General features: G+C 50.7%; 7 protein-coding genes and 2 non-coding genes across 10 annotated transcripts; 5 read left to right on the forward strand and 4 right to left on the reverse strand.

The window, feature by feature from the left end:
* The first annotated feature begins 1178 nt into the window (after nt 1-1178).
* LOC121849688 (zinc-binding protein A33-like) lies at nt 1179-5150 on the forward strand. Its single transcript, XM_042338137.1, has 6 exons — nt 1179-1609; nt 1720-1815; nt 1904-2134; nt 3132-3154; nt 3253-3368; nt 4399-5150. Exons 1-6 carry the CDS (start codon nt 1199-1201, stop codon nt 4971-4973), a joined length of 1452 nt encoding a protein of 483 aa, XP_042194071.1. The 5' UTR covers nt 1179-1198; the 3' UTR covers nt 4974-5150.
* A 2217-nt stretch (nt 5151-7367) lies between these two features.
* On the forward strand, nt 7368-10737 carry LOC103190050 (zinc-binding protein A33-like). Its single transcript, XM_007910675.2, has 6 exons — nt 7368-7783; nt 7869-7964; nt 8061-8291; nt 8995-9017; nt 9116-9231; nt 9533-10737. Exons 1-6 carry the CDS (start codon nt 7373-7375, stop codon nt 10078-10080), a joined length of 1425 nt encoding a protein of 474 aa, XP_007908866.2. The 5' UTR covers nt 7368-7372; the 3' UTR covers nt 10081-10737.
* Nucleotides 10738-14582: 3845 nt separating this feature from the next.
* On the forward strand, nt 14583-20095 carry LOC103190043 (stomatin-like). Its single transcript, XM_007910660.2, has 8 exons — nt 14583-14675; nt 16031-16102; nt 16529-16626; nt 17349-17421; nt 18074-18156; nt 18847-19050; nt 19395-19529; nt 19866-20095. Exons 2-8 carry the CDS (start codon nt 16039-16041, stop codon nt 20025-20027), a joined length of 819 nt encoding a protein of 272 aa, XP_007908851.2. The 5' UTR covers nt 14583-14675; nt 16031-16038; the 3' UTR covers nt 20028-20095.
* A 2103-nt stretch (nt 20096-22198) lies between these two features.
* Nucleotides 22199-31553, reverse strand: LOC103190051 (EH domain-containing protein 4). The gene is made up of 6 exons (XM_007910676.2): nt 31268-31553; nt 30556-30729; nt 28743-28840; nt 25002-25414; nt 24050-24214; nt 22199-22735 (listed from the first exon to the last, which is right to left on the reverse strand). Exons 1-6 carry the CDS (start codon nt 31501-31503, stop codon nt 22199-22201), a joined length of 1623 nt encoding a protein of 540 aa, XP_007908867.1. The 5' UTR covers nt 31504-31553.
* A 9716-nt stretch (nt 31554-41269) lies between these two features.
* LOC103190052 (delta-like protein 1) lies at nt 41270-53094 on the forward strand. The gene is made up of 10 exons (XM_042338139.1): nt 41270-41308; nt 41870-41930; nt 43025-43288; nt 45155-45215; nt 45847-45977; nt 49323-49492; nt 50503-50722; nt 51072-51765; nt 52516-52618; nt 52955-53094. Exons 1-10 carry the CDS (start codon nt 41270-41272, stop codon nt 52958-52960), a joined length of 1749 nt encoding a protein of 582 aa, XP_042194073.1. The 3' UTR covers nt 52961-53094.
* A 3280-nt stretch (nt 53095-56374) lies between these two features.
* Nucleotides 56375-94891, reverse strand: ino80 (INO80 complex ATPase subunit). The gene is made up of 36 exons (XM_042337924.1): nt 94753-94891; nt 81138-81324; nt 80148-80305; nt 78772-78839; nt 77328-77477; nt 76872-76992; nt 76193-76395; nt 75491-75544; nt 74416-74619; nt 73958-74153; nt 73732-73799; nt 72458-72667; nt 72286-72366; nt 71905-72000; nt 71647-71706; nt 71240-71382; nt 70620-70704; nt 70176-70293; nt 69826-69911; nt 69194-69361; nt 68856-68989; nt 68125-68192; nt 67952-68045; nt 66480-66645; nt 65539-65673; nt 64388-64613; nt 63017-63144; nt 62556-62650; nt 62236-62308; nt 60936-61094; nt 60307-60409; nt 60087-60175; nt 59560-59736; nt 58975-59128; nt 57886-58098; nt 56375-57623 (listed from the first exon to the last, which is right to left on the reverse strand). The coding sequence occupies exons 2-36, from the start codon at nt 81278-81280 to the stop codon at nt 57433-57435; spliced, it is 4617 nt and encodes a 1538-aa protein (XP_042193858.1). The 5' UTR covers nt 81281-81324; nt 94753-94891; the 3' UTR covers nt 56375-57432.
* On the reverse strand, nt 66140-66211 carry trnav-uac. Its single transcript has one exon. It is a non-coding gene; the product is annotated as a tRNA-Val (tRNA).
* On the reverse strand, nt 82270-82341 carry trnav-cac. The gene has a single exon. It is a non-coding gene; the product is annotated as a tRNA-Val (tRNA).
* A 493-nt stretch (nt 94892-95384) lies between the features above and the next one.
* Nucleotides 95385-111733, forward strand: exd1 (exonuclease 3'-5' domain containing 1). Of its 2 annotated transcripts, none has more exons than XM_007910661.2 (11): nt 95385-95544; nt 96873-96941; nt 99345-99402; nt 100080-100144; nt 100751-100812; nt 101772-101858; nt 102723-102827; nt 103942-104022; nt 107443-107586; nt 108998-109189; nt 110926-111733. In XM_007910661.2, the coding sequence occupies exons 1-11, from the start codon at nt 95421-95423 to the stop codon at nt 111229-111231; spliced, it is 1293 nt and encodes a 430-aa protein (XP_007908852.1). In that variant the 5' UTR covers nt 95385-95420; the 3' UTR covers nt 111232-111733. The 2 variants fall into 2 exon arrangements, with proteins under 2 accessions (XP_007908852.1, XP_007908853.1); XM_007910662.2 differs by having other exon boundaries at nt 100754-100812.
* The last annotated feature ends 3553 nt before the right edge of the window (nt 111734-115286 follow it).

Consider the following 115286-nt stretch of genomic DNA (forward strand, 5'->3'; position numbering starts at 1 on the left):
TCGAATTGGCTTCCTCCACTCTTTCAGGCAATGCATTCCAGATCTGAACAACTCGCTGTGTGAAAAAATTTCCCCTCACCTCCCCTCTTCCCGATGTGAAGAGCGCTCTATAAATGTGATTTTGTTGTTCTTATTGTTTTCCTGGTTTTATGCTTACTGGGTTTCTTATCTTCTCCCTCTGTCTCCTCACTTATATTAGAGCTGTTTTTTAGAGTGAATTTTGCTCCATTTCCACATCAATCTCTTCAATAGGATTGTTGGAGATGGAGCGGACATTTTGAAGTCCAATGCGGAGTGGACAGTTGGCAGGGGGAGCAGGGGGATGTGTGAGATGGGAGGAGGTAGTGGAATAGTTGGCAGGGAGGGTGGGGATGCAGATGAGGGAAGGGAGGAGAGGTTAGCCCCTGGGGTCAAGGTCCGGGGTGGCTTGCGGCGGTGGTGGGGAATGGGGCAGTCGGTGTGGCTGCTGCTGGACAGCCGGCGCCGAGTGCCACGATGAGCCAGGTGGAGGATTCCCGGGCTGGAGCAGAGAGAGGCAGTGGGGGGTGGTGGTCAAGCAGAGATAGGAAGCGGGGAGAGAGCAGGACAGAGTGGGAGAGTTGCAGGGAGGAGGGGCATTTTGAGGGAGGGCCAGCTCGTGCCGGGGACAGCAGCCAAGACGAACGAACGAAGCAGGCAGGCGGACACTGGTACAAGCTGTCCTGTACTGTAACTGCTACCAGGGATTCAAACCTGGCGGGCGGAAGTGACATCCCGCAGAATGGCGGGAAAAATCTGGAAGTCCAAAATGGCGGCTGCCCCTGACCAGGTGATGGCCTCCGCTCACTCGATCCCCGCGACACCCGCCCACATTTCAAGGTCCTCGAGACCCACACCCCCCACCACCCCCGGCCCAGCCTGCAGCTACCGGCCCCTGCCTCTGGCTAACGCTGACCCCCCGATCCCCGCAGACCATCCCTGTGACTCCCAGCCGCTGCCTGACTTAGCTTCCGTGAGTCCCGCTCGGTTTTACCTGGGTTTTCGAGGCCCAGCCGCCGGCTCACGACTCAACACCGTCCATCCCGGGCACTGTTCAAAATCAGCGGATGTGAAGGTGTGAGGATCAGAAGTGAAGTGAACTCTGTCACAGGGCGGAACTCACCCAGAATGCAAACCTCGAGATGGAAGCACTTTGGACCAGAGATAATTGAGGGTGGAAATGGCTTCTAGACACCAGGGTCAGCGTCTGACGGAGGAGTTAAACTGTCCCATTTGTCTGGATTTCTTTAACGATCCTGTTATTCTGGAGTGTGGCCACAACTTCTGCTGCTCCTGTATCACACGGAGCTGGGAAAAGCAGGAGATAAACTCTTGTCCGGAATGTCAACAGGTATTTGCCGAAAGGAACCTCAGGAGGAATCGAGCCTTGGCAAATATAACAGGAGAAATTCAAAAAATAATCCAGTCTAAGAAAGAGGCAAGAAATAAACGTTACTGTGAGGAACACGAGGAGGAACTAAAGCTGTTTTGTGAAACTGACAAGAAATTGATGTGTCTGATTTGCAGAGATGCGCAACAACACAGAGATCACAGCTTCTTACCCATAAACGAGGCCTTTCAGACCTATAAGGTAAACACATCACGGGTTTCACAAGTTTGAACATAAGATATTCAATTATGCTCACTTACCTCATTCCACATTTGTTTAAACAAGTTTTTTTCTCACATTTTCAATTCCAGGATAAAATAAAATCCTCCATAGATTCCCTCACACAGAGGAAGGCCACTGCTCTGGAAGCTGAAGTGAAACAGAAACAAATGATTTCACAAGTTAAGGTAAGTTGTGTCGGGGCTGATTTCTGGGCTCTCAGGTGGGTTTCCCTCTTTCCCGTGTTTACACGGTGTGATGTCTGATATTTTGCAGGAACAGGCAAGGAGTCTGCAGGACAATGTCGAGGCTGAATTTACTAAAATGCACCAGTGCCTGACCGACAGAGAGCAGCGTGTAGTCCGAGAGCTCAGACAGCGAGAGAAGGAGACTTTACAGCAAATGGAGAAAAATCTGCGAGAGATTCAGGGCAATTTAGATTCTGTTCAACAAGAACTCTCAGAGTTACAGAAACAGATGGGAAAAGACTCGCTCATCTTTCTGCAGGTAAAGACATTAAATTATAATTGAGTTCAGGAAAAGTTACACACAGTCCGAAAATCAAAGTCTGGCTGTTAAACAGATCAGTGATTTATTGATTATTTGGTACTTTCTGATCGTGCGTCTGTTGCTGTCACTAAGGACAGAACTGAACCCACATCAGTCACTTCCAGGACCTGCTGTGTCCCTGCAATGCTAACATCCGGCTACACTTCAATGTGGTTGTGTAGTCGTTTAGTCCTGGGATTTATCATTGATTTATCTATATAATAATAATAATCCTTGCATTTGATATAGCGCTTTTCACGTCGGGAGGACGTCCCAAAGCGCTTCACAGAACACACTGTAAAGCGAATAGACTGTATATTTGTGGGTGAACTCGGCAGCCAATTGCGCACAGCAATGTCCCACAAACAGTCGTAGATTGAAAATGAACTATTTATTATTGTTTTTTGGTTTTGGAGGGATTATTATTAGGGCTGTGTGTGGAGTAAGGAAACTTGCCCAAGGTTTGGCCCTGACCTGCCTGGAATTGAACTCAGGTCTCTCACTTGCAAAGCGAGTGCTCTAACCACTGAGCTGCAGGACTCCACCTATGTGAGAATGTTATCATTTACTTTCTAATCACAGTGTAAACCCGTTACTGTTCTATTTACTGTATCTACAGGTGAGTATCTGTAAGTGACTGAGTGTGAGTGTGTATGTCTGTAGGCAGGTCTCACTGTGTGTTCTTGGCTATGTACTGTATCTACAGATGAGAATGTAAGTGACTGAGTGAGAAGGGTGTGTGTCGGTAAGCAAGTCTCACTGTGGCTATAACCACACATAAACAGCACTTTATAATTGCTCTATAAGTGACATTTCTGGCCTTTTTGGCGACAACATTGAGTACCATTGCTATAATAATGACAGCAAACTCTGCTGTAGAATTCTATTCTGTGTCTGAGTTTACAATGTGGTGTCTCAGTGTCGGCTCAGAACTCTCTGTGTTTGATTTCCTTAGGAGGCCAGTGCTTGGAAAATAAGGTATGAAATGTTCCTTACAAAATATGCCCAGAATTTAATACACAAACCAAACACAATGTGCAGTTTCACTTTATAATGTGAAACACCTCTGATTTCAGGGTCGGTGATGAGGATTGTGCGCTGTCAGTATGTGAGGGTGATCTGCCTGTGGGGATATACAAAGGGCCTTTTCAGTACACAATCTGGAGAGAGATGATACACGGCATCAGCCCAGGTAAATGTCTCCCATTCTCATACTGGGTAAACAGTCTTACATTCACCTGGATCCTAACAAATTATACACAGACCAGGGATCTTTTTTCACTGTAGTCTTGTGGAGTCCTGTAGTTCAGTGGTTAGAGCACAGGGTGAAACGTTGGGCAAGTTTCCTTACTCCACGCACCAAATAATAATCCCTCCAATACGAAACAATAATAAATTGGTCATTTCCAATCCACGACTGTTTGTGGGACGCTGTTGTGCACAATTGGCTGCCGTGTTTCACCCACAAATATACAGTCAATTGACTTTACAGTCTGTTCTGTGAAACGCTTTGAGACGTCGAGAAGACGTGTAAAGCGCTATATCAAATGCAAGGATAATTATTATTATTATATAGTCCTGCGTTACCGTCAGTAGGTGGTGGTGTTTCACCGACAACCACTCGAATCAAACGGTCACCAGCGCCCTCTGCCGGCAGCGGTACAGGGTTTGAGTTTTTTATCCTAGATTCAGCAAACTACCCCTCGATACTTATAAAATAATAATCCTTGCATTTGATATAGCGCCTTACCACGTCTTCAAGACGTCTTAATGCACTTCACAGAATATAGTGTAAAAGTGAATTGACTGTATATTTTGTGAGCGAAACGCGGCAGCCAACTGTGCACGGCAATGTCCCACAAACAGTCGTCGTGGATTGAGTGAACGATTTATTATTATCTCGTTTTTTGGAGGAATCATTACTCCCGGAAGAGCAATCCGCCAATCGACTAGCAACCGGATTCCTACTTATTGCCAGGTAAACAGAGACGTGTGGAGTAAGGAAACTTGCCCAGTGTTTCGCCCTGCCCGGGAATCGAACCCAAGCCTCTTGCTTGTGAGGCGAGTGTTCTAACCACTAAGCTACGAGACTCCACAAATCTTTCACCGGATCTTTCACCAGCTCACACAGCGGCTTCCTTGTGCCCGTCCTCACTCCTGCAGCCAAACCCCCCTGCATCACCCCCTCACTCCACTTTGTGTTATTTTTCTCTCTCTCTCAGCTCCGGCTTCTCTGACTCTGGATCCTGACACAGCCAATCCCTGGCCCATCGTGTCTGAGGACCTGATCAGCGTGAGAGACGGAAACAAACATCAGAAGCAGCTCCTTGACTCCCCAAAGAGCTTCAGCGAAGATCCCTGTGTCCTGGGGTCCGAGGGCTTCACATCAGGGAGACATTACTGGGAGGTGCAGGTGGCCAACAAGACTGGATGGATTGTGGGATTGGCCAGAGAGTCCATCAGCAGGAAAGAACCAATTACATGGTCACCAGTTGGTGGACTCTGGTGTATGGAGCTGGTCGACGGTGTCTATCATGCTCTGACCTCACCTCCCAACCCCCTGCCCCTGGAAGTGAGCCCAGATAACATTGGAGTTTACCTGGACTATGAGGGGGGACAGGTATCATTTTACAACGCTGATAACATGTCTCATCTCCACACTTTCACCCACACTTTCACTGAGAAACTCTATCCTCTCTTCAATCCCTCTTTCGTTGAGGGCAGTCAAAACTCTGAGCCGCTGAGAATCTGCTCAGTGACAGATCCACAAAGAAATGCCGAGTGTTTGATTCTGTGATTTTTTTCCCCCCAGTTTTGAGCTGAGTTTGCGATGGTTGTTCACAGTACTAAATCACTTCCGGGGGCTGAATTATTACAAGTTAAAGGCAATTCACTTGTTTGTGTTATAAATAAAAAAAATCCTTGCATTTGATATAGTGCTTTTTCACATCTTCTCGACTGTATACTTGTGTTGTGCTGGAATTACGAATTTATTCATTTTCAATACTTTTCTTCGGCTTCTTTAAATAAACAGCTAATCCCTGTGTACAACTACACTTACTTTGCCTTTCAATTCCGTCTATGAAAAAATAAAATAAGTTTAAACTCCTGCAGTAACAAGTTAGCGCCAGCAGACGGGAGAGGGCATGTTGGAGGAACTCCGGGAATGGAGCCGGGTCAGGAGATCGCAAAGGTAGGGTGAGGAGTGGGGAACGAAGGCCATAGAAGAGCTTCTCACTGGGGAATGAGGGAGCTTTATGCAAGAAAACTGAATGGCGCATCACTTTCACCCACACTGGCAATGGAATTGAGCCAGTCTTATAGTGCTCTCCATAGTCCAGTTCCTGAGCCAAGGAGACCTGCAGTATCACGCACTATTAACCCTGCAAGCCAAAGCCCTAACGGATAGGGTGGTCATAACTGGACAAGCAGTGGGAAAGCTTGTCAAACAGCAATATCAATGGCAAACTATGTTGATTTAGCCGGTTCGACTCCAGCAATATCCCCATCTCGCATCTCCAGCAATATCCCCAAGCCTCGGTTTTTGCCAACCTTCACACTCTCCAGAATTAGGTAAGCAGGATGCACCCCTCCGAGGAAGAGAGTGCACCTTGATGCCTAGATTGCACACCGGTTCGGTGAGTCTGAGGGACAGGCTGACGAGGTTGAGGAGGTCAGAGTCACAGGAGAAAAGATGTTGATGGGATCCTAGGAGAGCTGGGAGCCGGGCTTCCGTCTTGTCAACATTTAGTTGTGAGAAATTTGCACTCATCCAGGCTCTGCGAGAACCAGGAGCTCCCTTTGAACCTCCTGGTGAGCAGCACAGCTCAGCAGGAAATGAATGAGTGCGTTGCCACCGATTTGTTGCCTACTGCTCCCTACCTCCTGAGCGACTGGACCTGCAGTTGGAGGTGTGGAGCTGAAAATAAATATATTGCTGAATTATAACACATCATCGTGGAATATGCAAGGAGCGTGTCTCCCCCGCCCGCGACCCCCCCCCCAACCCCCCCACCAGCCAGATAGCACGCACACGCGCACACACACTCACACAAGGCCCAAGCTCTCAAACCCGTAACAACAGCGACAACACAACAATCGTGGAGGGACTCGGCACCCGGTCACCCACAGGCCCCTCAGTGCTGCCACCCACAGGCAGAACTTCAGCGTGTGCTGCCACGTCCCTACCCCCTTACAGTTCGATAGCTTTAACTTAAAAGAGAGATGGATTGACCCTAAAACATCTATAACTTACATGATACAAGCACGCGTGTAAACGGGCAGTACGTTAGAGGGTTAGGAGGTCGCAGTGGTAGGGAGGGGGAAGCAAGGAGTTTGTATAATCAAGCCTGCATTTGATGAACGTGTGTATGAGGGTCTTGGCGGCCTGCGGTGTGGGGCAATGTTGCGGAGGTGGGGGAAGGCAGAGCGGTCATGGCACGGATGTGGGGTAGAAAGGACAGTTGAGGGTCAAACAAGACCCCAAGGGTCCGGACTGGCTCAGTGAGGTGGAGTGTGCAACCATGGATGGTGATGCTGTCAGCGCTTGAGGTGCGGAGGCGCTGACGGGAGCCAATCAGGAGGGTTTCGCTGTGGTTGACGTTCAACTGAAGAAAGTTGGCTCTCATCCAGAACTTGATGTCTGACAGACATTCTATCAGGACAGCAGTGGTCCTGGAGTCGAGGGTAGAGGCAGAGGTAGAGTTGGGTGTCATCCGCATAGATGTGGAAGTTGACCCCATATCTGCAGATAATGTCACCAAGAGGGAGCATATAGATATTGAAGAGGAGGGGACCAAGGACAGAGCCCTGAGGAACGCCACACCAAGCGGGGGGGCCAGAGGAGAAACTGTTTGTGGAGGCGGTGTGAGAGCTACGATCTGAACCATTCAAGGACAGAACCATGAAGGTTGAGGTGAGAGGGGAGGCGGTGCAGGAGGATAGAGTGGTCAACGGATTCGAAGGTATCAGAGAGGCCAAGGAGGACGAGGAGGCAGAGGGAGCCCTGGTCGAAGATGGACAAAATGTCTTTTGTCACTTTGACCAAAGCTGTTTTTGTGCTGTGGGTGGTGCGGAAACCCGATTGGCAGGTTAGAAGACTAAAGGAGAGGGTTTGACAGATAATTGAGCTGGAGCCACACCAACAATAACATTTAAAGTGAAAGTAGTTTAAATCAGGAAGTGCTGAGGCTTAAAATGGCTTCTAGACTCCACGCTGACCAGTGGACTGAGGAGTTAAATTGTCCCATTTGTCTGGATTTCTTTATTGATCCTGTTACCCTGGAATGTGGCCATAACTTCTGCTGCTTGTGTATCACACAGAGCTGGAAAAAGCAGGTGACAAACTCCTGTCCGGCATGTCGGCAGGTTATCGCCAAAAGGAAACTCAAGGTCAATCCGGCCCTGGCGAGTCTGTCAGAGAAAGCACAGGAATTGAGCCTGTCCTCGACCGAGACAGGAGTTAAACGCCACTGTGAGAAACACCAGGAGGAACTGAAGCTGTTCTGTGCAACTGAGAAGAAATTGATCTGTTACATTTGCAGAGATGCGCGGGAGCACAGGGAACACCGTTTCCTGCCCGTTGACGAAGCTGTAGAAATCTACCGGGTAAATATAACCCTCACCTGGGATTCAATTTATTCCACTTGATGTTTTTACGTTCAAATGCTTTTATTCTGTCGGTTTATTCCAGCAAAGAGTGAAATCCTCTTTAGATTCCCTCACACAGAGGAAGGCCACTGCTCTGGAAGCTGAAGAGAAGCAGAAGCAAAAGATTTCACAAGTTAAGGCAAGTTGTGTCGGGGCAGATTTCTGGGCTCTCGGGTGTGTTTGTCTCCCTTTACCGTGTTGACACGGTGTGTTGTCTGACGCTTCATTTTGTCAGGAACAGGCAAGCAGTCTGCAGCACCATGTCGCGGCTGAGTTTACTAAAATGCGCCAGAGCCTGACTGACAGAGAGAAGCGGGTACTCCAAAAGCTCAGTCAGCGAGAGGAGAGGATTTTAAACCGAATGGAGAAAAATCTGCGAGAAATTCAAGGCAATTTGGATTCTGTTAAACAAAAACTCTCAGAGGTAGAGAAACAGATGGGAAAAGACCCGCTCACCTTTCTGCAGGTAAAGAAATTAAATTCTAACTGAGTTCAGGAAAAGTTACACACAGTCTGAAGCAGATCAGTGATTTATTGATTATTTGGTACTTTCTGATCGTGCCTCTGTTGCTGTCACTAAGGACCACATCAGTCACTCCCAGGACCGGCTGTGTCCCTGCAATGCTAACATCAATGTGGTTGTCCTGGGATTTAACATTGATTTATCTGCATGAGAATGTTATCATTTACTTTCTAATCACAATGTAAACCCGTTACTGTTCTATTTACTGTATCTACAGGTGAGTATCTGTAAGTGACTGAGTGTGAGAGTGTATGTCTGTAACCAGGTCTCACTGTGTGTTCTTGGCTATAACCAGACATAAGCAAACTTAATAGTTGCTCTGCGTCTGATCTTTCTGGTCTTTGGAGATATAGAAACATAGGAACGGGAGTAGGCTATTCAGCCCATCGAGCCTGTTCCGCCATTCTATGAAACCATGGCTGATCTGTACCTCAAGTCCAATTAACGGCCATTGCTCCGCATCCCTTAATATCCTGACCTAACCTATCCTTGTACCTTATCTATCCACCTCGGTCTTGAGACGTCGAGTGAGTACCATGACTGTAATAATGACAGTAAACACCGTTGTCGAATTCTATTCTGTGTCTGAGTTTACAATGTGGTGTCTCAGTGTCGGCTCAGAACTCTCTGTGTTTGATTTCCTTAGGAGGCCAGTGCTTGGAAAATAAGGTATGAAATGTTCCTTACAAAATATGCCCAGAATTTAATACACAAACCAAACACAATGTGCAGTTTCACTTTATAATGTGAAACACCTCTGATTTCAGGGTCGGTGATGAGGATTGTGTGCTGTCAGTATGTGAGGGTGATCTGCCTGTGGGGATATACAAAGGGCCTTTTCAGTACACAATCTGGAGAGAGATGATACACGGCATCAGCCCAGGTAAATGTCTCCCATTCTCACACTGGGTTATTGGTAATGTTGGTAATGAAATGCCACTGCAGGGGCACAGCCCAGGGCTCTTTAGTCTTGTAGTACCGCTTTACTGTTTCTCCGACAGCCACTCGAGTCCCTCTGCTGGCGGCTTGGCTATGGAAACAATAATACTACTCATAATCCTTGCATTTGATACAGCGCTTAACAGAATACACTGCAAAGTAAGTTGACTGTATACACTGAGGGCTCTGTGCCCTCCTCAATCACCCCCTCACTCCACTTTGTGTTATTTTTCTCTCTCTCTCAGCTCCGGCTTCTCTGACTCTGGATCCTGACACAGCCCATCCCTGGCTCATCGTGTCTGAGGACCTGACCAGCGTGAGAGCCGGAGACAAACAGCAGGAGCAGCTCCCCGACTCCCCAAAGAGGTTCAGCGAAGATCCCTTTGTACTGGCGTCTCAGGGCTTCACATCAGGGAGACATTACTGGGAGGTGCAGGTGGGCAGCAAGACTGGTTGGGAAGTGGGGGTGGCCAGAGAGTCCGTCAACAGGAAAGGAAATGTGACACCAACACCAGAGAACGGATTCGGGATCGTGTGTCTGAGAAACAGAAATCAATATTGGGCTCTGACCTCGCCTGCCACCCTTCTGCCCCTGACAGTGAGACCCAGGAAGCTGGGAGTTTACCTGGACTGTGAGGGGGGACAGGTGTCATTTTATAACGCTGATAACATGACTCATCTCCACACTTTCACCCACACTTTCACCGAGAAACTTCATCCTCTGTTCAGCCCCAGTATCAATGACGGTGGGAAAAACTCTGAGCCGCTGAGAATCTGCTCAGTGACAGCTTAATGAGGAGGAAAAGCCTCAGCCATTAACTCTGTTTGACTGTTATTCCCATCAGTCTGGGATGGTGCCGAGGGTTAGATTCTGTGCTGTTTCCCCCCCCCAACCCACCCCCCACCCAAAGTGTGAGCTGAGTTTGTGACGGGCAGTGAAGGGCGGGGGCTGGGAGGCGACAGCTCCACATTGCGTCCCAATGCCGGCTGTGACCCCGACACTGAGCAGCCACAACACATCCAGCGTCAATCCTGAGCTGCTGCAGCCGCCTGGTCAGCAACAGCCACAGCGAATGATCCTCATTAACATCATTCACAGCATCAGAGGAGCCTGACACACCCAAATGTGATCAGTCGGTGTTTACCTGTGGGTAAGGTTCATCGCCAGCTCGTCCCTGAGCTTGGGTTGAGAGAATCTGACTTTTCGACCAGTGAGCCAGGGAAATGGGCTGATATCTCTCTCTCTCCAGCAATGCCCAGTCTCACAGTCCAGGGCTGACGCTCAGAATCTCACTTGAAATCTCCCCAAATCACTTTTTTTATCTATAAACAATGGGAATTCCTCTACTCTTGTGTGCAGCCCCATCTCACTTGTGTACAAACAATATGTATTTTCAGCGTCATCTTTGATAATCTTTGTAATAATACAATAAAGCTTGCATTTCATATTGCACCTTTCACATTGAGTGGACGTGTCAAAGTCCTTCACGGGATTTACTGTAAAGTGACTGGTGGATTTGTATGCAAATGTGGAATCCAGTTAGCACAGTGCAATGTCTACGTTAAGTAGCAGCTCATACAATAAATGTTTACGATTGAATATTTACCTCCTGAACGTCTCTGTGGGTGAGGATCGGGAGGAGCTGGATGTGGATGAGGATGGTAAGGGGCTGAGTGTGGGTGAGGATAGGGAGGGGCTGAGTGAGGATGAGGAGGGGTTGGGTGTGGGTGAGGATGGGAAGGGAAGGTAGGTGAGGATAGGGAGGAGGTCACCTCGGTGGCTGTTGTCTATGTTGTTCCCAGTGCAATGCTACCACCTGTCACAATAATGCTTACACAACAAACCGGTTTGACAGGTAATTCAGCCCGAGCCAAATCCACACAGACACTGAGACAGCATACCGGTTAGACATGGAAGTTTTGGGGCTGAAAATCGCTTCTAGACGTCAAGCTCAGTGACTGACGGAGGAATTAAACCGTCCCCATTTGTCTGGATTTCTTTACTGATCCTGTTACTCTGGAGTGTGGCCACACTCCGGGATCCCCAAGCCTTGGCGCTTGCCCACCTGCGCCTAATAGTTTCTGGAATTAGGTAAGCAGGAATGCATCCCTCCAAGGAGAGAGAGAGAGAGAGAGAGCGCATTCCATTCCAACAATCTATCTCTGAAATTTCCACGTGTAGGTGGGATGCATGGAAATCTCAGCTTGGTTTGGAGACTCTTAAGCATTGTGATGGGTTTTTGCATGTATCAGACACCCCAAAAAAATAGATTTGGAGTTTAAACATTATCACCTTAAACATTATCCCTCTCTCTCACACAGTCTATCTCTCTCGTGGTCTCTCTCTCTCTCAGTCTCTGTCTTTCTATCTCTCTCTCTCTCTTTCAAGGGTTTTGGCCCGCAAGGTTAACAGTAGCTGACTGGGATGATTCCCTGCCTCCAGTGACTGGTCTGCCCTTCCAGGTCCTGCCGATAAGCCAGGCTGACTGTGCTATCATCTGCAGTGCCCGTGGAGTACTGCGGACCCGCCTGGCTCAGGAACAGGACCACCGAGACTTCCGCAAACGGCTGGCCCGATTCCGACACTCCATTGTCACCCTGGAGCCAGCTCAGCTTCAAGGAGACCCCGTGCAGGGGAGGGGTGTGTTCCTCAGAACGTTTCTCCAGCCGGAGACCACCAGTTTGTTCCCCTCCATTTAAAGCTGGACAACGCTGTCTCCACCCCGCTGGCTCTGGCCTCCTGCTTGTCCCTTGTGTCCTCCGTTCCACCACTGGTGGCTGTGCTTTCAGCAACTACGGCGCTGCCCCCTCCACCTTGTAGCTCAGTGGTTACAGCATTCACCTCGAAAGCAGGAGATACAGGTTTGATTCCCGGCAGGACAAAACGTTGGGCAAGTTTCCTTACTCTACACGCCTCTGTTTACCGAGGAGTAAGTAGGAACCCGGTTGTTAGTTGATTGGCGGATCGCCAAATAAAATAATAAATAAATAAGTCACTTAATCCACGACTGTCTGTGGGACACTGCTGTGCGCCATTGGCTGTCACGTTTCGCCCACAAAATATACAGTCAATTCACTTTACAGTATATTCTGTGAAGCGCTTTGAGACGTCTCAAAGACATGAAAAGCGCTATATCAAATGCAAGGATTATTATTACTGAAGAAACCGTCTTCACTTTCTCTCAAATGGTTTCTCCTCCAACCCCCGCGTGGTCACCTGTGGAGTACCCCAAAGCTCCATCATTGGGCCCTTCCTCTTCCACATCTACATTCCCCTCCTCGCGATGTCATCCGCAGACATGGGGTAAACTTCCTCACGTATGTAGATGACACGCAAATCTACTCCTCCTCCTCCAGCTACGACTCCAAATCCACTGATGTTCTCTCGGCTTGTCTAGCAGACATCAGGGCATGGACGAGCGTAAACGTCCTGGAGCTAAATGTTGACAAGATGGAAGCCATTCTCCTTGGCTTCCATCAACTTCTCTCCTGTGGCTCTGACCTCCTCAACCTCTCCGGCCTATCCTTCAGACTCACCAAATTGGTGCGAAATCTAGTCAGCATGTTCGACCCATAGGTGTCCTTCCTTCACCACATCCAGTCCCTGACCAGGTCGACCTTTCTCCACCTCCGTCACATTTCCCACCTCTGGCCATACCTTACCCCAGGCAACTCTACCTGTTAGGGCTTTGGCTTGTAGGGTTAACAGGAGCTGAGTGGGATGTGTCACACAGACTCATTGTCGGATGTCAGATGACAAACTAGTTTCACCGATGAAGTGTACAGTCAATCCACTTTATTCTGTGAAGTGCTTTGAGGCATCTCACTGATGTGATAAGGAGTTATATCAAGGATTATTATTATTATAGTGACAATCCCACTTGTGGGGGAGGTAAGCTGGGTCTCCTTGCAGCTGAACTAACTCTAAGATGAAATGCTGAGCAGAAGAGTCTCAGAATTGAGCCTGCGCTCTCTGGCAGTCTCGGTAGTTCGGTTCCTTGGATGGATTGTTGTTCTCAGTGGCTTTTCCTGGTTCCATGCTTACTGGGTTTCTTATCTTCTCCCTCTGTCTCCTCACCTACATTATTATCCTCAGATCATGCCTGAAGACCCTGCGGATCTAAACTCCTTAACCTCCCTGGGCTCTCCCTCAGGCTCACTGAACCAGTGCGCAACCTAGGGTCTGGTTCGACTTCCAGCTGTCCTTCCTCCCCGCACCCGGTCCCTGACCAGACCCGCCTTCTTCCACCTCCGCCACATTGCCCGCCTTCGACCGTACCTTACCCCAATTGCAGCCAAAACCCTCGTGAATGCGTTTGTCACCTCCCGCTTGGATTACTCAAACCCACTCCTCGCCGGTCTCCCCAGCTCCGCCATTCAAATAATCCAGTTTATTCAGAACTCTGACGCCCGCACACTGACCCGGACCAAACTCTGTACCCACATCACACCAGTTCTGGCCCAGGCTCCACTGGTTCCACATCACCGAACGGGTCGACTTCAAGATCCTCACACTCGTGTTCAAATCCCTTCACTCCCTGTCACCTCCCTCCCCCTCCGACCTCCTCATTCCCCAATCCACCACCCAGCGCCTTCGCTCGACCAGCACCGGCCTCCTGCTCATCCCTCGTACCCTCCGCCCCACCATCGAAGGTCACGCTTTCAGCCACTACGCCCCCAAATTCTGCAACGTTCTCCTTCAATCCCTCCGCCTTGGCCCCCCCCTTTCACGTCCTGCCTGAAGACATTCCTCTTTGTACGTGCTTACGGCCACCAAATCCCTTCCCGCTCCCCCAGGCTTGGAGTCACTGTTAAGCGCTCTGAGACGCTACCCTGCATGGAGGACACTTTATAAGTGCAAGCTGTTGTTGTTGTTGAAGGCCCTTCCTCTTTGACCGTGCCTGCAGTCACCTACCCCCTCGCCCTGGGTAAGTGTCAGGCTCCACCACTGTCGAGCGCTCTGGGACGCTACCCTGTGTGAGAGGTGCTAAATAAATGCAAGTTGTTGCATTGTGCTATTTGGGCGCTTTCAGCACTGACTTAACTGATGTGAATTGGATAAGGAGTGTGAATTATTCATTAGAAATTGTTCTCGTTTTGTGAAGGGCGCTATATAAATGTAGGTTAACAACAATAATCTTTGCATTTGATAGAGCGCCTTATCACATCGTGGAGACGTCTCAACGAACCTTACGGAACGCACTCTAAACTGTAGTGACTGTGTATGTTGTGGGCTAAACGTGGTTGTTGCTGTCGTTGTAACACAGGTGGGCAATCGCCTGGGAGACAGCTTTTTGCTACATCCGTGTCTCTGCCTCACCTCCTGCAGAAAAGGAGAGAGAGGAGACAGCGTGACTGATCAGGAGCTGCACATCCGACCGTCAAAAGGTAGTTTTTTTTATCAGTGCTTCTCTCTAATAACCTTGTGGCCCTCCAGTGTTGCCCACCTTCGCACGCCCACCCCTGCTTCAAACAATCTGCCACGGGTGGAGTCTGTAAAACGTAAAACCTTTTTCGTTTGCGTCAGATATGGCGCCTTATCACAGCGTCAGAATGTCTCAAAGAGCTTCCCTGGTCAGCAGAAGAACCAGAGGGGTGACCAGGAGGAAGCACTGCCTGAACGGCTGGTCCGAGCAGATTCGATAACTGCTTTCAAAAGGGAATTGGATAGGTAGTTAAAAAGGAAAAAATTGAGGGCTTATGGAGTAAGAGCGGGGGAGAGGGACTAGATGGTAGCTCTTGCAAGCACGATGGACAGAATGGCCTCCTTCCGTGCTGTAAGATACTCTGATTCTACGATTAACTGACGTGATTATGGTGAGGTTCACACAGACAGCGCTAGAGATCGACTCACCAGCTAAATGACAGGAGCAAATCTCACCCGGCGGACCAGAGAATCACCAGGCCTTCGTAAGAAATAAATGCCTTGCAATTGTGTCATTGGATTTTTTTTCCATTTCTCAGTAAATGTGAAAGGAGGTGTGGAGCTGAGGCTGAGGGACGTCACCGTGCTGGGCTGGGCGTGGGTTGGCACGAGCCAAGACTTGGGGACCCCAGAGCGCGCGCCGGGGTGACTGCTGGAGTCTAACCAGCTAAAACCACATCGCTTGCCGTTGATATCGCCGTCTGGCAAGCTTTCCCGCTGCTCGTCCAGCGAGGACCGCCCTACCTGTTTGGGCCTTGACGCGCAAGGTTAACAGGAGCTGAGTGGAAGGACTCCCTGCCCCCAGTGTCTGGTCTGCCCTTCCAGGTCCAGCCCATGAGCCCGGCTGTCATCAGCGGTGCCCCCCCCGCCGGGATACCGTGGACCTGCCTTGGCTCAGGACCTCAACTGGAGACCGTCTCCGAGGGCTGGATGGATTCCGATCTCTTTTGAGCCGGCTCAGCTCTGAGGAGTCCCTGCTCGCCTACCCCCCCCCCCACCCCCAGGGGAGCAGATGTCATACCATTATTATTTATCCCATTTGAAATGATCATATTTCAGAACCAAAACGTATTGATTTTTAAAAAAACGAAAGAAAAAATGTGTCGTCGGGGGGTGTCGTTGTGTTCCACTGACTGTCGCATTGTACTAACTGATTCTGATACAACCCCCCCCACCACCACCAGGCACTGCCCTCCGCAGTCACTACACTTGCCAGTCCTCGCCCCAAGCCAGTCACTGCCCTCCATAGTCACTACTTTTGCCAGTCACTTTGCCGCCCTCGCCCTCGCCAGTCACTGACCGGTGGTTTGTGTCCCAGGAGCAAGAATGGGGCTGAGTTTGAGAGATATGAAAGTGGCTGGAGAAGAGACCTTCCGGAAATTCCCGAAAGGTAAAGCCACGGTCAGGGACGGAGAGAGAGAGAGAGAGAGAGAGTGTGAGTGGAAATATGTGGGAATAAAAGAGAAAGAGAAGTGTGTGTGGGTGGGGACCGGTGCGTGGGCAGGACTGGGGCTGGCAGTGTAGGGGTGCGTGGCAGCTGCGTAGGGTGGGGTGGGGGACGTGGGGGTGGTTGAGTCCGGGCAAGACGGTGGTGGGACGGGTGGGTAGGCAGGCGGTTGAGCTGAGGCGTGGGAGGGGTAGCGCGCGCGGGAGGGGCTGACGTACGGGGCAGGGCTGATCTGTGGGCTGGGAGGGGTGTGGGGGGGGTGGGGCTGGGGCGTGTGGGGGTTTATGGGGTAGGCTGTGGGTGGGGGGTGGGGGGGCTGCGGTTGGCTGATGACGCTAGCGCCTGTGTCTAATCTCTGTCTGATTGTAGAGAGCCGATCCAGTGTCTTCTTCGGCCAGATTTTACTGCTCATGTCTTACCTGGTCATCATCGTCACTCTGCCTGTGTCTGTCTGGCTGTGCGTGAAGGTGAGAACTTCACAATAATCCAGTAAACTCCCAATACCTCACCCGGGGCCTGGCTCGTCACTCCCCTTAACACGGAACTCATCACGTTTGGAGAAATTATTGTACGGTATTTCAATGTAAAATTGATTGGATAACTCGCCCTGATTCAGAACTCCCCCACCCGTATTTTTATTGGCACTAAACTTCGTACCCACCCCATCACTTCAACCCTCACCAGGCTCCACTGACACCAGCCCTCGCCCACCGCTCGCCCGTTCCCACGAGCTCTTACGCACGCACACACACACACACACACATGCACGCTCTCGTACACACGCGTGCCCTCTCACACACGCACGCCCTCTCTCACACGCGCGCACGTGCTCTCTCATACACACGCAGGCGCGCTCTCACACACGCGCGCACCTGCTCTCACACGCGCGCACGTGCTCTCTCACACGCGCGCGCTCTGTCATACACCCGCGTGCGCTCTCACACACGAACGCGCTCTCTCGCATGCGTGCGCTCATGCACGCAGGCTCTCTCGCAGGCGCTCTCTCCCGCACGCGCTCTCACACAGGTGCTTTCACACAGGTTCCCTCACACACACACGCACACTCTCGCACGCGCAGGCTCACTCACACACGCTTTCTCACACACAATCACAGTCTTTTAACGTCAGATGATTGCTCGGGAGACCAGATGCTAACCTGCTTGATGTGACCTCCCCATTCCCACTGCAGGTGATTAAGGAGTACGAGCGGGCGGTGATGTTCCGGCTGGGACGCATAATTCGGGGTGGACTCCGGGGGCCAGGTACGTCCTCATCGTTCCTCTCCGAAAGAGAGATTCGTAATTATTCTGGGAACTCTCCAGCTCTCCCTCTACGCCGTGCGTCCACACTCCCAGGTCGGGGTTAGAGACGCCGTAAAGCTCCCTCTACGCTCTCCGTCCGCTCCCCCATCCCCAGGAATGTGTTTGGGTTAGCTCCAATGTGTGTCAGGCTTGGTAATGGACTTTCTGATTCACGCCCACCCTCTGCGACAGTCTCTCTAGTCCGGTTCCTGAGCCAGACGGGTCCGCAGTATTCCAGGGCACGGCTGATGACAGCGTTGCCCAGCCTGGCTCATCGGCAGGACCTGGAAGGGCAGACCGGTCACTGGGGGTCAGGGAATCTTCCCACTCCGCTCCTGTCAACCCTGCAAGCCAAAGCACTAACGGGTAGGCTGGACAAGCAGCGGGAAAGCTTGCTTCACAAGATATGTGGTCTTAATTGATTAATTTCCAGCAGTTAATCCAAAGCACATTCCTCGGTGAGCCCCATCCAGAGCACTTTTGCTGCCCCTTCATTTGCCCACGAGTTAGAGGCTAAAGCATAACAGATTTGTATCAGATACATAAACCCTGCCTTCCCAATACACTACAGTTATTCCACCATGTGGCGTCCTGACTGTGTGTCTGACCACAGGTATATTCTGGTTTGTTCCCTGCATCGATACTTTCAAGAGAGTTGATTTGAGGACAGTGGCGTTCTCCGTCGCAACTCAGGAGGTAAGTTCTTCACTCTCCACTTACCATCCGGTCTTAGTCTCACCTCCTAACGGAGTCACAGTGCCTCAGAAAGAGCCTGTTCAGCCCAGGGCTTCTGTGACACTGCTCTCCCCCCACACCCTGCACTGAGTTGAGCTGTTAACGCTAGTTATCGGATGGTCTGTGACGTGGTCTGAGTGTAGATGTCAGAGAGTTGAGCAGTTCACCTGGAGGGTTTGGTTTAGACACTGGGAGAAACTCCCTCTGGTTTTAGATTAATGTTGTGGGATCTTTAACATCCACTTGGCTGCTCCCACAGCACAGCTGCCCTGACCAACCTCGAAAACTGCATTTAGTCATAATAATAATAATAATCCTTGCATTTGATATAGCAATCTTCTAGACGTCCCAAAGCGCTTCACAGAACACACTGTAAAGTGAATTGACTGTATATTTGTGGGCGAACGCGGCAGCCAATTGCGCACAGCAATGTCCCACAAGCAGTCGTAGATTGAAAATGACCAATTTATTATTGTTTTGTTTTTTTGGAGGGTTTATTACCCACAGCTTCACACCGGTCACTCCCTGTCACTCACACCCCGACCCTGTCTCTCTTACCTTGTGTTGCCTCTCAATGGTTCACGCACACTTGCTCTGAGCTGGCTGACGTTGGCTGCGTGAGCTCCTGTCACTGGTGTCTGTTGCCCACAGGTCCTGACCAAAGACTCCGTGACCATTATGGTGGATGCGGTTGTGTTTTACCGAGTTGTGGACCCTGTGGTCTCGGTGCTCAGTGTGGTGGACGCCAATATGGCCACTCACCTGCTGGCTCAGACCTCACTGCGCACCATGCTGGGAACCAAGAACCTCACGGACATCCTCGCCGACCGGGAGGAGATGGCGGAAGAAATGGAGGTGGGTCAGCGGGATTGGGTGGGGGGGGGAGATCATGACAAGCACAAGCCTCACATCCTGTATCCTGGAGACCTGTAGCATAGTGGTTAGTGCGCTCACTTCGCAAGCGAGAGGACCTGGGGTTGATTCCCAGGCAGGGCGAAACTTTAGGCAAGTTTCTTTACTCCGCCTGTTTACCTTGCAGTGAGTATCACTTTTCGGGAGTAATCCTTAAAAAAAATAATTTGGTCAATCAATCGCCGAATGTTTGTGGATTAATGGACAGCCTCACCTTCTCCATGAGTCACCCCTCACGTCCCTGCTATCAGGATGCCTGAAATCACCTGTCACTCTCGCTCACACAGAAAATCCTGTACTCTGCCTCCAAGGATTGGGGGATTAAGGTGCAGCGAGTGGAGTTTAAAGATGTGAAACTGCCCAAGATGCTGCAAAGAGCGATGGCCATGGAGGCCAAGGCCACCAGAGACACCAAGGCACTGGTATGAGGGGGGGGTGCAGCGCTGGGGCGGGGCGGTGGGGGGAGGAGTCAGTGGAAGGGAGATGGGGTGAAGGTGTGAGGGGGGAGGGGGTACGGCACCAGCTCGGGTGTAAACCTTCGACTGCCTAACGTGTTCGGTTGCCGCCTGACGTGAAAGGAGTGATATAAATGTAATTTAGTGTTTGTCTGACTGTGAGGCTTGTCTAATGGTAGCTGATATTGACTTGTCTCCCTGACGCCTCTCATTGTCTCCCAGTCTCTCTGTTGCCTTACTGTCTCTCCTTCTCCCTGTCGCCTCGCAGACATGTCTCGCTGACGCCTTGCTTTCTCCTGGCAGGTGATCTCCTCGCAGGGGGAGCTGGATGCCTCTCTGGCCCTCAAGACTGCAGCCGTCATCATGTCGCAGTCACCATCGGCGCTGCAGCTCCGGTACCTGCTGACGCTGAGCGAGATCACCACCAAGCGAAAGTCCACCATCATCTTCCCCATCTCCTTCTAGCCCGCCAACCCGTGATCCCCAGCTCCCTACCCATCCCCGGTCCCCAGCCCAATTCCTCAGCCCAGCTCCTTCCCCATCCCCAGCCACTAGGCCCCCCCAGCCCAAACCCCAGCCCCAACCCTTATCCCCCAGTCCAACTCCCACCCCTAAACCCTCAGCCCAGCCCCCAGCCCCTAACCCTCAGCCCAGCCCCCCCCCCACTGAGGTTGCTTTGGGAAAACGTACTATTGTGTAAACCTGAGCACGGATTTCGGCCGCTTTCGGGCGAATCAATTTTAGGAAATAAAAACATCACCGGCTCCATCTGCTGTCCTCGTCATTACACAGCGTCACAGCCGCATGTGGCTGGGGGATGTGTGTGGCTGGGTGGGGTGGGTTGTGCGTGTAACTGGTGGGGGTGGTGTAAGTGTGGCGGGGGTGGGGGATAAACACTACTCTACAGGACTCCGTGAATTATAACGAGGACGTTTCAGTTGAATAAATTGCTGGGAGGCTCTCGGAAGAATTGATTTGCGACATTGAAAACAAGGGAGAAGGGGAGTGGGGAAAGAGCAGGGGTTGGGATTAGAGATCGATGACTTTATTGGAGGAGCAAAACCGTGATCGAATTCTGGCGGTGTCTTGTATCTGAAGCTGCTCTGTTCAAATGAATCAAAATCCTTTGAAGAGATTTACAATATTACTAATATTTTCTCTGATCATGGTTAGACAAGGTTAGACAATGAATGAAATCACCTTCCGGTTAAACATACAGTTGCAATTTCCTAAATTTTGATTATACACAACATTAACATTTGCCACCAAATTGGTCCCTATGTCCCAGTGATTCTGATCCTGTGTCATTTAGAAACTGGTTTCAACACGACAGGCAGCATCTATGGAGAGAGGAAAACGAGTTAACGTTTCTGATGAAAGGTCATCGCCTGAAACGTTAACTCACTTGCCTCTCTCCATAGATGCTGCCTGACCTGCTGAATGTTCCCAGCGATTTACTGGAAATCAGAGGCTTTCCAGGTTTTCCCAGGGAAAAAAGGAAAGCAGGAGAACTTGAAGTCTAAGAAATTTCAACTCCAGACCCAGCTGGAGTGGACTGGGGCGATGGACATGTGGAGTTTGGACTGAAACACCCACTTCCCACTGGCTCAACGTGAGGCTCACCACTGTAAATTCTCCTGCGTTTCCACATATTAAACAGTTCATAGTAAACGTGGCCTTACACACCTCCTCACCCTCCAGCATTGCCTCTGTGGGATTCAGTCAAATGTGGCTGCAGAATTTCACCGTGGTTTAGATTTACCTTGTAAATGTCCTGACTGAAAGCCAGTCATCCTGGGTCCTGGTGCTCACCGGGTGTCACTGCGGACAATGTGTGAGCTTCTGTATAACCGACAATTTACAGTAACAAGTTATTGTCTGTTGGTTTACACTAACCAGCTGTTGTAGTAGATGAATGCTTGGTCCAGTGGTAAGTATCACCATCAGTTCCTGAAGAAAGTGAAATGACTTGGACTCCGGTTCTGTGTGAATCCCAATCAGACGCTTCTCACAGGGTGTTCAGGGGTAAAGTCCTGAGGTCAGATGAAATGCTGAGATTGAAGAGACTGTGCTTCCCACTGAACTCTGGTGTAATCATTGGTGACATGAGTTATTTCATTCTCTGTCTGAGAACGGCATCTGATGCCACATTGGGGAGGAATTATAACAATATTCCTTACATGTGATACAGAGCCTTATCACGTTGTTGAGACGTCTCAAAGCACTTCACAGAATATACTGTAAAGTGGAGTGACTGTATATTTTGTGGGCGAAACATGGCAACCAATTATGCACAGCAGTGTCTCACAAACAGTCATGGATTGAGTGACCAAATTATTATTATTATTTATTGTGGGTGGGGGATTATTACTGCTGAAAAACGATCCACCAATCGATTAACAACCGGATTCTTGCTTAACCCTAGGTAAACAGAGGCGTGTGGAGTAAGGAAACTTGCCTAAGGTTACTCCACACAAGTTACAGTGAGTGAGATAGAGCAGTTACGCTGGCGACAATGAGGCAAGACGTATATAAGATTGGTTTGGGGCAGGACTAACCTGTTGGGAGTTCAGGTTGCCTTGTGTGTTGGTGGGGTGGGAGGGTGGGAGGGGGGATACCTAGGGTGAGTGTGGTACCTAGTATCTGGGGTGGGGGGGTTTCCTGTGGGATGGGGGCACCAGGTGTGGTGGCAGCTCGCTGGGCAAATCATAGCCCTCCAGTTTGATCTTTATCAGGTGACAAGCCAGCGCAAACTCCTCCTCGTCCAGCCAGCCGTCCTGGTCACAGTCGCACAGTACCCACACCTTGCCCAGCACCGTGTTTGGTAACTTGGATTTCACCAACTCCCTCTTAGCGTTGTTGCCGCTGATTTTGCCGTTGACGGGCGAGAGAGTGTAGAAAATCTCATCGTACTTGGGCTTGTCCCTGGCCACCACCCACTCGCTCTCGTCGGCTCCGGCGCCTGTGCCCTCGCCGTAGCCCTCGGTGAAGGGTCCGTCCTGGTGGCCGTTGAAGGCCCCACCGCTGACTACCGGCTCCGGTCCCTGGCCTGCTTCCTCCCGGAGCTGGCTCAGCAGTGGGGCCATATCCCTGGCCAACATTTGGTCAACCCCCTCCAGCAGCTTGGGTCTCACAGCCCGCAACCGGCTAAAGTCGTAGGTCTGCAACGCACCCTGGTCAGAGAGAGAAGGCAATTGGTGAGAGAGAGGGGGAGCAATGGGAGAGAGAGGGAGAGAGAGAGGAGGAGGGAGAGAGAAGCCCACACAATAAGAACCACATCAAAATTTAGATTTACAAATTTACATTTGGCCGATTGAGTCGACACCAGCTCACCGAGCAAGGTAACTCTCAATCCCACCGCCATCTACCATACCCTGCCTTCCCTGCCCATAACCAAGGCGCTCTCATTGTGATAGGGTACAGCTCTAGACTGGAGACATTAACGCTCTTTCTGTTGGGAGCAGAGAATGTTGAAGGTGATACGTTACAAATGTTCAAGACAACCAAAGTCCTTAGGAAACTGTTACTTAGCGTTTGGTGTCTGAAGCACATGGAAACCTGTCGCGTTTGTGTCAGAGTATCTAAAACAAAGTATAGTACTGGGAGTTTCAGTTAGGCATGGAAATTTCCTGTGTCTAGATTGGAATCTGCCCTCTCTTCCCCGAGGGATACTCCCTGGTTAACTAATCCTTGAAAACATTAGGCCAAGGATTGGGGAACCTAGAATGTGTGTTGGAGTAGCTGCCGGAGTTTAACCAGCTACAACTGCACGTTTGCAACTATTGACTGCCAAGTTCCTATCGTTTGCCCAACAAGCATTAAGATTAGGGTTTGCAGGATCAACAGTGGCTGAATGGGAAGAATCCCAGCCCTCCATGTTCTCCCAAATCCTGCTGACAAGCCAGTCTGGTTTGCCTATCGACCTTTGAGAACTGTGAACCCACCTGTCTCAGGAACTAGACTCACCAGAGACCACTAAAGAGGATCAACTGGATTCCAACCTTTCTTCGGCAAAGACATCACCTTGGGACCAACTTAACTCCCAAAAGCCCATACTTACCTCCCTCACAGGAGAATAATCATAGACATCACAATGTGTAGATTGGCACCAATTCAAACACTGTGGGTTCTTCCCGCCCAGCTGCCCCCCAAATACAAGTATCATATTAAAATTGTAGCCTCTCTTTAAAGCAAGTCCCAGTGTCGCACCTTTGGATTATTGTGATTAAGTGCTCCATCCTCTCTCTGAGAAGTCTCTCAATATTTGAATATTGACGAGCTGTATAGGAACACTGCAGTGTGAGGGGGAGCCAGGCAGAGTGTGAGAGAGTGAGAGAGTGTGAGGGGGAGCCAAGCAGAGTGTGAGAGAGTGAGAGTGAGAGAGTGTGAGGGGGAGCCAGGCAGAGTGTGAGAGAGTGAGAGTGAGAGAGTGTGAGGGGGAGCCAGGCAGTGAAACTCCTCAGTTAAATATTTTTAGGAAATCTTACCTGCATTTTGCTGACATTGGGGAAATCTCCCACGGAGATATTGTGCTCCCGCTGCAGGGCAATGTAAACCTCGGAAAGATTTTTGATCATTTCCTTTTTCTTAGCTTCTTTCCCGAAGACCGCTGGCATCTCCTTCTTCAAGTAGTCAATGATGTAGGCGTGAACCTGGACAATGTTGAACATGGACAATGTTAGGCCGAACACAATGAAATCAGCCGCCTGCTTAAATCACATTGAACTTCTCATTGATATCCCAATCATGGCTATTCTCTTACACAAACCGGCCTGATACACATTGCAGAGCAGGTGGGGGCAGGATCTCGGGGCAATATCCCATAGGACGCAGTAATGAGGTGTCTTCTACCGAGATATTGTTCAACTGCATGGCTGTCCTCTGGTCCTCAGTGAGCTCGCTGATGTGTGTATACGAGCTCTAATAATGAGTGTCCCCGCTTCGCACAGCCCTGCCTCCCCCACCTCTGCCCCACCTCCCCATCACACAGCCCCGCCTCCCCATCACAGCTCCGCCTCCCCATCACACAGCCCCGCCTCCCCATCACACAGCCCCGCCTCCCCATCACACAGCTCCGCCTCCCCATCACACAGCCCTGCCTCCCCCACCTCTGCCCCACCTCCCCATCACGCAGCCCCACCTCCCCTTCGCGCAGTCCCACCTCCCCTTCGCGGAGCCCCACCTCCCCATCACACAGCCCCGCCTCCCCATCACACAGCTCCGCCTCCCCATCACACAGCCCCGCCTCCCCATTACACAGCCCCGCCTCCCCCCTCCCCCCCCACCTCTGACCTGCCAACTCGGGTCAGGGTGAGAGTCAGATTCTAAGATCTGGGTCAGGGTTAGTCAAGTTCAGAGATCAGGGTCAGGGTTAGGTTAATGGGTCAGGATTAGGTTAGCAGGTCAGGGTTAGTTTAGCGGCTCAGGTTGACCACTGACCTTTGCTAGCCTGGCTCGCTTGATGAGATCGTTGAGTTTGCGCAGGGCAGCGTTGCGGGGGAGACTCTGGATGTCCGCGAAGAGGTCCTGGGCCTCCATCTCGAAGAGCTTGCGGTTGTGCGTGATGTGCAGTGGGCAGGACCAGAAGGAGCCGATGTAGACACGAGCCACCTCGGGCGTGTCCACCACTTTGCCGAGCGACCACATCATGGCGCCATACACCCTCATCAGCTGCTGCGTGTCCACCTGATCAGCCTTATTCAGCACAACGCGAACCTTGTCATCGTTGCCTCGCAGAGCCCGGATCGCCTCGGAGAACTCATCCGATATGTCCAGCTTGTGAGCATCAAACAGCAAAATGATACGGTCAACCCGTTCAGCAAACCACCCCAGGACCTCAGCAAAGTCGTAGCCTGAGAGAAACACACACCGTCACAGCCTCACCTGCAACACGTGACAGCAGATTCCTCCTGTGTGTCCTCAGGGGCAGCGGCAGCAATAATAATAATAATAACAATAATAATCCTTGCATTTGATATAGCACCTTATCACATCATTGGGACGTCTCAAAGCACCTCACAGAATAGACTGGAGCGTGACTGTGTATTTAGTAGGTGGGGAGTGGGGGTTGCTGAGTGAAGGGTTGGGGGGGGTAGTGGGTGTGGAGGGTGAGGGGTTGGGTTGGGAGTTTGAGGTGGGGGGGATGAGGGTTGGGCGCGGTTTTGGGGGTGGGAGATGGCAGCTCTAGCTCAAGCCACCCGTGCTCTAATTGTAAGCTGTGTTTCAGTCTTGTCCAGCGGTAACCATAACGTGCAGAAACCATAAGGCGACTTGAACATTCTGTTCTCATGCGGTGAGGAGAATCCATAACCCAAAGCTCAGCACCAGTCTTCCTCCTTCCTCTAATTATAACCCGCAGCGAAACCCAGCCAAGAACTGAGCAACTGGCGAGCTGCCCATGTGTCCACTATCTGGCAGGAAATTGTAAACTGTTAATGAAGCAGAGCACATCCAAGTCAACGGCAATATCACACTTCCTCAGGCCTGAACAATAACAAGAGAATGTCTTCCTGAAAGAGGACATTATCTGCCGTTAGTCCAGCTGTTAGGACTCTGACATCGAACACAGATTTCAGATAGGTTGGAAACAGTTAACGTAGAAAGAAAGGTTTGCACTTTTCTTTGGTTCCTCTTTTCTGGGGTTAGTTTTGGTTAACTTCTGCAAAAGCAGAGTCCATGATGGTCACATGAGGCTACGTGAGCCCACAGCTTAGACCACAATTATAGCCACTCAATAGTGCTGAGCTGAGGGCTGGGTTGGCAGCTCGTATCCTCTCCCACACCAGACTCCGTGAGCCCATCACCCCCATCCTTGCCGGTTCCACTGGCTCCCCATCCCCTGGAGGGTCAGATTACACATCCTCATCCTTACCTTCAAGCCCCTCTGTGGGGTCACACCACCCCAGTGGAGGGTTGTCCTCTCTCTGGAAGGTCACCTTGCCCCCCCACCACCCCCCCCATCTCCCCACCTTCAAAACTTAAATCAAGTTTTGCCCATCTTTCGACCACGTTCTCTCACTCAGCCCCACCCCCCACCACTTAGAATCAGCTGTGAGATGTCCTCCTGACATAACAGACGCCGTTTTAATTAATGTTGTGCAGCAGCCAGGGCAGGATTGCCAATAAAATATTCAGGATATTTTTTAGGGTAAGGAGAGGGGCAGAGGTTAGAGACTCCACATCACATTGGAGCCAGGGATTGGGTGAGGCTGATGAATAGCAGGAGATCCTGGGACTTCATAGCCAATATAAGTGGATGAAATGAGAATTGATGGAGATGTTCGTCAGTGCAGTTAGAATGGGCCAAAAGTGAACAATGATGAGAATGTTTTAAGGTAAGGGATCAACATCAAGATCCACAGCCTCACATACAAAGCCTGCCGTATCCTAACAGCTCCCAACATCTCTGACCTGCTCATACCCCACTCCCCTGCCCATCCTCTTCACTCAGGTTACACTCGTCTGCTGCAACTCCCTCAACTGCTCCCTCCACTTCACCACCAGTCATCATGTGGCTACCATGTACCTAACCTCTGGAATTTGTCTCGATCCCTTTGTCTTGCCCTCTTTACCTAACCTTTCATCCCACGCCTATGGTCACCTCCCCTTTCCCTCTTGCTCAGCGTCCAGCAAGATTTTATCCCATGTGAAGGGCAGTGAATTGTAATAGTACTGGTGAGAAAGGAGACGTTGGTTTACGCGCTCAGGGCAATTTCCTCAGTTAATATTTCTCAGTTTCAAAATACAGACAATCCACTCTACAGTATATTCTATGAAGCTCTTTGAGATGTCATGAGGCGCTATATCAAATGCAAGGATTATTATTATGATTATTATATCTTGCTACTCCAAAGAAGAGAACCTCAGGACGTGGCCTTGAAGTGGAGGCGACGGGGGCACGTATTAGACTGGCTTATGGTTAAAAACTGTAACATTGAGTGAATCAAGCCACAGACTCACAGAACAACTGAACAGAACCTGCGGAGTATACACACACAGCTCCACAACCCAACAGCTTAGCACATTCCTGAAAGACCTGAGACAGGACGGTAGTGATAAGGATTTGTCATACACACAAATTCCTAAGGCTGATTGAAGAGTCGTCAGTTGATATCACATGTTAGAGGCTTGTACATAAGTGGTCAGCCAATTCAGCTCAACTAATTCATGAACTGAAATGTTTATTCAATTAGAAATTAGATTAGATTGATCTCAGATGTTGGATAAGAATTTTTAATATCTCGGTCCCTATGTTATACCCATAGTGTGAAAAATGGCCAACTTTGAGGTCATTGGATTCCAGCAAAATACCCAGTCACTACACTTTACAGCATATTCTGTGAAGCACTTTGAGATGTCTCAATGACGTGATAAGGCGCTATATAAAATGCAAAGATTATTATTAGTATTGGTATCACTTCCTGCGCCTGTACATAGCGTGAGTCCACAGCACACAGATTTACACAGACTGTATTGTAGTCCGTGCCAGTTTTTATACTCCACATAAATCTCCCCAATCCTCCTTCCCTCCCACACCCTCTATTTCCCCACTCAGTGAAGTCCCCATTTCCTCTTCAATATATCTACATTATTGTTATCTGATTCAACCACCGCTTCCGGCAATAAGTGTCTTGTGCATGTGTCAGCCTCATATGCCCCCCCACTCCCCCAGCAAGGCAGCCTCCTACCCCAGGGCTGAGAGGGTTTCTGTTGCCCATCATGACCCAGGCCCACCCCCCGCGCCACTCCGGAAGATCTGTGCTCAGCTGGGGAAACTTTTCTTTTCCCCCCCCATCAAAAGCCCTAGTGACCCTCAACGTAAATCCCTCCAGTGATATTGGTCACTGGGAATGGTGTGGGCAGGAGGAGAAGAAATAAACTCTCAAAGTTACAGCTAATGAGATAAGATCTCCTGACAGGTCAGAGCACATTTTACCAGCCTCTGGTTAAGGTGAGGGTTGGGCTTGGGTCAACGGTTGGCGCGGGGGCGAGGGTTGGCGCAGGGGCGACAGTTGGCGTGGGGGCGAGGGTTGGTGCGGGGGCGAGGGTTGGCGCAGGTTGGAGTTGGGGCGAGGATTGGAGTTGGGGCGAGGGTTGGAGTTGGGGCGAGGGTTGGAGTTGGGGCGAGGATTAAGGATTAGGTTTAGGGTGAAGTTTAGGGCTAAGGGACCTGCTGCTCACCTCTGCTGATGCGCTGTTTCTCCCCGGACAGGATGCCGGGAGTGTCGATGATGGTGATGCTCTTCAGAACCTGGTTTGGGAGCTGAGCACACATAAACCTGCAACAGGGACACACACCAGCTCAGCTCACAGTGAAGCCTGTGGAACTCGCCGCGGGCCAGCACACAGACAGTCATCTAAAAAATACACAGTCACTACACTTTACAATGAAACCTGTGAAGCGTTTGAGATGTTTGGGTGATGGGATAAGAAGCTATATCAAATGCAAGGATTAATGTTGTAAAAAAAGCCAGTTTCACACCCAGATCCGACTGCAGCCCCAAGGACTGTGTGTAAATGCGAGCTTCTGTGGATGGCTTCACATCCAACCCCTCTCCCCTTCACCCTCAAACCCCTTCCCCCCTCCCAACCCCCTCTCCCCCCCCACACACCACCCACCCCATACCAGGCTTACTGAGGACCAGCTGCTTAATCCAGGTCCTCATGTGAATGGCCGTGGCAAATAGATGTGCCCGCCGTGAAACCAACTGGAACGTCCCAGACTACACTCAAGACGGACAGCTCCACTCCATGTAAACACCAGCACTGTCTGTGCTCATCTCTGAAACAGGCCACACCGGTCTGTGTTTTTCGCCTCATCTGTCCCATTCTCTCAGATATCGCGGCTTTAACAATGAACACTTCCTTCGGATAAACACAAATAGAGATATCTCTGCACGCACACTTCCTGCTGTTCTAATCCTGTATTGTCTCCCTGGCTGGCTTTCCTGACTTCTCTCTGTAGTGTAGTTTCGTATTCCCCAGCCGCTCACTGTCGTCACAGTGTTATACGTTTACCAGCAACTAACTGGGTAGTAACGAGTCACAAACAAGACTTTGCAAACTTACAACAACAACAGCTTGCATCTACATAACACCCTTCACGCGGGATAGCGTCCTGGAGCGCTTAAATTTGAGACGCTGCAGGTTCCAGAAAGAACAGCTGTATTATGATAACAATAATATAATAATAGTATTATTAGTGCTAAAAATGTAGTGATAATCCTTGCATTTAGCACAGCACATCTCAAAGCGCTTCACAGTATTTCCTGTAAAGTGACTGGGTGCATTTTGTGGTTTCTCCACAATAACAGTGAATAGTTCAGAGATCAGCTTCAAAACAGGGCTCAGCCGACCCCGCCACCGGGGCCGACGCCCCCCCCCCCCCCCCCACCCCCCGTGGCAGCCTTAATCACCCCTCCGTGGCCTCAAGTATCACCCATGATGTTTATTGTCTTGACACTGACATGCTGACCAGGTTGGAGGATGCCGTTTGATCTTGAGTTGTCTTGCTGACTGCATCAGAGAGTGGTTTATGGTTTTTGGTTGTCACACCGAGGGGATGGACTCTTGACTTTACCTTTTGACTCCACTATCAGAACATAAAACAAGAATCCAACAGTTTCGTGGTGACACTGGTGATTATGCATGTATCCTGTGTGGTCAAACCACCTTCAAACTCCACCTGTGCACCCAGTCTTCACTTGCGCAGATGTTTGAGGTATAATAGAGGGAGTATTAGTCAGTGTCAGTGAGATGCAGATCTGACTGACTCCTCCTGCTTCCCTCCCAAGGACAGGTAACTGATCACTACTTTATTCTCTGAAACCTGGTTACATTATTGTGTCTACGGACAGAGTCCTGTGTCTTTGCACATCTCCACCTTACCCTGGACTCTCCCATTGGTTGACGTCTCCTATTAGTTTATCTTCCTTTTCTCAAGACGCTTCTAACGTGGCAATAACATGGCAGGCTTGTGCGTGGCACCACCTACCTGTTTAGGAAAGCATTTCCAAAACTGTTCAGCTTCCGGAAGGGTTTCTTGGGATCGGCCACAAGAGCATTCCCTGGGATGATGCCCTCGTCCCCGTACATCACCGCAATGAAGGAGTCTGTGGTCGGCTCCGGTCCAATTCGCATCCCCGGGAAGTCCTGGTCCAGGAGGTATCTGACCAAATCACACACCAGCACATCAATTCAACCGTGGTTAACCCTACCCCTGCCAGTCCTCAGGAACATGTGTCCTGGGCTGAAAAGTTGGGGGTGTTGGGGTGCACTGATTACCTGATGAAGCTGGTTTTCCCAGCAGTACTGCCCTAACAGCAGCACCATGGGCTTCTTGGATGGGGGTTGGTTGAGGTTGGGGCTATTGGGTTGGGGCATATTTTGGGGGTATTGGGTACCTGATGAAGCCAGTAGAGTACTGCCCAATGAGGAGAACCATGGGGTTGAGTAGGCTTGAGGTGGGTTCATTGGGGGGTATATTGGGGAGGAGGTGGGGTTTACCTGATGAAGCAGGTCTTGTCGGTAGAGTACTGCTCTATCAACAGCACATTGGCTTGTTGGGTTGGGGGTTAGTTGGGTTGGGGGTTAGTTGGGTTGGGGGTTAGTTGGGTTGGGGGTTAGTTGGGTTGGGGGTTAGTTGGGTTGGGGGTTAGGGTTGTGGGTGGAGGGTGGGGGGGGGAGGGTGATGGTATATTGATTACCTGATGAAGCTGGTTTTGCCAGTAGAGTACTGCCCAACGACGAGAACCATGGGCTTGTTGGTGAAGTCGGCAGAGTCAAGCGATGGCGAGTGGAAAGCCTGGAAATTGTGATGCTCCTCCAGGGGCAGCAGCCAGCGGCGGTACAGGCTCTCCAGCCCCCCTGCCACCGTCCCCAACATCTCCGCCTCCCCCTCCCCTTCCCCCGGCCCCTGCCCTGCCCGCAACCAGCGCCGCATCACGCCAGCAGCTCACTCACTGACACACTCGCTAACTAACACACACTGACTCTGACACTAACACAGTCACTAACACACACTGACTCTGACACTATCACAGTCACTAACACACACTGACTCTGACACTATCACAGTCACTAACACACACTGACTCTGACACTAACACAGTCACTAACACACACTGACTCTGACACTATCACAGTCACTAACACACACTGACTCTGACACTATCACAGTCACTAACACACACTGACTCTGACACTATCACAGTCACTAACACACACTGACTCTGACACTAACACAGTCACTAACACACACTGACTGACACTCACAATCACTAACACACTGACTGACTCTCACAGACACTAACACACACTGACTGACACTCACAGTCACTAACACACACTGACTCTCACAGTCACTAACACACACTGACTCTCACAGTCACTAACACACACTGACTCTCACAGTCACTAACACACACTGACACTCACAGTCACTAACACACACTGACTGACACTCACAGTCACTAACACACACTGACACTCACAGTCACTAACACACACTGACACTCACAGTCACTAACACACACTGACACTCACAGTCACTAACACACACTGACACTCACAGTCACTAACACACACTGACACTCACAGTCACTAACACACACTGACACTCACAGTCACTAACACACACTGACACTCACAGTCACTAACACACACTGACACTCACAGTCACTAACACACACTGACTCTCACAGTCACTAACACACACTGACACTCACAGTCACTAACACACACTGACTCTCACAGTCACTAACACACACTGACACTCACAGTCACTAACACACACTGACTCTCACAGTCACTAACACACACTGACACTCACAGTCACTAACACACACTGACTCTCACAGTCACTAACACACACTGACTCTCACAGTCACTAACACACACTGACTCTCACAGTCACTAACACACACTGACACTCACAGTCACTAACACACACTGACACTCTGAACACTAATTCTGATCTTAACGCGGACTCCACAGCACTGACTCTGACTCTCAGTGAAACCGTATACTGATACTGACCACACACTGACCCCGCCCCCTCCCCACTGACCCCGCCCCCTCCCCACTGACCCCGCCCCCTCCCCACTGACCCCGCCCCCTCCCCACTGACCCCGCCCCCTCCCCACTGACCCCGCCCCTCCCCACTGACCCCGCCCCCTCCCCACTGACCCCGCCCCTCCCCACTGACCCCGCCCCCTCCCCACTGACCCCCCCCCCTCCCCACTGACCCCGCCCCCTCCCCACTGACCCCGCCCCCTCCCCACTGACCCCGCCCCCTCCCCACTGACCCCGCCCCCTCCCCACTGACCCCGCCCCCTTCCCCACTGACCCCGCCCCCTCCCCACTGACCCCGCCCCCTCCCCACTGACCCCCGCCCCCTCCCCACTGACCCGCCCCTCCCCACTGACCCCGCCCCCTCCCCACTGACCCCGCCCCCTCCCCACTGACCCCGCCCCCTCCCCACTGACCCCGCCCCCTCCCCACTGACCCCGCCCCCTCCCCACTGACCCCGCCCCCTCCCCACTGACCCCGCCCCCTCCCCACTGACCCCCCCCTCCCCACTGACCCCGCCCCCTCCCCACTGACCCCGCCCCCTCCCCACTGACCCCGCCCCTCCCCACTGACCCCGCCCCCTCCCCACTGACCCCGCCCCCTCCCCACCGACCCCGCCCCCTCCTCACCAACCCCGCCCCCGTCACACCAACCCCGCCCCCTCCTCACTGACCCCGCCCCACCACACTGACCCCATCCCGCCACACTGACCCCATCCCCCACACTGACCCCACCCCGCCACACTGACCCCATCCCGCCACACTGACCCCATCCCCCACACTGACCCCATCCCGCCACACTGACCCCATCCCCCACACTGACCCCACCCCGCCACACTGACCCCATCCCGCCACACTGACCCCATCCCCCACACTGACCCCATCCCCCACACTGACCCCATCCCCCACACTGACCCCATCCCGCCACACTGACCCCATCCCGCCACACTGACCCCATCCCGCCACACTGACCCCATCCCGCCACACTGACCCAGCTCCTGCGGGGTTCAGTGTGTGGAATTGAATGGGGTGGTTGTGTTTGCTCTTCCAAGTTCTGCCGCTGTGCCAGGCAGGGCTGTGCTCTCATCAGCAGTGTCCTGGGTTACTGCGGACCCGCCTTGCTCACCCAAACATCTCAAACGCTTCACGGGGGCCGTTAACCCTGCAAGCCAAAGCCTTAACGGATAGGGTGTTCCTTGCTGGCCAAGCAGCGGGAAAGCCTGCCACACAGAGGGACTACCAAGACCGTCACACAAGGTTGATTTGATTCCGATATTCCATTGCCAAACATATCACCTTGGAGACAGCTCAGCTCTATGAAGAACCTGCTTACCTCCGCCCCAAAGAGAATAATCATGAGTTGGTCATTTGACATCCGACAAGCGGGGGTTTGGACCCTCACTAGGTGGATGGCAGGTAATAATAATATAATAATAATAATAATCCTTGCATTTGATATAGCGCTTTTCACGTCGGGAGGACGTCCCAAAGCGCTTCACAGAATACACTGTAAAGTGAATTGACTGTATATTTGTGGGCGAACGCAGCAGCCAATTGCGCACAGCAATGTCCCACAAACAGTATTAGATTGAAAATGACCAATTTATTATTGTTTTTTGTTTTGGAGGGATTATTATTAGGCTCTGTGTGGAGTAAGGAAACTTTCCCAAGGTTTCGCCCTGACCTGCCAGGGATTGAACTCAGGTCTCTCGCTTGCAAAGTGAGTGCTCTAACCACTGAGTGAGTGCTCTAACCACTGAGCTACCAGGAACTCCTTGCAAGCTTCCCAGTGGGCAACCCAGCTCCGAACGAAATGTGTGAGAGCTTTGCCACCATCTTCCTGCCCACAGCTCAGGTACACATTCCTTCCCACTGAGTTGAAATTACTGAAGCTCTGCACCTGACTGTGTACAGTATTTGCACTCAATCGTGTACAATTGGATTGAATTAAATTGTGCAGCTACAGAATCGGTCCGACAGAATACGTGAAGCTGGTCAAATCAGCAAAGATTCTGCCTTTTGGGTCTGTCTAATTCTGGGCGCAGTATTTATTCGTTTTGCAAGTGCTGTAATTTGCAGGATCGCATTCCATCACCAGGGGTCCTTACAACACCACAAGTCTGCAGCTGGCGCTGTGTGCCTCACAGCTGCAAATACTATTAATCAAAGGAAATATGTGTTTTGTTACAAGCAGCGGAATGTCAGTTTTGTACTTGGCTCCGGGCTCACTTCCTGCTCAATTAGACCCTGTTCGTATGACGTCAGGGTAGGAGGGTGTCCAACAAAGGTTCAATAGATGAGTAACATTGGAATAATAATAACCATGATCCTTGCATTTAGTATTGCACCACATCAAAGCGCCTCAGATGATTTACTGCGATGTGGGTGACTGATGGAGTGATCGTATTTGTAGGCAAAAGCAGCAGCCAGTCGGCCAACGTTTCACCCTGCCTGGGAATTAAAAACCCAGGTCTTCCCGCTTGCGAGACGAGTGCTCCAACCATTAAGCTACAGGCCTCCATGTAATGTGGATTATTGTAAATATCAGCAATGTGGATATCAGCTGCGTGGACATCCAGCATGCTGGTGTTTAGTAGGAATTTATTTTCTGAAATCAAGAATAAAAGCCTTATTACATTTATTATGTTGCATTTTAACTATTAGCCGATTTAGCAGATCTTAGTAGGATTTTGTATGATTTAGTAGGATTTTGTGATTGGCTCTGCGTCACTCACTGTGTGTGGCCACACTCTCCTACCTGACCTATTGCCTCCACTTTGTCGCCAAAAGGTTTCTCCTTCTGCCCTCGCACAGTCACCTGTGGAATACCTGTCTCTATTCTCACCCCCTCCTTTTCCTCATCTATAGGTCAATTTCACTGACTTCATCTGTAAACATGGGGTAATTTTCATGTATATGTGGATGACACCTGCAACAACTTTCTGCAACTCAACATGGAAAAAAGACATCCTCCACAGCTCCCACCAATGTCCTCTCAAACTCACTCAATCAGTGCACAACCTCAGAGTCTGGTTCAATCTCCACCATATTGCCCAACTCTGCCCCACTTCACACCAAACGGCTCCGAGACCCTCAACTATGCTTTTGTCACCTCCCGCCTTGACTTGTCAAATGCATTCCTCCCTAGTTTCACCATCCACAAAGTCCAGATGGAGTTGCCCGCTCTAAACCCAAACCCTGCTCGGTCCCCATCGTGTCTGTGCTGGTGCTCACTCCTCCACTGGAGCTCTCTAATCCCATTCCCTGCTCTCTCCCCATTGTGTCTGTGTTGGTACTTGCTCCGGTCATGGTCTGCAGACAGAGGGCTCCACATTTTCCTGTTGCTGAAATATAAACTGAGCGATGGGGGCGGGTCAGAGGACCTTGGCTCATGTACAGAAGATCAGGGTCTGGGACAGGTGTTTCCTGACCTTGGTCCTGTCTAAGGGGACAGTGAGACCCCTGACAGCCTGCACGCACTCACTGCCTGCTGGTGTGCTGTTGGCTCCCAGTACAGAGCTGAGCAGGTCGCGGTGGGAAACTCTTTGTTTCTCTGGGAATCAGGAAACAGCACAGAATCAGGCTGTCGGGAACAACAATACAGCCAGAGCCAGAGCCAGAGCCAGAGCGTGTCCAGCTAGGCGTCACCTAGGGATCACCCCCACCTCCCCACACACACACACACACACACACACACATACACACGTACACAATGCCCCCACATGCACCCAATCCCCACATATGCAAACCCAACCCCCCACCCCACACACACCCAACCTCCCCCCATAAACACCCAATTGCCCCCCCCACACACAACTCCACCCCACACTCACACACACAACCGCCCCTACCCACAAGCACAACTCCGCCGCCCCCCACCCACCCCACCACCCCCACTCAGATGCTCATATAACCCCCGACACTCACACCCACCCACACAACACCTCAGCCAGACTGATTTGGGATTCACGGGACAGAGGTCTGAAGTATAGCAAATGTGTATTGAAACCTCACACACAGAAGCTTGGTAAATAAACAGGAGTAAATTGTTCTCTGTGTTTCCATAACATCTTAGCTGTTGTGTCAAGATCATATTTCCAGAAAGTAGTGAGATCCTGGCGGAGCGTGTGTGAGTTCTGACCTTTGAGTGTTCTCCCTGTGTCCTGGCCAACAATCTCCCACATGAAATTAATCACTCATACGGCTGCTTGCGGGACATTGCTGTGTGCAAATTGGCTGCCAAGTTCACCTATAAAACACAGTCACTACACTTCATAGTAGATGCTGTTCAGCACTTTTTGAGACGTTTTGACGATGTCAAAAGGCGCTTTATCTAATGCAAAATTTACTATTACAATATTCCCTTGTCACAAGGTGTGACTGATATGTTAGACCAGGAGGACTGAAGTACGGTATATGTGTAATTTCACCAGGGTTTGGTTAATGTGCCACATAGAACTGAAGGCAATATTGTGGGAGAGGAAATTGGTTGGGAGAGAGCCTGAGATGGTACAAAAGGAAGGTTCACTGATTGCTCGGCAGTACATTAACATGACGCTCCTCACACAGGGTAGTGTCCCAGAGCGCTTAATAGTTGCGGAGCACGATGCTGAGCTTGGGGGGAGGTGATTGTAGGCACAGTTGAAGAGGAAGGTCTTCAGGCACAACCTAAACATGAGGAAGGAGCAGAGGGATGGAGAGACAGTGTTCCAGAGTTTCAGGGCATAGTGGCTGAAAGGTGGAACAGAAGGCCCGAGGGCAAGTAGGACGTTGGAGCTGGTCGAGCAGGAACAGAGACACTGGGTAGTGGGTTGGGGAGTAAGCAGGTCGGAGAGGTAGGGAGGTGCCAGGACATCAAGAGATTTGAAGAGGACTGTGAGGATCTTGAAATCAATCCATTCAGTAATAGGGATACAGCAGAGCCTGGCTGGAACTGGTTTGATGGGAATTATAGAGTTTGGTGCAAGTGTGTATGCGGTTAGCGGAGTTTGGGATCAGCTGCATTTTGTGGATGATGGAGCTGGGGAGCCCAGCGTGGAGGGCACTTGAATATTCAAGGGGGGAGGTGACGGACCCATGGACGCGTGTTTCGGTTGTGTCTGGGGTAAGGTACAGTCGGAGGTGGGCAATGTGGCAGAGGTGGAGGAAGGCGGTCAGGGACCAGATGTGGGGAAGGAATGACAGCTGTGGGTTGAACGTGACGCCTAGGTTGCACGACGCTTTGGTGAGTCTGAGGGAAAGGCTGGGGAAGTTGAGGAGTCCAGAGTCGCAGGACCCAAGATGTTGACTGGAGCCCAGCAATCAGAGACCTCGGCAAAGGAGTACGAGCTTCTGTCTTCTCGACATTTAATTGCAAGATGTTTGCACTCATGCAGGCCCTGATGTCTTCCAGACAAGCTGATAAAACGTCAGCGCACCTGGAGGCCCGGCGCGGGGAGGAGGAGAAGTAGATTTGTGTGATATCCGCATACATGTGGAAGTTGCAATCAGTTTTTCTTCCTCTTTATAACCTGATGAGTTAACAGTAAATGTTTTTTTTTGCGATAAATGCGGCTCCTGCATATAGGATCCAAATAGGAATCACAAGGAACAATAATAATCCTTACAATTGATGGGGCAACTTTCACGTCGGGAAGACTTTCCAAGTGCTTCACAGGATTTACTGTGGAGCGATTGTGGAGCGATTGTGTGTCTCACTGCAACTTCCCGCAAACAACCACTGAGGAAGCAATCAATTTAATTGGGGGCTTATTGGCTTATCTCTCACTGAGGGAGAGAAACTCCCTTCTCTTTTAGAATAGTGACACAGGATCTTTAACGTCCACTTGAATAGACGACGGGACCTCGGTTTAACATCTCATCTGAGTATATGAGTCCCAAGTCCTGACTCACAACCTTCTGAATTAGAGGCAAGAACGTTCCCAACTGCGCCACCTGACACACACTGAGCCGGGCCGACACACGCTGAGCCGGGCCGACACACGCTGAGCCGGGCCGACACACGCTGAGCCGGGCCGACACACACACTGAGCCGGGCCGACACACACACTGAGCCGGGCTGAAACACACACACGCACACACACAGAGTAAATGTGAGTTGCTTGCAGTCAGAGCTTCAGTGTGACAGCGCTGAAGCTGTGATCCTGTGACCTGCTGTCAGAGAGTAAATATTTGCTCTTGTCCAGGAGTGCGGTGCACCTGACAGTGATGAACGATGGCTGACAACCAGCCGTACTGTACACACTTCTCCTCTCAAAGCTGGTGTTAGACCAGCGGAGACCAGCAGAGTCAAGCCTCTCACCGTGTCTGTGCAAACAGCTGATCAGAATGTACGATATATCACCCCCCACCCACACACACACACACACACACAGACCTCCCTCCGCACACATACACAGAGAGCCCCACACAACCACCCCCCCACCACCCCCACCCCACCACCACACAGTCTCTGGGCACACACACACAACCCGGTTGTTATTCATTTGGTGGATCGCTTTGCAGGTTTAGTAATCCTTCCAAAAAAACATTGCTCACCCAATCCACGACCGTTTGTGGGGCATTGCTGTGTGCAATTGGATGCCACATTTTGCCCACCAAGTATACAGTCAATCCACTTTACAAGGGCTTTGAGACGTCTCAACGATGTAATAAGGCGCTATATCAAACAAAAGGATTATTATTATTATTAAAGTCTGATCTTTACTGATGAGATAAATACTCTTATACAGAGGGATTAAAAAGATCATTGTGAAAGTAATATCATTGGAAAGTAAAACGTGTCCACACAGATTATTGCTAATACTGCACAGCCAATGTGCTGCACTCTCTCAGACTGTTTGTGAAGTTTACGCAATGTTATTTCCTACCTATGACACAGTGAGTAGGAACGAGCCGGGCTGGGGCTGGGGCTGGGGCTGGGGCTGTGGGAGGGACACTGACTGTATAAATACAGACTGCACTGCTCGCTGGGGCTATAAAAGGCAGGAGGGAGCGATAGGGAATAGTGAGCGTGCACACAGCACATCTGCACACAGCACATCTGCACACAGCACATCTGCGCACAGCTCATCCGCACACAGCACATCTGCGCACAGCACATCTGCGCACTGCACATCCGCGCACAGCACATCCGCACACAGCACATCTGCACACTGCACGTCTGTACACAGCACATCCGCGTACAGCACATCTGCACACTGCACATCCGCGCACAGCACATCTGCACACAGCACATCTGCACACAGCACATCTGCACACTGCACGTCTGCACACAGCACATCTGCACACAGCACGTCTGCACACAGCACGTCTGCACACAGCACGTCTGCACACAGCCCGTCTGCGCACAGTACATCTGCGCACAGCACATCTGTACAGCCCACATCTGCGCTGAGCGGATTGTATCTGGACACACGGATTTGGAGCTGGAATCCGGCTCTGGGTTCACATAGGCACCGGGAGAGAGAGATAGGGAGAGAGCATTATCCCGGAGCAACACCGACTGAGCCTGAGGGGCAGCAGGGAGCAGAGGGTGGCAGTGCAGGGCACTGGGAGGGGCAGTGCAGGAAATTGGGAGGGGCAGTGCAGGTCAGGGCACAAGGGAGGGACACTGGGGATGAGACTTTGGCATCTGGTTAACACAACGCTTGTGTTAGTGACCTGGCACCAGGTAAGCTGGGGGGTCGGGGAGGGGGAGGGCAGACTGAATGGGGCTGGGGGTGGGGGGGTGACTGCAGGGGCAATATAACCGGGGGGTGGCAGTATGACTGGGAGTGGGGGGGGTGTGGGGGGTGATTGCAGGGGCAATGTAACGGTGGAGGGGGGGGGGAGTGTGACTGGGGGGCAGTGTGATGGGGTGGGGGGCAGTGTGACGGGGTGGGGGACAGTGTGACTGGGGGGGGCAGTGTGCCTGGGGGGTTGGGGGAGGGAGTTGGGTCGCCAAGAGCGTTGGGAGTTACGCGGTGGTGGATACAACTAGTGCGGAGACATGTCAGTGTATTCAATAGGAAAATGAACGGGATTCGGGCAGCCGGTCGACTCGGGTGATCATACAAGCCGTGCGGATCAGACTGACGGAGGGTTATGTAATAATCCTGGCTTTTTCGTTCATTATTTCCTTTATAACCACAAAGGCAGCGGCGGCCGGCAGCTTCCAGCTTCACCTCAACAGCGTCATGTGGAGCCGTGAGGACACGGTGGCCGGGGTCCACGAGGGGCCCGGGGGACGTGAAGAGCCCGGGGGTAATGAGGGGCCCAGGGCCGGGGGATTCACCTTCCTTCACGTGTGTCTGAAGCACTCACAGGTGGCCCCCGAACCCCGGCCCTGTACGTACGGCAGTGCAGTGACTCCGCTCCTCACTAACGGCTCGGGGCTGGAGCACAGCCAACAGTCCCCCATCCTCATCCCGTTCACCTTCAAATGGCCGGTGAGTGAACCACCTCATCAAGGAGTTAGACAGACAGACGGATCACAGAGGCTGAGTTTGCGCAATCTGTGCTCGAGCGCACAGGTTTGGGATGTCAGGGAGAGGAGGTGACTCTTATACCGGGGGAGCGGGTGGGTTTGGAGACTGTCCTGGATTTCACGGGGACAAGGAATGTGGAGGAGAGACCATGGTTTTGTAGCTTGATGGCTGCATGCGGCGGGGAAGCTTTCTCCAGGAGATGGAGAGATCTGTAATCGATTTGGGGGGGGAAGACAAACCCTTCGGCCCATCTGATCTCCATCCGCCCTTCCAGATCACCCACCCGACCCACCTGTCCCCCCACCCCATCACAGCATCGAGTCCCTGTCCTGACCTCACACACCCTCCCATATCAGCAAGGAAAAGAGAGAGATTGTAATAATATTAATCCTTGCATTTGATATAGCGCCTTATCACGTACGTCACTGAGACGTCTCAAAACGCTTCACAGAATGTACTCTAAAGTGAATTGACTTTGCATTTTGCGGGCAAATCGCGGCAGCCAATTTCGCTCTCAAGAAAGCGATCCGCCAATCGATTGACTCACAACCGGGTTCCTACTGACTACTAGGCAAACAGAGGCGTCTGGAGCAAGGAAACTTGCCTAAGGTTTAAGATTAAGTTAAGTCAATGGCGAGAAAGAGAGAGTACAAGCTGCCCACTTCTCCTCCACAGCCTCTCAGTTCAGCTCAGTCTGGGGAACGGGTGTCAGCTGCTGGTTTGTATTGTAACAAGAGCGTGACGTGTGTATGTGTGTGTGTGTTTGTCTCAGGGTACCATCTCTCTCATCCTCGAAGCCTGGAGCTCCTCCAGCTCAGAATCCCCGTCCCACAGTGAGTACCCACAGCTCCAGCGCCTTGGGACAGCCTTCCGACGTGAAAGGCGCTATACAAATGTAATTTTGTATTGTACTGTAAGGTGGGGGCTGTGGGCTGACAATGGAAAATGATATAAATTCCCAGGGAAGGTTGGATTCCCTGTGAATGGTGGGAGGATTGAGAATGTCTTTGCCGTGTCCGCCAGGCTGTAGTCAGCCCATACAATGCCTGTTTCCTGTGGGGGCTATTTTGGGCGTGGGAAGGTGAGGGCCGCCGTGGGGAGAACGCAGTCACAGCTTTTTCCTGTATTTTACACGACAGGTTGACTCCCCTCCCCCCTCGGGGAAGCTTTCCCACTGTTAGGAATGAGCGGGAAGTGTTCAGTGAAACCATTAGATTCACGTCGCTCTTTGTTTCGGTCTTTATCACAAACCTTTTGACATTAAACATTAAACATCAAACTCACTTCCTGACCGAGAGCTGGGAATTCTCTCCTGAAACCTGTTCAATTCCTTCGTGGCACCGACTGCCTACAGCAGCCCGGCAGCTTTAACCCTGTGTGTGTGTGTGAGAGAATGTGTGTGGCTTTAACCCTGTGTCTGTATCGCTTTAACCCTGTGTGTGTGTGTGTGTGAGTAAACGCCTCTGTTTGACACCGTCCCAGTCTGCTCTCCAGTCTCAAAGGACTCGCTCTTCTCCACTAGCTCACTTTTCTCTCATTCTCTCTTTTCTCCCCGTCCCTCCGTTTTAAATACCTATCCAATTCCCTTTTGAAGCTACTATTGAATCTGCTTCCACCACATTTTCAGACACCCACTTTCTCTCGACAAAATCACACTCCTCCCTTCCCATACATTGTGACACCTAAAAATTACTCTCTCCATCACTCTTCTCTTCCTCCTACTCAGAATACACAAGACAAGGAGACAGACGGAGAGATGCACACAGAGACAGACAGAGACACAGACATACAGAGTCACCGACATACAGACAGACACACAGACAGACACAAACAGAGACACACAGACAGAGACACACATACACAGACAGACAGACAGACAGACAGAGAGGTGTGTGAAGTTGACGCTCAGTGTGTGTCTGTCCCGCAGACACCACGGGCTGGGAGCTGCTCTTGAGTCGATTTACGGTACAGCAGAAGGTTCCGGTCAGTCCTCACTGGTCCCAGGACACCCAGAGGGACGGACACACCCGGATCACGTTCTCCTACAGGGTGGTGTGTGACGCTCATTACTACGGCGAGGGCTGCTCGGTTTACTGCCGGCCACGCAATGATACCTTCGGCCATTACTGGTGCGGGCGTGACGGGCAGCGAGTGTGTGAGACAGGCTGGAGCCAGGAGTACTGCACTCAACGTAAGCCCCTCAGGCAGCAACACCCCGGCCCCAGCCCCTGCCCACCACAGCACGTACAGCCACGTACAGCCAGCCCTGCCCTCACTGAGTGTGGCCGGATAGTGCAGAGGGAGCGTCACTCTGTCTCCAACCCACACTCCCAGGTCAAGGTTACAGACACAGTGAAGCTCCCTCTATGTCCGTCCACACTCCGAGGTTAGGGTTAGAGACGCAGTAAAGCTCCCTCCACACACTGCCAGTTTGACTGTGTTGGCGTATCAGTGTCACTGTGTGTGTGTGTGTGTCAGTGTGACTGTGTGTCAGTGTGAATGTGTGTGAGTGTGACTGTGTGTGTAGTGCGACTATCAGTGTGGCTGTGGTCAGTGTGCGTGTGTCAATGTGAGTGTGTTAGTATGACGTGCTGAAGGGCTGGCGTGTATGTGTGTGACAGCTCTGTGTCTGTGTGTGTGACAGCTCTGTGTCTGTGTCTCTGTGTGTGACAGCTCTGTGCCTGTGTCTGTGACAGCTCTGTGTCTCTGTGTGTGACAGCTCTGTGTCTGTGTCTGTGACAGCTCTGTGTCTCTGTGTGTGACAGCTCTGTGCCTGTGTCTGTGACAGCTCTGTGTCTCTGTGTGTGACAGCTCTGTGTCTGTGTGTGTGACAGCTCTGTGTCTGTGTGTGTGACAGCTCTGTGTCTGTGTCTCTGTGTGTGACAGCTCTGTGCCTGTGTCTGTGACAGCTCTGTGTCTCTGTGTGTGACAGCTCTGTGTCTGTGTGTGTGACAGCTCTGTGTCTGTGTGTGTGACAGCTCTGTGTCTGTGTCTGTGTGTTTGACAGCTCTGTGCCTGTGTCTCTGTGTGTGACAGCTCTGTGTTTGTGTCTCTGTGTGTGACAGCTCTGTCTCTGTGTGTGTGACAGCTCTGTGTCTGTGTGTGTGACAGCTCTGTGTCTCTGTGTGTGACAGCTCTGTGTCTGTGTGCGTGACAGCTCTGTGTGTGTGTGTGTGACAGCTCTGTGTCTGTGTGTGTGACAGCTCTGTGTCTGTGTGTGTGACAGCTCTGTGTCTGTGTGTGTGACAGCTCTGTGTCTGTGTGTGTGACAGCTCTGTGTCTGTGTGTGTGACAGCTCTGTGTCTGTGTGTGTGACAGCTCTGTGTCTCTGTGTGTGACAGCTCTGTGCCTGTGTCTGTGTGTGTGACAGCTCTGTGCCTGTGTCTGTGTGTGACAGCTCTGTGTCTGTGTGTGTGACAGCTCTGTGCCTGTGTCTGTGTGTGTGACAGCTCTGTGTCTGTGTCTGTGTGTTTGACAGCTCTGTGTCTGTGTGTGTGTGACAGCTCTGTGTCTGTGTGTGTGACAGCTCTGTGTCTGTGTGTGTGACAGCTCTGTGCCTGTGTCTCTGTGTGTGACAGCTCTGTGCCTGTGTCTCTGTGTGTGACAGCTCTGTGTCTGTGTGCGTGACAGCTCTGTGTGTGTGTGTGTGACAGCTCTGTGTCTCTGTGTGTGACAGCTCTGTGTCTGTGTGTGTGACAGCTCTGTGTCTGTGTGTGTGACAGCTCTGTGCCTGTGTGTGTGACAGCTCTGTGTCTGTGTGTGTGACAGCTCTGTGTCTCTGTGTGTGACAGCTCTGTGCCTGTGTCTGTGTGTGTGACAGCTCTGTGCCTGTGTCTGTGTGTGACAGCTCTGTGTCTGTGTGTGTGACAGCTCTGTGCCTGTGTCTGTGTGTGTGACAGCTCTGTGTCTGTGTCTGTGTGTTTGACAGCTCTGTGTCTGTGTGTGTGTGACAGCTCTGTGTCTGTGTGTGTGACAGCTCTGTGTCTGTGTGTGTGACAGCTCTGTGCCTGTGTCTCTGTGTGTGACAGCTCTGTGCCTGTGTCTCTGTGTGTGACAGCTATCTGCCGGTCTGGGTGCAGCGTGAAGCACGGACACTGTGAGAGACCAGGAGAATGCAGGTCAGTGACTCCAGTCCGCAGGCGGGACTTTGGCTCTGGGGTTTATCCCGGACGCTCGCCCTGAGCAGCGCAGAATCTCCTCTGTCAACACTCCTCGCAGTCGCGGGAACGCACCACACACCAGCGCTACACGCAGGCCAGCGACACGCGTGATACATCAGCCAGCTACACACGGGACGCGGCAGCCACACGCCGCACAGCACTCTGCCATCACGTGATCCGATCGAGGAGGATCTTTAATTCCAATGCCTCCCGACATCTCCCAACCTCCCCGTCTCCAGCTCGCTCGTAAAAACATCCCCATTGGTGGGGGGTGGGGGGGGTGGGGGTGCACGCGGGAGAAGCAGGTCTCCTCGGACCTGAACTGGCTCCAAGGTGCCATGCCTGGCCACGGACTTGAACCAGCCCTCTGTGACGGTCTCTGGTCGAGTTCCTGAGCCAGGCGGGTCTGCAGTGTTCCAGGTCACTGGAACAGCACAGCACAGCACAGCACAGCCTGCGCCCAGACACCAAGACCGTCACAGAGGGCGTCCTGGTATGTTTAGGTGACTGCATGCTGTGTGCAGGTGCATTTGTGGCCGACAGGAAGTGCTGTGTGCAGGTGACTGTAGTGACTGTGTGTTGTGTGTAGGTGCCTGTACGGCTGGCGGGGGCCGAGCTGTGATCGCTGTGAGCGTCACCCTGGGTGTCTACACGGCTCCTGTCAACAACCATTTCAGTGCAACTGTGAGGAGGGCTGGGGCGGACTGTTCTGTAACCAGGGTAAGTGTGTAACTGGGCAAGCGTGTAACTGGGCAAGCGTGTAACTGGGCAAGCGTGTAACTGGGCAAGCGTGTAACTGGGCAAGCGTGTAACTGGGCAAGCGTGTAACTGGGCAAGCGTGTAACTGGGCAAGCATGTAACTGGGCAAGCGTGTAATTGGGCAAGCATGTAACCGCGTACGTGAGATCCTAGGTAAGTATGTGACCGTGGTAATAATAATAATAATAATAATCCTTGTATTTGACACAGCGCTTTTCATGTCGGAGGATGTCTCAAAGCAGTTAACAGGATTCCCTGTAAAGTGTAGTGACTTGATTTGTAGGCCAACACAGTAGCCAATTTGTACACAACAATGTCCCACATACATCCATGGAATGAATGAGTGATTTTATTGAGGGGGTGTTGGCCAGGATACCGGGAGAGAGAAACTGCCTTCTCCAAGTGAGTGTGTAACTGAGATAAACAAGAAAGAATACGTGTGTAAATGGGTGTGCGTGTGACAGGACAAGTGAGACGAAGCTTGTAGGGTTTAAACTAAAGGGATTCTGAGCTCACAGTCTAGGCTGACGCGGTGCAGGGTGGGTAAGCCCTGTGTGGCAAACAAAATATATTTTTTNGATTGAATATTTCTCAATTTTGGACTTAGCAAGACTTGTGCGAATGTTCAGGGGCCGCTTCTGGCCCACGGGCCACAGGTTAGCCACCGCTGCATTAAACCAGCGTCTGCCTGTTTAGGTGGACGTTAAAGATCCCATTGAGCTATTCAAAAAGAGAAGGGAGGTTCACTCTCCCGGTGTCCTGGCCAACAATCCCCCAAATAAAATTGTTGACTCCACGGCTGTTTGTGAGACGTTGCTGTGTGGCAAATTGGCTGCCGTGTTCACCCACAAATACATAGTCGCTACACTTTACAGTAGTTCCCATGAAGCTTTGAGATGTTCTCACGACGTGTAAGTGCAGTGCAGTATGAGTGTTAATCCTGGAGGCGAAAGGCAACCCCAGGCTCCTGTTCTCCACCACCAACCGGCTCCTCCGCCCTCCCCAACATGCCTCGCAGATTCTTTCCTCTGACTCTCACTGCGAGAAAATACTGGACTTCCTCAAGTCCAAAATTGAGGGAATCCGCTCAGCTGTCACTGCCCTCCCAACTTCCAACCCCTCCCTACCCTCACCCCACAAAATTACCCATCCCTCCTTCCACACCTGTCACCCCTTCCTCTGTCTTCACCTCGGTAACCTCCATGAAGCCCACCAGCTGCTCCTTGGACCCCATCCCCCTCTCCTTAAATAATAATAATAATAATAATAATCCTTGCATTTGATATTGCGCTTTTCACATTTTCTCGACGTCTCAAAGCGCTTCACGGGATATACTGTAAAGTGAATTGACTGTATATTTGTGGGCGAACGCGGCAGCCAATTGCGCACAGCAATGTCCCACAAACAGTCGTGGATTGAAAATGACCAATTTATTATTGTTTTTGGTTTTGGAGGGATTATTATTAGGCTCTGTGTGGAGTAAGGAAACTTGCCCAAGGTTTCGCCCTGACCTGCCGGGAATTGAACCCAGGTGCCTCGCTCCACCTCCTTGCCCCACTACTCGCTGACATCATAAACCTCTTCCTGTCATCTGGCACTGTTCCTTCCCCCCTCAAAACAGCCACTATCACCCTACCTTGAAGAAACCTTCCCTTGACCCATCACAGCTCTCTAGCTACCGGCCCATCTCTAATCTCCCCTTCCTATCCAAGGTCCTTGAGAGAACCGTTGCCTCCCAGCTTCGCTCTTTCCTTTCCTCTCACTCCCTCCATGAACCCCTCCAATCGGGTTTCTGTGCTGCCCGCAGCATGGAAACTGCTCTGTTCAAGGTCACAAACGACGCCTTGACCATGTGTGACCAGGGCTCCCTCTGCCTCCTCGTCCTCCTCGACCTTTCCGCCGCCTTTGACACTCAATCCTCCTCCACCACCTCTCCACCCACCTCAACCTTCAAGGTTTTGTTCAGGTCCTACCTTTCACACCGCCTCCACTTCGTCTCAGCTAACGCCTTCTCCTCCAGTCCCCGTGTGGTGTTCCTCAGGGCTCTGTCCTCGGTCCCCTCTTCTTCACCCTCTACATCTTATTATTATTATTATTATTATTATTATTATTATTATATTACATGCTCCCCCTTGGTGACATCATCCACAGACATCGGCTAAATTTCCACATGTATGCGGATAACACCCAACTCCGCCTCTCTGCCTCCACCCTGAACTCCAGGACCACTGGCGTCCTGACCGACTGCCTGTCCGAATCAAGTCCTGGACGAGGGCCAACTTTTTCCAACTCAACGTCAGCAAAACCAAGGCCCTCCGCCAGTACCTCCGCACTTCAGGCGCTGGCACTATCAGCCTCCGCGGCTGCACACTCAACCTCACTAAGCCAGTCAGGAACCTTGGTATCTTGTTTGACCCTGAACTGTCCTTTCTCCCCCACATCCGTGCCATGACCGGCACTGCCTACCACCACCTCCGCAACATTGCCAGACTGTGCCACTGCCTCACCCCTCAGGCCGCCGAAACCCTCACCCATGCATTCATCACATCAAGGCTCGACTACGGGAACTCCCTCCTCATCGGCCTTCCCAACTCTTCCCTTCACAAGCTGCAGATCATCCAAAACTCTGCAGCTCGTGTACTCTCGTGCACCAGGCTCCACGACCCTATCACTCCCACCCTCGCATGATTCCACTGGCTCCCCATCCCCCAGAGGATCAAGTTCAAAATCCTCGTCCTCACCTTTACAACAACAACAACAACAAGATTACATGTGTAGAGCGCCTTTCACGTTGGGAGGACGTCCCAAGGCGCTTTAAGACGACCCATGGCCTTGCCCCCTCTTACCTCTTTGACCTGCTGACTCCCTATCAACCCGCCCGCTCCCTCCACTCATTGGGCTCCGTTCTGCTCCATGTCTCCCGCCCAACCCGCCCTACCATCGGTGGCCGGGCTTTCAGCCTCTCTGCCCCCACACTCTGGAACTCCATCCCACGGTCCCTTGGCCTCGCTTCCTCCCTCGCCTCCTTCGAGGCCGGTCTCAAGACCCTTCTCTTCGACCGCGCCTTTGGTCTCCCTTCCACCTCTCCCTGCCTTCCCTCACCCCTACCCCACCCCTCCCCCAGGCTCGGAGCGCGACACCTGACTGTTCAGCGCTTTGGGACGTCCTCCCGACCAGAAAGGGCGCTCTATAAATGTAATTTTGTTGTTGTTGTTGCCGGTGTGTCAATGAGAGGCTGGTGTGAGGGGAGTGCGAGGCTGGTGTGTCAGCGCAGTGTGAGGTGACCTCTCTGTCTCTTGCCCACAGACCTGAATTACTGTACCCATCACAAGCCGTGTCACCACAACGCTACCTGCACAAACACAGGGCGTGGCAGCTTCACCTGCATCTGCCCCCCCCACCTCACCGGCCCTGACTGTGGGACTCCCACCTCTCCCTGTCACAGTGCCCCCTGCCGCAACCATGGGCACTGCACGGTGAGGAACCCCCTCCCCCCACCCGCTCACCCCCCCACCCGCTCACCCCCCCACCCGCTCACCCCCCCACCCGCTCACCCCCCACCCGCTCACCCCCCACCCGCTCACACCCCCCACCCGCTCACTCCCCTCCCCCCACCCGCTCACCCCCCCACCCGCTCACTCCCCCCTCCCGCTCACTCCCCTCCCCCACCCGCTCACTCCCCTCCCCCACCCGCTCACTCCCCTCCCCCCACCCGCTCACTCCCCTCCCCCCACCCGCTCACTCCCCTGCCCCACCCGCTCACTCCCCTGCCCCACCCGCTCACTCCCCTCCCTCCACCTGCTCACCCACCCCACCCGCTCACACCCCCCACCCGCTCACCCACCCCACCCGCTCACCCCCCCCACCCGCTCACTCCCCCCACCCGCTCACTCCCCCTACTCGCTCACCTCCCCCACCCGCTCACTCCCCTCCCCCACCCGCTCACTCCCCTCCCCCACCCGCTCACCCCCCCCCACCCGCTCACCCCCCACCCCGCTCACTCCCCTCCCCCACCCGCTCACTCCCCTCCCCCCATCCGCTCACTCCCCTCCCCCCACCCGCTCACTCCCCTGCCCCACCCGCTCACTCCCTGCCCCACCCGCTCACTCCCCTCCCCCACCTGCTCACCCACCCCAGCCGCTCACACCCCCCACCCACTCACCCACCCCACCCGCTCACCCCCCCCACCCGCTCACTCCCCCCACCCGCTCACTCCCCTACTCGCTCACCTCCCCCACCCGCTCACTCCCCTCCCCCACCCGCTCACTCCCCTCCCCCACCCGCTCACCCCCCCCCACCCGCTCACCCCCACACCCGCTCACTCCCCTCCCCCCACCCGCTCACTCCCCTCCCCCACCCGCTCACTCCACTATTTGTGTTGTTATTTCTTCTTTACATATTACTGATCTGTGTATATTTGTGTGTGTGTATGTGTGCGTGTGTGTATGTATGTGTGCGTGTATGCGTGTGTGTGTGTGTGTTACAGGAGTCACAGACAGCCTATCACTGTTTGTGTTTGCCCGGATTCTCTGGGAGCGATTGTGAGCTGCGCTCCCTGACCTGTGCCCAGTCTCCGTGTTTCAATGGCGGCCGCTGTGTGGAGGGGACTCTGGGTCACAAGTACCGCTGCGTGTGTCCCCTGGGCTTCACCGGCCTCAACTGTGAGCAGAAAGTGGATCATTGTACCAGCAACCCTTGTCTCCACGGTGAGTTTGCCTGTTCTCCCCACCCAGGACCCCTCCTGTGCCCTTGTCCCTCGTGCCCTCCGCTCCACCATCGGTGGCCGCGCTTTCAGCCACTGCACCCCGAAACTCTGGAACACTCTTCCTCCACCCCCCCGCCTTGCCCACCCACCCCTCCCCATCTTCAGACCTTTCTTTTCTACCGTGGCTACGATCACCTCCCTCCCACCCGGCTGGGCCTCACGCTCCGCCACTGTCAAGCACTCTGGTACGCTACCCTGTGTGAGGTGCGCTGTGTAAATGCCAGTTGTTGTTGTTGTCTCCCCCCCCCCCCCCCACCCCCCGCTCTGACTTGTGTCTCCTCACTCTGCAGGTGGCCAATGCATTGTCTCAGGCCGCTCCCGGTTGTGCCGGTGTAACCCTGGCTTCGCCGGCTGGCACTGCGAGGTGAACGTGAATGAGTGTGCGAGCAGACCGTGTGCCGGGGGTTCCCGCTGCCTGGACCAGATTAACAACTACACCTGTGTGTGTAGCCCAGGCTTCACCGGGAGAGACTGCGGCGAGCGGGGGCCGAGCGCGTGCCAGGCCGAGCCTTGCCGGCACGGGGGCACCTGCCAGGAGGGCGGACATGGGGCACCCTTTGTGTGTCAGTGTCCTGCCGGCTTCCTGGGTGTGTGGTGTGAGCAGGCGGTGTCTGGCCGGGCCATGGCTGGCACTGGGCTGTGGGTGACTGCGGGGCTGGCTCTTGGTGCCCTGGCTCTCCTCCTGATGCTGTGCCTGCTCACTGCGGTGCTCACACACACCGGGAGCCGCCGCCGCAGCCACCGGGAATCTCCCGCCCAAACCATCAACAATCTCAGCCATTGCCTGCTGCCCCTGGCCCCCACCAAACTCAACAACAAGCGGGCAGAGCTACAGCTACAGTGCCCGAGCCTCACCCCCGAACACAAGCACCACCCCCACTGGAACCTCGTCAACATCATCAAGGCCGAGCTGACAGCCGAGCGCAAGTGCCACCACCGTGGGGCGTGCCCGGGGGAGGAGACATTGCCCCTCAAAGCTCATTGGTAAAGGTTCACTCCACCTACCCTCATTCCCACCCTCAGTCAATCACAGCCGGTGGGTTTGAGCCCCACGTGGGGGACTCTGAGCTGACCCTCCCGTGCAGGGTTGGGGGGATGTGTTGCATTGTCGGAGGTGCCGTCCTTTGGATGAGATGTTAACCCGAGGCCCGTCTGCCTGTCCGGGTGGACGTTAAAGCTCCCGTTAAAGCTATTCAAAAAGAGAAGAGAGTTTCTCTCTCCCGGTGTCCTGGCCAACAATGCCCCAGATAATATTGGTCGCTCACTCCATGGCTGTTTATGAGACGTTGCTCTGTGCGTATTGCCTACAGCATTTGCCCACTAATACACAGTCAATACACTTCACACCGAATTCTATGAAGCGTTTTGAGATGTTTAAACTGAGGTAATACAGGCCTGTACGTAATGTAAGACTATTACAATACAAAAATACAAAATTACATTTGTATTGTGCCCTTCATGTTGGGGGGACGTCCCACTAGTGTAATGGAGGAGACGGGGAGAGCGCGAGACTTGACAGCCGATCAGGAATGGCCTGGTGTGTGTGTGTATAACAGCTCACATCACATCACCTTACAGTATCGTCTCACAGCTGCCAGTAGATGGTGTGACGAGCTGCCAGAGGGGAGGCCAGAGAGGGCGGGTATAAGGCAAGATTTAGAGACAGATATAGAGGGGGTGAGGCAGAGATGCTGATGCCGACTCCTGATCCTGACCTCTCTCGTTCTGGGACAGGAATGAAGATGCAGAGAGAGGAATCTCAGGAGACTCAGAGTTCGAGGACACGAGGTCAGCGTACGAGACACCGCTCAGCGACGAGAGGATAGTGGACACTGAGGTGGGTCCAGCATGAGTTAGAGACAGAGTAACACTTACCGTCTGTCCACACTCCCGGGTCAGGGTTAGAGACACAGTAAAGCTCCCTCTACACTGTCCGTCCATACTCCCCACTCAGCCACAGCACAGGTAAGAGACGAGTGAAGCTCCCTCTACACTGTAAGTCTGTCTTGGAAGTAGTGAAACTGAGTGTATTTCACTCTGTCACTCACTCTCATTGGCTGCCTCTGACTCTCGCTCTTTCTGTTTGATTCTCTGTCACTCACTCACTCCATTGCTCTCTCTCTCGCTCCCTTTCACTCACTCCCTCTCTCACTCGCTCTTTCTGTCTTTCTAGGTATAACCGAGAAGAGGATTGTGCGGGCAGCACTGTACACAATGTGCATCTCCACTTATTTATTGTCAGCGTGATCCTTTGTTCAGGACCCACAGCCCCAACCACCAGCCCCCCACCCTTCACCCACCACAACCGCAAACACCAGCTCCCCAACCGTCACGTACCCCAACCCCAGCCAAACACCAGCTCCCCACCCCTCACCCACCACAACCCCAGCCAAACACCAGCTCCCCAACCCTCACCCACCCCAACCCCAGCCAAACACCAGCTCCCCAACCCTCACCCACCCCAACCCCAGCCAAACACCAGCTCCCCACCCCTCACCCACCCCAACCCCAGCCAAACACCAGCTCCCCAACCGTCACCTACCCCAACCCCAGCCAAACACCAGCTCCCCACCCCTCACCCACCACAACCGCAAACACCAGCTCCCCAACCCTCACCCACCCCAACCCCAGCCAAACACCAGCTCCCCACCCTCACCACCACAACCGCAAACACCAGCTCCCCAACCCTCACCCACCCCAACCCCAGCCAAACACCAGCTCCCCAACCCTCACCACCCCAACCCCAGCCAAACACCAGCTCCCCAACCGTCACCTACCCCAAACACCAGCTCCCCAACCCTCACCTACCCCAAACACCAGCTCCCCAACCCTCACCCAACCCAGCTTGAACCAAGTAAACACAGACTTACTTTCTTGCCCGCTCACATGACAGTGGAATTGTAGAAGGAAGCTGGGGGGTGATGGAGGGGGCGGTTGAAAGGTTTAACTAAAATGTGAAGCCCTGAGTTTGTAACTTTGTAAGAATATTTTGTATAAAATGTGTATTTATAAGTGACTGGTGTGTTTCTACAGTTCATTCGAGAAGACATTTATTATCAGACGACCTAAGTGTAGGAAGACCTCCTTCTGCTAAATTGGCTGAAGGCAAGGAACAGAGGGGGTTTGTGAGGGAAGCCAGGTCACATTGGGGAGAGGGATTAAGCGGGTAGCTCAGGGGTCTGCAGTGGGACCCTTCCTTGTATATATTAATGATCTGGATTCCCAGACCCAGTGTAAGACAGTTACATTTACAGCTGACACCAAGTTGGGGGGATTGTGGAATCAGAAGAGGCAGCAAAAGTCCTACAAAGAGTTTGACAGGGTAGCACATGGGCTGAGAACTGGCAAATGAAGGTTAATACAGTTAAATGCTTCTGCTACATATAGGATCCAATAGGAAACACAAGTGAGATTACACACAGAGAGAGAGAACGAGATAACCCTGGGAATGTCAGGAACAATTCAGCTTCCGTCTGCCCCTGGCTGACACCAGCAGTCAGCAGGATTGGATGGGAGCCAGGAAGGGCCACTGTGGGAGCTGTGCTCTCTCCGCTGAGTTCTCACGAGTTGGTGGCGAACGGATGCCTTAAAGTGAAAGGACTGAGTTCACTTGATCAGGAACCCTGTGTTTTGGGTGCCACACCTCAGCAAGCAAACAGTATTTGTCTGGGAGTGGCAGGATTCCCTGCCGCCGGTGACTGGTCTACCCTTCCAGATCCTGCCAATGAGCCAGGCTGGCTGTGCTGTCATCAGGGACACTGCTGTGCGCAATTGGCTGCCATGTTTCACCCACAAAATATAATCAATTCAATTTACAGTATATTCTATGAAGCACTTTGAGACGTCTCGAAGACGTGATAAGGCACTATATCAAATGGAAGGATTATTTTCAGCAGCGCCCTAGAGGACTGAGGATCTGCATAGCTCAGGAACCAGGTGAGCGGCCTCCACAGAGGGAGGGCGGCTCAAATCTGACAGTCCGTTAACGTGAGGAGTGTCTGGGTGGGGTAGGGGGCTTAAGTGCAGTCTTCCTGGAATTGTGTCGGTTCCCCACACTGACACTGAACACACTTTCCTATCACTGAACGTGGGATCCCCACTGACGCTGAACATGCTCTTCCCCAACTGACACTGAGCAGAGAGGTTATGGGTTAATAAAGGACAGCCGACACCGATTGTTTCAAGGCAAATCATATCTAACAAAACCTGATAGGAGTTTTTTGATGAAGTAATGGAGAGGGTGGATGAAGGTAGTGTAGTGGATGTCGTTTATATGGATTTTCAAAAGGCGTTTGATAAAGTGCCACATAAGAGCCTTGTAAGCAAAATAGAAGCCCACAGTATTAAAAGGATAGTGTCAGCATTGAAACCGAACTGGTTGGGAGACAGAAACCAGAGAGTGGTGGTTGAACAGTTGTTTTTCTGACTGGAGGTAAGTGTGCAGTGGTGGCCCCAGGGATCAGTATTGGAACCACTGCTGTTTTTCATCTATATAAATGACCTGTACTTGCAATTTCCAAGTTTGCAGATGATACTGAGCTAGGAAAAGTAGTAAACAGTGAGGAGGACAGTAGCAGTCTGCAAATGGACATGGAGACTGGTAAAATGGGCAAACACGTGGCAGATGAAGTTTAATGTGGAGAAATGCAAAGTGATGTATTTTGGGAGGAAGAATGAGGAGAGGCGATATAAGCCGATGGTACAATCTTAAAGGGGTGAAGGAACAGAGAGACCTGGTGGGGTCATATAAGTAAATCTTTGAAGGGGCAGGACAGGTAAATAAAGCTGTTAAAAAAGCATACGGGATACTGGACTTTATAAATAGGGGCATAAAATACAAAAGACAGGAAGTTATGATAGAATTTAATAAAACGCTGGTTAGGCCTCAGCGAGAGACTGTGTCCAGTTCTGGACACCACACTTTAGGAAGGATGTGAAAGCACTGGAGACAGTGCAAAAGGAGATTTCCCAGGATGGTACCAGGAATGAGGGTCTTCAGTTATCAGGAGAGGCTCGAGAAGCGAGGATTATTCTCCTTGAAGCAGAAAAGATTAAGAGGAAACTTAATAGAAGTTTTCAAAATTATGAGGGGATTCGATAGGGTGAACGAGGAGACACTATTTCTACTGGCGGGTGGGTCGGTAACTCGAGGACACGGATTTAAAATCGTTGTTAAAAAAAAACAAGAGACATTTTTTCACACAGCGAGTTGTTCAGATCTGGAATGCATTGCCTGAAAGAGTGGAGGAAGCCGATTCAATGACAACTTTTAAGAGAGAAGTAGATAATTATTTGGGGAGGACAAGTTTGCAGGGCTTATGGGGAGAGCGCGGGGGAGTGGGATTGAATTGGATGGGTCTTTTCAAAAAGCTGGTACAGACAAGATGGGCTGAAAGGCCTCCTTCTGTGTTGCATAATTCTATGATGGTTCTATGATTATGAACGCGCTCTCCCCATGCTGACCCTGTACACGCTCTCCCCACACTGATACTGAACACGGGATCCCCACACTGACCCGGGAGTGATCACGTCTCCACAGCCTGTAACCCGGCTGATGTGAAGGCCGTTCTGTGAGGTGCTGAAGCCAGAAGTACCAAGTTAATGATCTCTTTATTGGATGATTTGTTTTGTGTGGGGACACTGCCTACAAATACAGTCACTACAGTTAACAGCAATTACTGTGAAGCGCATTGAGCCATTATAGGCGTGGATCAGATGCTGGTCTCTCACTGTTCAGGGGAAGCTTTGCGGCACGGGGACGCCGGGAAAGCAGAGCCCCCACCCTCTCCCTGGCCCTACCTCTGTCACTGTGACCGAGCACCCAGGGTGGGCTTGCTCCACGGTTGCACGGGCAAAGCTCTTATAGAGATATGAAGCTTCTGTTTGGTGGGGCATGGGGAAAACATCCTGGGGGGTGGGGGGGTGGGGAGAGAGTCCACACTCAACCTGGAGCCGTGTGCGACTAGTAACAGGAAGAGGCTAAGCTGGTGGCTGAGTTGGTCAGTGCTGTGAGAGACCGGGCCGGTCACCACACACTGGCAGCTGTGCGGAGGGGGCAGGGGCTTGGGGATGGAGCTACTTCCTGAAGCCCATCCACTGGCTCCGCTGCCAAGATCAAACCAGCAGGGAGCTGAGCGGGGAGGGGCGGAGAGAGTGTGGAAGGAGAGGGGGTACTAGGGAAAGAGCGGAGAGTTGGGGGGGTGGGGGGGCTCTGCCGGGTGGGGGCGACAAATCAGGGCACGAGCTGCCTCCTCAGGCAAATTAAAACCATGTTCCAACGTGGGGCTGTTTGTAAACTAGTAAAAATACACATACAATTCGCCATAAAACGACCATTTCTCCCCCGCCGCAGGGTGGGTGGGTCAGCAGCCTCTGGTTAGTAAAAGATAGCACTTCTCGCTTTGATTTTTCCCGTTTTTTTACACATATTTACAAGTTCATCTATAAAAAATAGCACATTCAGGAAACCAAAGTCAGGCGTGTGCTCGCTCGCTCGCTCACTCCTTCGCTGGCTGGCGGTGAACATCATCGACACCTCACTCCCACACAAACACCTTCTCCATGATTTCACTTCTCTTTTTTGGCTTTTCAACAAGCTGTGACACTCAGACCCCCTGCTCTGGGGGTTGGGGGGAGGAGGGGAGGCGCTGGTTACCGTCCCCCCGCCGTGGCTGCCTCCAGCAGCCCCTTGCCGGCCTGCTTGCTGGGAGAGTGTGCCGGGGTGCTGGTGTCCGGGGCCACACTGTTGGTCTGGCTGTGAGGGGAGCTGCTCACCACACTGAACGCTGCTGTGCTGCCAGGTCGGCCCACCACCGGCGGCAAACACCCGCTCACCACCAGCCCTGTCAACACACAGTAACACACTGTCAGCAATAACCCAGGCAGCCGCTCACTGTGACAGCAACACACAAACACACGAGAGATCCCCAACCCTGGCCACATACAAATACGTCAACGCTCCCTCTACACTGTGTGTCCATATTCCCAGGTCAGGGTTAGAGACACAGTAAAGCTCCCTCCACACTGTGCTTCCACACTGCCGGGTGTGGGCTGGGGGGGGGGGTGACGGTGGGTGTTTACGCTGCTCGTGAAGCTGTGACTGACCTTTGGACACGCTGTAGCCGTACGCGGCATAGGCTGCGGCTGAGGCAGCGGCTGCTCCTGCCCTGGCTCCCGCTATGGCGGCTGCACTGCCAGTCCCAGGCTTCCTGCCGCGGCCTTTACTCGATGCCTTCCCTGAAGCCGCGGAGCACTTGGGACGTCCGCGGGCTCGGCCAGAGTGGCTGTGGGCGGACAAGGACCTCTCCTGGGACATTCCTGTGGTCAAAGAGGCAAGGCATCAAGCAGCGCACACACACACAGTAGCATACGCACATACACACAGAGTAACACACATAGAGAGAGCAGCACACACACATCACACAGAAGCAGTACACACACACACACAGAGCAGCATACACACACACACAGAGCAACACATATACACACACACACACACAGACAGAGCAGCACACAAGTACTCACACTGAATCCCAGGAGAATAAGGGAGACATGGGCAATGTGTGATAAATTATTACATCTTTGTTTAGTCAAGAGATTGTTTACAAGCTGGGGGGGGATGGGGAGAGATTGGTTACAGGCTGGGGAGATGGTTTACAAAGAGGGAAAAGGGAAAAAGTAACTGAAATTGTAGATCAAGGCAATGCTGTGGTTGTTGTGTATTTGGATTTACAAAAGACATGTGATAATGTTCCACAGGGGAGACTGGAGGAGAAACTCGAGGCCCACGGGATACGGGAAAACTAGGTGGTTTGGATGGAGAGGTAGTTGAAGAATAGAAAGCAGAGAAAGCAGAGATTGGGCTAATCGCCTGTTTTCCGGTTGGAGGAAGGTTAGTGTAGGGTCACATGGGCTGTGCTGGGGCCTCTGTGTTTTCATTCACATCAATGATCTTGACTTGGATATAGGGGACACGGAATCAGTTTGTGGATGATACAATACAATACTACATTTGTATAGCGTCTTTCATGTCGGGAGGACTGGCATTGTCTGGGTGGAGAACTGGGTTGAAGTTGAAGCAACTTCCGCTGGCAGGAAGCAAAGTTCTGTGGAACAGCAGTGTGTATGTGTGTGTCAGAGCCAGGGTCAGGGCTGCACTCCCTGTTGTGTGTCAGGGAACTGCCGGCTCCTCACCGTTGATCTGGTCGGAGGTGGAGCCCGTGATGGAGACGGGGGAGCTGGTGGCTCGGGACTGAGCCGCTGAGGCCAGATCATCCACTATCACCAGGTCACTGCTGCTCTCGTCCGGCGCGATGGAGCCCGTGTGCTGCTCACTGCTCATAGAGATCTGGACAGAGGAACACAGTCGCTGTCACTGTCACCAACCACATCACCACGGCTTTACACAGCTCACTGTCCACACTGCCACTGGCTGAACACAGGCTCGGGCTCACCGCCGGGTACCAGTGGGGCAGCGGCTCAGCTCACTGAGGCCTTGACTGAACCGCAGCCCATTGGAGATTCCTCACTGCTGGCTGCAGCCAGTCCAGGGCCAGCGCACCACCCCCACCCAGGCTGGGCAGCCAACTGACATCCCTCCCCCCAGACTGATTACAGCAAACAGGCACCCCTCCCCCCACCCCCCCAGACCACACAGGCAGTCGCTGCAATGCAAGAAATTGCTGACATAAACCAGGGGGAGGGGATTACCTCGCTGTAAGGGCTGGGAGAGGGGTTACCTCGCTGTAAGGGCTGGGGTGGGTAAGGGGGAAGAGTTACCTCGCTGTAAGGGCTGGGCATGGCGGAGTCCATGCTGAGGAAGGAGTCTTCTCCATCGCCGTCGGCTGACAGATTCCCAGAGGAGATGTTGGAGTTCTCAGCGGAGGCCAGCGAGGGCGTCAGTGTGCTCAGCCCCTCTCTCCTCCTCTTCATCACCTCACTGTCCTCTCTCCTCCTCTACACAGCACAGCAACACAACATTAATCTCCCTCCACACACTCCCAGACATGCACACTCACGCAGCACTGATACTCACACAGTCGCACATGCATGATACACACTCAGCCCTAATCCCCACACACTAACAAGCCCTGACACAAGCACAGTAACTCACATAGCCTTGACATATACACAGCCCTGAGACACACACACCCACATTCACACAATCCTGACACACTCTCTCCAGATACCTGACATACTCACTCCACACACGCAGACATGACACACATATACAAACACTCACAGCCGTGACACACACATACTGACACACAAACACACATACACACTCCACTCTCTGTGTGACTCACCTTTTCTGCATATTTCTCTCGTTTCCGCTTTCGATCCTTCACCTTGTTTGTCTCCTCCTGAACTCGCTTCTCTTCCTGTCGTAGCCGCACTGTCCAAAAAGACACAGTCACTACACCCTCTCAGTCACTGCACCCCACAGTCACTACAACCCCCTCACACAGTCATTACAACCCTCCCTGCCCCAAACACAGTCACTCCAACGGGAGTTCCCCCACTTACACTTCTTCTCCAACTCCTCGTCGTCCAGCAGTAAGCTGACCACCTCCTTGGGTTTCAGGGTGTCTGGCTTGAAGTTTCCCCCAGAAATTACCATTCGCTGAATCTGGTAAACACAAACGAGAGCCGGGGGGCACGGTGAGGGCAGCCAGTAAAGTGAGAGAGAGAGAGCGGGGGGCACGGTGAGAGAGAGGGGGAGGGCACGGTGAGAGAGAGGGGAGGGGGCACGGTGAGAGAGAGCGGGGGGCACGGTGAGAGAGAGCGGGGGGCACGGTGAGAGAGAGCGGGGGGGGCACGGTGAGAGAGAGCGGGGGGCACGGTGAGAGAGCGGGGGGGGCACGGTGAGAGAGCGGGGGGGGCACGGTGAGAGAGAGCGGGGGGGCACGGTGAGAGAGAGCGGGGGGGGCACGGTGAGAGAGAGCGGGGGGCACGGTGAGAGAGAGCGGGGGGCACGGTGAGAGAGAGCGGGGGGCACGGTGAGAGAGAGCGGGGGGCACAGTGAGAGAGAGCGGGGGGCACGGTGAGTGAGAGCGGGGGGCACGGTGAGAGTGAGTGGGCAGCACGGTGAGAGTGGGCAGCACGGTGAGAGTGAGCACGGGGGCAAGGGCATGCGGTGAGCCAGGGGTCTGTACCTCGCTCTTCTCCTTGGCACGCTGCAGGATGCGTTCCTCGATGCTGCCCTGACAGATGAGCCGGTACACGGTGACCTGCTTGGTCTGTCCCAGGCGGTGAGCACGGTCCATGGCCTGTTGGTCCACCGTGGGGTTCCAGTCATTGTCGTAAAATATCACCTGTCACACAGCACAGTGACACGGCACAAATTACTATCCTTGCATTTGATACAATGCATTTCCCGTTGGGAGGATGGCCCAAAGCGCTTCACAGGATTTAAGGTGATGTGGAGTGTGCACAGCAGTGTCCTGCAAACAGCCATGGAGGGAGCGACTAATTTTATTTGGGGGGTTGTTGACCAGGACCCTGGAAGAGAGAAACTCCCTTCTCTTTTCGAATACTACAGTGCCTCAATGTCCACCTGAATAAGCGTCACCCAGAGGTCGGCATCTCCGACAATGCAGCGTTCCCCCAGCACTGCATCGGAGGGTCAGCGTAGACCATGTGAGTTCAAATCCGACATTCAACTCACAACCTTCTGATTCTCAGAAGCAAGAGTGCCACCACTGATATACACATGACTGTATACAGCACAGAGCACAGAGATCACAGCACCGCGAGTATACATTATGTCTACACCAGAGACAAACAGAACCCAAAATCCACTCCCAACTGCTCTGTTTTGATGGTCAGATTCAATGTTTTACAGACAGAGAGCGATTGTAAATTGTCCCCAGTGAGTAAGGCTGTGTACTTCCCATTCCCCAAGGCCCAGCATCCTCCACACAGTGTTTCAGTGCCAGCCCGGCTCAGTTCTACACTCGACTCTGGTCAGAAGGCTGTGGATTCAAACCCCACATCAGGACTTTGAGCTCACATTCTGGGCTGACAGTCCAGTGCAGTGCTGGGGAGTTGGAGGTGCTGTCCTTTGGGTGAGATTTTAAACCTAGGTCCCATCTGTCTATTCAGGTGGATGTTAAAGATCCCGTGGCACTATTGGAGAAGAGAAGGGAGTTTCTCTCTCCCAACGTCCTGGCCAACAATCCCCCATATTAAATTGGTCACTCAATCCTTGGCTGTCTGTGGGGGACTGCTGTGTGCAACTGCTGCTGTGATCACCCACAACAGCAACAACAACTTGCATTTACAAAGCATCCGTCATGTTCGTTAACATCTATGATGTGTATAAAGCCCACAGCTATAACACGAAAGTGATCGCTGTGCAGCTCAGTGCTGGGTGTGTGTGCACGCGCTTGTGTGTGGGGAGAGGAGGGTTATGGTGCTGGAGCTGTGTGGGGAGAGGAGGGCTATGGTGCTCACCGTATCCGCCGCGGTCAGATTAATGCCGAGCCCCCCGGCACGCGTGCTCAGGAGGAAGACAAAGATGTCCGTTCTATTGGAAATCAAACAACATTTTAGGGAAAACTGGAGCTAGTGAGTGTGTGAGAACTGGTGTGTGTAGGTGTGTGGTGTGTATGAGTTTGTGGTGTGTGAGTTGTATGTGTGTGAGCTTGTGTGTGTGTGAGCTTATGTAGTGTGTGAGCTTGTGTGCTGTGTGAGAGCTTATGTTTGTGGTGTGTGAAAGCTGATGTGTGTGTGTGTGTGGTGTTGAGTGTGAGAGAGAGGAGCTGCTCAGGTACCTGCTCTGGAAGTCGGCCACCATGTCCCTGCGCTCCGAGATCTTAGAGGAGCCATCCAGCCTCATGTAAGTGTGCTGTCTGAACACCATGTATTCCTGCCAATGGAGACACACTGGTCAGCAAAGGGAAGGGGCCACCATGCATGGGGAGGGGGAGTGACCACGCTCCCTGCAGACAACTGTGAGGTTATACATTTTGGGGAGAAGAATAAGGATAAGTCTATGTTAGGGGGAAGAATTGCACCCTGACAACGAATTAGATTTGTATAGCGGCCTTTCATATCGAGAGAACGTCCCGAGGCGCTGGACAGTCTGGGATTTGGACCTGAGCTGGAGATTGGGATCAGGGGGTGGAGGGCAGGAGTAGGAGGGTAGCTGAAGGGGTGGTTGAAGAGGAGGGTCTTGAGACGTGCTTTGAAGGAGGTCAGGGAAGCAGTGGGCCTGTGGGTGGAGGCTACTTACCTCCAGCAGGTCGATCATGCGGGTCATCTGGGAGTAGATGAGAATGCGATGTCCCTGAGCTTTCAGTCGTGTCAGCAGGATGTCCAGCGTGTGCAACTTGCCACTGTCTGTGATCAGGCTCTCCTTGTCTGCAACCCCACAGGCGGCAAGGTTAGTGCTGCCCCGCCCACAGCTCTCCCACGCCACACGCACAGCTCTCCCAACGCCACACACACAGCTCTCCCACACCACACGCACAGCTCTCCCACGCCACACCTCCCCCTGCCCCACTAAGAGCCCCGCCTATAGGTCTCCCTGCCCGTCCACAGACGGCCCAGGGTCACGATTAGCTTAGTATAAAGAGCGGGCACCTTTCCTCTCAAACGTCAGTCATTCAGCTTGGAGAGGAGAGCAGTGCACATACTGGCAGTGCTGCTCCTGAGGGGTTATATTTAGCTCAGAGCTAGGAAGCGATATAGAAGGTCTCTCGGTCCACGATTCATCCCAGAACAAAAAGAAACTCAAGACACTTCCTGGTTCCTCAGCCGCCTACATCAACTGAGTGAGGGAGACTGGTTGTACGTGGCCTTCCTCTTGTCAGAAGCAAAATATGAAGAGGATGGCAACGCTGTGAGAGAACCAGGACTGATAACAATCAGAGCACGTGTGATAGAGAGGAGTGATAGCAGTAAATATTAACCCTGTGAGAGCGCGAGGACTTATAGCAGTCAGAACAGTATTAATCCTGTGAAGGTGAGGAAGCGGACTATTAGCAGTCAGTATTAACACTGCGAGACAGAGGGTTATGCTGTCAAGTTGTATAAAAGGTTTTGATATACAGTAAGCAAGGAACCACCTGGATTCACCAGTATGGGCCAGGCCATGGGAAGTCCACCTCAGCTCAGCCCGGGAGGCACTGCCCCCCCCCTCCCCACACACACTTTGGCTCAGGAGCTTCAGTAGAAGCCAAGGTTCGATTGAGCTCAAACCAGATACTGAGCTTCCGCTCAGTCAGACACTCTTGGGGGTGAGGCCAGCTGCTGTGAGAGTGAAGCTGGCTCCCACACGCTTGTGTTGCACACACTCTCCTGCAGTCAGTGAATTTGCCAGAAGCTGTAACGTGTGCAGTGGCTGGGGAGGGAGGACAGCCAGGCCTGTGCTGACCAGACTGCTGTGCGGGGTTGTGTAGCACCACCCAATGGCAGCACTTACAACCTACGCCACACTGCAAAAAGCTCCACTGATGCTTTAAATACAGGAGGCACAAGGCAGAAATTACAGTGAGCAATGACTGTGCTCCTGCTCACACAGACTGCCACAGAGGGTTGACAGCTGGTCCCTGTGAAGTCTGCTCAGTCTGAGGTACCCATCTCCTCCAAACCCCGCACCCACCTGGGATCCTGATGAAAGACCAGCCGCGCCTGGCCTGAATGGCGAACAGGCCCCCGGGACTGTCGGGGAAGAAGCTGGAGAGACGATTCCTCCAGTGTACAGCAAGCTGTGGGGTGCCGTACAGCAGGCACTGCCTGGCCGTGAGGCTACCCCCTTCCCGCACCAGCCGCCGCTCATATTCAGCGCTGCGATCACAGCAGTAGGCCTCGTGTGGCACAGCGGTCACCTGGGCAGGAGGAAGGCCAGACAGTTACTCACAATGTGCCTCACGCATACAGCACTCAGGTCTCGGGCACAGAGCAGCAAAGCGTTTAAACATCAATAAACAGGGGGTAAAGCTCATTCCCCACCCACTATCTGTGCCTGTCCTCACTCCCCAGCCCTCAGGTCGAGTTCAAGATCTGCGTCATCAGATTCCCCTCCCTCCGCTGTCTGGCCCCACCCGACCCCTGCAGCCTCCTGCAACCCTACCGTCCTGGCTGATCCCTCCGTGAGCTTGCTTCATATCCGCCCGCCCAGCTGGGTAAAGCGCTTGAGACATGCTGACGTGAAAAGCTCTATATCAGTATTGTACAGAGGCTGATCAATAAACACCAAAATGGAAATGATAAGCAACTGAGCAGGAAACGCATTGAGGGAGAGAACCGGGGATTGATATTTATGAAAGAGGCCATTTTGGACAGAGAAGCTAATATTGTCAAGTTACAAACAAGTGAGAGACAAGTGAAAACCAAGGAAAGGCTCACCAGGGAGTGTAATTTAGAAGGTGGCTTTACTATCAGTGTTGTCATATTAATCCATACACAGTGCCGTATCACACAATCAAGAGATCTCTCAAAGCACTTCACAGGATTCACTGTAAGTTGCAGTGACTGTGGAGTTTTTGGGCAGACAATTTGCACAGCAATGTCCCACAAGCAGCACAAAGTGAATGACCAATTTTATCCAGGCAATGTTGACCAGGACACCAGGAGAGAGAATCTACAGGATCTTTAACGTGCACCTGAACAGATACAGCTCTGTGGCACATCTCATCCGAAGGACCGCACCTCAAGGAATGCAGCACCCCCTGTAGTGTGAGTTCACAATGCAGCACCTCACCGTGAGAAAGAGGAAACCTGTGTGGGGCTGAGAGGAGTGGACAGACTTACCCTGGGACTGGAGGTGTACAGGAAGGCTGGCAGCTCCACTGACTGACTGTAGTGCGAAGATAAGGCAGATTTCCGGGGATGAGCATATTGCACGTGGCGCACAACAGCCTTATGACAGCTGGTGAAACACAGTTCCTGTCAGGAAGACCAGAGCATTAAGGGTGCATCCTGCATAGCACAGCATCAACGGCAGACACAGAGAAAAGGGTGGAATGAGATTAGAGTGGGGAGTGAGGACCAGCACAGTCACAATGGGGAGAGAGCAGGGAATGGGATTAGAGCTTTGGGACATCTTCCTGACATGGAAGGCGCTATATAAATGTAAATTGTAAACTGTAACAGGAGTGTCAGATGGGAAGAGTGATAATAATAATAATTCTTGCATTTGATATAGCACTTTTCACGTCTTCTCGATGTCTCAAAACGCTTCACAGAATAGACTGTAAAGTGAATTGACTGTATACATTTGTGGGCGAAATGCAGCAGCCAATTGTGCACAGCAGTGTTCCACAAACAGTCGTGGATTGAAATGACCAATTTATTATTGTTTTTTTGAGGGATTATTATCAGGTGTGCGGAGTAAGGAAACCTGCCCAAGGTTTCACCCTGCCGGGAATCGAACCCAGGTCTCTCGCTTGTAAAGTGAGTGCTCTAACCACTGAGCTACAGGACTCCACCTGTTGAGAGTCTACAGGTCTAGAGTAGATTATAACCTTTTAACACGGTAAAGATGGAATCACTGGCCGAGTAGCCGGATTATTAGTTTGATATACAGTCAGGACACTGCCTTGTGGAGGGAAGCTGGCTAATCTAACAGCAGCCGAGCAGCCTGGCTCCTCTGACCCTCCACTGCTCCACCTCTTCCTGCAGAGAGCCTTAGCTCAGCTGCACTCTGCGGCCAAGACTCTGTGTGGGATGGAGTGAGTGGCCACCACCCTTACCTGTAAAACTCTGCTGCTGTGAATGTTGGGGAAGGCCAGTGGAGAGTCCAGCCATATGACGAGTGCCTGGTTGTTGAGGTGCTGCCCCGGGAGCTCAGCTTCCCCCCAGCTGCGAGTGTGATGAAGCCTGTAGGAAGCTTTGAGTGCTAGAAATAAAGCTAACCACCTGCGGGGAGAAGGAACTGTTAATGTGGCACCTTCCCCTGTCACAACATCACACAACAGGCCCCGGTCACCAGCCCATTCGTCACATCTGATCTCAGGAATCTCTCTCTCTCTCCCACAGGCCTGGGCAACAATTCTCATTGAAGTGAATTACTCATTCACTTAATGCCAGTTTGTGCTTTGCGCCAATTAGCTGCCACATTCACCCGAACAAAACACAGTCACTACACAACACGGAGCACTCTAAAGAGCTTCAAGATATTTCAACTTGACAAAAGTACAAGAATTCTATTCAAATAATGACACACATACAAAACTCATCCCAGTGATCAGCTGGTGTCTGACACACACAGACACCCAACGCTGTGTTTAAAAGTCTCCAAGCCAGACTGAGAGTTCCATGCTTCCTACCTAGACATAGAAATTCATGTCTGGAACTGGAATGTGCATTCTGTCCCTGGACAGACACACCTTGTTACTTAATTCCAGTGAGTATTAGGGGCAGGTTGTCAAGAGCCAAGGCTTGGAGACCCCAGAGTGTGCGCTGGGTTAACTGCTGGAGTCTAACCAATAAGACCGCATAGCTCGCCATTGATATCACTATCTGGCAAGCTTTCCTGCTGCTTGTCCAGTTAGGACCACCCTACCCGTTAGCGCCTTGGCTTGCAGGATCAACAGGACATGAGTAGGAGGATTCCCTGTCCTTTGTGACTGGTCTGTCCTTCCAAATCTTGCCGATGAGCCAGGCTAGGCTGTCATCAGCAGTGCTCTGAAGTGCTGATAACCCACCTGCTTCAGGAATCGGACTAGAGACCTTCGCAGAGGGTGGGCTCAATTCCCATTCCATTGCAAACATATCACCTTGAAGCCAGTTCAGCTCCCTTTGTCTCCTCTCACTCTCTTTCTCTCAATCAGTTGTGCAGCTCACTATCTGCAGCGGCAAGAGCCGGCATATGCTAAGGACACGGTGGATAAGGAGATGAGTTTGCCTTCCTCTCAGCTCGGGTGCACACTGCTGCAACGACCGGCATTATTTCCACTCTGCCCTGCGTCCTCCCAACTGCCGGCTCCTGCCATTGCCATGAGAGGACGGACCACCAGTTAGGGAAGGGAACGGAAGTAGGAATGTTGAAAATGGTCTCGGCCCGGATAGAATCACCCGCTGGGCCGGATTCGGCCCAGGGACTAGCCATTGGACTAAGTTGTTATACAATAAAGATCCTCCCAGTGTGGGCCAGCCCTGCCAACCGCAATAGGAACAGATTCAGGCTGGCCAGCACCAGGCCTGAGGAAGCAGCAGGACTCACCTGGCCAGCATGCCTTGAAGCATGAGATTGGAGATTTCGGAGGGCGACACATCAATAAACCGCAGGAAAGAAAAAGCGCTTCCTTCATCGTTACCTGCGGGTACAGGGAAAAAACAGTCACAAACGTGGAGCAGAAGCCCTCGAACTCCAGCAAACAAACTGAGAAATCTTACCTTTTCTGTGGAAGAGAGATTGTTGGATATGGGCCGGGGAGAAGGGTGACATGATGACTCGTAACCACCTGGAATCAGAGACGTTCAGTCGTCAGCAGTCACATCAACTACAAGTGAGTGGCCTTTCATGTCAGATAAGATAGGAACATTGGCAAAAGGAACAAGAGGAGTCCATTCAGCCCATTGAGCCTGTTCAACGAGTTTAAGATCTTGGCAGATCTTTTAATACCAATATTTACATTTGATGTAGCACCTTATCAAGTCACTGAAACATCAAAGTGCCTCACAGGACTTACTGTAGAGTGTTCTGTCTGCATTTGTAGGTAAATGCTAATCCCATGCCTTGTCACCACACCTCTTAATACCTCGATTACCAAATCCCTATCCATCTCTGTCTTAAAGGTCCCTATTGATTCCACCTCTCTAGGGGCAGAGGGTTCATATCTTCACATCCCTCCACCTGAGGAAATGCTTCCTGACCTCAGCTCTAACAGAAATGCTCCATTCACGGGAATCAGCAACTGGGCTGTGAGAAGAGGCCTGTCTGGAGGCTGGGGAAGGGAGCTGGAGGCTGAGGCAGGGGGCTGGAGGCTGGGGCAGGGGGCCAGAGGCTGGGGCAGGGGCTGGAGTGCGGGGCAGGGGGCTGGAGGCCGGGGCAGGGGGCTGCAGGCCGGGAAAGGGGGCTGACTCGAGGATGGGGAGAACCTGAAGGTTCTATGAGCCCCTCTCACCTGTTGCGACAGTGACTGAAGTGGATAATCTGGCCGTGCCTGTACACAAGCTTGGGAATGCTGTAGGGTCTCAGAGACATGTGAAAGGGTGATTTAGTCTCTTGGCGCTCAAACAGCTCCGGGTGGTTACACACCTGAGGGAGAAGAGAAGAGAGTGAGTAAACCAGAGTCCAGCAGCTCCTCAGCTTCACCCCAGCCTGCTGTGGCCTTTGTGCCTGAGGCTCCAACACCACAGAGTCAGAGTCAGAGCGAGGGGGAGGCGCCAGGTGTGTGTGAGCACTGCGTGTATGTGTGTGTGTGTGAGCACTGTGCGTGTGTGTGTGAGAGAGAGAACTGACCTTACGGAACTGCATGACGAGGTTCATAAGGCTGCTGGTGCTGTTCTGGGCCTGCTGGCTGGTGCCCATGGAGGACTGCAGCAGGTCTTCAATGGAGATCTTGTGCTTCAGCGCCTGGTACAGCAGCTTCTGCCTACCCGTCAGCTGGCAGTACATCAGGATCTCAATCTAGCACAGACACGCTGACCAGTTAACACATCGAAACGCAAGACCCGGACATTAGACAGTACTGTGACACACAAACAATGAATATCTTGAAGCACTTCACAGGTAGAATTGACACACAGCCTCCACACAGCCAACCCACCACAGCCTCCACACAGCCTGCCCACCACAGGCCCCAGCCCACCACAGGCCCCAGCCCACCACAGGCCCCAGCCCACCACAGGCCCCAGCCCACAAGGCCCAGCCCACCACAGGCCCCAGCCCACCACAGGCCCCAGCCCACCACAGGCCCCAGCCCACCACAGGCCCCAGCCCACCACAGGCCCCAGCCCACCACAGGCCCCAGCCCACCACAGCCCTGACACAGCCAACCCAGCTTAGCCCTGACACAGCCAGTCCACCACAGCAAACCACTGGCCAAGAGTGAGGTGAGCAGTACTGTAGTGTAGCGCAGCGCTCTGGATTACCTTATCAGAGAGCTCATTCTCCACATCCTTTTTTATCCTCCGCAGCATGAAAGGTTTGAGAATCATGTGTAGGCGAGACAGCTGGTCTGGGAACAGAACATGTTCTGTTTATACAGCGAATCTGACAGAAAATAAAGCACGGCAGCAAGGTGTGGGCCTGCTGAAGGGGCTGAGGTAACATGGAATATTATAATGGAGCTTACTCAATTTACTCCCAAATAACCTGGGAATATTACTACAGATGATACCAGGGATGAGTGTGGGGGGTGGGGGGAAGAGATCAGAACAGGTCAGCGAGTAGATAGTGGGTGGAAGAGTAGAATGGGGGGGTGGCGCTGGGAGAGACTTACTCTCATCGATAGCAGACTTGTTCTCCGCATGGCTCTCGATGTCCCGGGAGAACCACTCGTTGAATTCATCGTGGGAGTCGAAGAGAGTGGGCATGATGAAGTGCAGCAGGGCCCAAAGCTGTGGAGACACAGAATGCTGCACTCAGCTCAGGCCAGCCACAAACAACATCCACCATGAGACTGCAGTCTATAACTGCAGTATACAGCACAGAGTAGGTCTTTTATTCCATTGGGTCTGTGCTGGTGCTTGCTCCCCACTCTAATCCCATTCCCTGCTTGATCACCATCGTGTCTGTGCTGGTGCTCGCTCCCCCACTGGAGCTCACTACTCTAATCCCAATCCCTGCTCTCTCCCCAACATGTCTGCGCTGGTGCTCACTCCCCTACTGGAGCTGCTACATGCCAAGTGCAGCACTGACCAGTGAAAGCCTGGCTGTTACTCACCTCAGCCATGGTGTTCTGGATGGGCGTCCCCGTCAGCAGCAGCCTATTTCGACATTGAAATTGTAACAGGATCTTCCATCGCACACTGCAGAGGATGGCGTGCTGTTAGTGAATTCAGAGCCCTGCCTCCAGCCGCTCACAGCCCCCACACCCACCTACTCACAGCCCCACCCCCCCATGCTAACAGCCCTGCCTCCCCCCCAGCAATCTGGGCCCCGTCTCACCCCTGCACTCACAAATCGCCTCCTCCCAGCACGCAGTCCCACCTCCCATCACGCTCACTGCCCAACCTCCCCCAGCACTCACAGCCCCGCCTCCCCTCCAGCACTTACAGCCTCACCTCCCCTTACGCTCACAGGCCCGCCTCCCCACCCCGCACTCAGAGCCCTATCTCCCCCCCCACCTCACACTCAGTGAGCACTAACTATCCCAGGAAGAGCTGAGAGTTCATGGGTGTCCCTCCCTGGACACACAGGCAGCAGAAGCCTGTGTTCCTTCACACAGAGAGAGAAAGAGACAGACAGACCGAGAGAGAGAGAGAGACAGACAGATAGACCGAGAGAGAGGGACAGACAGACAGACCGAGAGAGACAGACAGACCAAAACACAGACAGACACACCTGGAGCTGCTTTTGAGAGCCTGGGCCTCGTCCAGCACCATGTATTGCCACTTGACCCTCTGGAAGTACTTGACGTCCTGCACCACCAGCTGGTAGCTGGTTATCACCACGTGGAATGGGGCATCCTGTGTGTATAGCGTCTTCTGTAGGCCAGAGTGGACACACACCTCAGCACTCACCTCACCACTCACCTGCAGGGGAAGGGGCCAAGAGGACCAGGGAGGTCTAGGGGGGGGAGGGGTGTTACTGGAGGAGGAAGCAAGAGGCAGGGGAAAGGGTGCGTCCAGGGCGGGGGGGTGGGGGGAGTTCCTGGGAGTAAGGTGAGACTATAAGGGCGAGTTTGTGGGGGAGACGTACCTGAGGGGTGGGGGAACTCATCTGAGGGAGGGGTAATGGTGGTGACGTACCTGACTCCAGAATTTCCTGATCACCTTTCGGTCGTGCGGGTTCCCCCAGTACGGCAGCACCTGAGAACAATATTAGCAGCTGCTCAGTAAACCTGCCCTACCCAACAGTGCTCTCAGCTCAGTCACACAATGCCCTACTCAGCAGTGCTCTCAGTACATTCCCCAGTCACACTGACACCTCAACTTCTTCCCCCCAGTCCCCACCAGCCCCACTTCCTTCCCAGACCCACTCCCTCCTTCCCTAGCCCCCTCCCTCACCTTGAACCGAGGAACAAATCTGGTGAATTCCTGGTGCCAGTTGTTGAGGGTTGAAGCGGGGGAGATGATTAAAAACGGACCCCAGATGTTCTCCCTCTGTAAAGAGAAGACGTCTTAATTAATCAAAATAACAATAATAATCCTTCCATTTGGATACAGTGCCTTATCACGTCATAGAGATATCCTGGGAGCACTTCACAGGGCGCATTGTAAAATGGACTGTGTACTTTGTGGACAAAACGATCCCATGTCCTGGACTGAACTCCACTAACTGACCTGATCCTCATGGAGGTGCCCACAAGGTACTCGTGTTAACAATGCGACGCGGCCTAGTGACCCCACTGCGAGTGACTGAAACAGCCACTCATCTCTAACATTTACCTCAGCCAAGTGTGCCAGGAAAGCGATGCTCTGCACCGTCTTCCCCAGCCCCATTTCATCAGCCAATATCCCGTTGATACCCTAGAGACAGAAAGCAAGAGAACATGGCGTTAGCCCTGAGGCCTCACAGACTGACTGCACAGTAACAGGCCCTCTCAGTGCAGCACTTTACCTGCTCGTACAAGTTGGCGAGCCAGTTCATGCCCTTCAGCTGATAGGCCTTGAGTTTGCCAATGAACATGGCAGGCTGTGGGATATCCTCCCCAGCGCAGATGGAAGGATTGGCCAAGCTGTAACTCTCCCCAAACCCCGTGCCGGACTCGTTGGCTGCCCGCAGCGCTGCCATCCGGCTCTCCTTTGCTTCCTCATCAAACAGCCGGGTCTGCAACCACAATACGCAGTCAGTGAAATAATCACATCCGTCCATCTGATACAGCGCCTTATAACATCATCGAGATTCAAAATACCTCACAGGATATAGTACAAAGTAATGGGTGTGTTTTGAGGGTGAATGTGGTAGCTCATCTAACATTAATAATGTTGATACAGTGCCTTTCGGCGGGGTCAACAGCTCAATTGCTCCACAGGATACACTGTAAAGTGTAGTGACTGTGTATGTTTTGGCTGAACATATAGGCCTGGAGTGAGAGAGCCGGGAGAGACAAACTCCTCTTTTTAATCGTGCCATGGGCTCTTTAATATCCATTTGCTGGGACCTCAGTTTACACAGACAGCTTAACCAGGCATGGACATGGCATTTGGGGTAATGTCCCTGACAACTCCCTAAGTCCAAGAACATTAAAGCACAGAAACTGGCCTGACACCAGAACGCACTCAGCATTTCAGGGATATTTCACCAATATTCCATCAAAAACAACAAGAAATTGCATTTCACATCCCAGAACAGGTTCACCATGGACTCTTAGGTTCAATTTCTACTGGCAGGAATCAGGGTTCCAACCCTCTGCTGGAAAGGTGTGGTGGGTGAGGTATGTGTGAGCTGTGAGGTGGGTACAAGGGGTGCGAGGGGTATGAGGTGTGTTGGGTGTGAGGTGTAAGGTGTGTGTGGTGTGCGTGTTGTGGGGTGTTTGTGAGGTGCATGAGGATAGGAATGAGACCCTGCCAACACTCACTATCTGGGCTCCCAAGTCACTTGGGAGGCACCAAGCACTCGTGCCACACACCCGGCAAAAAACATCAGCACTCATTGCAAGTCTTCCCCCCCCTTCCAAGCACACCCCTCCCCAAGGCAACTCAACTTCCTCTGCCTCCAGCCTGTCCGTCACAGTTCCCAATTCACACCTATGCCAATCGGCATCAACTCCAGACTGATAGCAGGTAACCCAGTGACAGCTGTGAGCAGCCTTGTACACTGACTTGAGTGACTGTGAGTGAGGTGGTGAGTGTGAGTGAGGTGGTGACTGTGTGAGTGAGGCGGTGACTGACCCGAGCTTGCTGCACTTGATAAGCTTCCTCAGCGTTCTTCAGTGCCTGGGCCTTGTAGTACTCACTGTCTGCAAATCACAAGGGACAGCATCGGTCAGACAGCACTCCAGTCCCCTCTTCCCTCCAACACGCTACGCCCTGCGCTTCTTCACCACCAAAAGCCAACCCCTATGCTCTCCCACCTCCCTCCCATAGCGCTCTCCACTTCCCCCTGCGCGGCGCTGACCGTAATCCTCCTGGGTGAGGTTAATGAGGACTCCGCCACCGATGTGGACCTGCCGGTACGTGACGCTGTCGTCCAGCTTGAGGAGGATGCGGTCCTGCTCCTCGTCGCTCTCGCTCTCCCGCTTCCGGCTCATAAAGTGAGCGTACAGCTCTGTCTGTGTGATCAGGAAGTTCAGCTTCCTCTGCTGTCGCTTAGCCTAGGAGAACACAGCCAGTTAGTGCCTCCCCAATACCCCGCATAGCCCGAGCCCTGCACGGCCCCCGATCCTGTCACTAACCCCTGACCCTGTCACTAACCCCCAACCCTGTCCCTCACTGTCACTAAACCCCTCACTGCCCCTCACTATCACTAACCCCTTCACTGTCAGTAACCTCCCCTCTGCCTGCAGTTGGGGCTCTCACTGGCTGGCTGTGTCTGGGTTCTGTAGCCCATTAATGCCTTGACACAGTTTCGCTCACCTCCCGCATCTCCTCGTCCAGCTTGCGCTGCTCGAGCGCCTCCTTCTCTGCCCGCTTGCGATGTTCCTTCTCCACCTTCTCGTACCTCTTCCAGTACAGTAGCATTTCCCTGGTCAGCCGGCGGGCTCGGGGCAGTGTCTCCTTACAGTTCTTTTGGGCCTGGATAGCAGCTCTCCTCACCTCTCGCATACACTGGTACGCCAGCTGTGGGTAGCCAGGTTCAGCAATCAGCACCCGCCAGGGGGGTGGTGGAGTGGGGGGAAGCATAGTGAGCGCTGTGAGGTGGTGGGGAGTGGGGGAGACGTGGGAGCACAGTGACTGCTGTGGAGGGAGCACGGTGACTGCTGTGGGGGGAGCACGGTGACTGCTGTGGGGGGAGCACAGTGACTGCTGTGGGGGGAGCACAGTGACTGCTGTGGGGGGGGGCGGGGTGGAGAACAGTGACTGCTGTGTGGGGGGGGGAGCACAGTGACTGCTGTGTGGGGGGGGGGGGGGGGGAGCACAGTGACTGCTGTTGGGGTGGGGGGGCAGAGCACAGTGACTGCTGTGGGGGGAGCACAGTGACTGCTGTGTGGGGGGGAGCACAGTGACTGCTGTGTGGGGGGGGAGCACAGTGACTGCTGTGTGGGGGGGGAGCACAGTGACTGCTGTGTGGGGGGGGAGCACAGTGACTGCTGTGTGGGGGGGGAGCACAGTGACTGCTGTGTGGGGGGGGGAGCACAGTGACTGCTGTGTGGGGGGGGAGCACAGTGACTGCTGTGTGGGGGGGAGCACAGTGACTGCTGTGTGGGGGGGGGGGAGCACAGTGACTGCTGTGGGGGGGGGGGAGCACAGTGACTGCTGTGGGGGGGGGGGAGAGCACAGTGACTGTTGTGGGGGGGGGGAGCACAGTGACTGCTGTGGGGGGGGGGGGAGCACAGTGACTGCTGTGTGGGGGGAGCACAGTGACTGTTGTGGGGGGGGGGGGGAGCACAGTGACTGCTGTGTGTGGGGGAGCACAGTGCCTGCTGTGTGTGGGGGTGGGATGGGGGGGGGAGACAGCGTGGTGGGGAAAAGAGGAGAGTGTCACATTTACCTTCTTGGTGTTTGTCAGGATCATGTTCCGTGCGGAGGATTTCTGTTTGTACATCTGCACAGAACACAAAGCAAGGGTTACTGATCCAACGCAACAGGCCAGCCACAGCCCTGTGTCACTTTTTTTGCCCAGCCGAGCGTCTAACACAAATGGGAAATTCATCACCATGCTTAAGAGTCTCCTAACCAAGCTGAGATTTCCTTGCATCCCACCTGCACGTGGAAATTCCAGAGATAGATTGTTGGAATGGAAATGCGGGGATGGACACATCCTGCTTGCATAATTCCGGAAATTATTTGGCGCAGGTTGGCAAGAGCCAAGCCTTGTGGACCCCAGAGTGTGCGTTGGGGTAACTGCTGAAGTCTAACCAGCATAGCTTGCCATTGAGAACACTGTCTGGCAAGCTTTCCCGCTGCTTGTCCAGCTGGGACCACACTACCCGTTAGAGCTTTGGCTTGCAGGGTTAACAGGAGCTGAGTGGGAGGGTTCTCTGCCTCCAGTGACTGGTCTGTGTCATGTGATGATGTAAGTGAAACACAGTGTATGGTATGATATCATGACAAAAGTGCACCGCAATGGTGACAGTGTGTGCAATAACTGTGAAAGTGTGATAGATGTATAAGGCTGTGAGAGTGTTGTTGATGTGAGCGTTTGACGTGAGTAAGACAAATGTAGCTGGTGTGAGACAGTGCTGGAGCTCACCTTGGGCACCTCTTTCTTGGCGATGCTGAGCCACACCTTGCGGCGCCGGGCGTTCAGCTGCTCCAGGCTCAGGTGCTTTTTCTTGGAGCCGGGCGGAGGGGCGTCGTGTGAAAACTTGGCAAAGATTTTCATCTCCAGGCGGTGGGGCGACTCCCCAATGGAGTGCTCCACCTCCCGCCTCCTCTTTACCTTCTTCAGCTTAGCTACAACAAACACCAGGGCTCCGTTACTCCTCACACACACCAGGCCTCCGTTACTCTTCATACACACCCACCAGAGCACTATTATTTCTCATACACACCCACACACCAGGGCTCTGTTACTCCTCTCACACACACACACTCCAGAGCTCCATTACTTCTCATACACACACACCAGAGCTCTGTTACTCCTCATACACACCCACACACATGCCAGGGCTCTGTTACTCCTCACACCAGGGTTCCGTTGCTTACACTAAAAAGAAGCAACAACAACCTGCACTTATAAAGCGCTTTCACACGGGGCAACGTCTCAAAGCACTGAACAATGGTGGCGTTCATTGCCCAACCAGTGAGAATCGGGAGGTGACCACAGGCCTGGATACAGAGTAAAGCACAGGGAAGGGCACAGGGCAGGGCGGTGGGACATAGGGCATTGGCAAGCAGCAGGGGCAAGGATTGCGAGAGGCAAGACTCACCCTTTAGCTTCTTCTCCTCCTTCTTCTTCTTCTTGCTGGGACCCAGGACATGGCGTTGCTGCTCGTAGAAGTGGTCATGTGTGGAGAGCAGCCCGGTGCTGTAATACTGGTACTGGTGCTGCTACAGGGACACCAGACACTCAGCATCAGGCTCACACAGACACCCACCCCAACCCTCACAGACACCCACCCCAACCCTCACACAGACACCCACCCCAACCCTCACACAGACACCCACCCCAACCCTCACACACCCCAACCTTCACACACACACACACACCCCAACCCTCACACAGACACCCACCCCAACCCTCACACACACACACCCACCCTAAAACTCTGAGGAACAGAGACATTAGAAACTCTGACACAGAGACCGACCCGACGGGGGCAGAGGTGTAAGGGGAGTGGGGTGACAGGTGGAGGAGGGTTAAGGGGGGAGGGTCTCTGACTTGCCTCGCGGTCACTGTGCACCCGGCTCTGGTGGAGTTTGCGGGACTTGTGGAGACGGAGCATGTCGTGCAGCTCGTCCTTGGAGAGAGTGAAGCTGTCATTGGGCTCCTCGTGCTCAGACTCATCTGATGTCTCCTCACTCAGCAGAATGCTCTGTACAAAACACACATCCACATGAACAGGGCCCCAGGCTCCCACAGCAACAACTGGGCTTTTAAAGCAGCTTTCACCACCTCACTCCAAGCCCGGGAGTGAGAACCCTCTGACACTGAACTGTTGGACAAACGTCTAACCCGCATTGGACCTTGTTGTCCTTGAAGAGCGACAAGCAGTCAGAATGCCCCTATCTTGTCCTATCTCAGCGCAGTTCCCAAGTCAATGCCCAAGCAAACAGTGCCACTACAACCCCAGATGGTGGCATCCAAGGTGGTGAGTGCATTGCAGCATAAGTGAATCTGCCAGCAACGCAATATCATCCCAAACAGAATGCTCTCAGGCACAATGAAATCGCTAGATGAAAAATAACCAAGGTCCACCGAGTCCGGCTTCTACCATCCTGGTAGTCGCATGCTACAATAATGGAGGTGTTGATCGCGATTAATTCTGTATTGATTTATTTACAATAGTGGAAAGCTTTGGGAACCTTTGATCCAAAGTTGTCCAGCTCTTCCAGCGTATTACACTTGTCATGTCCCAAATTACTCACCTATACTGTATCCCAAAATATTATTTTCTAAAATAATTGAGAGAGGCCTGGAACAGATACACCCAATCTCTTCCTTCAATGCCATCCAGCACAACACTGATGAACAAATCGAATAAAATGAGTGACAAGACAGCCGCATGTGTGTGTGACTGTGAGGTGGGGACACTGAGTGACTGTGAGGTGGGGGTACTGTGTCAATGTCGGGGGGGGGGCACTGTGTGACTGTGAGGTGGGGGCACTGTGTGACTATGAGGTGGGGGCACTGTGTGACTCACTCACCCCCCTTTCACGAGAGAAGGGCTCAGTGAATCCATCACAGACACCGATTTTGATGCTGCGATACACATTCCGGATAGAATATAAGAGAATCCCTCGAGGGGCTGAGAGAAGCTATAGAATATCAAACTCGGCTCCCCTGGACCTGATATATGTCAATGTAAGAAACATTCAACCCTCCCCACCACCCCACACAACTCCCCACTACTCAATAACTCTCCCTCAGTCACAAAGTGCCCACACCCCTAGTCACATAGTGACCTCTCCTCTCGCTGTCACAGACACACACACACCAACTTGCATTTATGTAGTGCCCCTCACGCAGGGTAGCATCCCAGAGCGATTGACAGTGGAGAGCTTGATCTGAACCGGGAGGGGGAAGTGACCGTAGGCACAAACACACATGCACACACAGCACCACACAGTGCCTATTCTGGTTGTGTTTATCATGAACGCATCTCTTACCTTCAGCCACTTCCTGCTCTTCTTGACTTTGCTGAAGTTGTACAGGTTTGCCCGCTCCGCTCTCACCTCTGGGGAACAGTAACATCCTGAGCATCTCCTTCAGTCGCCAGCCAGTGCCTCAATGGCAACCAGCATCCTGCCTAGCTACAACAACAACAGCGGGTATACAGCTCCCCACCCCGCCCTCCATGCAGGAAGTGACTGTCCTCCCTATCCTCTAGGGAGTGGGGTAGAGCTGGACTGGCTCCAGGGTCACGTTTGGCAACAGAATGTCAGAATCGAGCCAGTACTCTGTGGCGGTCTCGATAGTCCGGTTCCTGAGCCAGGTGGTCCACAGTATTCCAGGGATTGCTGATGACAGCATACCCAGCCTGGTTCATCAGCAGGACCTGGAAGGGCAGACCAGTCACTGGGGCAGGGAGTCCTCCCACTCAGCTCCTTTTAACCCCACAAACCAAAGCCCTAAGGTAGTTCTAACTGGAGAAGCATTGGGAAAGCTGCCAGACAGTGATATCAATGGCATAAGAACATAAGAATTGCTAGACAAAAGAAAACCAAGGTCCATCCAGTTCATCTTCTACCGTCCTGGCACATGCCATGTCCTAAACTATATACTGTATCCCAAGATATTATTTCCTAAAATAAATCTATCTAATTTGCTTTTGAAAAAAATCAACACCTTCGACTAACTATGTGGTTTTAGCTGGTTAAGACTCCAGAAGACTCCAATGCACACTCTGGGGTCCCCCCAAGCTTTAGCTCTTGCCAACCTGCACCTGATACTTTCCGGAATCAAGTAAGCAGGATGCATCCCTCCACACAGAGACTGCACATTCCATTCCAATAAATATCTCTGGGATTTCCATGTGTCAGTGGCATACAAGGAATTCTCAGCTTGGTTTGGATAGTCTTTAGCATGGTGATGGGTTTCCACATGTGTCAGACACCCAGCTGAGCAAAATTAATGGTGAGGTATGAATTCTTGGGTTGTGGGCAGCCAAATTGTGAATCAAGACTAGGAGCAGGGGATCATCAGACATGGTCAGCTCGTGGGGGGGGGGGGGCAGAAAGACGGCATGGGAGCTTACCATCCCCCTCTGCCACTTCCCCCCAACACCTCTCCTCAGAAAGCTCGCCCCGAGGAGCTAGCTCCACTCAGTGAAAGCTCTGGACAGCCCAGGCTGATCTTATGATAGCAGTGCTGGCCTTGTTGCTGACTCCACTTATTCCAGGCCCCACTGACAACCTGTGCCTCAGCAAGACAACATTCACCACACAAAGCTACTCTTTCGATACACTTTATAAGACAGTCTGGTCGGTACCATTGGGGGAGGTGCAGAAATTAACCGAGTCCCCAAGCAGTGAAGTGGCCTCACCTGGATGGAAAGCCCCATTGAGTGAGCGTGGGGCTGCCAGCGCCCGTCTCTCTCCCACGTCCTCATCCACTGGTTCCTTCTTAATGTGGCTCAGGTTTGCAGGCCCTGGCTTGGATAGTGAGGGAGCCTCCTCCAGACCATCGTCACTCTCATCACTGCTGCAAAGGTTTAACAGAAGAAGTAAAACAACTTCCCAAGATCAGTTACCATGACTCCAACAGCCTGCATTAATACATTACCCTTCAGGCAGGATCGGGACTCAAGAGTGCTTTCCTGCTTAGGGCGAGATGCTGAGGCCAATCAAAGGGCTGAATGAGATCAGAAACCCAGAAGAATCGGAGCACCGAGTGAGATTTGAAACCCACTTTCCACTACACTTTCTAGTAAATCCCATTAAGTGCTTTAGGCTGTCTTCTTGACATACCAAATTCAAGGATTATTATGATGTGGGAATGAGTGCAGTTCCCGCAGGTCAGAGGACATACTTCCACTGAGCAGGCCCCACTCTCCCTACAAAGGAATCCCTTTGGAAACTGCTGCATATATGAAACCCCACAGATGCCCAAATACAACATCTTGTACCTAGAGAGCACCCTTCATGTAGGCTACCGGTTCAGAGTGCTTCACAGAGACCAGGTCGGACACCGAGCAAGAGAGGTGCAGCAGGGTGGACATGGCTCTAGGCACGGTTGAAGAGGTAGGTTTGTAGATGGGATTTAAAGTCAGATAGAGGGGTAAAACAGAGAGGCAAAGAGTGGAGGGACGCAGGGGCAGAGGTTAAGGGTGAAGGCTCTGCATCAATGATGGCATGCAGAGAGATACCCGCATGCAGGGGTGAGCAGAGGAGTGAGGTAGGAGATCCCAGAGACAGGGAACTGCGAGGGTGTGATAAAATTTATAGATGAGGAGCTTGAGATTATTTTCCATAACTAACTTAGTAATGAAGAGAAAGAAGCAGTTTGACAGAGTGCTTGGCCACTGTGCGGGTACCTGGAGATGGGCCTGTTGAAGACGACAGCAGCCTGACGCAGGAAGGGGTCGAGTCGTAGTGCACGTTCCAGGTATTGCAGATGGAGAGGCTTTGCCAGCTCTGCGCTGCTCCCATTCTCACTCTGAAGTAAGTCTGCTGCCATAGAAAGCTCCTCTCGCCCAGGAGAAACGTGGCGTCTTGAAGGTACTGTGAGACCAGAGGAGTAAAGATAATAATAATAATCCTTGCATTTGATATAGCGCTTCTCACGTCGGAAGGACGTCCCAAAGCGCTTCACGGAACACACTGTAAAGTGAATTGACTGTATATTTGTGGGCGAATGCGGCAGCCAATTGTGCACAGCAATGTCCCACAAACAGTCATAGATTGAAAATGACCAATTTTATTATTGTTTTTGGAGGGATTATTATTAGGCTCTGTGTGGAGTAAGGAAACTTGCCCAAGGTTTCGCCCTGACCTGCCGGGAATTGAACTCAGGTCTCTCACTTGCAAAGCGAGTGCTCTAACCACTGACCTACAGGACTCCACTTGATGATTTCTCAATATAAACTTCACATTGTAAAAACACAACGATGTGAGTTTGACATCTTATGTTTAACCAAGAAAAGACTGAAGATCAAAACCGTGAGGGCCAAGTGCTCTGTGTACAACTCACCACATGCTTACAACAGCTCATAGTCAGACACCACAGCAATAGGAGGCCATTTTCCTACAAAATACAGTCAATTCACAGTAATTCCTTGTTTTAAGACATCTTCCCAATGTGGAAGGCTATGTCAAATACAGGATTAATGTTATTCAGATAACATATAATAAATAATGATAAAATATAACCCTTGTATTTGATACAGTACCTCATCACATTGTTGAGACGTCTCATAGCGCTTCAAAGAACATAATAATCCTTGATTTGATATAGCGCTTTTAACATCTTCGAGACGTCTCAAAACGCTTCACAGAATATACTGTAAAGTGAATTGACTGTATATTTGTGGGCGAAACGCAGCAGCCAATTGCACGCAGCAGTGTCCCACAAACAGCCGTGGATTGAAGTGACCAATTTTTATTAATGTTTTGTTTTCTGGAGGGATTATTATTAGGTGTGTGGAGTAAGGAAACTTGCCCAAGGTTTCGTCCTGCTGGGAATCGAACCCAGGTCTCTCGCTTGTGAGGCGACTGCTCTAACCACTGAGCTACAGGACTCCACATACTGTAAAGTGGATATTATGGGTGAAATGCGGCTGCCAGTTACACACAGCAATATTCCACAAACAACCATGGAGCGAGTAAGCAATTTTATTTGTTGGCCAGAAACTTTCACTTTTCTAATAGTTCCATGGGATCTTTAACATCGATGTGAACAGGCCTCTGTTTAATGTCTCATGCGAAGGTTTAACGTCTGTTGTGTCACTGATGCTCTGTATTCTAATCCCATGATAATATTTAAGAAATAATAATCCTGGAGTTTAATATACTCCCTTGGTGACATCATCCGCAAACATGACTTCCACATGTATGCGGATGACACCCAACTCTACCTTTCCTCCTCTACTCTCAACTCCACGACCACCGATGTCCTGACAGCCTGCCTGTCCGACATCGAGTCCTGGACGAGAGACAACTTTCTTCAGCTCAACGTGCGAAAAACCGAGGCCCTCCTGATTGGCTCACGTCAGCGCCTCCGCACCTCAGGCGCTGACACCATCAGCATCCAAGGCTGCACTCTCCACCTCTCAAAGCCAGTCAGGAACCTCGGCGTTTTGTTCGACCCTGAGCTGTCCTTTCTCCCTCACATCCGCACCACAACTGGCACCGCCTTCCATCACCTCCGGAATATCGCCAGATTACGGCACTACCTCACCCCTCACGCTGCTGAAACCCTGGTTCACGCCTTTGTCACCTCAAGGCTGGACTATGGGAACTCTCTCCTCGCCGGCCTTCCCGGCACCTCCCTCCACAAGCTGCAGGTCATTCAGAACTCTGCAGCTCGTGTACTGTCCCGCACCAGGCTTCGGGACCACATCACTCCTACCCTCGCTCGCCTCCACTGGCTCCCCATCCCCCAGAGGATTGATTTCAAGATCCTCATCCTCACCTACAAGGCCATTCACGGCCTTGCTCCCTCCTACCTCTCCAACCTACTATCCCCCTACCTACCTGCCCGTAACCTCCGTTCCTCTGGCTCCGGTCTGCTCCACGTCCCCCGCCCCAACCGCCCTACTATCGGTGGTCGGGCCTTCAGCCTCTCAGCCCCGAGGCTCTGGAACTCCATCCCCCAGTGCCTTCGCCTTGCTTCCTCCCTTTCCTCCTTCAAGGCCGGTCTCAAAACCTTTCTCTTTGACCGTGCCTTCAGCTCCCCTCTCGACTCTCTTCCTCCTCCTCGCTCCCTCCCTTCCCTCCCCTCACCCTGACCATTTCCCCCTTCCTCTCTCCCTCCCTTCCCTCCCCTCACCCTGACCATTTCCCCCCTGCTCGGGTCATGACCCAACTGTGCAGCGCCTTGGGACGTCCTCCTGACGTGAAAGGCGCTCTATAAATGGAATCTTGTTGTTGTTGTTGTTGTTGTTATAGCTCCTTATCATGTCGTTGAGACATCTCATAGCACTTCATAAAATATACTGTAAAAATGAATTGATTGTATATTTTGTGGGCGAAATGAGGCAGCTAATTGCACACAGCAGTATCTCAGAAACAATCGTGGATTGAGTGACCAAATGTATTATTTGTTTGTTTATTTATTTATTATTAAGGGAATATTACCCCCAAAAAATGATCTGCCAATCAACTAACAACCAGGTTCCTACTTACTGCTAGGTAAACAGAGTAAGGAAATTTGCCTACGGTTTCACCCCGCTGGGAATCAAAGCTGGGTCCTCTCAATTGCGAGTCGAGTGCTCCAGTACTCCACCAATATACAAATAATCTTTGAATTTGATACAGCACTTTATCACTTGATCAAAACATCTCAAAGGCTTCACAGAATTTTTACTATGAAGTATCATTAATGTGTATTTTGTAGGCAAACATGGCAGCCAATCTGGGTATGGCAATGGCCCTTAAACTCTATGAAGTGAATTACCAATTTTACCGATGGGACTGATGGCCAGGACACTAGGAGAAACTCCTTTCGCCTTTCAAATAGGGTCCTGGGAATCTTTGACATCCACCTCAACGGACAAAAACAGAGTTTAACGTCTCATCTGAAGCTCGGCACCTCCAACAAAGCAGCACCCACCCCAGCTCTGCACCAGTATCAACCTACACTGTGAGTTCAAAATCCCAATGTGGGAAATTAACCTACAACCACCTGACTCACAGGTGAGATTGTACTGCCAACTGAGACAGGCTGACATCTAATGACCCATTTCCTGCTCTCTCCTCATCGTATCTGTGCTGGTACTCGCTCCCCCACACGACTGCAACATATCTTATTGTTGTATAAGCTAGGAATGGGGAATGAATAACAACAACAAATTGAATTTATATAGCGGCTTTCACATCGGAAGGAGATCCCAAGACGCTGGACAGTGAAGGGTTTTCAGCCGAGGGTTGGAGTCAAGGGAGTGGAAGAGAAGGGACTTGGAGGTGAGAGGATGCCTGAAGACACAGTTAAAGAAAAAGGTTCTTGAGACGGGCTTTGAAGAAGGCAAGGGAGGGGACAAGGGGACAAGGCAAGGGGGCTCTGGGATGGAGTTCCAGAGAGTGGGGGCAGAAAGGCTGAAAGGCCCACATTCAATGGTACAGCGAGCAAGGCAGGGGACATAGAGCAGGCCAGAGCCTGCAGATCAGAGGGAGCGGTCAGATTGATAATATTTTAGTAGGTCACATGGGGAGGAGCAAGGCCATAAAGGTGAGGATGAGGATCTTGAACTCGATCCTCTAGGAAATGAAGAGTCAGCGAAGCCGGTCGTTGATGGGGAGCCAGTGGAGCCGGGCGAAGATGGGGGTGACTGGCTCACAGAATGTAATGCAGGAGTGAATACAAGCTGCAGAGTTCTGAATAATCTGCAGGTTGTGGGAGGGTCAAAATATCAGAGAGTTAGCTAATTCAAGCCAAATAAACTGGTCTTTCACCTCAAGGTTGTTTGTGGGTTATGCTGTGTGTAACGTTGCAGCAGCGTGGCCTGTAAACACACAATCACTAACTTCACAAAAGCAAGTGATATTTCAATGCGTTAAAAGTGCTCAGAAAACATTTTTTTTCCCCAAACTTTCCACTGCACACCTCCATTGTTAAATTCAAGGATTATTATTAGTCAACATTTCATTACAGAGAGTAAGTGAATCAATATTGCACACTCAAGAGTGAGAGTCAATATTACAGACAGACTCAGTGAGTGAGAGTCAATATTAATAGGGAGACCGGTGAGGAGGGCATTAGAAAAATTGAGGCAGGAGATGATGAAAACAATGATGGGAGTTTCAGCAGTGAAGGATGTAAAATAGGGTCTGAGGCGTGCGATGTGAAAGAGGTGGAGGAAAGGTTAGGGACCAGTTGTGGGGTAGTTCAGCCAGTCCCAGGGATTGGCCAGGGAGGTTAAGGAGGTCAAATGCCATAGGTGAGAAAACATTGACGAGAGCCAAAGGAGGATGGCTTCCAACTTGTCCATGTTCAGCTGCAGGAAGTTGCTGCTTATCTAGGCCTTGATGTCTAACAAGGAAGCAGTCAGAACGTCGGTATACCTGGAGTCACGACTAGCGGGAAAAAAGATATTATCCGCATACAAGTGGAAGTTGACCCCATGTCTATGGATGACATCACTGCAACGGAGCGTGTAAATAAGAGTAGACCAAGGATAGAGCCTTGAGGTAAACCACAGGTGACCAAGAGGGCACGAGAGAGGAATAGTCGTAAAAGGGCATAGAAAAAAAATAGAAACAGAAAGAGAATAGCACAGTGTGAAACTACAATAATATAAATCCTGATGGTACGATTTTGCGTTATGGCCAACATGTATGCAGTCATGTATACATGTATATTTCGCCCACAAATATACAGTCAATTAACTTTACAGTATATTCTGTGAAGCCCTTAGAGACGTCTAGATGACGTGTAAAGCGCTATATCAAATGCAAGGAAAATAATAATAACAGGTAGTTTACAAAATGTCCAATTATCTGCACTTTTTTTTAATCTGTAAAGGAGCCATCCCAATATTACTGCAGATAATCTGCTCTCCACTGGGATGGAACTTTACAATATTTGAATTTTGTGTCTTATCAAATATCGAAGAGATGCAAGTGTTAAATCCGCGATGATAAAGATGTGGAATGTAGGCTGTCCGTAAGATTCACAAAGAGGAGGAACATATGCACAAAGCACAACACAATAATACTTTTGAGTTGAAAATAAGTCTCAAAGTCTATGTCTTTGTTTGACATTCTAGGTCCAAAGAAAGCAAAACTTTGCACTTCTCACAACACACTCTGCCGGTCGGAAATGCTGACCTTGCTGAAAATGTGTAGAAACAGCTCAATGAAAAAGCCCAACAGTGTATTGTCGACTCAATTGATATTGACAAAAATGTGGATGGCAAAGATGTCTCACAGCGAAATAGATCAGATTTATTCGATGGAGTGATGAGTATTTCTGCATCACAGAAGAGATGCTTGATCTTGCTCCACTAATGGACAGAACAGGAGCAGATGTCTGTGAAATGGATTGAGTGCCTGGATCAGGTTGATCTAAAATCGGACAGATTTGCTACTCTTGCTACAGATGGAGTTCCGGCGAAGTCGGCGAAGAGCAGTTGCCAGTTAAAACCACTACAAACGGAAACCTCACATTGCATTTCTCCATCTTATCACTGAGTTATTTACCAGTATTGGATTTATATAGTGCCCTCACACAGCATAGCATCTCAGAGCGCTTGACAGTGGTGGAGCCTGACGCCGGCCCGGGGGGAAGTGACCATAAGTACGGTTGAACATGAAGGTCTTCAGGCGGTCCTGAAGATGGGCAAGAATGGGGCAAAGCGGTGGGATTGAGGGAGAATGTTTCAGAGGTTCAGGGCATAATGGCTGACACCGAGCCCACCAATGGTGGAACAGAGGGTACGAGGGACAAGCAACAGGTTGGGGAGTAAGCAGGTCGGAGAGGCAGGGAGGCCCCAAGGCATTAAGGGATTTGTAGACGAGCATCTTGAAATTAATCTATTCAGTGAGAGGGAGCCAGTGGAGCCTGGCTGGAACTGGTGTGATAGGGGTACAGAGTTTAGTGCAGGTGAGTATGCAGGCAGCCAAGTTTTGGATTAACTGGATTTTGTGGCTAGTGGAACTGGGGTGATCGGCAAGGAGAGCATTTGAGTAGTCAAGGTGGGAGGTGACGAACGTGGGGACAAGTATTTTGGCTGTTTGGGATAAGGTGCGGTCGGAGGCAGGCAACTGACAGAGGTGGAAGAAATTGATCCAGGTTAGGGACAGGATGTGTGAAAGGAAGGACAGCTATGGGACGAACCTGATGCCTAGGTTGCACACTGGTTCAGTGAATCTGAGGAAATCAACAAATCTCTAGGGAGATTAGTGAAGACGGAAATTGATGGACGTTGTAGTAAACTTCACCCTGACCCAGCAAATAATTCACCATCAGTTAACCAGCTGTCTATAAGTACTACGCAGAACTACCAGACACTTCAGAAGTTCACTGATTGAGTCTGGTGCAGTTCTGAAATGTTTCCACTCACTGAGGGGAGATATTGGTTTCTGGTCAGCTTCTCTGTGATACACACTCTACCCCTCCCTGTGATACACAGAGGAACGGGGGACAAGGTGACAGACGACGGAGGAATTGACGGTCGGAGGAGTTGACGGCCAGAAGCGGACGTGACTGAACACGTCTTCAACAGCCAGTCACCTTGTTTCCCAGCTGGTCTCATGCATTTAATAATAACCTTTTCATTTTACATGAGGAGGATGTCTGAAAGCACTTCTCAGAATTTACTGTAAAGTGTAGTGACTGTATTTTGCAGGAAATTCTAGGCATTTGATTGAAAGCTTCAATTGAGACAACTATAAGAAAACGTAATCCACTTTCCAATATTCATAAATGTCACTGAATTTCCTGACTTTCTCTGGTTGGTACAAAATGTAAATGTCATTTGTAAAATGTAATTTGTTATTGTCGACAATTGTTCCTGAATCTCTAGTCACATCTTTCCCCAAATGTACTGTAATGCAGAAAGAGTGACATCCGTGATTAGGAACACAAACTACGAACAACAGAAACACCTGAACCTGCTCCTAAATGTGGATTACTGGCATCAGAGATCACTGATGCTCATATGGCATCAGAAGTGTCAGGTCTCTGTGGTGCTTCAACTTCTGAATACAGGTCAAACTGATCATCCAAGTGTGTGGATGACACTAGGAGTTGGTAACAGTGAGGAAGAGCGCAGGTAGCTCCAGGAGGATAGTGACAGGTTACCAGGGGGCAGGTTTGTGGAAAATGGAGTTTAATATAGGAAATGTGAAGTGGTGGAGTGTGGGAGAGAAAATAGGGAGTGGAATTATTCCCTAGGTGGTAGCATCTCTATGGAATTGAGCAACACAGAATCTGAGGGTAGCAATAACCTTTCCCTTTTTGTGAACAGTGGGATTGACGAGGGAAAGATCGTTAAAAGGGCAAATGGGAATCTACATTTAGTTTAGATCCAGAGCCACAGGAATCAAAAGAAAGCAATGAGGAATCTGTATCAGACACTGGGGCGGCCACAGCTGTAATACTCTGGTGTATTGGAAACACAGACATGAGATGACAGCGATGGGAGAAAGTGCAGTATGGTTCAATAAGGATGACAGTGGAGAAGGAAAGGACAGGCTACAGAGGTCAGGATACTATCTGTTGGAACAGAGAAGTTGGAAACTGTCATCTCTCCTATCCTTAAAAAACCCTCCCTGGACCCACCTCTATTCTCAAACTACCACCCCATCTCCAACCTCTATTTCCTCTCCATGGTCCTGGAACGAGTTGTTGCTTCCCACGTTCACTCCTTCCTCTCCAACCACTTCCCTCCAATCGGATTTCCATACCGCCCACAGCACAGAAACAGCCCTGGTCACAAATGTGACAAATGACGTTATGTCCATCTGCAACCAGAACTCCTCTACCTCCTTGTCCTCTTTGCTGCCTTCGACATCATCAATCACTCTATCTTCATCCACTGCCTCTCCTCTCACGTCAACCTTCATGGCTCTGTCCTTGACTGGTTCAGATCGTACCTCTCACACCACCTCCACTTCATCTCCACAAACGGTTTCTCCTTTAGCCCCCGCACCGTCTCATGCGGCATTCCTCGGGGCTCTGTCCTTGGTTCCCTCCTTTTCAATATCTATATGCTCTCTCTTGGTTACACATCATTCGCAGACATGGGGTCAACTTCCACAGGTATGCGGACGACACCCAACTCTACCTCTGCCTCCACCCTCGACTCCAGGACGACTGCTGTGCTGACAGAATGTCTGTCAGACATCAAGTCCTGGATGAGAGCCAATTTTCTTCAGCTGAACGTCAATATGACCGAGGCTCTCCTCATTGACTCCCATCAGCACCTCCACACCTCAGGCGCTGATAGCATCACCATCCGTGGTTGCACACTCCACCTAACTAAGCCAGTCTGGAACTTTGGCATCTTGTTTGACCCTTAATACTTCACATCTGTGCCATGTCCTGCTCTGCCTTCCCCCACCTCTGCAACCTCGCCCGGCTCCGCCAATTTCTCACACTGCAGGCCGTGGAAAACCCTCATATACGCTTTCATTACATCGAGGCTTGACTGTGCAAACTCCTTGCTTGTTGGCCTCCTCAACTCCTCCCTCCATAGGCTGCAGATCATCTAGAACTCTGCAGCCCTTGTACTCTCCTGCACCAGGCTCTGTGACCCTATCACCCCCATCCTCGCCCGACTCCACTGGCTTCCCATCACACAGAGGATACAGTTCAAGATCCTAGTCCTCACCTTCAAAGCCCTCCATTGTCTTGCTCCCCCCTACCTCTGCGACCTCCTAAACCTCTACAATCCTGCTCATTCCCTCCACTCAGCGCTCCGGCCAGCTTCACGTACCCCGCCTCGCTCGCCCCACTATTGACAGGCGGGCCTTCTGCCACTCTTCCCCATACCTCTGGAACTCCATCCTACAGTCCCTCTGCCTCATCCCCTCCCTTCAAGACCCATCTCAAGACCCTCCTCTTCGACCATGCCTTCAATCACCTGCTTTCCCCCCATGCGCTCCACTCTCCCCTTTCACGACCCCCAACTTGGGTCCGAAACTCTGTCTGTCCAGCGCCTTGGGAGGTCCTCCCGACGTGAAAGGCATTATACAAATGTAATTTTGTTGTTGAGACCTGATACGATAATGTAACATCTTTCACGTCATGAGGCACTGCACAGTCAGGGATTTGGACCCGAACTGGGGTTGGGATCAGGCTGGGAGGAGGGTAGAGAGGGTGACCAAAGCTGCAGTCGGAGGGGAAGGTTTTGAGATGGGCTTTGAAGAAGGCAAGGGAGGGAGCAAGGCTAAAGGACTGTGGAATGGAGCTCCAAAGGGTGGAGCTCCACCCTCCCCCACCCCGACCCCCAGCTCGGGTCCGTAACTCTTGTCTGTCCAGTGCCTTGGGACATCCTCCAGATGTGAAAGGCGCTTTACAAATGTAATTTTGTTGTTTTGAAAGCGAGGATGAGGATTTTGAACAATATCCCCGGGGGATGGGCAGCCAGTGGAGCCGGGCGAGAATGGGAGTGATGGGTTCACGGAACTTGGTGCGAGAGGACACAAGCTGCAGAGTTAATAATAGGAATCCGTGCATTTGATATAGCACCTTATCACATCTTCATGATGTTTCAAATTGCTTGATAGAATATACGGTAAAGTGAATTGACGTTATATTTTATGGCTGAAATGCGGCAGCCATTGCGCATAGCAGTGTCCCACAAACAGTCAACTTGGAGCTGAACTGGCTCCAAGGTGACTTGCCTGGTAGTGTAATGTCGGAATCGATTCAGCGCTCTGAGGCGCTCTCGGTAGTCCGGGTCCTGAGCCAGGCGGGTCCGCAGTACTCCAAGGTACTGCTGATGACAGTACCTCCCAGCCTGGCTCATCGGCAAGACCTGGAAGTGCAGACCAGTTATTCAGGGCAAGGAGTCATCCCATTCAGCTCCTGTTAACCCTTTGTCAAGAGTATAGGATGATTCGCTTAGGGGAGGCTGCTGACGCAGAGTCAATTTATAAAAGAATGAGATAAACTCATGCAAAGAAAGAGGATTAGAGGAGATGGGGAAAGATCAGGAATCAGGCTTTGGAGAATAGATGTGATAGTTGATGCCCTTTCGCCTCTGCTCCGGCAGTCAAGACTGACAATCCAGGGATTCACTGCTCAGACCTCAGTGGAAGTTCAGCTTTGGGTACCTAATTTTACGGTGAATGTTAAAGATCGCAAGGCACTATTCAAAAAGAGAAGGAAGTTTCTCCCGGTGTCCTGGCCAACAATCCCCCAGATAAAAATTGGTCATTCACTTCATGGGTGTTTGTGGGACAGTGCTTATAAATAGTCACTGAACTTTACAGTAAATCCTGTGATATTCCGACAATGTGATAGGTAGTATATCAATGCAAAGATCATTATTATTGTGATTATTATTATATCATAAAGCTTGACAACTCAAAGCACTTCATAGGATTTTATTGTGAATTGTGGTGCCACCTTCATAAGTGACATTAAACCAAGGTCCCGCCTGTGGGTCAGGCGAACAATATAGATCACAGGACAAAATTTGGGAAGAGTTTCTCTCGGCACCCTAGCTAACAATCACCCAGATAAGATTAGTCATGTCTGTTTGTGGGAATTTGCTGTGTCAGACTTTGCTGCCACAATTGCCTACACTCAGTCACTACACTTTACAATAGAAATCCTGTGAAAGATGTTGAGATATTGAAGACAATGATAAGGCACAATATCAAATCCAAGGCTTATTATTATACTCCCTGGCCCAGTTTCATTGCTTTACATTTATCTTCATTAAACAGTATCGGCCACTTCAGAACCCAATGACCAATATATTTAGATTTCAGGAAGTGAAGAGAAATAATCAAATGGTTGGCCACAGGGTTGAAACCCCGTCTCCCGTCCTGCACATCCCACAGATACAAGCAAATATCCCAGCAAAACTGTCAGACGACCACACATATGTTCCAGATCAATCATTAAAGAGTGAATGCAGTGGCTCATTGGTTGATGTTATTAGCCGCACTCTTGCTTACTGGGGCACCTTACACTGTATTCTCCCCTGATAGAGTTCATTTCCTCTCCCCCGCATGCCACACGCTGCTCCCCAACCGAAAAAGCAGCCAACAAACTGAGTCTGTACTTGACACGTGGGACATGTGAAGCCACTTCCTGCCACTCTGTGTCACCTGTACAATAAAAACTGCTCAGTAATGATTTAGCAATTTCTCTCTTTTTGCAAACATTGTCAGCCTTTATTAACCTATTAAACACAATAGAAAAGACAACTGTTCAAAAACATGGCAATAGCCTTCCTTCTCACAGACATCTCTCAGCTCTCACACAGAAAACTTTCAGGTTTACACTGCAACATTTACTCAGAAGTTAATGCTTCACAAACGTGCTGCACCCTATTGCACGAAACACAAGTTGTGGAAGCTAGCCAACAGACTAGTTCAGTTTTAATGGTTTTCAGCTCCACTTACTAAATACTGCTTCAGAATAACTACAGCAAAGCTATTTATTCCGTTATTCGCTATGTCACATGATGCAAGACTATAGCTTACGCAATTTTATCATAACCTTATTCTGCTTCTAAAATCACCATCCTGACTATCACAATACAGTTCAGCCATTCAGGAAGGGGAAGAAGGCACACAAGAATGTTTCACCGTTTCCAAACCTCAATAACCTTTCTCGTGTGAACTCTGCACTTTCTAATCCACAGTTTGGTGACTACATGTTCCAACTTCCCAGCATTCACGATATCAGAAAGCTGAATTGGTTCTCAACCAGGCCAGTAACCAAGATTTGTTGGATTTTTCTCAGTATCGGTGTCCCTGGAGAAGGGGGGGTGGGAGTCAAAACAAAATAAGCCCCAATTCCTGCCCTGAGCCTACCCGGTGACCCCTCCACGAAAGTGTGGACATCAAGGGGGTCTGGATCAAACTAAGCTCTGATGCCTCATCAATAGTGTGCAGCGCCTTGGGATGTCCTCCTGACGTGAAAGGCGTTTTATAAATGGAATCTTGTTGTTGTTGTTGTTGCCATTCACTGTACACATAGACAAACAAGGTATATACACACTTTTGGCCGAGGTATTGGAAAGCACCTACAGAAGTCAATAACACGATCAGAAAGGGGAAGCCACCTTATGGTTCTGTAACAAGCTCAAACCACCCTATGCTTATTTGGGCAGGTGCAGAAAATATCATCTCAGGGATATTTCGAAAACTAAACATAAAAGAACTAAACATCCTCAAACATCGCTAAGAAAGAATTTGCATTTTTACAGCACCTTAATGCTGTACATCTAAAGCATCTCAAAAACACTTCACAGTAATCGTCAAGTGAAAGTGCCCGTTTCCTGAACACTGTTCTTTTATTAGCAATCGGAAATTTTACAAAGTGTTCACTGCTGCTGAGACTTCAAAAATGTAACTTGAAAATAATAAAGCGCGTTATTGCATACGTGAAAAAAAAATAGTCCAAACGCTTCGAAGGACGCGCGCACGGTATCCTTCTCAGCACCCCCCGACGTGACCGGTTCTAAGATGTTGACGAATAAATAATTTCCCCCAATCTTAACAAATGGAAATAAAACGATTTGCTTTTTGCACAGGAGGAACTTGGTTAACGTTTCAGGTCTCTGCTTCCTCATGGGCTCTCAGTCAAGTGTAAATTTCCCACCTCACAGACTTTGAATTTAAAAGTCATACACACACTTCCTGCACTATGGTGATCAATGATTTACCCCCACACCCCCCCCCCCCCAAACACACACACCCCCCCAACACCCCCCACCACACAACACCCCCCCACATACACACACTTTACATGTAAAGTCTCCCCCACACCACCCTCTCCCACACGAGGCCGGGCCTGCACTCTGTCGCCGAGAATAAACTCAGTTTCACTACGGCTTAGTGGAGAGACACACACACAAAGTTGAGGAGAGTGAACATTAGTCACCATTAAACCTCTGAACCCATTTTTTTTCTACCCTTCCCCCCCCCCCGAGTGGGATTGGGGGGAGGGGGAGGGGGGGGGGGGGGGATAGGCCCGGGCCGCGGCCCCTTTAAACGGGGCCGCCAGCCCTCCCGCCGGGGCAAGTGCGACTAAAGCCGGGGCTGCGGTGCTGCCCGAGAGCCGCTGCCCGAGCGACGAACCGCCGAGTGCGAGCGCGCGGCCTTGGGGGGGCCGAGGAGGAAGCAGCTGCTCCGGCCTTGCCCGCCGCCGCCTCGCCCTTGCCCCGTCACCATTTCCAGCTCTTATCCCAGTGCGCGGCGCCAGCCGTGAAACGCCCCGGAGCGAGCGAGCGAGCCCCCCGCCCGCCCGGCTCCTCCCTGCCCCCCCGCCCTCCCTCTCGCACACTCGCCGGCTGCCTCGCTCCTTACCTCCGCCGACCCGCCCGCCGCGCCGCTCCTCTGGCCGAGCCAAGATGGCGCTGGCTTGGAAGAGGGTGAAGCCGCGCTGTCTGACAGGGAGAGCGGGGCGGCCGCTTGCTCAGCGGCTCTGCCTGAGTCCCTCCGAGCGCCGCCGCCGCCGCCCGCCATTGCGGCTCTACCCCGGCCCCCCCAGGCGAGAGTAGTCGAGCACCTACACGCCCCGACCCGTCCGCCACCCGGCGATCGCCTCACCCCCGAGCCCCTCGGCGCCCGGCGGCCCCGCCGCTGTGAGGAATGTCGGGCCGCCCTTGCCCCCAGGCCGCCCGCTTCCCGTCGGTTCCGGCGGGAAGGGGGCGAACCGGGCAGGGAGGGGGGCGGTCGAATCGATGGGCGCGGTCGCTCGATTGCGCGGGTCTGGAAGTCACGGAGATTGCCGAGGACGGGCTGAGGTGGCGCGGCTCCGGCCCCGCGGAGGCTCCGGCCAATCACAGCCCGGCTTTCTCTTCCTCGTGCGGCTCCGGGAGGAAGGCTCGCGCCTCGCGAAGACACCCGACCGCAGCGCGCGCGCCGACGGCCGCGAGCGTTCAAATACAGCCCTCCCCCTCTGCTCCTCCTCCCGACTCGGCCGTTGGAGCGCATGCGGCGACCGTTACTTTGGGCGGGAAGCGAGGGCCCCCATGGAGGCCGCCTGGCTGCAGCGGCTCCTCGGGAGGCGGCTCAGGGTCACCCTGGCCTGCGGCTCCTACGCCGGCTTCCTGCGGCACGTAGACCCCGGCACTAAAGCCATCGCCCTGGACCTCAGTGAGTGAGGGCGCCGGGGAATGGGAGGGAGTAAAATCGATGGCTGCGGCATGAGGGCCGCTCCCTGGAGGCCTCGTCTCGGCTGATGGCGCTCAAGAAGTTGTCGGGGAGTCGTGCAACTCCAGCTCTGCCATCGGCCCCATCGCCTGGCCGGGGCTCCTGTCTCCCCCCCCTCCCCGCCCAAGTCATATTATTTTTTTATAAGGGGTGGTCACTGATGGGGAGACTGAACCTTTTTATCCCACGTCCGGGAACGTCAAAAGCAGATTTCCGCAGATGAAGCAATGCTTCGTGTGTCTGTTTCGAACCTCAGACATGATCAAAATAACAGGAAAGCAGCAAAATCTTGATCAGTTCATAACCCGTCTTCCAACCCCCTCGGGTCCCGACCCAACTGCACAGCGCCTCGGGACGTCCTCCCGACGTGAAAGGAATCGTGTTGTTGTTGTTGTCCGTGCCCTCCCACCGCCCTACCTATCCGCACTGCTGACTCCGCCGCCGCCTGCCTCCGCTCGGCTCCCTCCAGCCGCCTTTCTCGTCTCCCGTCCCTCCGCTCCACCATTGGCGGCTGTGCTTTCAGCCGCTACGCCCTGAAGCTCTGGAACTCCCTCAATCCCTCCGCCGTGCCCCCCTCCCGCCCCCACCTTCAAATCCCGCCTAAAGACCTTCCTTCCTAATCGTGCTCACGGTCACCTCCCCTCTCCCCCCGACTCGAGGTCAGACTCCACCACTGTCAAGCGCTCCAGGAAGCTTACCCCCCCCCCCCCGTGAAAGGTGCGATATAAATGCAAGTTGTTGAAATCGTACAATTTCTTTAACGATCAAGTTATATTCTGTAAAATTTGCCAAACATTCTGTAAAAACTGACAATATGCTGACCCCCTTGGAGACTGCCAACAAAATCACCATTAACTTTATTAACTTTATTATTATGATGAAAGGGCAATTTACTGGAGGGGGGGATTTTGAATTTTCCTGCTGGGGAATTCCTAGGGGCTGGTGTAGATTTTCCTCACACTTTATATGTTTTTTAAAAAAAAAGGCCCTGTGGGAAATTGTGCGCAATTTGGCTGCCTTGTTCGCCTCCAAATACACACACTCTGCACTTTGCAGGAAATCGTTGTGAAGTACTTTGAGACATCCTCACAACGTGAAAGGCCCTATATCATGCTATTACTTACATTGCATTATAAATCTTTAGAAAGTTCTCCCCCAATCAGTTCTCTTTTATGCAACTAGTGATCAGAGAGTGGCAGAGTGGGTGTAGCAAACTGTATAAATCTCTCTGGTCAGCTCCTAATGGCACTCTGGTTTTCTTCTTACTGCAGTTGAAGATTTGGAAAATAACCGGAAGCTTCCTGGAGTCAAAATGTTTTTTGGTCATGAAATCAAAAATTGTAAGTGCTTTATTGTCTAAAACAGCTTTTCTATGTGCCCGGGCACAGACTGCAGCACCAAAGTGGAGGCACTGCTGCTTTCTCATTGCTTCTGCATTCTTGGCCGGGTTGGGTGCAAAGCTCAGAGATATTTTGGAGTATTGTACTATTTTATTCTGGATCCTACTATTTTGGTATAAGTGCTCAAGAAAATAATCGTCCATTGGATGTGTGCGATATACCTGATATCATGATGCTACTCGAGCTGAGCTTGTAATCTTGTTGCCTTGTTGTGAGGCTATTTAATTCTGGAGAAACAGGAAATCCAACTCCCAAAAGATTGTACGGTCATTTGATGCTGGAAAATTTAGTCACTTTGCATTCCAAGTTGTCTGTAGCAGACTTGCCTCTCTGGTGCTTAACAGTGGCTAAGCCATAGAGAAAGGGGACCTGACCAAAGACACAGTCAAAGAGGAAGGTCTTCAGGTGCGATTGGAAGATGGGCAAGGCGGATGGAATAATACCGCAGTTCAAAGATTTACAAAGAATGTACAGCATGGAAACAAGCCACTCAACCCAACTCGTCCGTGCTGAGACTCCACACGAGTCTCCACCCTTTGCTTTCAGCTTCCTAACATTCTGCTATCTCTCCCACTATTCCACATACCCCTATTTTAGTCATGAGCCTCTCATATGGCACTTTATCAAAGACCTTCTGGAATCCACATACACTACATCCACTGCACTTCCCTTGCCTATTCTATCGGTTTCATCTTCAAAGAATTCAATAAGGTTAGTCAAGTGTGACCTTCCTTTTGTAAAACCATGCTGGCTGCTCACAATTATATTCTCCACTTTGAATTCTAATACCTTGCCCACAACTGACGTTAAACTAAATTTCCTGGATTAGCTCTATCACCCATTTGAAAAATGGTTATTATATTGCCATTCTCCTCTCCTTTCTTTACAGAGTTCTTAAATAGGTGTACCAGAGCCTCAGCTATCTCCTCTCTAGTCTCCGTAAAGATCCTTGGGTGCAGTCTACCTGGGCCATGTGCTTTGTCCTCTTTAAGTGTGTAATTTAATATTTCCCTCTCTTAACTGTTGTGATTCTATACTGTCCCTTCTGTTCTTACTAAATTTCTTTATCAGTTTTCTTTGTTTATTTCCAACATTTCCTTATTATCTGTTGTGAGTTTATCCCCTTCTCCCCTTAATGGGGCTATCACTACTTTAACCATTACTTTTGTTCCAAACAAACCCATAGAGTACATTGCTAACATGCCTGTAGAGTACCTTGCTGTTTTTAATTGTTTTTTTGCAATATTCTCCTTATGATTCCTCTTTTCCTTTCTAATCATTCACAACCATTCACAAGGAGCTCCGGGCTGTCAATCAGTCAGGGGCGGAGGAACAGGGAAGAACCAAACGAGGGAATGGAGATGAGAAGTCAAATCACGATTGATTTACAGCGAACTCCATCCATTCACAATGGGTCTGGGCTTTCAATCAGTAGCAACCAGTGAGGGGAAGGTGGGCAGTGACTGCATCTAGTGGACGGTAAGAGACCAATTAGCGGCGGCTCCGAGGTGTTCATAACCGCATCACCAAGAACTGAAATTGGATAGAGACGGTGACCTGCTGCTGCTCATCTACTGGGCGGGAAAGAAAGAAAACTTTGGTTAACCTCGGACGCCAGTTAATTCGGACAAAATGCCCTGTCGCGATGTGTCAGGCTTAAGCAGTTTCCATTGTACATGGTCCAATAGTGTCACTTGTCCTGTTTTATCCTTTATTTCTAACCACATGGATTCCATCTTGTGTACCCCTCATAATTTATATCTCTGCAATTATAGAGTGTCGTACCAATACTGCTCCCCTACCTCCCATTTTCTCTCTGTTCCTTCTAAATATATTGTATAATAGGAAGGTAGGAATATCGGAACAAGAGTGGGCCATTCAGCCCTTCAAGCCTGTTCTGCCATGTATTAGATTATGGCAGATCTGTACCTTAACTCCAATTAACCGCCCTTTCCCCATAACCCTTGATACCCTTACCTAACACAAATCTATATACTTGAATGGATCCAGCATCCACAGCCTTCTGTTATTTTAAGCACTCTTGAAATGCTACCTTTCATGGAGGGCACTATATAAGTGCAAGTGGTGATGCTTTATTCTGCAATATTTAATTGCCAATCATGTACAGCAAGTGTAATACTGCCCAAAGTGGAAACTACAAATTTGAATACATTTATCTGTTTAATAGTGATGTTCCTTTTCCACTCTAAATATAAATACATTGTATAAAACTTTTTTTTTAATCCTATTTGAGGGGAATTTGGGTCTTTTTATAAAAAGTCCTCTTCTGAATTTGAATGTTTGTTTTCTCATGCACTTCTGTAATAAATCTGTGTGTTTCAGTGGAGTTTCTTGATGCCGTATCCTGTGAAACAGTGAATAAGCCGAGACACGCTGACAAGTAAGACAGCTATCTTGTGGTTCCTTTATATCGTGCTACGGAGATTATAAATGCCACATTCTGATGCTCCAAATGTGTTTTGTAATTGAAATCTAAAGTTCAGTTACTAATGTACAACTAAAGGTGGTGCTTTTATACTGCTTCTGAACTAACAACAAAAACAACAACTTGCATTTATATAGCGCCCTTCATGTAGGGCAGCGTCTCGGAGACTGCTTTTGACAACTGACATTTTGTCCGTGTACAAATGTCAGTATCTCCATAGCCTCATCCACCAGACTTAGGTGATCTCCTGAGTGCCAACTGGTTCGGCTTCTCCCTCCACTCAGCAAACATTAGCCTGCTTCATGACACCCCCCCCCCCCCCCACATACACACACTATTGTGCAAGCTTTGTACTGTATTACAGTATATGCCCTGAGCAGTGATGCATTCAAGATCTTCAGCAGATGACATTTCTGGGAAGAAGTTCTTGCAGAAACTGTCCTGAATGTAAGGCTGTCAAGATTTTTGCTTCAACAGTTGAGTCAATGTCGCAGTCGCTGTCTATGACAACTGATTGAATTGCTCTGTGAGCTTCATGCTGTGTTGACTGAGGACCAATATTCTATTTAACTGTTGAGACATTCATAAGACCTCATGGTAACCTAAAGTTGTTCTTAAACTTATTTTCAAAGGAACAACTTGGAAAATGTAACGACAAAACCTCCAGAAGTACCTTTCGGGTGGCAGGAATCCTCAGGTAGCCTAACAGTTTTAATTTCTTTCCATATGTTTGGTGTTTAGATAAATGATAAATGGTGTTTATGCACAAGGAAGATTTTGTCACTGAAGGTTGCACTGAGGTCTCGGGGAGGAGGAGCATGGGAGATGTGCAGAGACCTGGAGGACTGAGGCCTGTGGGCACCTGGTGCACAGTACTAGAGAAGTGCTGCATTGCTGAAGTGTTGTCCTTTAGATGAGACATTAAACCAAAGTTTGCCAGTTCAGATATGTTACGAATTCCATTCAAAAGAAGCAGGGAATATCTCCCAGTGCCCTGGCCAACAATCTTGCAGATTAATTGGTTGTTCACTTTATGGCTTACCGTGGGGTATTGCTGTGTGCAAATTGACTGCCGTGTTTGACAAGGCAGAAGTTCCCAAACTTTCTGGGCTCAAGCCCTCCCATGACATTAGGCATCCTGACTGAGGATGACCCCCCCTCACACACACAATAAATCTGTAGAAATTGAGTAACTTATACGCATTGTACCTACACAGCTCTAGTTATCACTATTTTGCTTTTGTCAATGTTGGTAACTTGAAGAGATGTACTTGAGATCAATCTGCTATTTTGTATTTTTCAGAAGAGGAGACAGATTTGATGTTTCTTGTCATTGACCAGTTTCACCAAAAGTTTGGCCCTGCTGTGAGTTGATTGCTGTTCTTATATCTCGTGCTGGTTCGGGCTCTAGTACTCGCACCCTATTCCTACCGGAACTCATTCAAGTAGAGAAGCTATTTATTTCCCACTTCAAAATTAGATTTGGCAGGGACTGAAGTGACCTCTGTGCAGCATTAATAGCATTAAAAAGCTTGGCTTCAACAGACAAAAGGGCATTTATAATTGCAACAATACCAGTATTTGGCACATAATCATACAGCAGAATCTGTCACATCTGGACTTGAACCTGGTTTCTGTGTTTTTTACCACAGTTTACGCACCACTTTCGCATTGATCTGTGGTGACTTGGAAGTCACGTTCAAGCTATACTGTGTGCTGGTCAGGTCATACTTAGAATACTGTGTGCAGTTCTGTACACCATGACATAGGCCCTCGAGGCAGTGTAAAGGGAGCAACAAGAGTGGTCCCCAGTGTTAGAGAAATAAGCTGTGAGTAACAATTAGATAAACTTGGGCTCTTCAGTCTTGAAAATTAATGTTTCAGAGGGTATCTTATAGAGATGTATAAAATTTAAATGGGATTGATAAAGTAAACCCAGAACAAAACTTCTGGATGCACCGAGAGTATAGAACAAGAGGACATAGGTTTAGAGTTTTTTCTAAAAAAAAGCCATTTCAGGACAGACACCAGGACGTTGAATCGTTCAAAACAGCTTGTTGCTGTAATGGGAAGAAAGTAGGGTGGGGATTCTGGGACGATTGAGATCAAATGACCATTTTCATCCATACTGATCTTGTGATCATAGATTGTGAAGTACAGAAACGGGCTATTCAACCCAACTTGTATCTGCAACTCCACGTGAGCCTCCACAATTCCTAATCCTCTCTCCCATACCACTGTATTTTCTTCTCCCCCATGTTTCAATAGGAAAGTAGTTGACCAATGATTTGAAAATACAGAGTGTGTTAATTCATTCCTTACAGATCCTGCACATTAAGCAGCAGAGTGTGATTGGAGTTGCAGTGGAAGGTGTTGATGTCTGTCGCTTTGGAAAGCTATGTTGGTTGCAGGTAATATTCCATCTTGGTGTTAATGAATGCATGGAGCCTGACCCATTTCAAATATTTCTGTTTTTTCTTCCTTCTCTTCCTAATAGCATTTTTTGGGGTCAGCTGGGTGTTTGACACCTGCAGAAACCCATCACCATTCCATGTATCCCACCTACACATGGAAATTCCAGAGATAGATTGTTGGAATGGAAGGTGCACTCTGCTTACCTAATTCTGGAACGTATGATGCGCAGGTTTCCAGAAGGACTAAAGAGCAATGGTGACATCCTCAAATATTCGTCTCCATAAGAGAGCTTCAAGAAAGCTTCTCATAAGATGTCTGGTCTCTATCTCCAGCTCCGAGGGGGCCCCGCTTATCCCCCACCCTCCAGCAAGGAGGATAGTCACCGGTTGGTTATGTAATATCCAACCAAACTCGGGTTTGAGCCCTCACTAGGTGGATGGCAGGAATCAGGAACTCCCTGCGAGCTTCCTGGTGAGCAACACAGCTCAGCATGAAATGCGTGAGAGCATTGCTGTTCCTGCCCCGTTGTGTCTGTGCTGATGTTCACTCCCCAATTGGAGCTTTGTATTCTAATCCCATTCCCTGTTTTCTTCCCATACTAAGAATGCAAAGTTGTTTTTCATTAATCTTTCTTCACAGCTTCCCCTTTCACATTTGGGTTAGACCTCACTCTTTTCTGCCTTTGGTGATGTAAATGTATATTTTTGTGGCCTTGCCACCAAAACAGTTCGTCAAGCAGTTGGCAGCAAGTGTGGAAAAAAAAACACTTCTGTGCATAGTGGATCCAATAATGTAAAGGTTTCTATCCATCAGATCATTTTACTGCCTTTTAGGTACCATTTAATTCTTCGCCATTTTAGATCGCAACAAAGAGCCAAATTTACCTGTTTGACATCTCCCTCCTTGGAGCGGTGGCGTTTAAGAATGGGCTTGCGATGATTCTGACAGACTCTAACATACTGAAGGTACGTTTATTTACCCTAGACAGTCAACTGTAGGAAGAGCTTGACAAGTTAGGGAAGAAAACCATTGGAAACCAAGGTGACCAAGTCGTCTGTTCATTCATGGAACCAGAGGTTTTTCAGTGTTATCCTGAACTTTACTCTCGTGCTCAGGATCATTCACAACATTTGAGCAGATGAAACGATTGCTGCCTTCAGGATGAAGAAACTGCAGTGCAATGCTTGAGTACGAATCACTGGTACAGAGAATTTTAATCCTTTCTGGATTAGGGGGTAAAACATTCCTTTTAGGTGGAGATGTACTCTTAACTATGAAGTAGTCCAGAGCGTCTAGAATTTGGCAAATTCTTAAATCCTTGCAGTTGATACTGAATTTAACAATTTGTCATGTTTTGGACACTTGAAATATTACACAAAGAGATGAACTGTTGACCCGGACAGAATTTCTCCCCATAAGTAAGTACACTGACGCACAGATCCACCATTTGGTAGCATGAGGCTTGAGAGGAATCAGTGCTAATTTGGCACCCAGTATTGGCAACAAGCATTCCCAATTCAGGAAGAGCATGTCTTCAGAGGCAGAGTACAACTCCCCCTATTCTACTCCAATAATGTATCTTAACCTACAGGCTTGAAGTTTAATCTAGATAAATGTAAAGCAAATCACTTTGGTAGGAGGAATAAACAAGCCAACTATACATTAGATAGTAAGAATTTAAGAGGTGGAGAGGAGCAAAGAGATCTGGGATTCAGATTCACAAAATCACAGATGCTGAAAGTAGCAGCTAATGTAGACCAGGACAGAGAGAATATAAGTGGTGTCCTTGGCCAGAAGAATAGAATATAAAAGTGGGAATGAATGTTATTTATATAAAACCTTCATTGGAGTCCTGTGTGCAGTTCTGTTTGCCACACTACAGGAGAGGGTATTGTGGGGTTGGAGTGAGGGCAGCGCACATTTACAAGGCTATTACCAGGAATGAGGATCAGCCAGTGAGAAGGATTAGACAGGCTGCAGCTTTTCTCTGGAGATGAGGCAATTAAGAGTTTACCAGTAAGTGATAAGTTTACAGATCTGTTAACGTAATTGACTGTTTTCTTATTGTTCTTTATTCAGGTGATCCACGACTGCCGCCTGGTCTCTGACTGCTTATATCATCAATATGGAGTGGACTTGACCAACGTCTTTGATACCCAGGTATGCTGCATGCTGTTTCATTGTCTATTTGAGAAATCGTTTGAGCTTAATCGTGGTTAGAGGTGCTGCCTCTATTTATAAATGTTTTCCATCATTATACACTAAACCCCGGCTAACCGGATTAATGGATGGCGAGATCCGGTCTGGCCAGCCGTAGTTTCTGGCTAAATGTAATTACAATCCTGGTATTACCATTTACCGATGTTTTTTGGCACCGACTTTGTTCAATGCCGATAAATACCAGTTCTGGCATTGTAATTGAATAAACTATCTTCTGCTCGCAGGATTCAAACTGAGACAAAGTGGATCCTCCTGGCAACTGAAGGCAGCGAACTTGGTGGGGTAGGGTGTGGGCGGGGGCACGAGGAGATTATGGTGAGCAGGCAGCACTAGAAGAGCAGGGTGGGGGGGCACTATGAGAGCAGGGTGAAGTGTGGGGGGTGGCACTAGAAATGTTTTTCTGTCAGGGTGGGCCACCAAGAGAGCAGGGTCGGGGGGGACCACCAAGAGAGCAGGGTCAGGGGGGGACCACCAGGAGAGCAGGGTCGGGGGTGGGGGGCATGGGGAGTGCAGGGTCAGGGGTCACTGGGAGAGCAGGTTGAGGAGGGGGGCACTGGGAGAGCAGGACAAGGAGGGGGGCACTGGGAGAGCAGGACAAGGAGGGGGGCACTGGGAGAGCAGGGCGAGGGGTGGGGTGGTTGGGCGGCACTGCGAGAGCAGGGTGAGTGGGAGGTGCAGCACTAGGAGAGCACAGTGAGGCCAGGGGATCCTCACCCCTCACTAACCCTCAGCCCTCACTAATCCTCTCCCTCACCTACCATTAGCCATCTCGAACCCCACCTACCCTCAGCCCCTGCTAACCCTCTCCTCAGACAGTGAACCTGTGCATTTGGGCTGGGGGTTCCATTTCTGAGTAGCTGTTCTAGTATTTATTATGCAAGAGTGTGGGTGGGAATCTATTCAATGGAGTTCTGCTGCTTTGGGGAACCCAGGAATGCTGAGGGGGAGGGAGGTCTGTACCGTTGTTGTTTGGCAGTATTACGTTCTATAGTTTGGAAGCTTTTCTCTTGCTCTCTGTTGCTTATGGTTTTTCCTGTCTCACATTCTGTCTTTCGAGTCTATTTCTTTCTGTCTTCTCTTGTCACTCTCACACATCTTTACCAGTCTGTCTCTTACCCGATCAACCACAAAGAACATTGACACATTGTTCAACAACAAAAACTACTAGGACTGAACGTGTAAACATATTGAATGTCTTCAGCTGGTGGTAATGAAATCCCAACCAGAGAAAGCAGTAGATTGGTTGCATTCGTTCTAATGTTTCTGTCACCATAAGGGAGGGTGTTGCTGCAAACAGGTCAGGCCAATTTTGTGGCGGGGGGGAGGCAGTTGAAACTGGACCTACTGGTTGCTCCATTGAAGAACAAGCCAAGTCTATGTTTTGCTTCACAATAACTGAAACACTGCTATGGTTATAAACAGTTGCTTACAAAGGGTGACTTAGGTTTCACAATAACGTCACTGCTTCTTCCTTGTTCATGCTGATTAGTTTAAATTACCTGTGGAGAGAAATACCAGCTTGATTGAGATTTACTATTTATGTTGCATTTTATAGTACCTATAATTTGACAAATTGTTGAGTTTTAACTTTTAAGTCAATTGTCTTAGTGACTATCCACCTGAGGGGGGGAAGGAGGTGGGGAGAGGAAGGTGGGACCTCCTGGCAGCTGAACTGGCTCCAAGGTGACATGCAATACAACAGAATGTCAGAATGGAATCCACCCTCTGTTGTGGTCCATAGTTTGATTCCTGAGCTACGGGTCTGCAGTATTCCAGGGCACTGCTGATGACAGCACAGCCCAGACTGGCTCATTTGCAGGACTTGGAAGGGTAGACCAGTCTCCAGGGTAAAGGACTCTTCCCACTGAGCTCCTGTTAACCCTGCAAAGCAAAGCACTAAGATAGCAATGGGGACAACCCTGCATTGTTGGATGTGCCATCCTTTGATTGAGACGTTAAACCTGTGCAGGTGGATGTTAAAGATCCCATGGCACTATTTGAAAAAAGAAGGGAGTTTCTCCCGGTGTCCTGGCCAACAATCTTCCAAATAAAATTGGTTACTCACAACATGGCTGTTTGTGGCACATTGCTGTGCGTAACTGGCTGCTACATTTCGCCCACAAAATACATAGTCTCTGCACTTTACAGTATATCCTGTGAAACGCTTTAAGATGTCTCGACTTGATAAGACGTTATATCAAATGCAAGGATTATTAATATTAGGGTAGTCCTAGCTGAACAAGCAGCAAGAAGCTTGACAAACAGTGGTCTCATTGGCAACCTATATGGTTTTAACTGGTTAAACTCCAACGCACTCTTGTATCCACAAGCCTCGAGTCTTGCTAGCCTGTGCCTAATAATTTCCAGAATTAGGTAAGCAGGGTGTGTACATGGAGAGTACATATTGCATACCACACACAAGAATTTCCATGTGTAAGTGACAGACATGATGGATGAACACCAGTCTGGTGTTGATACTCTTTAGCAAAGTGATGGGTTTCCACATGTCCGCCGCACTGCATTAGAGTGTCAGCCTTGGCGTTATAGCCCCGATGTTGTACCTGAACCTACAACCTACTGAGTCGAAGGTGAGAGTGCTAGGTGAGAGTACTGGTGTTCCTCCATCATGTCTGTCACTTACACATGGAAATTTTTGTGTGTGGTATGCAATATGTACTCTCCATGTACACACCCTGCTTACCTAATTCTGGAGAGTATTAGGCACAGGCTAGCAAGACTCGAGGCTTGTGGACACAAGAGTGCTGGCCAACAATCCCACCCAAATAAAATTGTGCACTCATTTCACAGCTTTTTGTGTGATGTTGCAAGTACGCAAATTGGCTGCTGCGTTCACCTACAAAAAATAGAGTCACATCTCTATTGTATATCCTGTGAAACACTTTGAGACATCCTCCTGATGTGAAAGGTTTTTCACAGGTTGTGCTGTATCAAATGTAAGGATTATTAAGTCCCAACACGGGAATAGTAAAGATATGTTGGCATTGAAGGGATATAGCGAAGGGCAACAAGATTGAAAGGAGATTGATAGCTAGAAGACCATAAGACATAGGAGCAGGAATAGGCCATTCGGCCCCTCGAACCTGCCCCGTCATTTATTAAGAACATGGCTGATCTTCTAACCTAAATCCATTTACCCATCCTATCCCTTAATCCCTCTATCCTTTAGGAAAAAGGATTCAGCAAAAGATGGAATATTCACACTGCAAGATGTCTGCAGTGTATCTGCATTGTGTTGTGTGATTAGCTGTTCAGCACAGCCCACTATCATAGGAAGCAAACACTTTACCTTCTGGACTTTGGAGCCATTCAATGGATGTCATTCCTCTTTTTTACCTGTAGGTGGCTGACGTTCTCCAGTTCTCACTGGAAACAGGAGGTCTTCTCCCCAGCTGTGTCAGCACGTTTGAAGAAAGTCTGGTTTGTCACCTCAGCCTCTTGCCACCAAAAGTCTCCTTTCTCCAGTACAGAGCACAAATGGTCAAGGTAGTTATATAATCCTTGTGATTGATATAGCATTTATAATGTTGAAACCTCTCAAAACACTTCACCGTAATTGTCATATGTAGTGACTGCGTTTTTGTAGGCAAGCATAGTAGCCATTTTACACGCATCTAAATCCCACAGCTGCAAAGTGAATGACCAATTAATCTGCAGCATTGTTGGCCAGGAAGGAAATCCCTTTTTTTTTGAATAGCGCCATACTTTAATGTTCACCCGACACCAACAGATGAGATCTTGGTTTAAACACAATAACAACAAATTTCATTTGTATAGCGCCTTTCACGTCGGGAGGACGTCCCAAGGAATCCAGAATATCTCATCCAATGGACAGCACCTACGATGTTGTTCTAAGCAATGCCACTAAACATAGAAATCCTAGAGATAGATTGATGGAATGAAAAGCGCACTCTTCCTGGAAGGACACATCCTGCTTCTTAATTCCGGAAAGGCACAGGTTGGCAAGAGCCAAGGCTTGGGGACCCTAGAGTGTGCTTTGGGGTAACTGCTGGTGTTTAATCAGCTAAAACCATATACCTTGCCATTGATATTGCTGTCTGGCAAGCTTTCCCGCTGCTTGTCCAGCTAGGATCACCCTACCCATTACGGCTTTGGCTTATAGCGTTAACGGGAGCTGAGTGGGAAGAGTCCCTGCAGCCAGTGACTGGGCTGCCCTTCCACATCCCACCAATTAGCTCAGCTCCAAGGAGGCCCCACTTACCCTTTACCCCAGGAGAATAGTTACCACTTACCACGGGTGTGCCTTTGGTCACCTTCCTCCCCCTCCCCCTGGCTCGGCCCCGGGATTCGTTACTGTGAAGCGCTCTGAGACGCCGTCCAGCATGGAGGGCGCTATAGTTGATGTTGTGAAGTCAGCATTTAAAAAGCAGCAATGATGGGGGGACTGTACGGTGGGTGGTCTGGAGGAGTGAGAACTGATGGACTGGAGGACCTTCTTCTTCCAGTCCAATCTTCTAATATTCTGACAAAGAAAACGATGGTGGGTTGTTAGAGTAAGGAACACTGCCACAAAATGGCTGTTCAGGCTGAGACTATAATAATATTTCAAAAAAGAATTAACTGGATTAAAAATTGAAGAGATTACAGTAGAGTACAGGAAGCGAGCCAGGGAATGGGATTAGCGCAGAATAGTGCTCTGGGATGCTACCTTGTGTGAGGGGTGCTATATAAATGCAAGTTGTTGTTGAGTGAGCACGAGCCCAGACACAATGACAAGAGGGAGAATTACACCAATTCTAAATAAACAAACAAATAAATAAAGCTAAATGTATCAAGTGTTGAAATTTTTTTTTGTATTTTGACACCATCTTTGAAAATGCAACTGGCTGAGGCCAGTGTTAATTACTCTCCTGCTTCCTTTATCTTTAATATTCAGGTTAACCCCAGGGTGTGGGCCAGCCGCCCACTCTCTCCCTGCTTGCTACGCATTGCAGCTTTAGAAGTCAGATATCTGTTGCCGCTGCGTTCTATTCTGATGGATAAGCTGATGTTGGATTTCACCACTCAGGTGGACAACTACTTGAACATGTACAGAAACATGCCCAGCTTCACCCTGGGCTGCCCTGAGGTAAGGACAAGTCATATTCCCTGCTTATTCCAAAAGCTTCAACTCAGATATGGCAAACCAACCACGGCTAGCTTTCAGGCTGGCTTAGCTTTCTTTCTCAGTCTAAGTAGCCAAAGCACCTCGACAACAACTGAACGAGAACTGGTCTTGACTGGCCAGTCCCCTCAGCAGCACAGCTCAAAACAGGGTTCATCTCCAAGCTCTCATTCAACCCCACCCTACCCACACCGTTTTACTTCAATTTCTGTGCCCAGCCATAAATCCTTCCTTTTCACTTTCAAAGCCCTCCATGATCTTGCTCCATCCTACCTCTGTGACCTACTGACACTTACCAACCTTCCTGCTTTTTCCTCTCGAGAGGCACTGGCCTGCTCTATGTCCCCCCGACCTGCTCATTCCACCGTCGGTGGTCGGGCCTTTCCATCCCTCTTGGCCCCCACTCCTCTTGATTCCAACCCCCAGCTCAGGTGCAAAGCTTCACTGTTCAGCGCCTCCCAGCGGCAAATGCGCTATATAAATTCAATCTTGTTGTTGCATCCTCACAATAATTATTTCATTTGGTCTGAGCATGAGAATTGGTGTTTGCTCTACACGCAAGTGCCTGGCCTCTGGGCTGAGGTGGTCTTTGCTCCACCTGGGCTGAGGTGGTCTGCTCCACATACAGTGACTAAAAAGCTGACACCCAGGATGGAGGATATTGAAAGCTACTCACAATTTGAGGCCCATTATACTCTAGTATACACTAATTTCAGATTGTTGTGTTAGAGCTGAGAAACCTGCATGCTGCCTCCAAGATAGAAGTGTTTGGTTCTAAAATTGATGATGAGCACAAGAAAGAACAACAACTTGCACTTATGTAGCACCCTCTACACAGGGTAGCGTCTCGGAGCGCTTAAAACCGTGTGTAATGTAGAGGGTGAAGCGGTGGTTCAGTACTCTGTACAGCCTGCTGTTATGTGGTTTATGTCTCAACCAGAATTGTCACTCTGCCAAGCCCTGTTGACTTATTTGAGTTTTTATGCCACCTCATACCCGCTTCACATGAGGCCCGCACAGGTTTCACTCCACTGCTCACTTACACAGCCTGAGACTGGCTGCAATCACTAGATCATAATATTGTATAAATACAAAAGAGAAGAAATCATTCCTATGGCAGCTGTCAGACCTCCCTCATTCCACAGCATGTGCCTGTTACGTGTTCCTTGGGCTTTCTCCTCTATCTCTCGGATTCAGAACCGGCCCAGGCTGATGGGTGAAAATCTCAGTGTGTTATCTGTTGAGTTTTACATAAAACTGGTTCCTAGCTGCCTGAAACCAATCCCTGGTGGGTGTGGACTCCCAGCAAAGTTTGAAACCAAAATGTCAGGACAAGGTCATGGAACTGGAAATGTTATGAGGCAATCCTGGAAACGGTGGTAGCTACATGCTGGATAAACCTGTCCCCAATGCTGACACAACTGGGAAAATGCCAACATTCACATTCCTCAAATTGATCAGACAAGAAAGAGCCTTTAGGGCGCAATCCACCTGGTACTAGATTTACTCCATTTCTGTAACGTTTCAGGGTGGCCAGGTTTGAAAACTCTTAAATGCTGTACAGCCTTCATTTCCAAGCTGGTTTTCTGCACGGCTGAGCCAGACTGACCCCTGCACAAGAACTCCTCAGAGTTTTGAGCTATACTGAGAAGTAGCTTCTATTTGGTTTCGTTGTTATTTTACTTCTTATGATTTTTCAGAATTTTTTTCTGGAGCTTCCATACGAGCTGAAGGAGATGCAGCTTATTCGCAGGCTGAGGAGAGAGGATGCTTGGAAAGAGTATGCAAAGGATGACAGTGGGCGTCTGGTGAGGCCCTATCCTGGTCACGTGAATGCACCCAAGTCAGAAGGAAGAGTAGTAGCAATGGATGAGATGCCAAAGTGGAAGGCTGCTGAGCCACCGACAGGCGACTCAGGAGACCCTCAGAGGGAGAGGCTGCCATTGCTCGAGCCGAGTGCTGAGCCACCTTGCCCTCCCTTGGAGGACGCTGGTCTGTCTGACTGAGGAAATCTATATTTAATGACGTTTGGCGATTGAGATGCATCTTTTTTTCCCTGACAAAGCCCAGCCGTGCTGGCGAGGCAGTGGTCTTCCATTAACCCACTTCCCACATATACCTTTTCAGAGTTGAGTTGTGACATGAGATTAGCGTTTGTCCGTTGTATGAGGGGTCTCATATGCTATCGTCTATTCAGATGTGGCAATCTGACTTAAAATAATAATGCTTGAATTTGATAAGTCAAATGGGTCTCTTGTCGTGCTTTAAATGGGGAGGTGCCGATCAGAAACCAACCCTCCCTCAACCAGTGTCAGTCTGCCAGCTGAGCAACAACACTGAGGCCTTACAGCGAACTGTTCACTTGCTCTGCTGTGGAACATAAAGTGACAGAAAGACCTAAGAGAAAATGAAGCCCACTGATGTCGAGGTTAACCGCTGAGGTTTGATAAGTTAAATGTGATATTTCAGTAACAAATTTCCAAGCAATAAACATTCTCTGTGCACAAATGAAAGTGTCCGTCTGTCTTCTCATGCCTAATAATCCTTGCATTTGATATTGTTTACAATGTTTCACAGAGACCGGGTCAAATAGCAAGACAGGAGGAGGCGGTGGCCGTAGTTGATCCTTATCTCTCCACCAGTCCCTTTCCTAAGGTTACTCCCATTGTTATTCACCATGATTTATGGACTATCTGAGCTGCACAAGAAACTCTCACAGACTCCTCGCCAAAACAAGTTAAGATAAGAGTTATTAAAGGAGTTACTGTAGCCCCCTAAAACCTGCCTGTCCAACGACATGTATACAACATATGTACTATATATATTGTGTGTGTATGTATATGTGTGTGCGTGTATGTGTGTGTATATATATACATATATTGTGTGTGTATATATATATATACACACACCCATGTGGAACCTCCCGGGTTCTGGATTCCCCAATCTCCGCCATCAGAAAACCAGTTGGCTAGTGCTGTGGACATCTGGCGATGACCGGTTTGGGTTCTGTGGCCTTCAATGTCAAATCACCAGCAATACTCGCTATAAAGCCTAAGTAAGTGTCACTGAGAGATAGCAGAGAGCACCCCAGTGGAAGTGGGGGGGTTGGCGGAAGCACTGTAGTAGTTATTGAATAATTCACATTGATTACCTGAGGGAATTTCTTGAGAGTTCAGTTGACCAAGACACTGATTTTATCGGTAAGTTTCTGCGACCAACTTGTCATTGTGTGAAATTCTTGTATTTTATAACTAGTGGGAGAGATGCAAAAATCTGTTCTTCAGACTACTGTGTGCACAGTCCATGCAACCTATCTGTCTACTGAGATTCAGACAGTATAGTTTAAACTGTATAATTAGTGGGTGAAACAGTCACAAATCCAGACACAGCCCTGTAGAACTGTGCCGCAATTACATGTTGTAATGTGGGTGCAGTGTCAGGGAAGGGGGAGGTGAAAGATCAAACAGTGCAAGGGAATTGGAGGGGAGAGAGAGCTAGGTAGATGTAGAACTATAGAAATTTATAGCATAGATCGTGTTTGTGTTGCTCTTGTAAGAGCAATCCTTTCAGTCCCATTTACCTGCCCGTTCCCCATACCCCTGTAATTTACCCACTCCATCCATTCGGCAGGCACTGGCTTGCTTCAAGTCCTCTGCCCTGTCGACCCCACCATCGCGGTTGGATCGAGTGCAAACCCTTGGCGTGTCCAGAGCTTTGGGATGTCCTCCCGATGTGAAAGATGCTATATAGTGAAAGGAGTCCTGTAGCTTAGTGGTTAGAGCACTCGCCTTGCAAGTGAGAGACCTGGGTTTGAATCTCGGCGGGACGAAATGCTGGGTAAGTTTTCTTACTCCACAAGCCTCTGTTTACCTAGTAGTAAGTAGGAACCCAGTTGTTAGTTGATTGGCAGATATCTTTTCCGAGGGTAATAATTCCTTAAAAAAAACGGTCATTCAATCCACGACTGTTTGTGGTAACTGCCGTGCGCAATTGGCTGCTGCGTTTTGCCCACAAAATATACAGTCAATGCACTTTACAATATATTCTGTGAAGCGCTGTGAGACATCTCGAAGACATGATAAGGCGCTATATCAAATGCAAGGATTATTATTATAAATGCAATATTTTGTTGTATTTATCTAGTTCCCTTTTGAAAGCTAACATGAATTCTGCCTCAACCACCGTTCTGCAGGCATTCCATAGCCTAACTACTTTGTGTGAAAAACATTCTCACCTGGTGAAATAATTTCTACCAATTGACTTATCAAAACCCCTCACCATTTTAAAGACCTTGATCGGGTCACCCATTAACTTTCTTTGTTCCAACAGAAAAAGTTCGAATTCCTCCAGTCTTCGCTTACAGGCCAAACCGTCATCCCTATGAAACTGTTAAATCTCTGTACCCTATCGCATTATTCTTCCTAAAGTGGGGTGACCAACGCGATACAATGTTCTCACTGTGTGTAACTAACAGTTTTATAAGTTTAGATTTTATATATTCTATCCCCCTATTTATAAAACCTAAGATTCCATTTGCTGAAGAGGAGAATCTGCAGTGGGGAAAGTACGTCAATGGGGCTGATAGATTGTTCCTTCACCAATCAGGACAACCACAATGGCCTTTGTGCTGTAAATTTCTCTGGGATTTTGAAATGATAGGTTTGTGTTGCCGATCATATTACAGGGTGTAGGTGGAATGTGCTTTACATGAGTCAGTATTTCGCAAAATAAATAGCATTTGTTGTGCAATGTTACTATTCTCACTCTGAATTTGTACAGTGTCATTCTGTGTGGTATCGAAATTGTAATCCCCCTGATTAGGGCCTCATGGCCAACTAACTTGCTGTTCAACTTGATCAGGAGGCATTTGTTTGGGGGTCTGATCCTGGCCTTATCTGCTGCCCACACAGGCATTATTTATCTCTAACTCACTTACCCCTCCTGAGACTTGGAGGACATTTTCAGTGTCCAGAAACATCACTAGCTTTTCTCTGCCATTTTGTCAACCCTCCTCTGAAGGTGTTTGTTTATTTTCTGACCTATTCTACACCAGGTGTAGAGTAGGACGGTAACAATTTACAGCACGGAAGAAAGTATTCAGCCCACTGTTCTTGTGCTGCTCTGTTTCTTTAAACCCATCTTTCCACACACCTTGTAGATGGCTCCTATTCAGATATCTAGATCTGCTTCCCACTAGTTCCCTTGCATTTTTTCTTTTTTCCCACAGATGGCTGAAACTCCTGCTCTTCCCCGCCACCCACTTCTTTTTAGATAAAACACAAAATACTGCAGATGCTGGAAATCTAATATTATTATTATTATTATCTAAAACAGAAATAGAGATCGTTGGGAACACTGGGCAGGTCAGGCAGCATCTATGGAGAAAGGAAAATGGGTCAAACTTTACTTTCTCCGCAGATGCTGCCTGACCAACGACTCATTTTTAAATATCTGTCTTTATATCAATTTTTTTATTGCTCAGCTGGGTGCTTTGACGCATGCAGTAAACCATATCACCGTGCTGAAGAGTATCCAAACCAAACAGTTTTTTTTTATTACAATGGAACGTTTGCTCTCTCCCTGGAGGGACACATCTTGCTTTTGCAATTCCGGAAGGTATTAGGTGCAGGTTAGCAAGAGTCAAGGTTTGGGGTCCCCAGAGTGTGAGTTGGGGTAACTGCAGTAATCTAACCTATTAAAACCCCATAGCTTGCCATTGATACTGCCGTCTGGCAAACTTTGCTGCTCCTTGTCCAGCTTGGACCACCTTACAGGGGCTTTGGCTTGCAGGCTGGGCTGTGCTCAGGAATACTGCAGACCTCCCTGGCTCAGGAAATGGGCTACTGAGACCCCAGAGAGGGCTAGCTTGACTCGGATACCATGCGGCCAAACAGAAAACCTCGGAGCCAAGGAAACCCTGCTTACCCCCAAGGAGGAGATAGTCACGAGTTGGTTATTCAACATCCAACAAGCACAGGCTGGAGCCCTCGCTGAAATAGATGGCAGGGACAAGGAACTTCCCGGTCGGTGGGCAACATAGCTCGGCACGAAATGAGTGAAA

The sequence above is a fragment of the Callorhinchus milii genome, unplaced genomic scaffold, assembly GCF_018977255.1.
Source record: "Callorhinchus milii isolate IMCB2004 unplaced genomic scaffold, IMCB_Cmil_1.0 Scaffold9, whole genome shotgun sequence".
Classification (NCBI taxonomy): Eukaryota; Metazoa; Chordata; class Chondrichthyes; order Chimaeriformes; family Callorhinchidae; genus Callorhinchus; species Callorhinchus milii.

Coding starts and splice junctions, on each gene's coding strand:
- LOC121849688 (XM_042338137.1), top strand. CDS start 1,199: ATGGCTTCTAGACACCAGGGTCAGCGTCTGACGGAGGAGTTAAACTGT. Junction 1,816..1,903: donor AAATGATTTCACAAGTTAAG/GTAAGTTGTGTC, acceptor GATATTTTGCAG/GAACAGGCAAGGAGTCTGCA. Junction 3,155..3,252: donor GCCAGTGCTTGGAAAATAAG/GTATGAAATGTT, acceptor CTCTGATTTCAG/GGTCGGTGATGAGGATTGTG.
- LOC103190050 (XM_007910675.2), top strand. CDS start 7,373: ATGGCTTCTAGACTCCACGCTGACCAGTGGACTGAGGAGTTAAATTGT. Junction 7,784..7,868: donor AAGCTGTAGAAATCTACCGG/GTAAATATAACC, acceptor GGTTTATTCCAG/CAAAGAGTGAAATCCTCTTT. Junction 7,965..8,060: donor AAAAGATTTCACAAGTTAAG/GCAAGTTGTGTC, acceptor TCATTTTGTCAG/GAACAGGCAAGCAGTCTGCA.
- LOC103190043 (XM_007910660.2), top strand. CDS start 16,039: ATGGGGCTGAGTTTGAGAGATATGAAAGTGGCTGGAGAAGAGACCTTC. Junction 18,157..18,846: donor TCTCCGTCGCAACTCAGGAG/GTAAGTTCTTCA, acceptor TGTTGCCCACAG/GTCCTGACCAAAGACTCCGT. Junction 19,530..19,865: donor CCAGAGACACCAAGGCACTG/GTATGAGGGGGG, acceptor TTCTCCTGGCAG/GTGATCTCCTCGCAGGGGGA.
- LOC103190051 (XM_007910676.2), bottom strand. CDS start 31,503: ATGCGGCGCTGGTTGCGGGCAGGGCAGGGGCCGGGGGAAGGGGAGGGG. Junction 30,730..31,267: donor GGCAAAACCAGCTTCATCAG/GTAATCAATATA, acceptor TGATTTGGTCAG/ATACCTCCTGGACCAGGACT. Junction 22,736..24,049: donor CCAATGTCAGCAAAATGCAG/GTAAGATTTCCT, acceptor CTCTCTGACCAG/GGTGCGTTGCAGACCTACGA.
- LOC103190052 (XM_042338139.1), top strand. CDS start 41,270: ATGCGGCGGGGAAGCTTTCTCCAGGAGATGGAGAGATCT. Junction 43,289..45,154: donor CCAGGAGTACTGCACTCAAC/GTAAGCCCCTCA, acceptor TGTGTGTGACAG/CTATCTGCCGGTCTGGGTGC. Junction 50,723..51,071: donor CAGCAACCCTTGTCTCCACG/GTGAGTTTGCCT, acceptor CTCACTCTGCAG/GTGGCCAATGCATTGTCTCA.
- ino80 (XM_042337924.1), bottom strand. CDS start 81,280: ATGGCAGCAGACTTACTTCAGAGTGAGAATGGGAGCAGCGCAGAGCTG. Junction 75,545..76,192: donor CCAAGAAAGAGGTGCCCAAG/GTGAGCTCCAGC, acceptor TGTTCTGTGCAG/ATGTACAAACAGAAATCCTC. Junction 62,309..62,555: donor GTGGCCGACTTCCAGAGCAG/GTACCTGAGCAG, acceptor GATTTCCAATAG/AACGGACATCTTTGTCTTCC.
- exd1 (XM_007910661.2), top strand. CDS start 95,421: ATGGAGGCCGCCTGGCTGCAGCGGCTCCTCGGGAGGCGGCTCAGGGTC. Junction 104,023..107,442: donor CCAACGTCTTTGATACCCAG/GTATGCTGCATG, acceptor TTTTACCTGTAG/GTGGCTGACGTTCTCCAGTT. Junction 107,587..108,997: donor ACAGAGCACAAATGGTCAAG/GTAGTTATATAA, acceptor TTTAATATTCAG/GTTAACCCCAGGGTGTGGGC.